At 44.5% G+C, this 144,179-nt stretch overlaps 1 protein-coding gene across 1 annotated transcript; it reads left to right on the top strand.

Annotated features, from left to right (window-relative positions):
• Positions 1-50,729: 50,729 nt before the first annotated feature.
• LOC142784686 (glutamate receptor ionotropic, kainate 2-like) lies at positions 50,730-142,422 on the top strand. Its single transcript, XM_075883166.1, has 14 exons — positions 50,730-52,124; positions 89,323-89,544; positions 95,293-95,556; positions 107,560-107,744; positions 108,252-108,305; positions 109,195-109,371; positions 112,776-112,940; positions 121,761-121,865; positions 123,827-123,940; positions 126,775-126,978; positions 128,074-128,603; positions 129,796-129,994; positions 139,201-139,414; positions 141,740-142,422. The coding sequence occupies exons 1-14, from the start codon at positions 51,974-51,976 to the stop codon at positions 142,009-142,011; spliced, it is 2,856 nt and encodes a 951-aa protein (XP_075739281.1). The 5' UTR covers positions 50,730-51,973; the 3' UTR covers positions 142,012-142,422.
• The last annotated feature ends 1,757 nt before the right edge of the window (positions 142,423-144,179 follow it).

Here is a 144,179-nt window from a genome sequence, read left to right as displayed (position 1 = left end):
CGGTGTCACCGGCATTCGGACAGGCTGTAGCAGGCCGGCTGGTTTGATGGATGGTGGTTTCCGACGCTGGCAATCTAGACATGCGTGCACGTAAGTTTTGACAACTCCGGCAAGTCTTGGCCAGTAATAGTTTTGCCTTATCCTCGCTAATGTTATTGCGTAACCCAAGTGACCAGCGGTAGGTTTGTCATGGCATGCTTGTAGTACCTCACGGCGAAGCGAAGAAGGAACGATCAGCAAGTAGCTGCTGCTGATGGGTGAAAAGTTCTTATAAAGAACGTCATTTCGCAAGCAGTACGACGGCAGCCCTCTCGCCAATAACTTCGGAACACTATTGGTTCGCCCTTGTAGGTAATCTATAAGTGGTAGCAGCTCAGCATCGCCACGCTGCTGTTGAGAAAAGGCGGCAGTGTCCACAATTCCGAGAAAGGCCGTGTCGTCGTCGTCGTCTGGTAATGCCGTCCCAACAGGAGATCGAGAAAGACACTCGGCATGGGTGTATCGTTTTCCCGACTTGTAGGTAACAGTGAAGTTGAATTCTTGGAGCCGAAGACTCCAGCGTGCAAGACGGCCAGATGGATCTTTCAAGATGATTAACCCACAGAGCGAGTGGTGATCGCTAATAACGGTGAATGGGCGGCCGTACAAATAAGGACGAAACTTCAGGACTGCCCACACCATTGCAAGACATTCTTTCTTCGTCGTAGTATAATTAGCTTCTGATCGGGACAGCTTCCTGCTTGCGTAGGTGATCACCTTTTCCACGTTGTCCTTCGTCTGTAGGAGCACTGCTCCAAGACCCACATTACTAGCGTCCGTATGTAGTATTGTTGGCGCGTCTTCATCAAAGTGGGCGAGCACGGGCGGTGTTTGCATGCGCTGACGAAGCTCGTGAAATGCCTGCTGCTGGTCTTCGCCCCATGTGAAGGGGATATCTTCTCGAGTAAGCTGTGTCATTGGCCATGAAATGCGCAAAAAATTGGCAATGAACCGCCGGTAATAGGCACAGAGTCCCAAAAAACGTCGCACTGATTTTTTTTCTGATGGCGTCGGGAAATTCGCCATGGCGGCAATTTTATCCGGGTCGGCTCAGATCCCTTGGCTGCTCACGACCTAACCAAGGAATTGAAGTTCGTGGAAGCCGAAGTGGCACTTTTCGGGTTTTAGAGTAAGACCGGCCAAGCGTATCGCTTCAAAAACTGCTTCAAGCCTTCGTAAGTGTTCCTCAAAAGTCGCCGAAAAGACAATCACGTCGTCGAGGAACACCAAGCAGGTTTGTTTATTAAGTCCCGAGATAACCGTGTCCATAGACGCGGGAATGTTGCTGGCACCAAACACAAACCGAAAGGAAGTACCTGAAGTTCATAAAGTCCATCGAGCGTAACAAAGGCCGTCTTCTCGCGATCTCTCTTATCCACTTCAATTTGCCAGTAGCCGGTTTTTAAGTCCATGGACGAAAAGTAGCGTGGGTTTCGTAGTCTAGCCAATGAATCATCAATACGCGGCAGAGGTTTTACGTCTTTCTTTTTGATCTGATTTAGCCTCTAATAGTCGATGCAGAAACGCAAGCTGCCGTCCCTTTTTTTGAAGAGTACTACTGGTGATGCCGAAGGACTGTTAGATGGCCGAATAATACCATCTTCCAGCATCGTTTTCGCCTGTGTTTGAATTGCTTCATGGTCTTTTGAGGCGACGCGATAAGGATTTTGCCGGATGGGTCTGGCGTCGGAACCCGTGATGATGCGGTGTTTCGTTAGTGCCGTTTGACGAACTCTTGATGTGGATGAGAAGGAGCCGTGGAACTTGTTGATGAGCATGAGAAGGCGGTCTCGCTCAATGGGAGGTAACGTTGGACTAACGTCGACAGATGTCGGTGTAGTGATAGTAGACGCTGCTGCTTCCTCCACTAAATGACAATCTTCTACTTGAGCGAGTTCGTCGATATAGGCAATAACCATGCCTTTAACTATGTGTCGGCGTTCTCTGCTGAAATTTGTCAACAAGAGTTCAGTGCATCCGTCAATAACAGTGACGACAGCCCTGGCAATAGAAATGCCGCTAGTGATTACGAGCATCTGGATGTTTTCAGCAATGTCAGTACCGTTTTGTAAAATGTCGCAGTGCATGGATACGAGGGAGCAACTTCGTGGCGGCAGTATGACGTCGTCATCGGCAATACGGAAACGAGGTGGCTGGTGTTCCTCATCAGTAGCAGTGTGCGAGCCTATAGCGAACGTTACGCTTCTGTCGCGGAAGTTAATCACAGCCCCGTATTCGCGCAAGAAATCTATTCACAATATGAGCTGTTTACAGCACCCGTGAAGAATGACGAGTGTGGCGACAAAGGCGGAACCAGCGATGAAAATTCGAGCCATGCACTTTCCAGCCGGTGTCATCAACTTACCTCCTGCAGTTCTTATATTGGGTTCATGCCATGACATTTTCACCTTCCTTAGCCGTCGTACATCATCATAGCCGGATGAAGAGAGAGCCTGACGGTCCTCATCGCGGACAACATCAGCGACAAAAGACATTGCCAGCGTCGGTTCAGTTGCATAAATTAAACCAAGCTGCCGAAGCTCCTCCCTCAAAATCTCCCGGATGACTTCCTGCAGAGGCCTGTTGTTGTCGAAGAGGCTCGCCACAGCCGTAACAGGGCTAATCGTTCAAAAGTTGACCGGGTTTTGCAGGTGGTACCGTTGCTGTAGGTCCCGTTCAATAGCTGTGGCTTCTTTCGTGAACTCAGCTACTGTGGTTGGTGGATTTCTCACAAGCCCAGCAAACAGTTGCTCCTACACGCCTCTTAATAAATATCGCAGCTTCCTGCCTTCCGGCATCTCGGGATCTGCCCTGCCGAAAAGATGGGTCATGTCCTCGGCGAACATAGCAACGCTCTCATTTGGTTTTTGAAATCGAACTTCTAAAAGGCGTTGCGCATTTTCCTTTCTGTCGAGACTGGTAAACGTGTCAACCAGCTGGTTGTGGAAGTCGTCCCATGTAGCCAATCTTTCCCTGTTGATGTACCACTACTGGCTGTTGTTCTTCAGGTAGAAGTACACATTCGCGAGCTTGTCTTCTGAGGTGGCCTACTGGTTGTACTTCCCACAGCGTTCGAACTGGTCCAGCCAGTCTTGGGCGTCTTCATAAGCCTCACCATGAAAACAATCTGGAATCATGGGATTCTGTATTGTCATGTGCACTGGAGCTGCAGTGGCCATGGTGGTTGAAGGAAACAAGCGATTGCTGGCTGTTTGTCGCAAGAGATGAGATTGAGCTCAGGAGCCAGGCCTAGCAGATGGCGACTGAAACGGTGGACTGGTGTGTCGACGCGTTGTAGCGATACCGGGCTCGATTGTCGGGTCCTCGAAGGGGTGCCAAGCATGAAGACTGCCCAGCACCTCCACCCGTGTGACGACGCGGGATCAACGAGCACACAAAAAACCTCGAACAAATACGCTTATACATCACAGGACAAAGACTACAATGTCTTCTTCGTCTCTGCTCTCGGCCAAGGACACTCGCGCTTCTTCGTTGTTACCACCACTGGCAAGTACGCGCGCCAATATATTTCTTGGCGAATATGCAGAATTCTTTCCAAATTTTCTGGCAGTTTCCTCATGGTGCAGTTAAACAAAAAGGGTGACAACACTGCGACCTGTGGTGTACCTCGTGCTCCGAGTTTTATAACTGGACTTTGGATTCCACCGAATTGCAGGATGGCAGTTCTTTCTTTAAGAAAGGCCGAAATATAGTTACATGTTCGCACTCCGACATTCATCTGAGCGAGATCAGATAAGACTCACTTGCAGGCTACCTGATCAAAAGCTTTTCGAACATCTAATCCTAGTGTTGTCCTGGTGGCACCGGGAATGCCTGGGTCCAGGATGTCTTTTTTGATCATCCACATAATGCCTTGAGTGGACATGACCAGCAATTCCACTCAATAATTCTAACTTGTCCCGCCATCCTTTTTAGAGTAGGGTTCAGCCCTGACGTTGACTGTATTCGTTATCTTGCCACTTAGCACGTTACTTGGTCCTATAGCGGGTAAGTGGAATGAAGCTTGGAAGTAGTCCCTGCTGCTAACCTTCGAAAGCATTCTTGTTATTTCACTGCTAAGCATTTCGTGAAACGTTTTCAGGGTTTCTTGGACGGCGGTGTGGATAGCTCTCATGTTTTCATTTATTTCTTCTGACATCGTCACGACGGTGTTTTCTACGGCGTCGACTCTTCGAGCAATGTCAATAGGGTCCTCCTGCTTCTCCTTTTCTTCCTCGATAAGATTTCGTTTAGTATTGCGTGCTCCCTCCGTTTCCATGTGATGTGCGCTGTCTCTAAATTCGCTTGAATCTGTTTCTCTAGCAGCGATCACAAGGGTAGCCGATTTTGCCTTTTCTAAGACTTGAATTTTTTCATTCGCGGCTTATGTTTGTTTTTTTGAGCTCTCTAACTTCAGCAGCCAACTTTCTTACCGTAATCATCTTGTTCCTCCATATTCGTCGCGTCTCTGGGGCCCACAGATAGCCGACTGGCGTCTCTCTGCTCCGGTTGATTTACGGCCTTGGACAGCGACCGGCTGGTGAGCCGTCCTCTGCTGTTGTACCAGCCTCAGCTCGACGAGCGGGCTCGCTTGATGCTGCCAGCTTGATCGGGTGTGTTCCTTCGCACAGCATCCGGATCACACGTTCTCAGCGAGCTGAGTTGGGTCGCTGTGTCACCTGGCCGAGTTTGCCCTTTCCTGGCATTGCTGTCTCTGAGTATTGACGACATGCCGTTAGGTGCATCGGTGCTCCTTTTTGGAGTAACCTGTGAGTACCACGTATATTTGCAGTTTTACTCCGGTGAGGTGTTCCGCTTTGCAGACAATGCATCGTGCCCTAAAGAATGGCTTTGTACCCCATTTTGGCATATCATGCGTTTTTTCACCGCAGCACTTGCATCTCTTCTTTCTTCCTTGAAAACAAACGTCCGCCCAATGTTCGTTGCGTTGGCAGTTGAAACATTCCTCTATTCGTTCTTTGAAGGGGTGGACTACATACGTAGTCTCCCAATACCTGACGTACTCTGGGCACTCCATTCCTGCAAAAACGGCAACGTTGTGTTTTCTTCCCAGTTTTCTGGCGGCGACCTGTTTGATGCTTGGATTTCTTGACTGCAGTTCTATGAAGATAGCCTCGTTGGTTTCGTCAACGCATGCGTAGTAGACGACTCCTTTCGTTGAATTTTCTGGGGCTGGAGCGTAAGCTACCATTTAAGTTTCATCCTCTCCGATTTCGAGAATCTTGATATAATTGTAAGCTTTGGCCCTAGCCCGAAATGGGGTGCTGATTAGCGCCGTGTTACTACTCGGGTGGGCATGTACTTGATACTACGAGATGGCACCTTCTATTGGCACTTGCGTGGCAGCGCAGACAGCCTTGAATAGCTTTGGCCGCGCCATAGATGAGCCGTTTTGTTGCTGCTTGTGGCCGCAGAATCACATTATAGTCTCCCGGTGGGAGTTTCGGCAATAGCTTACGTTTGGGTAGGGATGGCGGGCAGGCTCGGTATTTGGGAGCCTTCTTCCTATTGTCTTGCCTAGTGTCGGTCTCGCTAGTCTCGGTATGCTCGGCAGCAGTGGCGGCGGGGAGTGATTGGCGTGCGCAATGTCGTTGCGCGTTCAACACGGTGCAGCTCCCGTCGTTGTATTCTTCTTTCGATATCTCTTCTCCTTCAACCACCACTTCCATTTTGGGAGGCTGCGCGGCTCTCAAGCAGCGCGAGATATCGTGCGAAGTCAGGGGGCGTATCCGACCACGCCGGCGCTGTTAGGGCTAGCGCGGCGGATTGGCGTGGCCCGGTGTTCGCAGCTTGATAAGCAGAAAGGGGCGTTGGTCTTGCCTTATTAGATAACGACGAAAGATGCCGTACGGCTTCTCGCAGCACTCGGTGAATTTTCCCGGCACGATGCTGTGATTCTGAGGTAGAATAACTACCGCTTGGCAGGGCATGCGGCACACGCCCGCACCCTCCGACAACCACGAACCTTTTTCCAACGCGTGGCCTATGCTCTGCGGCGGCTGCCTACAGCCCCATCAACCGACCACATTCACGGACTTTAAACAAAATGACATTGTGCTGCCACCTAACCATGTTTCTGCGTTCTAGAAAAAAATTTTGTTTCTTGGAATCATTGGCAGTTGGAGATATAGGCGCCATATCTCCATTTCATCTCGGTGAACGCTACTTAGGTTACTGCAGAAAGGACTTACGGATAGATAGATAGTGTGCGAACGTAATACCTTCTTTCTTTAGGAGTTTAGTCGAAGGCTGATGACCCATTTCCTGGTTGGAGCCTTCTGAAGGACATAATTCATTAACCCAATTAGACACAAAATTTTGTCAAACTGTTCAGCTCATATGAAGCTGCACGTCAACAGCACCAGGTGTTCATGTCACTTTGAAGTCTAACACATAAATACAAAATCATAATCACATTGTGATTCTGACTCTTAAACTTCGGCATGTAGTTTTTACTTTATCTGTTTAGGGAGTCCAGAAACAACATGTTTATAGCTAATTGGAAGTTTATAGCTAGTGAACTAGAACTCACAAGCAAGGAATATAAACAAAACAAGTAAACAAAATATTTCAAGGTAAATAACTACAAACAATGGACAAAAAATAAAGGAAAAAGCATGAAAGTCGCTTCTTGTTCATCAGTGCTTTTCATAAAATGAATAAAAGAGAGTAAATGAAAGAACAAAGTGACGTGGCATATTTGAAATTGATTCATCTTGAGACGTTGCACTAAACAAACAGCCAAAGGGCTTCAAAGTTTGAAGTATATGAAACAACCAAACAAAGAAAGACGCTCGGTGGAATTTAGGCACCCACCGCGCACCTTCCGCCTAACTTAGCGTTAAAGTAAGCCACTTTCCTATCAGTTCTGATACGGCGCAAAATTTGCGAACAGACTGTAGCATGGTAAAGGTGCAGCGTCCCTGCCACGTGAAATGCTAATGCGTGTCATTTCTCCGGGGCTGCGTAGAATGCCGGAAACATCGCAGTCAGCCAAAATAGGACCACGTGGCATTTTACCTATTTCACCTCTACTCGCGCTAACGCATAGGAACGCCATCGACTTTCTATGGCTCAAAGAAAGAGATCAGAGGCGCCTGTCTTGACGCGATATTGATGGCGTCTGGGCGCTTGAAGTCACGGGTTTCCAGAGTGCCATCATAGAATTCTCATATATAACCTTCCCTCGCACATCCGTAGAAAGAAGGCGGAACATTGTGGCTATTCTCCTACGCCTTATTTTCTTTCTTATTAACCTGAATTCAAGTGTTGCTCAGGCATTCTCGAGGACAGTTATTCATCATTCTAGTTCTGAATTCATCTGAATACTCTAGATGAATATGGAGCGTACTACCACACATCGCGTGAAAAGAAAGAAAGAAAAAAAGAAAAAAAAAATCCCGCATTATGCGTGTTTGACAGGCTGCCATTTTCTAGGTCGTACATTCTATGGCCTTCTCTCGAGCTATCGATCATCGATCGATAGCGTCATCGACCTAATCACGTACGTTGAACACGAGAAAGGCCATAAGCGTCTTTGCGCCTCCCTGTTCCTTGACGTCAAAGGAGCCTATGATAACGTTACACATGAAGCCGTCCTTACCGCACTAGAAGAGATTGGAGTGGGTGGCCGAATGTTTAAGTGGATACGGAGTTATCTCCAAATGCGATCCTATTTTGTTAGTACAGAGACCGGGATCACGTCTGCACATTTCAGTTGTCGTGGCGTCCCTCAGGGTGGTGTACTGAGCTCCGTGCTATTCAATATAACACTAATCGCTCTCAATACGCACCTACCAAACAATATTTATGTATCAACATACGCTGATGACATCTGCATCTGGACATCTGCGGTAACTCGCCTGCAGTTACGAGCGAGAATACAGACAGCTGCAACTGCAACTACTTTGTATCTACGCAATCGAGGCCTGGAAATTTCTTCCGGAAAGTGCGCTCTTCTAGCATTTACGCGCAAGCCCATGTCTAATTACAGAGTGTCAATTAATGGTCAAAATATACCATATCGTCGATCTCACAAATTTCTGGGTGTGATAGTCGACAGAGACATATCATGGAGCCCTCATGTGTCGTATTTGAAAAAGCGATTGACAGGCATATGCCATCTTTTCAAGTTTCTCGCTGGAAAGACTAGGGGAATGCAGCCTAATGCTATGTTACGACTGTACAGGGTGCTTTTTCTTGGCTTTTTACATTACAGTCTGCCTGCATTATCAAACGCCAGCAAAACAAGTCGACGCATGATACAAAGCGTTCAGGCACAAGCGCTTCGAATATGTCTAGGTCTGCCTCAGGGTGCCTCAACAATGGCGACTATAGCTATAGCCAAAGACCACCTCGTGCAGACCCATATTGAAATTGAAGCTTTGAGGACACACATAAGGCATGTGGGCAGGACTCCCCATCACCATCTAGCCTCTCTACCAGCGGATAGACCTCATACTTCCTTTTGTCGAACAATAACTGCATATGGTGACTCTCTACCAACTGGTTTTACGCCCGCGGCGAGACCTTCAGTTCCTCCATGGTGCCTCAAACAGCCAGTCATCAACCTGACAATACCAGGCATCCAGAAAAAACGAGATTTCTCAATACCAGCCCTCAAGCAGCTGGCCTTACTTCTGCTGTACGAGAAGTACCAAGACTGCACCCACGTCTACACCGACGGCTCCGTCCTGCCAAACAGCTCAACTGCGGTGGTCGTTATTCCAACGCACGCCACAACCATCAAATTCAGGACAGCTCGTGCAACCACAACAACGGCGGCAGAGCTTCATTAACAGCGCAGCGTTTTATTAACGACCAAAGCACGCAACGGTGGACGATTTTCTGCGACTGCAAGGTGGCACTGCAGTCACTTCTGTCAAATCTACGCCATGGTCCACACGAGCAGTTGGTATTTGAAGAAGCAGAAATGCTACACCAATAACAGAGAAAGGGCACCACGTTATATTTCAGTGGTTGCCAAGCCACTTTGGAATTATCGGTAACGAACGAGCTGATCAAGCTGCCCGTTCCGCCCATACAGAAGACAACAACCAGTCAATACCTCTCTCAAGGACGGACGCTGCTAGGAGGCTGCGCATGCTCGCTCACCAACGCTTCATGGCTCTTAGGAATGAGCCTCTCTTTACGCATGCAAGATTACGATCCCTTGATCCAACGTTAAGCATGCAGCTTCCAACAAAATTTCGACTAGGTGACGCTACTACTCTGTGCAGACTATGGTTGGGAGTCGTGCTTACCCGTGCGTACGCGTTCCGCATAGATATGGCCGACACCGCCGACTGTGCACACTGCGGAGATGAAGAAACCATTCGACATATTCTGTTTGACTGCCCGAATTACAACCTGGAAAGACAACAGCTTTCCAATAAACTAAACAGTTAAGATGACCAGCCGCTGTCAGAAGAAAGTATATTGCGCCATCGTCATGACTCATCTTCACAGAAGAAAGCCGTGCAAGCGCTACTGGGCTTCTTGCGAACTACTGGCCTGTCGGAACGCCTCTGAGTGGACTGATTTTGTGTGTGCGTGTGTGACGGTGTTTTTCTCTTATTTATTTTTTAACTCTCCCTTACTCTTTCAACCCCTTAATCCCCAACCCTAGTGTAGGGTAGCGTACTGGGTACTAACATCTGGTTAACCTCTCTGCCTTCCTTTTTTCTCGTTTCTCTCTCTCTCTCTCGAGCTATGCTTGTATAAGAATAAGAGAGGGTGCCACGTGTATATCGCGTAGTGATAGTGCGTACAAGTAAATATTGATATTGATTGATGTGCGGGGCTTAACGTCCCGAAACTACCACACGATTATGAGAGACGCCGTAGTGTAGGGTACTAGAAATTTTTGACCACCTGGGGTTCTTTAACATACACCCAAGTTTGAGCACACGAGCCTAAAGCATTTTCGTCTCCATTGAAAATGCAGCTGCCACCACCGGAACTCCAACCCACGACCTGCGGATCAGCAGATGCGTATCTTAGCCACTAGACCACCGCGCCGGGTCTAGTACCGAAAAGTATTAGGCTCAGCAAAAAAAATATTGTAAAAAGCGAACGATTCTTGGTTTGGTGTCACTGGCTAGTAGCTTTACTGACTCAACGACACGTTCTTGACCACCATGCTCGAATGAGTCACCTTCGCCGCTTGCAAGCTTTACACAAACTTTGAGCAGAAAGAATGAACTAAGATCTTCAGTGCAATATAAAAACAGAAAACCTCGTGGAACTAAAATATGCTTCACGGCCTGGTGTTGACTCTGTCAAAATTTTCATCAACCAGCTCCGAATATGCTCATTGCCACGCCATATACCAAGGACGAGAGGGTAGGGTGATTGCGGTCCTACGCGATTGGAGCAATTGAACCATGGGGAAAAGTAGAGGGGTAAACACAATCGTGATACAATAGAACCAGTCAACACCAAGGCCAGTCATGAAATGAAAGGGCTTGCTGTGGTGGAAATTGAGAAGCCTTACATAAACCGTACGTGCGCGTGCTCACAAAAGCCAGGGTCTTTCATCCCTGTGGCACACGGCAAATTTTAGAAAAGGAATAATTTAAGCAGGGTATTTTTCCCTATTTAACATCCATGACTCATGGATGGACTAATGGGATAAGCGAACCGTAATGCTATGAAGAATTCAGAGTTAAAATGGAACCACCGGCGTAGCTCAGGGTTAACCGCTTGCTAAGAGAGCATTTTCATTTATTTAATGTTTTATTTTAAAACTAAATCTCCGCCTTGGTTTTGGTTCCACAGACCTTCACCTCAGGCATTATGCCAGCCGGTTCTTGTAAGTGAGCGCCATTCATGCGAAGTTACATTCATAATTACCTAGACAGAGCACTTAGCTCGGAGGCGAGAATGCCGTTGACCATTAAGGGTAATTGATATGCAAAGACAAGGCACACGCACGAGAGCAAAACTGAAAGTTAGGAGAGCTTATGTGATTGAGAACTGTGCGAGTTCAGGTGTGACAGCAGCAATCACCTGGTCGAGCTGATTGACGAAACGTGCGAGAGGTATTTGCCCTGAATCGGGCGTAATCAGGCTCATGATGATAAAATTACGAATATTAAGTCTCAAAGCGTGCTTCTCAGCTGTTGTGTGTTTGTATGAAACTGCATGTTTCTAAATTTTAGAGTGCAATAATTATCAACACATAAACAGATGGGGGTTGCAGTGGCGCAAAAGGCAAGTATGGCCAAATACTCCTATAACTTTTAAAGCCGTTTCAAACATATCACTGACGTTAAGAGCATGCAGTACAAGTGTGAAGTGGCTTGTTAAGCTTATGAAGCCATGATGAATGAAATAATCATAAGACTTTTGAATTAACAAAATTGGGAGACCGTTATGCTAGGCCTTTTTAAGAGTTCAACGCGAGAGCGATATTCAGTCTCTAGTGCGTACTGAGTTCAAAATGGCTTGTGCCAGTAAAACTTTCGCATACGGCTGCGTTCTCTTTAAGGGTAACAATAAACTTGTGTTTCCTCTCTCTCTGTAAGGTTATATCATGGTTTAAACCACGGTTGTGCGTGGAATATTTTCGCATATATTATGCACTGACTACGTGGTGTCAAGAGAAAATGCGCAGTTCTGTGCCTTTTGTAGTGGGTGAATCGCTTTAAACCACCAAGTCATGATAATCACATGTTTCCAGAAGTGATACGTGGTACATGTGTGCCACGCATCATAACTGCGATATTACATGTTTTATTGGGAAGCATGTATACAGGGCACGTCCGTTTGTAAGGCATGCAAGTTACTTTCACTGCATTTCCTAGCACAGGAAGTAATTTTCACTGTATTCTCGAGCAGACGCGTGGTATTGTGGCGGAAGACCCGCTTTCCAAACAGGCGACTGGGTTTGATTTCTACTCAGACCTAGAATTTCAAGGGTGAAGGTCCTCAGGATGTGAGTAATTCTCTGCCCCATATGTAGTATGTAGCCACCCCTAGTTTATGGCTTGCTCAATAGATGGCGTTGTGTGTATACATTCTTAAGGAAACAGAGAGGGACAAGTAGAAGATAGGAATGCTTACAAAATCATCACTGCAGACCTACCGAACTTTCAAACAGTAAATTTCAAAATAAAATATCTAGCATAATTCTCAGGGCATTTCTCTTGTGTTTGAGGCAAGAACGGCAGTATGGCGGACCAAGACGTACCGAGCCAATTATGAAGGCACAGTCACGGTATGTAGTGCGTATGGAGTAGGGGAGAAAACGGCTGAACATTTGAAAATGTTCTGTAAACGGCTCTACCCTGTAGTCGAAGATGATGGCGCGAATTTTTCAAAGCAGTGGGGTTTAGGGACAGTGAAGGCAAAATAGACTTTAAACGGGTAGAAATAACCAGCAGGAGGCGAACTGATTAGTGGCTAGAATAGAGGCGCGAGTGAAATTTATTCCTTAATTGCATGCTCATAGTACTCAACTTTATGGCTAAGTGGCGTGAGCCACCACTTGGTCTAAAGGGCAATCCGGATACATCCATCCATCCATTCATTCATCTACTTCTCCTTGAGAATAAGAAGCCGTGGTGTTTACAGCGTATTCACGAATTGAAGGATGGTGAGTGGGGCGAAGTGACCATCGGTCCATCTGTATGCCGAACCATTTGTGCGTCTATTCGTTCGTCCATCCGTCCGTCCATGCATCCATTTATTTGTCTCTCCACGCATGCTTCTGTTCATCGATCCATTCGTCCGTCCGTGTGTCCATCCTTGGACACACGGACACGGCATGCGTCATTGCATCCGTCTAGGCGTATGTACTTCTGTCCGTCCGTCCGTCTGTTCATCCGTGCTTATGTCCATCCGTTCATGGGTCGGTCCATGCTTCTGTTCATGCGTGCTTCCGTTCATCCACGCGTCAGTCCGCGCGTGCTTCAGTTCATGAGTCCGCCTGTGCGTCGATGCATGCGTCCATCCATGCTTCCGTTCATTCATTTGTGATTCCGTGCCTCTGTCTATCCATTCATCGGACGGATGAACACACGGACGGAGGCGAATACATATGGACGGACTGATGGATGCATGAATGGACGCACGGAGGGAAGAAAGAACGAGCAGATGAACGGAAGCGCGGTTGAACGGGTGGACACAAACGCAGAGGGAAGGACGAACACTTGCTCCACTTATCTTCATTCACCTTGAAGATATGCCCAGATTTTTTATTATTCATTTCAGTTACATCTTTCTCAACTTTTCGGTCAGGCACAAGATGATTTTCCCACAGAATCAACAACGACGTCACCAATGCCGAAAGTGAAATTGCTGGTAAACGAGCTCGTTATCGCTGTCGTGTTCATAGTGCAGAGTTTCGCTTATACACTGGGCCGCTTCAAATTTCTTGGTGTTTGTCAGCGTTGCAAAGACTGCTTTCTAACGTTTTTATGGCTCAGTGCATCACAGTACACGTTACGGTAAAACTATATAATACTCAGAGAAAGCCAAATTCCGCCTTCTTACAGGTACGCAAACTCCCAGGTGGTAGGCTCCAAATAATTTGAGAAAATACCACCACCACTGAAAATGAAAATTGGAACACAAGGTCCGCGAACACCAATAAATATTTTGCAACAGACATCAGCAGTAACTGTGATAGAAATTATTAGGTCATTGTAATAAAACCTTGTGACAGACTTGGCGAGGGGGACGTTTCTGCTTAGCTGCCTAATAATCTGTGGGGTGTGATGGCACTTTACATGTGTTTGCTGAGCTTACTTGTCGTGATTTTACATAAGGGAGGTCTGTTATATGCACGGATGCATATATCAGTATTGAGTTGTCTGTAATACATGACCACTACGCCAGGTCTCTCGCAGTCGTTAAAACCTCCACACTCCGGGATGACTTGGCAAAGCATTAAGAACAGCACGTGAGAAGTCTTAGTTGCTCTACTCGAGATGAGCTTATAATCACAGTGTCAGATTATTGCGCAGTACACATTACAGCGTTACGTGTCAACTTTCCCGAAGCATACCAAAGAAACACTATCACCGCTCATCCGGAAGTACAATTTCTGCCAATATGTGTCCTTGCCATCTACCGCAAATCGATCGCGCTTCCTTTGTCGTTTACATCTCCTATGCAGCCTTTGTGCTAATGAACACGTTCTTTGTCGTCCTAATCTGCTAGTAGAGGACTCCCATGGGCAGAGTCCAACTGTGTGCAAGCACGGAGTTCTCATTCGGAACACAAACCTGAGTAATCACACGCCTTGTTTGCTTCCACTTGAGAGCTCGTAGGAAAGATTAGAATTAGGAAGTGATTATTGGTTGGCGTGTGTTTTAAATGAACTCCATTGAAACAGCCATAGCTTTGAGAATGAAGTAAAGGGGCTATTCTTTATTAAAATATTGCTCTGAAAAACTCTCAGAAGGTGACACTTTAAATACCAACTTATACGGAGCTTGTCACAGTATAGATTCAGTTTCCTCTATAAGCTGTGATCTCTTTTTTGTCATTCGATCAAGCTATTTGTCGGAGTTATGTGCTATCCTTTTTCTCGAAGCACTGATTCTTTTGTACTTGACTGCGAAGATCCTCTTTACGTGGGTGGCGTTCAACATTACCCAAAGTACAGCAGTGCTGGGTCTGGATAGCTGACGCTGCTGCTATAAAACGTGCCGTATATTAGTAGTAACGTGCCGTATATTTTCTTGTCTTGGTACAAACTCTGGAAAAAAGCAGTTGTATATAGGGCATAATAATTTTAGCTGTACCGCAGCAATGTTGTTACGTTACGAGCGATGCGAAGATAAAGAATAACAGATAGCAATGACTTCAACCAGTTTTTGTCATCTTTACATTGTAACATAACAGCCTTCAAAGTTGAGCCAAACTTCACTGTTGAAGAAGCTGTACGAAACATGACCAATTTCGAAAGCCTGCGTCCTAACACAGAAATTTTCATGCACACTGGAAATGCGATCACATCATAGATTTGCCCTAATTAAAATGCTCAGTGTTTGTATGGGGCCAAACATGCATAAAAAACATGGAAACCGTGGAAGTTGGTTGGTATGTGTAGTAAAAAATTATTGTGAAACACTATCACAATCAGATATCGATGTGTCGAGCTTATTTCAAGCAACAGAGCAGCATATCCTGAGGCTGGTTTTCAGAAAACGCCGACAATTATAAACACGCGAAAATACGTCACTACTGAGATAGAATGATTATGCACGTTTTAAGAAAATCAGTTAACGCTCGTTAACGAGCCCGTAGCTCTGCACAAAAGTTTCATGATTTTCTTGTTGTCTCGGCTACGTTGATGCTGACTACATAATGATAAGAGCACACTGACGCAGACTTGCATTTGTGTGTATGTGCGACTGAGTGTATGTGCGGGTCTGTGCGTGTTTGTGTGTGTGTCTGTGTGGGCGTGCATGCGTGCGCGTGTGTATTACACACTAGCGCACTTCGTAATGGGGCATTCTGTAAATTATTACTCTCAACTCTCATTTTTATTCCACTAACAAGGTTCCTTACGTACACACCGATCGTTATACCTTGCCCAGACAGAACAAAACAGCAGTGATGACTTCGAACAGACGTGCATGTCGAGGTTACATAATAATTTAATTTACTCAAGGAGGCCAGGAATACGAGAGCGAAACTGTACAATATGAAAGACGACATAGTCGTAACGTAGGAGAAATAACAATATATTCCGAAAGACAAAACATTTTCATCCCATTTCAAGCTTTTTGAACTGATGTTCAACCGAAATTTACAAATGTCTTCGTACTAGCTCACGGAAAAAGTCTGATAGTTTGTTCAAGACTAACGCTTCGTATGTAGCGTTGTTTCGGTGTGGATGATATTCCTTGTGTTTTGTCTTTAACGGTTAGGTGAATATTGGCATTTGATTGATTCAGAAATACAGAACTGCCTTACACGCGTTTCAGCATTTAGACAAATTCGACAATACATTCGAACCTCGATATAACAAATTACAATATAACGAATTATCGGATAAAACAAAGTACGTTAGCTTTGCCATAACTACAATGTTACTTCTTATCACTTATAATAAAATTTTGGATAGAATAAAGTTTTTTGTGGTAGATGTGATTCTGTTATACTTAACTTTGATTGTAGTTTTTGTTGTGGACAATATTAATGCTTAAGAATTTATATAAATCAATATTAACTCTGCTTTGGTTATGCATTGTGATTTCACAGTTTTACAGTGGTAACCTGAATCCTATACGATCAAGCCATCTGACTTCACGTACACAGCCGTGCTCCTCCTCGACTGAGCTTCAACGGGTTCAGGAGCAAACCTTTAAGAGTTATAGTGATAAAGTATTGACGCCTCGGGCTCTGCATTTGGTTAGTTATGCGCTAATAAAGCTACATAAGAAGCTTGTTAGTATGACTTTGTGGCTGTCCTCGTGGCCAACAGATGACAATAAAATAACGAGGCACTCCAGAGAACCTGGTTGAAGTACGCTTCACAACGCGGTTCACGATGCGCTGACTCGCATTCAGCCTTGTTTTCGTCAAAGTGTGACAGGACGGATATTTATGCAGTGTACTTACCAAGAGATTTAGGCTATGGTTGCTTTCAATTGAACAAACATTTGCGTTATAATTCAAGTGAATTTGGGAAAGTCACACTGGCCGAGGTAGCTACTAAGGCAAGGTTTCGATTTCGAATCACAGCGGACGCATTACCAAGTATATAAAATCGTAAATTGAAGAAAACAGGTTTACGTGGTGAGGTGGTAGGGTTCCATGAAGAATATAACGCACTGTGTCAGCCGAAGTACACGCAGAAAGTAGTGAAACTTGGAACGTTCTTGCAAACAAGCTTCTTGAACATTTGTAAACCAGCTGGTGGTTGGCACGACTTTAAGTAGTTGTCCTTATAGGTGTGACGAACGCATCTTTATTTTTTTACGAAAAGCACGCTCATTTCGTCCACGTGCCTTTTCTTCGAACTAAGCTGTAAGTAAACCTCGCTTGAATAACTTCTTCATGAATGTTCAGTGTCTGAAGCACCGTTTTGTATTCATCATGAAACGGCAAGAATACTCGCATATAATTAACTATATTATTCTACCCGGCTAAGAAAATTGCAGTGGTGTCTTCCACTACGGCCTAGAGAACACCACATTATCAAAGATATTCTAGAAATAAATGTTGTCTTTGTCGCTCATTGTTCGTCTTCATTTCATAACGAGCAAAACTTGTGACGCTACCCTAAAGTGCCTTCGGTAAGCAGCCGTAAAAGTTCCATTAGGCACTTCTCTTTAAACAGCACTAAATGCTATAGCTCCGAAAATAAGTTTCGGCGTGTAAAGAAATGTAGCTCACTATCTCTGGGAACTTCATGTGCGAAAATCATTGACAAAGAAAAAGCACGAGCATTTCTTTGCGTCGGGATTGTGCGACCTCGCAGTTATCGATATCGAACTCAGCCAGCTGCCTACGCATTCGCATGAACTAGAAATCGAAGAGATATGTCTGTTGCACCTCAATAAATATTCATATTTGCAAGGTGTTTCAGCGCGCGACCAAAGGAAAAAAGGACAGGGTAGACAGAAAGAGCGCTGTGTCTACCCTGTCCTTTTTTCAGAAACAGCGCTCTTTCTGTCTACCCTGTCCTTTTTTCCTTTGGTCGCGCGCTGAAACACCTTGCAAATATGAATACGCACCAACTAGCCCAAGCTTCCACTCTTGTCAATAAATATTGTCTGGTTGGATTAGATTGCTCCCAATGGCTTCTTGCATTTCTTATTTATTTGTTTGGTTCACAAGCAGCCATGACATATCGTGCTATCGCCAGGGACACCACAAATTTTCAAGCACGCTCATTCATCGGGCTTTTAACATTTTTTGTATCTCTGCAGTATAAAATGTCATCATTTACAACTCGTGGCACAGGAGTAATTTTTCACAAAAACGAGTGATATAATTATTTTTATATGCACCAAGTTCTGAACGACTGCATAGAAAAATATGTAATAATCTTTAGAAAACAAGAAAAAAATGTTTTGGTGACTTTCTTTAAAGCATGCATCGGAAATTTAGTTGGCTCACCGTAGTTTGCTGGAGTTAACCACACAAAAGATAAAAGTGCACATTGAAGCACCACAAAGCAATATTTAGTGGTGTTTTTGTGCACAAGTTGACATGGATGATTTTCGTGTTGTCCCGAATGTGAAACAATGTAGATATTTTATCATTTATTGCAAAGCTATTCTTTCAAGTCAGAGTACTATATCTGGCTATCGAGAAAAGGCAAAATCAAGCAGCGATGAAGTTTCAAACATTCAGTTTAAGGGGATGACGCGAGATTCGTTAGAAGTTTGCCATCAGTTACACGTAAGGATGAAAACTAGAATTTGTACGCATATTCACAAACTAGGTGCATGAGGCGTTCCTCAAGTGGCGTTTATAGTGTTGTTAAACTGAAACAAGACGAAATGATTTGTTATGTGGTGTTGTTGCAGGCCTCAACCTGATGGCCACAGCAACGCGCAGTAGGTATGAAATAATAAAGAGGAGAAAAGGTTAGAGGAACCATCTATGAGTGACTCAGGAAATGAAGCGGACTGGTCTGCCATTTGAGATCACGAGGTGAGACTTACAAAAAATAAAAAAATAAGAAGAATTTAATCACCATAGATAGATCGTGTGTACTTTGGTATACACGCTCTTGTACTTTGTTCGCTGTAAATAGAGTCTGTGTACGTTGGAGAGTGTCTTGCTCTTGCAAAGGAGTCTTGTTAGTGGCGGCCCCACGCTGCGTATATCCGCTGGTCGAGAGGCAAATGTTAAAAATATCGACTTGTATCGCGTCACAACTCAAACGCATATTTGATATCATTTTTTGGTGATCCTCATTCTTTGATTTGTGCACTCACAAAATAATGACGACGGGTTCCGCTAAGCATATTTTATCCGGGCTGACTTCCGTTCTTATAGCGGTAGTGTTTCGCTGGTATAAGAGTTGAAGTGCACCATGCATGCGGCTGCGTAAAATACTGCCACGACGCACTTTCCGCTGCATGTGTATTTGTACGGCTCCGATAACTTTCGTCCCAATAGTTCCGCTCATTTTATGCACCACCGTCTTACATAGGAACACTGCGCCAAGCCCCAACATCAGCCGGCTCATATAGAGCCGAAAGGCCACTGAGCTCACAGAACTGAGATGACAAGACATGAAAAATTTATTGCGCCGCATTGCTCTGGTTTGCCCTAATGGACGAAAGCAGACACTAAAACTTTTAGGCCGCGCAATGACCTAAGGGCTCTTATATGCACTTATCCTAACTTTCCAGCTTGTCAAGCGAACAGGCGAGTTCCATATTTATAGGAAAGCACTCCGCTTCTCCAGTGGGTCAAATGTCAACCAGTGTGCTCTTAGCTTGCATACGTAACAACAGCAAATCGTGCTATGTCGGTCGCTTTAATGGTTTACACGCTAAGCCTTCGCGTAGTAACATACCCGATAAAGTGGAGAGAAAACCAAAGCGCTTTACCTCAATAGGTAAACAATATGTCACGTTATGCAAATGTTGCAGGCCACGTGGTCACTATAAAAAAACAATTCGCTTTTTCGATAACTTTTTTTTCTCTTGTGTCACTTAGCACTATGGCTAAATACTACAAATATTAATTCTGATGCCTCACTCAGCTTCACTGCCTGTATGTGTGACTAGGTTGTGCCTTAGGATGAAACAAGCATTTGATATATTGCCCTTCTTTTGTTCATTATCTACATGTTCCAGATTTGACACACTGGCAAACTTGTTTCCTTATTTTGGCATACCACGTTCAGTAAACTAACGGGCATGAAGGGAATGGTCGTAGTGTACAAGACACCATATGTCTTATCGAATGCGCTGCAGAAACATGGAAGCTAAACAACTGTTAGTACTTCATGCTAAGATCGGTGGTGGTATATAAATTTGTTTTCATTGAAAAAAAAGGACGCCATTGTAATGCAGATGCCCTGCGTATAACTCTACAAAAGATAAGATAGCATACTGCAAGGGCCAATTTATGCACCGCCATGGAAACGTGGTAGTGCGCAGTGCAATATTGTAGAAGTGGTCTTAACTAGAAATATTACGGTGCGCCTGCCGCGCCACTGCTCACCGGGCCACGTTGGGAGTTGAAAAGAAGTCATACATTCTAGCAGACCGACAAGGCGCAATGACACAGACGTTTTAAGAAAATCAAAGTTAGCGGCCCCACGTACCTCTATAGCCCACAGACAAAACTGCCGTGAATGCAATCACAATTGCAAAAGTAGCGAAAGGAGCGCTTAAGGTAAAATAAATAGCCCCAGATTGTCGCCCGCTTACGACAGAAGCACTTTCTGCGGCCAAATGAGTTCTGAAGTAGTAGGTTTTGTTCTCTTACTGTTGTAATTTGCATTTCCAGTACCAAGCTTTATTCCTTTTTTTTCTGGAGGGCTTGAATGCCTCGGTCCAGACACGGTTCGAATAAAATGTGCACGTGCCTGCAACTGGAATACTCTCTCCTTCATAAATGAAGCTGTCCTTCTGCATTTTAGTGAGAGGATATATCTTTTCTGAGTATTCATTTGTACAGGACGCTCAGTCCGTTTTTATAGAGAGCAATACAGAAACTTTTAAACGCGAAGCATTTCATAGCGAACTTCGGCCAGTTTGATCGTTATCTATCTATCTATCTATCTATCTATCTATCTATCTATCTATCTATCTATCTATCTATCTATCTATCTATCTATCTATCTATCTATCTATCTATCTATCTATTTATCTATCTATCTATCTATCTATCTATCTATCTATCTATCTATCTATCTATCTATCTATCTATCTATCTATCTATCTATCTATCTATCTATCTATCTATCCATCTATCCATCTATCTATCTATCTATCTATCTATCTATCTATCTATCCATCTATCTATCTATCTATCTATCTATCTATCTATCTGTCTGTCTGTCTGTCTGCCTGTCTGTCTGTCTGTCTGTCTGTCTGTCTGTCTGTGTCTGTCTGTCTGTCTGTTTGTCTCCAGGTGGTGGCGCGTGTTTCTGTTGATAATCGCCAGTGATTATCAACCGGGACATACGCCACACCAGTAGTTTATGTCTCCACTGACCCCTTTAAAACAAACACGCCAAGGATGACACGGCGCCTTTGAGAAAGACAGATCCCCCTATCGAAATGTCAGTCAGCCTGTCTAAGGCACTTCCACTCTTCAGCCTGACTAGTAATAACATGAAAATGAAGGCATACATGCATGGATGTCATAACTAACATTTCATGATCTTGCTGCTCTTGCGCCGGTTTCATTGACATGATATATTGCAAAACTGGTAAGGTACGACATGACTGCAAGGCGAAGATAAGTGCCAGGCCGCAACGTGTAAGTCATGATATGCATTTCATGAAAGTTATGAATACACGCCGTGCTCGCGATGCGCTCGCGGTCGTTTCGCTAGCTTCACTGATACCTAATTTAGTAATAATGAACGTGAATGAATGACGATAATATATGACTGGTGCAAACAAGATAGATAATCATGACAACCATGTCATGTGAAGATATCATGACATAACACGATCATGATGGGTTCGCGGCCGTCCCGCAAACTTCACCGACATCAAAATTGGTAATACATGACGTGAATGAATGACGAAGGTATATGACTGGTGCGAACATAATATACATGATATTCGTGTCATGTAACACAAGACGACATGCCACGCTCATGATGCGTTCGCAACCATTTTACTAGCTTCAGATATACCAAATTTGGTATTACGTGACGTGAATAGACAACAAAGGTAAATGACATATCCAGACATGACAATCATGACATGCGTGTCATGTAAAACATCACCACATGATACGCTAATGATGATTTCGCGGCTGTTTCGCTAGCCTGACAACTACCAAATTTGGTCTGAAATGTGGTGAATGGACGCCGAAGGTCAGTTACACGTCATAACATGATAACATGATATGCGTGTGATCTAAGACATGACTACATGCTACGCTCATAGCACGCTCACGTCCGTTTCGCTAGCTTTGGAATTACGTGTCGTGATTAACGACGAAGGCTAATGACACGTCCGAGTATTATAAACATAATTTGCGCGTCATGTAAGCATGACTACATGCTGAGATCATAGCGCGATCATGGCTGTTTCACTACCTTCACATATAACAAATTTTGCATAATGTATCACGTATTACGGAGTAATGTCAGGCGGATTTGTGTTCGGGACATAATAATTATGACATGGAAGTCATGTATGGCATAGTTTATATGCCTATCTATGCTGGTGCTGGCATTCGAAATGTCATTGGTGCTGTCGTTACGCTACTATAAACAACATACCTGCATCTTGTCTAGATATGTGAGCGCGCATAAAATATCTACTTGTGTTTACTGTGTACTACGTCTGCCCACCTCATAACGTTGTGTTGATTTTAAAGTGATATATAGACCTAGCTTCCTTATTTGTGCTTCGTATATATTTCATTCCCACTATACGTTAAATCTGTCAATTTTTATAGAAAGGCAGGTACCTTACCCGGCGTTCACGCATCACTGACGTGCTAATGTGCGGAGACAGGAAGAGACAGAAAAAATAAAAAAAATGAATATACAAATAACAGAATAAACTGAGTCTTTTGGCTTCCAGACAGCACGCGCCCTGATGAAGTCTCGCATTTGGTGCATTCAAGGTGCAAATCAACTTTGTCGAGCTGACCAGTACTCTCCAAATAAATAATGAAAGTTTTATCCCAACGTCTGTTGCGTGAGGCAGGCTAAAAGGCCAAAGACAGTAAGACGATAATCATTATTTCTCTTGTTATCGAAAGCATGAAATTTTGGTAGGGCGCACGCTAACGGGTATGTGCTCGACATCAAAATAAATTTGCACAAATGGGTTGCCCATGCAATTACATTAGAATAGAAACTTAGCGGTGTTTACTTGTGAAAAGCTGCTGTTCGCGTTGTTCCTTTCTCTCTAAACACCACGCAATCTTCCCAGAACAGTACTTTCCCTCAGCCTTCGACAGATGATGACAAAAGTAGAGTCTAACGCCATCTTGGCCTCACCTTGCTTCTCCGGACAAAAACCAATATTCTTCTTTTGTCCTTTCTCTGAGAACAAGCGCCATTAAACGCATTATATAGGATTCACTCTTGTCAACAAATGTAGCCAATATTGAAAGAGTAGCAAGCAAAAATACTTTTTTCTGTGATCTTAGAAGATTAGTGACGTTTTATTTAGGTCGGCGCGCAACTTGCACCGTATACCTTTGGTTAATGAACAATTGCACTGGTAAATTCATGTCAACTCCACCACGGATGGTCTGCATCATCAAGGTGATGAAAATGTCACAGAATTAAAAACCTCTGATGTCATATTTGTTTACTCGTTTACATTAATGCAACCGCTTTGCTATTTGTCTCATAGGTTCAGGCAACCTTCCCGGCGATGCTAGTTTCAATTAAAGAAATTCTAGAGCGGCCCTGTATAAAGCATCAAACTCTTCAGACGTGACTTCCGAGGATGGCCGAGCCAGAGTATATCAGGACAGATATATCCTCACCGGCGTCAAAAACTCAGCTGCCGGCTTCCATCTAATCAGTCTTTCGTATCTTGCATATTCCCTCAGATTGGGCTCTTATAGGACGTCCATAAGCGCAAGTGCTGCGAGTGAACATGCCGCATATGGCACTTGCGAAAGCTGAGCGTAGTTCCTGTTTGCGCTGGGCCACGTAGATGGCATTACTCTCATTTATCATCCTTTATTTTGACGCCCGGCACAATGCCTGATTTCTCCTATGTTTTGCAGCTTTTTTTCCTACACGAATTTCACGCAGCATGTTACGAACACAGATCGATAAGATGACAAGCCGCAACAATGTGAAGTGCTAGAAGACAACATCGTCTTTTTCGCAGTAAATTTAATTTTTGCCGCATATGCGTGGCATGCTTGTTGCACTGAATGTATTTTAACGCTATAGCATTGCAGAGCTCGTTTCGAAGGGTTCTGGCGTAGGCGGTTCTGAGCGAAAGCTAATCATCATTGCGTCACCGAAAAATAAACAAAGATGAAAATAAAATATATAATGAATTCCGAGTCTGAGTTAAAATCAAACCCGGGTCGTTTGCGTGGCATGCGGGTGTTCTACCACACAGCCACGCCTCTGCTTGTGAATACAGTGAAAGTAAGTTCCTCTGCTTGGAAATGAAGAGAAAATAACTATTATGCCTTACCAGCGCACGCGTCCTGGTTACGTACATGTGTCACAATATAACAAGTAATACTGCCGTAATAGTGCGTGGGACAAGCGTACATTGCCATCAGGCGTCAGAACATGCAATTATCATGATGTAATCATGATAATGTAATGAATTATCATGATGTAATCATGATAATTGATCAATTATCATGTAATCAATTATCATGATGAGTTCAAAACCAGTCGCCCTCTATAAAAAGCCAGCACACATTACTGCACCCTTCAGGCCACGTAGCGGGCGCATAAAATGTTCGAAAAGATTTCGTACAATGGGTGGTTGAAATAAACACTAGGAACAGAATATCGCTATGTCGGTAATCAACAGACGACGATGAAGAATTGATCGTGGGCTGCTGTCTCCCTTGCAGGCGCCATTAGGTGCGTGTACCACCGTCATCATCATGTACCGTTCTGCGTTCTATTGTAACCATTAAAGACACTTTTTTGTAATTTTGCTGTTGCGTCGCACGCCGTCGTTCCACGACAATAGGTGTCGAAGCCATGGAAGCAACGAGCGGAACCGGCAACCTTACTAGCAAGTAAGCCGTGATCATTACAATACAAGAACCGCCTGACAGCTAAACGCACTGCTAGATAAATGCTGGTAAGAGAGTCACGGATGAGGTGACAACGCTCTCGGGGTGTGATAGCAACGACCGAATGGTATTCAGCAAGGTCATAGACAAGCTCGTCGCAAGCCGTGACGAGCTTTGGAAGATCAAATCCGCAATCGAGAACGTCATTCCGCTGGATGAACTTGCGAGAGAGTACGAGTCTGCGGGGCACAATGACGATCAGGTACTTCAGGTTCTGACGTGCCAGTGGTGTCGTATTGAAGAGCTCAGCTTATGGAATGTGTGGTGGACCTCTACTTGGACGGCGATCAAACTGTCTGCTGCCCCAAGGACAGAAGCGTCCCAGAGGTTTGGACCTCGTCTCCCAAAGCTGACTATCGAGCTATGTCGTGGGGGCGCATGTCAGTGGATATCTTTCTGGAAGCAGTTCAACGGAGCTGCCATACCATCACATTTCTGAGCGAGACGGAAAAATTTAGTTACTTCCGCAACTACCTGGTAGATGAAGCCATAGTGGTAACTGCTGGGTCACCAAAGACGCAAGCCTCTTATGAGAGTACCGCCTGGTTACTGGAGCAGAGGCTCTGGAACAAGAGCAGTATTGTACAGCAGCACTTCTGAGCACTTCGTGAACTGCAGCCGGTAAATTCTTCATCATATATGAAGGAGTTGAGCAAGCTTTACGTTGCAGTCCAACTGAATATACGCTGCCTCAACGTTTTAGACAACGCCATGAGCAATTTTTCAGCAGTACGCTACGACATTATGCTTCAATACTTGCCACGAGAAATCGCCGTCGTGTTCCAGCGCTATAGACGTCTCTAGGAAAAACGACAAGGATCAGGAACATTTGATTCAGGGGAGGCAACCACAAAGTATTGTAAGAAAACAGGAGCATTTCTAATCTATTTCTTTACACAACACACCAGGGTTTTAGGTGTGTGGTGGTTGGGTATGTGGGCGTCTGGTTGCATGCGCGTGTAAAAGTGTCGTGTGTCTGCGCTCTAGTTATCTTTTTTTGAAATGTGCAAACACTGTTTACGAAGACACTCCTCGCGGGTTTATCGTCAATTATGGGCGCTTGTTATAAATGCCGAAAAATCCCTGCATGTGTTTCACTACACCGTTCATACGGCCAAGGCATTGATAATAACTACACCAGATGTTATGTACTAACGTTGAGATGTTGCAGAATCACACGAGGATTACGATTCGTGCTTCTAATTCACGCGTTGCACTTGACTCTGAGATTACATTGGCGCTGACTTGGAGCAGTAACATGGAGCCAGGTGGTGATGATGGCTGGACCAGTAGTGGCTGTTCCTGCCGCACTTCACTGTAACAATTAGTATTGTTCATTCACTCTGTGCAGGTTAATGCTTAATAAACAAACGTTTGCGGGCATGTCATAGAAAACCATATTGGCACTAAGGAAGTTAAGCTTTGGCAGTTTTCAACAACACATGAAAACGAACAAATCAATTCGCACGTTCGCGCGAACACGCAGCCACATTTCCGTTCATACAGTGGGCTACTCTTGTTTAACAGTTGCGAGCCACACTAGCTGTCACCTAGGTATCATTTTCGTTTGTTTATTTTTCGCTATAATGATGTCTGTTTGTCATTGTGTTTGCTTTACTGATTTCTGGAAACATTAGAGTACCTGCTTCACTGAAACTTCCGCAAAATATTGTATGCGATCGAGATTTACTCGTAACAAACAGAACGATTTGAAGTGGTTTTTAAGCTTACTTAGAAAAATTATTTTGGTAGAGACTTACGTGGTACTTGTGACGAATGCGCGCATCATTCATAATGAACCATATACAACATTCTCAACGGGCATTACAAAGATTATAGCGAAATATTCTTGCTGACCTGGTGATTTAACACATTCATTCAGAAATATTTTTGCTTTAGCTAGCATATGAAACTGATTTCGCCACCTACTCCAGAGCAGTCCAAAGAACACGTCGGTAATTGAACATAAGTAGCATCGTATGCTTTTGATCCCGGGCCTGAATAAACAGAAAGGTCTTATTTACACCATAGTTTATTTGGCTCTGTCTTTAGGTTGCAGCATCTTTTCATGTAGAAATGACTACAGATTACTGTACTGTAAAAGCCGTGTACAATTTGCCCCTTCTAAAGATCATTAACATTGTGTAAACAAATATATGATAAATGGCAAATTACCAAGAAGTATATGCAATATGTATTAAATTAGCGAAAACTTTCAAGAACGCATTAGGCACAGCTTTGGTAAACAAGAAGGCGTTCTGCGTGAAAACATTTGAAATGAAGGAAATGCTGGCGTTCAACAAACCCAAGGGCGTTCACACAATGTAAGGTACTGCATGCAACTGTAGACGAGCCTCAACAGATCTATAACCTCTAATCGTCGTGTGATAAATTTCTCTAGTGATTTCTCCTTACACAGGAGCTTTGACCGGTCACCATGAAAATCATTGCACAGTGGAGGTAATTACTGGGCACTGCTTCTGACTTATTATCCCTAATGCATCCGGGCTGTCAATGATCGGGCGTGGGTAGGCTCGTTGCGCACAGCATCCATGCCTATATTGCCTATATACAGTCGCCCGCTATGCGGAAAATATTTTCCGCTGAGATGAAAGCCGTGGAGCGCCATTTGTTTGGACTAATGCTACAGAGATTTTTATTTCTGTCTTAGTATTTAGAGAGTTATAGGAATACATCACGCATACAATTCATGATGCACTCAAAGGACAGCGCCCAGTTTCACATCGCGAGCATTCTGCCTCAACAAACAACAAAAGCATATCCACGGAGTGCATAACGAAGAGTGGAGCGAAGCAGCCGTGAGTCCGTCCGTGCTTCCATTTATCCGTGCCTCCATGCGTCCGTTTCTGCATTAGTCTGTGCGTCTATCCGTCCGTCCATTCATCTTTGTGTCTGTTCGTGTGTCTGTCTGTCCATCCGTGCGTCTCTCCATCCATCCCTACATCTAACGAACACTCCAAGTACTGCCATCTCGTATCTTTTCATCATATATTCATCATACAGGCGTACCGCCATTCAGCGGACAATCCGAAGACTAAACGAAAAGTGGCGCTGCCGAATGAGAAGAGAGGATTAAGATTAGAGTTTGCGATTAGGAGTAGAGGAGATTAGAGGAGAGGCACACGCACACTGTCTTACGGCCTGCTCTTCCTGTCTAGTTCCCGCCTTTCACCACCACTAGTTCATGGCGATGCGGCCCAACCTCGCTAAACCTTGCTAAAAGCAAAGTGGTTACGCCCAGCAAGTTTAACTTGTCAACCTTTTCTGGCCAGATAGTGCTCAAAGCGTCCTTCTCCTACACTTCTTTTTTTAATAGGCATCAAATTCAAGGCAAATTTTATTGGAGATTAAGTCATCAATACTCGTCGCTGTAAGTTGTTTCATCAGAAACAACCATTCGTCTATTAATGATTAGTATGCGTGGGTTTCCTCCTCAATTCAAAAGAGTGCGCGCGTGCCACTTCTTTAGTCTGGCCGTGGAGGTGGCTACCTACTACTACTACGACGATGACTACTACTACTGCTACATACATCGCGGACGCACGACCCACGGCTTAGGGCGCTTCGCCCCCAAAATGGAGGCAGTCACAAAAGCTCCGGTACGTCCCACAATGTAATTGGAGTGATTGCATAATGAGGTTTTTGTCAAAAATGGCTCAATGTTGATGAACTCGCAATATTCTGCATATTGTTTTGCCGAAAGCGAGAAATAGAGCTTAAAAGAGTTCAATGTACGTGCAATTGTGTAGTATACAAAAGGGAAAAAAAACTTGCTCGACCAAAGTACTTTTACAAGGTTTTGTTTTCCAACTGTTCCAATAATTAGAATGTCATTTTTATTTTTAGGAACTAATTTCTAAGTATAGTGCCGCAGGTTGTGCATTAGCAGCTATATGCAGCCTCATGAGACGATTGCTTTTACGTTCATGTCGTTCCCAACTTTTGGTCGCTAAGTACACCATGAAACGGAAATTCTTTATGTGACTTTAGATTTAAGACGAGAGCCCCAACAGAAACTCACCTACTGCCAAGCGTTGTAGTTCATTAAGAAAAAAATATATATATTCCTGCTGTGAAGTCTATGCCAGGGGCCGAAAAAGAAGTACAGTGAAGTGCTACAAAACTTAAAGCGCAGTGCCAGCAGCCCAAGAGCTTGAGGCTGGCGGTAATTAGTCTTTAAACGTTATGGCGGAAGCATCAATCCTAGCAAAGCGGAAAACGGAGCGAGGAAACTTAATAGCGGAAACGCTGAGGGGGGGGGGGGGGGGGGGAACACAATATTCAGCGTGTTGTGTGAAAGGTTTTTCCGGCATGCTTATCGCCCACCTTAAATCGCTCACGAGCGCTTACGCTAACTCATTTCAATAAACAACAATGTTACGTGTTTCTAGCATAATCCGCATGGCTTCAAAGGGGCCGTGCAGTTACGGCAAACCAGTTTTTTTGATATCATACAGGCATTATGTCGGTCAAAGCATCACCTCAGCCATAAACTGAGGCATGGTGCCTACAGGTGTCATGTGTAAAATACCCCGTAGAGTCCTCATGTCAGGCAAAGAATCACGTTTGAATTCATTTGATAACGTGGTAGTAAAGTAATGTAGCATGCAGGAGTCACACAGTGCGAATCCCAATTCGAGTCGGTAGCCGAATACCTCCAACCCGTTAGAAACGGCTCAATCGCAATTCTTGATCGTCAGCAGCCGCAACAGAAGCTGACAATGCCTTATCGATGTGTTATTCTATGGCTTTCCATGGAATAACGAAAAACGACCTAGTCCACCTTAATGAAACAGTGCGTAGGGCGCTCGGTGAATGACCCGAAGGTCGAGTGTTCGATCCCGGCTGTGGCGATCGCATGTTGAAGAAATAGGGGAGACCTGATACTGTGCGATATCAATGACATTGCGATTACAATCACCTCTTTTCACATAGATGGGATCTTAGCGGAAGACCATACAGCCCTATACATCAGGAGAGGGTGTTCTGTGTGTCGTCAGGTAAGTTCTTTAGCATTTGGTACACAACACAGTCAGAGCCTAGTGCCGATTCATTGCAGCAGTTTAGCTATGTTGACTACATCGTTGAATTCGCCTATGTCTTGGCACATCTTGTTTCTAGTTTTTGACTTTCTATAGCTGTCTAATATTTTTGAACGTGTTAGAGCAGTGCTCAGAGCTGGACACTCGTTAAATATGTGCACCCGACAAGTTTGCTTGATCTTCCAGGTTGTTGACATCAGTGTTTACTAAAGAAAGAGAGTGTGCTGCTCACCTTGCATCCTATTTACCTTGTGCCAGGCCTTAGCCACATCTGCATAGGAGTTAACTACCGATAAAAACTTGTGCCAGCTCTCCCTTCTTGCCAGTGGGCGTTTTCGCCGACCTTCGGACATAATTTGTTTGAAGGGAATGAGATTCTCGGCAGTGGGGCAGCCATGCAGCAGTTCCCACGCTTCGCTTTGTTCGTTGCGCCAGTATGACGTCACCTAGAGTGAAAACTGATGTTGACGTCCTCACTTGACCTTAATTCTTGGTGAATTGAAGTAGTCTGAAACCGCGTTAGGTGCAGAATTCTTTCGGGGAGGCGATGAGACCAGTGCAATCAACATAAAATGTAAATAAAGAAAGTATCTCTCGCATTCGAGTCATCCTTGGTGACTGCACAAGGAATGACGGACTTCTTTCTATTCTGTCATTGTGTGAGCGACGGGTACTTGTGGTTTGCTGGCGCAACCTAGATTTTTCAATCGGCCTGAACCAACCTTGGCACATAATACTTCCTTGTTCAAAAATTTGTTTTCTTTCGGTGCCATCAGCAGACTATGACAACGCTAAATTTTGTGTTGTAAGGTATTTTTTCCCAACACTTTTGAAGTTCCGTATTCGTATGAACACTGGCTTCCACGCCCTTATTATTTTTAGCATGCATAGATTAGTCGCACATGAACGTAATCTTCGAAGAATCATACCTTGCGTGCCGTGCCCAATGTGCTGTGTACAATTAGCGGGCTGGTACAGGGAGTGTTCGGTAAAATGATCAACCTGATTTCGTGCGAAACTGCAAGAAGAAATGCGTACCAGTCTGCGCCTGCCTTTAGATCTTTTTTTTTTTCCTGTCTTCCTATTACTTCCGATTTCATGGAAGGAAAGTTTTTAAGCAACAGAATGCTTTTGTGAAAGAAAACGCGTACAATTTCACAACATTCGCAAACAGCACCGTTTGCAAATTTTGCGAAAAAAAAAAGACGGCTAGAGGTTGAATATGAGGCAGCCCAAGCTTGCGGCCTTCAATATTTAGAGCAGAATTAGCAGTTACTCTCGAGCATTACCGGAGGTGCAATCGGACTTCTACGAGATAATAATTAAAAGAGACTCACTTCACATACATTCAAACCTAAGTGTTGTCTGGTTAGTTTTCAACAAAAACTAGGCTTTCTAGAGAAAAGAAAAACAGGGAGCAAACAATAGTTATCACGGCTATGAATTCAAATTGAACCTTCCGCATAGCAAGCAGATGTCCTGCTACAAAGCTACGCAAGTTTTTGAAACTTTTTATGAAAAAAAATGTGATAATCATTACGTGTTGTTCATTGTGCGAATCAGTTTGATGCGAAACAGGCAGTGTATAACTGTCCATGATGTATTTATGGGCTTCGAGGGAAGCGTTACTTGCAGAAATTCATGTTTTTGTCAATAAAGTAGTTCTGTTCATATGATGACCTTACCAATCAGCATTGAGATAAATGCAGCGTTCCGACAATCAAGACACAAAGCATATTGTCACAGATGTCACGGGGTCGTGACGTGGCCGAAGACAGGAGACTTCGTGTTGGGGTTTAACTGTTTATTTGGGCGAACCTGTGCCCGGTAAACGGAAAGTCCAATTACAGCAGCAGTCTCGCACAGATAGCAGTCTCGGACTGATAGCGGCGAACGGAGCGTCGGCCTTCGATCAACAACTGACAAGCGGCGAAGCGCGTCGGCATTTATACTCTTGCCGTCGAATGTTCTAGCGTTATCGCTGGCGGTGGCGTAGCTTCCAGAACAATCTGTACCGTTCGCACAGTGGGCGTGATCTTATCGAAATAATCTACTACAGTCCGGAACCTTCTAGAAAACTGAAGGCGCGGTTTGCGCTAAGAATCGTGTGGTGTTTTGGGACGATAACAAAAACTTAGGAAATGGAACGTGGCATTGCCCCCCTCTGAAAAAAGCCATCGTCCCGATGCTTTAACTAAAGATGAAAGTACAATAATAATGCAAGAAAGTACAATGAGTAAATTCTGATACAACAATAATACAAAAAAAAAAACACTGGTTCAGTTTGTTAACGCGCATGAAACGGCTTGAGGCGCGCGACATGGACGACTTCAGGTCGCGATCGGCGTCGTTGAGAGTTCGTGATGCCGTCGGGAACAACCTCGTAATCAAGTGGGCCGAGACGTCGAACCACCTTGTACGGTCCGAAGTACCGTCGCAGAAGCTTTTCACTTAGTCCACGTCGGCGTATCGGCGTCCACACCCAAACACGTTCACCGGGCTGGTATTCCACGAAGCGTCGTCGAAGGTTGTAACGGTGGCTGTCGGTCGTCTGTTGATTCTTGATACGGAGACGCGCAAGTTGTCGGGCTTCTTCGGCTCGTTGAAGGTACTCGCTCACATCGAGGTTTTCTTCGTCGGTGACGTTGGATAACATGGCATCGAGCGTCGTTGCCGGGCTCCTTCCGTAGACCAATTTGTATGGAGATATCTGCGTCGTCTCCTGCACCGCCGTGTTGTATGCGAAGGTCACATACGGAAGAATGGCGTCCCACGTCTTGTGTTCGACATCGACGTACATTGACAGCATGTCGGCGATCGTCTTGTTAAGCCGCTCGGTGAGGCCGTTGGTCTGTGGGTGGTACGCTGTCGTCCGGCGATGGTTTGTTTGGCTGTATGCCAAGATCGCTTGAGTTAAGTCGGCAGTGAATGCCGTTCCCCTGTCGGTGATAAGGACCTCCGGGGCGCCGTGACGTAGGACGATATTTTCGACGAAGAACTTAGCTACCTCGGATGCACTGCCTTTTGGCAGGGCTTTTGTTTCGGCGTAGCGGGTGAGGTAGTCGGTAGCTACCACGATCCACTTGTTTCCGAAAGCCGACGTCGGGAACGGCCCCAGTAGGTCCATACCAATCTGCTGGAAAGGTCGGCAAGGTGGATCAATTGGCTGCAGAAGTCCCGCTGTCCTTGTCGGCGGTGTCTTGCGTCGCTGACAGTCCCGGCATGTTCTCACATAACGAGTGACGTCGGTGGTAAGACGTGGCCAGTAGTACCTTTCTTGTATCCTCGCGAGCGTGCGAGAAACACCGAGGTGCCCTGCCGTCGGATCGTCGTGCAGGGCCTGCAGGAGTTCTGGTCGCAGAGCTGAAGGCACCACAAGGAGGTACTTAGCTCGAAGCGGTGAAAAGTTTTTCTTTTGTAGAAGACCGTTTCGTAGAAAGAACGACGCAAGTGCGCGCTTGAATACCTTCGGGACTTCGGCGGTCCTGCCTTCGAGGTATTCTATTAGGGCCTTAAGTTCCGGGTCGGCCCTCTGTCGTTCAGCGAAGTCGTCGGTAGTTATCGTTCCTAAGAAGTAGTCGTCATCCGGGTCGTCAGGTAGCGGTTGGTCGACAGGCGCACGAGAGAGACAGTCGGCGTCGGAGTGTTTTTTGCCGGACTTGTAAATGACAGTAATGTCATATTCTTGAAGTCTCAGGCTCCATCGTGCGAGGCGACCTGAAGGGTCCTTCAAGGTGGCTAGCCAACACAATGCGTGGTGGTCGCTCACAACTTTGAAGGGCCTGCCGTAGAGGTAGGGGCGAAATTTCGACGTAGCCCAGATGATGGCCAGGCAATCCTTTTCTGTTGTGGAATAATTTGCTTCTGCTTTGGATAGCGATCGGCTGGCGTAACTAATAACCCTTTCAAGTCCGTCAGCCCTCTGCACAAGAATGGTGCCAAGACCTACGCTGCTTGCGTCAGTATGTATTTCTGTCTCGGCGAATTCGTCGAAATGGGCAAGTAACGGAGGCGTCTGGAGGCGATGTTTAAGCTCCTGGAAAGCGTGTTCCTGCGGCGTTTCCCACTTAAACTCCACGTCGGCCTTGGTAAGGTTAGTGAGAGGATCGGCGATGCGGGCGAAGTTTTTCACGAACCGCCTATAATTGGCACACAGGCCCAGAAATCGGCGCACTGCTTTCTTGTCAGTGGGCGGCGGGAAGTCGGCGATGGCGGCTGTTTTCCGTGGATCGGGACGAACTCCAGACTTGCTGATAACGTGCCCCAGGAACAAGAGCTCCTCATACGCAAATCTGCACTTTTCTGGCTTCAGTGTGAGTCCGGAAGTCTTGATGGCTTGAAGTACAGCTTCAAGGCGCCGAAGATGCTCGTCGAAACTCGAGGAAAACACGACGACGTCGTCCAAGTACACAAGGCAAGTCTGCCACTTCAATCCTGCCAGTACTGTATCCATAACGCGTTGAAATGTTGCAGGCGCTGAGCAAAGGCCGAAGGGCATCACCTTAAACTCGAAGAGGCTGTCCGGTGTTATAAACGCAGTCTTCTCTCGGTCTCTTTCGTCGACTTCGATTTGCCAATAGCCAGTCTTGAGGTCCATTGACGAAAAGTACTTGGCGTTATGGAGCCGATCAAGTGCGTCGTCTATTCGTGGGAGAGGATACACGTCCTTTCTTGTGATTTTGTTCAGGCGGCGATAATCGACGCAGAAACGTAAGGTTCCATCCTTTTTCTTCACTAACACCACGGGGGATGCCCATGGACTCTTGGACGGCTGGATAATGTCATCCCGCAGCATTTCATCAACTTGTCTCTTAATGGTCTCACGTTCTCGCGTCGAAACCCTGTACGGACTCTGACGGAGTGGTCTGGCATTTTCTTCGGTTATGATGCGATGTTTCGTGATTGGGGTCTGCCGAATTTTCGATGACGACGAAAAGCAATCTTCGTATTGCAGGAGCAGGGCCTTGAGCTGTTCTTGCTTATCGTTCGGAAGTCTGGGATTGACGTCGAAAGCTATAGGAGGGGCTTGGTTCCTCTGAGCAGGTTCCGCAGAATCGGCGAGGGCGAAAGCACTGGTGGCTTCGACAATTTCTTCGATGTATGCGACCGTTGTTCCTTTGTTCACATGTTTGTACTCATTGCTGAAATTCGTGAGCATAACCGTTACTTTGCCTCCCCGCAGCTCTGCAATTCCTCTTGCGACGCAAATATTTCGGGTGACCAACAGATGCTGACTGCCTTCAACGACGCCTTCCAAGTCAGGTGATTTAGGAGCGCCGACTGAAATAATGACGCTCGAGCGAGGCGGAATGGTGACTTGTTCTTCCAGCACATTCAAGGCATGGTGTCCTGGCGACGTGCGCGTCGGTAGTGCTTCTTCTGTGGATAACGTTATCGACTTTGTTTTTAAGTTGATGACAGCACCATGGAGGCATAAGAAGTCCATGCCAAGGATGACATCTCTCGAGCAACCCTGTAGGACTACGAAGTCTGTAGGATAAATACGGCCGTTAATGGTGACTCTCGCTGTGCAGATTCCTGCAGGCGTTACGAGATGACCTCCGGCTGTGCGGATTTCAGGGCCTTTCCAAGCTGTCCTAACTTTCTTTAACTTCGCGGCGAACGACCCACTGATGACAGAATAGTCGGCTCCAGTATCGACGAGAGCGGTCACACTGTGGCCGTCGATAAGAACGTCGAGGTCGCTAGTTCGCCGTCTCGCATTACAGTTAGGGCGTGGCGTCGGGTCACGGCTGCGTCGGCTTGTTCCGCTGCTTCCATGTTGCGTCGTCCGGCCACCTTCGGTAAGTGAGCTTTTGCCTTCAGGGCTTTGCCTGGTTGGTGTTGTGTTCAAAAAGCTCCGTCGCGGCGGCGGCGTCGTCGGAGGATCTTCGGTAGTTCGTCGCACAGCAACCGCACCTCCACCCGTTGCTGCCCTTAGTTTCCCGGATACGGGCTAGGAGACCGGCCCCGCGTTGGGCCAGAGTACTGCCGGCGGTGCGGTGACGTGCGGCGGCTGGGCGACGGGGAACGCGAAGGGCTTCGTGGTGTCCACCGAGTTCCTGTCAGGTAGTCGGCGATGTCACGTGGTCGTTCTCCTGGCTGTGGACGCGGTGCATTGACGGCGAAGCCACGCAGTCCCATCTGTCGGTACTGGCAACGGCGGTATGTGTGTCCGGCCTCGCCGCAGTGGTAGCAGAGCGGGCGATGGTCATGGGTGCGCCAGACGTCAGTCTTCCTCGGTGCACTGCGCTGGGCCGCTGGCGAACGGTATGACGTCGGTGGGGGTGGTGGCGGCGGTGGCGTCTGTCGACGGAAGTGCGATGGGGCGGCGTTTTGGCGTGGACGGGGAGAAGCGTTGTGGCGCAGTGCAGCGGCGTAGCTCATAGCTTCCGGCTCGGGCAGCGGTGCGTGGGGAACTTGAAGCGATTGCCGAACTTCTTCTCGCACAATGTCGGCGATCGAATCCAATTGAGGGTGCGCCGAAGGCAACAGTCTGCGCAGCTCTTCCCGCACGATCGCTCGGATCGTTTCACGCAGGTTTTCAGAGTCACTGGTTTGAGCAGCAGCGCATTCTGGAATCAGGCGACGATTATACTGTCTGGTGCGCATGTCAAGGGTTTTTTCGATGGTGGTCGCCTCGGATACAAATTCTTGGACGGTGTTCGGTGGATTTCTCATTAGTCCCGCGAAGAGCTCCTGTTTGACCCCTCGCATGAGGAAACGAACTTTCTTCTCCTCAGGCATGTCTGGGTCAGCGTGACGGAATAGGCGGGTCATCTCCTCTGTGAAAATTCCAACCTTTTCATTTGGTAGCTGAACCCGGGTCTCGAGTAGAGCAGCGGCCCTCTCTTTGCGAGCGACGCTCGCGAACGTTTGCAGAAATGCGCCGCAGAAGACATCCCACGTTCGGAGCGTGGACTTCCGATTCTCTAGCCAGGTCCTTGCGGTGTCTTCCAGGTAGAAGTACACACGACGGAGCTTTTCTTCGTTGTCCCAGTGGTTGAGGGCGGCCACACGGTCGTATGTTTCCAGCCAGGTCTCCGGGTCTTCGAACGATGACCCATGGAAAATTGGTGGTTCCCTGGGTTGATGCATCACCATCGTGGGCTGGGATGCGGCGGTTGTCATAGTCGCTGCAGTCGCAGTCATGGTCTTGGTCTTCCGCGCCTTGTCTTCTAGAAGCCCGTACTCCGGTGGTAGCCCTTGTTGTCGGCGGCTTGTTCGCTGCTCCTGGTTGGCGTCGGTGTCTTCTCCGCGACGTGGGCTGGGCTCACGGCTTGACGGGGGCGTCCGGTACATGAACGAAGCAGCACCTCCACCAGATGTCACGGGGTCGTGACGTGGCCGAAGACAGGAAACTTCGTGTTGGGATTTAACTGTTTATTTGGGCGAACCTGTGCCCGGTAAAGGGAAAGTCTAAACAGAGCAGCAGTCTTGCACAGATAGCAGTCTCGGACTGATAGCGGCGAACGGAGCGTCGGCCTTCGATCAACAACTGACAAGCGGCGAAGCGCGTCGGCATTTATACTCTTGCCGTCGAATGTTCTAGCGTTATCGCTGGCGGTGGCGTAGCTTCCAGAACAATCTGTACCGTTCGCACAGTGGGCGTGATCTTATCGAAATAATCTACTACAGTCCGGAACCTTCTAGAAAACTGAAGGCGCGGTTTGCGCTAAGAATCGTGTGGTGTTTTGGGACGATAACAAAAACTTAGGAAATGGAACGTGGCAATATTGACATTGTTGTGTAGCCAGTCTGCAAAAGATCTCTTCAGTCGACTTCTGAAGAGGTCTTCCATCGGGAACAATTCACTCTGACAGGGTGCTTTCGGCATAGGAGATGTTAGTCACTGTTTACTTAAATATATCCCCCTGAGTGGACAAATAATTCGAAAAAATGAAATCAGTGACTGCAAAAATTTCGGTCCAAGCACAAAAAAGACACAAGAGCCAATGTTTCAGAAAAGTCAGGGCAGTGAACTCGGTATAACATCATCATCATCATCATCAGCCTGTCTACGTCCACTGCAGGACAAAGGCCTCTCCCATGTTCCGCCAGTTAACCCGGTCCTGTGCTTGCTGTTGCCAATTTATACCCGCAAACTTCTTAATCTCATCTGCCCACCTAACCTTCTGTCTCCCCCTACCCCGCTTCCCTTCTCTGGGAATCCAGTTGGTGACCCTTAATGACGAGCGGTTATCCTGTCTACGTGCTACATGCCCAGCCCATGTCCATTTCCTCTTCTTTATTGCAGCTATGATATCCTTAACTCCCGTTTGTCCCCTAATCCACTCTGCTCTCTTCTTGTCTCTTAAGGTTACACCTACCATTTTTCTTTCCATTGCTCGCTGCGTCGTCCTCAATTTAAGTTGAACCCTCTTTGTGAGTCTCCAGGTTTCTGCTCTGTAGCTAAGTACCGGCAAGATACAGCTGTTATATACCTTCCTCTTGAGGGACAGTGGCAATCTACTTGTCATAATTTGAGAGTGCCTGCCGAATGTGCTCCACCCCAATCTTATTCTTCTAGTTACTTCAATCTCGTGGTTAGGCTCTGCGGTTATTAGCTGCCCTAAGTAGACATAGTTTTTTACAACTTCAAGTGCACTATTACCTATCGCAAAGCGCTGCTCCTTTCCCATGTTGTTGTACATTGCTTTCGTTTTCTGCAGATTAATTTTAAGGCCCACCTTTCTGCTCTCCTTGTCTAACTCCGTAATCATGAGTTGCAATTCGTCCCCTGAGTTACTCAGCAATGCAATGTCATCGGCGAAGCGCAGGTTACTGAGGTACTCTCCATTAACTCTTATCCCTAACTGTTCCCATTCTAGGCTTCTGAAAACCTCCTGTAAGCACGCAGTGAATAGCATTGGGGAGATTGTGTCCCCCTGCCTTACACCCTTCTTTATTGGTATTCTGTTGCTTTCTTTATGAAGCACTATGGTAGCAGTTGATCCCCTGTAGATTTCTTCCAGAATGTTTACATATATTTCATCTACGCCCTGATTCCGCAGTGTCTGCATGACGGCTGATATTTCTACTGAATCAAACGCCTTCTCGTAATCTATGAAGGCTATGTATAGTGGTCGGTTATACTCTGAGCATTTCTCTATTACCTGATTGATAGTATGAATGTGGTCAATTGTTGAGTAGCCTGTTCTAAATCCTGCTTGTTCCTTTGGTTGATTGAATTCTAATGTTTGCTTTACTCTGCTAGCAATTACCTTTGTAAATAGCTTGTATACTACAGAGAGCAAGCTGATCGGCCTGTAATTCTTCAAGTCCTTGTCATCTCCTTTCTTCTGTATTAAGATGATGTTAGCGTTCTTCCAAAACTCTGCTACTTTTCCCGACAGGAGACACCTCGTAAATAGAGTGGCTAGTTTTTCTAACACAATCTGTCCTCCATCTTTCAGCAGATCTGATGTTACCCGATCCTCACCAGCAGCTTTGCCTCTGTGCATGCTCTCCAAAGCTTTTCTGACTTCTATCATTACCGGTGGGGTGTCGTCTGGGTTACTGCTAGTTCTTACAGTATTAAGGTCGTGGTTGTCTCGGCTACTGTACAGATCTCTGTACAACTCCTCCGCTATTTTAACTATCCTATCCATATTGGTAGTTATTTTGCCTTCTTTGTCCCTTAGTGCATACAGCCGCCTTTTGCCTATCCCAAGTTTCCTCTTCACTGCTTTGACGCTTCCTCCGTTTTTCAGAGCGTGCTCAATTCTCTCCATGTTATACCTTCTTACATCACATACTTTACGTCTATTAATCAACTTCGAAAGCTCTGCCAGTTCTATTTTGTCTGTTGTACTTGACACTTTCATGATTTGACGCTTTTTAATTAGGTTCTTCGTTTCCTGGGAAAGCTTGCCGGTGTCCTGTCTAGCTACCCTGCCTTCAACTTCCACTGCACACTCCGTGATGATACTCGTCAGATTATCATTCATTGTATCTACGCTAAGGTTGGTTTCCTCGCTAAGAGTAAAGTACCTGTTCTGCAGTGACACTCTGAATTCCTGTACTTTCCCTCTCAGTGCTAGCTCATTGATTGGCTTCTTGCGTATCAGTTTCTGTCGTTCCTTCTTCAAGTCTAGGCGGATTCGAGCCCGTACCATTCTATGGTCACTGCATCTTAGCTTGCCAACCACTTCCACATCCTGCACGACTCCTGGGTGTGCAGTCATTATAAAGTCTATTTCGTTCTTATTTACGCCTTTAGGGCTCCTCCATGTCCACTTGCGGTTTTCTCGTTTTCGGTAGAAGGTATTCAAAATACGCAGATTATTGCGTTCTGCGAATTCTACTAGTAGCTCTCCTCTGGCGTTTCTAGTGCCGATGCCATAATCTCCTACTGCCTGGTCTCCAGCCTGCTTCTTCCCTACCTTTGCATTAAAGTCGCCCATTACTATAGTATACTGTGTTTTCACCTTACTCATCGCCGATTCCACGTCTTCATAGAAGCTTTCAACTGAAGCGTCATCATGGCTGGATGTAGGCGCGTAAGCCTGTACTACCTTCATTTTGTATCTTTTATTCAGTTTAATTACAATGCCTACCACTCTTACATTAATGCTATAGTAATCCTCTATGTTGCCAGCTATGTTTCTGTGAATTAGGAACCCTACTCCCAGTTCTCTTCTGTCTGCCAAGCCCCGATAGAAAATGACGTGCCCATTCTGTAGCACAGTATAGGCCTCATCTGTCCTCCTAACCTCACTCAGCCCTATTATATCCCATTTAATGCCTTCTAGCTCCTCGAATAATACAGCTAGACTTCCCTCACTAGATAACGGTCTAACGTTAAATGTTGCTAAGTTCAAGTTCCAATGGTGGCCTGTCCGTATCCAGAGATTCCTAGCACCCTCTGCTGCTTTGCAGATCTGACCGCCGCCGTGGTCAGTTGCTCCACAGCTGGTGGGGACTGAGGGCCGTGAGTTAATTGACGAATGCCTACGGGAGGGGGTGGCCAGATACTGCACCAGGGTGGCCAATCCTTCTCTGGTGAGATCATCGGTGCGTACCGGCTTTAAGCCGGTACGATCAGACAGCACCTAGCACCCTCATAACATACATCAATCTTTCTCTTCATCCAAAAAAGCTAGGCTTCCACGTTAGGAAGGCAATTCAGCTTCCTTGTTGCTGAGCCTACATAAAGTATAAATGACCGAGAACTTTGTTGAATTGTGACATATCGTTTTTTTTTTGTTCATGATCATCTGAATCATGGTTTTCCGTGGTACACAACGGTAGCATTGTGGTTTAGGTGCTCAGCTGCAAGACCCTAAAAGCAAGGGCTCAATTCCGGCTTCGGTAGTAGCGTTTCAAAGATGGTGGAGTGCTACAGGCCCATACAGTCTTCGGTTTAACTACACGTCCAGAAACACCAGATAGTCCAATAATCCTGAGTCCTCCACTAACACGAACCTTATATTCACCTCATGCTTCTGGCACAAGACAACCCTGATAACTTTTACCATGTATTTATTCTAACCGGTGTAAAATAACAACCAAGAATGTCGTTGCTGGATAGTTTAATTCAGCCTGTGCAACCGATTTTTGTGTCAAGAGAAATAAGTTCTTGATTATATTTTATTAAAGTGTTGCTTCGTTAGTACTACCGGTTCTTGTTTTCGCCGTCGGGCACATCTTGAGCTACTGAGCAATCGGCGTCACGTATACCTTAATGCTGAATTATTCACCTTGTCATTAACACTTTCAGCCCTCTGAGCTATATCTTGACGGAAGCAGATTACCAAACTCTTGGTAACATTTTTATCTATGTAGCATGAAAGCAATAATACTAATATCTTTTAGTTCCGTTCGTCACCTACACATACAACGTTGCATCTAATGCCATTCCAGAAAGTACATCGTTATTTTGGCTCTACGGCAGCAAGTCCCCCAGAGCCGTTCATAGGGTTCTTCCGTATGACGTGAGAAACCTGGCGACTACAAACGTCGTGTCTGCGGTCACTTAACATGCCAATAAAGTCAAGCAAGTGGTTGACGCCTACTGAAAAGCATCGTCCAATACAACGTCATACTTCCGAACCCCTCCCTGACTCTCTCGCCATCGACTTCCTCACGCAGTTTTGGATCTCGCCTGTTTCTGCTTCAGGCTTTTAGTCTGAGCTTCTTATAAAGTACTACGGGCCCTATCAAGTGTTTCCTCAAACATCTCCTGGTAATTACAAGGTAAAACGTGCTAAGCCACCTCCCAACATCCGTCGTCGCAACTGAAAGACTGTTAACGTTGACTGGCTCAAGGCACATTATGACCTTGTGACTGCTCTCAAAGTCTCCAGAATGTCTACATTCCAGCACCGGATATGGCTTCGAGTATATCACATGGGAATGCCACTGTTTTGGTATGATAATTATTATGCAAAAGAACCTTCCGCATTTTGCTTAAGTCTGCTTAGTGGCATGCCCTCAATGAATATTTTTGCGCTGTTATATTAGTGTGAACCACTTTAGGAATTTTGCGACAGGTTCCTAAAAAATTCCCTTTGCTTTACCGCTGTTTGAGTGGACTCAATTTCATCGGTAACCTCTTGCGCATATCAGGAAGTTCCGAAACTAGTCGTTCAAGCGGCTTTATACTATTTTAGAGTCCGCGGTACACGCTTTACTATTGAACCGACGCCAGTATGATGGTGGAAGACGAATATTTTCGTAGATTTTCGTTCACAGAACGGGGCATCTTTATTTACCCCTCTAGAAACATCTTTAGGTGCATAATGTACATTTTGCAAAAGACTACACGTTTACAAATAAACTCATCTCACTCGAGGCACAAGACGAACGATGGCGCATATCTGTCAAAGTGGGATTTCGCACACACCGTTGCTGTCTCTTGCCGTTACTCTGAAGAGAACGAAGACCGCGATCAGAACATACGCATCTGTATTATGGGTGCACACAAGAATTTTTTTACTTGAATTGTGCAATCTCTTTGACGAAACATGGTGGGTGAATGTACTACTCAAACCATTATTACTCTCATTCCTTCCAGCCACAGCAAGGCTTTCTATTGTAGGAAAGGGAAGTGCAATATTATTCACGCAATATTTTCTCGAGGCGAGACACCACAATTAAGACTTCAGCGGCGTCATAGCCATATCTCTTAATGCGTTTCTTTTTTCACTGAGATCGATGTTATAAAACATGCCTTGAACGTTAGGTTATAAGAAAGAGACACGAGCTTTATTTAGTTGAGTGTGAGCACTTATGCGGAGCACTTGTGCTGCGTTAAGCCAGACTAGTACAGTGTTTTTACAAAACAGAAAAATAATTCAAAAATTTGCCTGTTGCGGAAGATATAAAACAGTAGAAGCGTTCCAGTAACTTGCATTCTTGTTCACCGTTGACCTTCTGTAAATCACAGCTGTGATCTGCAGCACAAGCCCGAGAAAGTTCGAGCCAGAAACTACGTAACAATTAAAAATTAAAACACTACGGCATACGGTAACCTAACAATCTTGTCCACGCAGCCCTCGGTATTGAAGGGGAAAGAAATTTCGAAGTGCGGAATGTTTGACGCTTAATACTCTCTTCACTCCCACGCACTATCGTTGCGGGCGCGCGTTCAAAGGAATTAAAAAAGTGAACGCCGCATTCAGCACGGTCGCTTTGATTCCTTTAAAAAGTGTGGTAACTATATCAGCACTTCACTTAATTCTGCCAGCGATCGCAAGCAAGCTCTGAAACACATTCAGGTGTACAGAAAACTTGAAAGTGAGAAGGAGAACAAATGTTTACTAGTTAGCAGATGTTTTGTTCATACCAAAAACAAAGCAGTGCTCAAAACACCACGTGCAACTTTGAGGGATATTTCTGTGAACTGGACCTTTCTGTGAACCGTCATATTGCCAAAAGGTGGCAAGATGTTTAGGTGGTTATTAAAGGGAGGCTTTTTTTTCTTAGTACTACTATAGTAGAAGTAGTCAGTTTATTGCATTTATTGCAATGCAAGAAAAATTATTCAGATGCAAAAGGCGTTTAATACATCAATAAAAGGTCTTTGCAACTGTAGTTGATCACAGATACAATTTTTTGCAGATACAGAAAGCAAAAAAAAAACTGACATGTCATGTGCGACATGCGCAAACAAAAAATACAGTAATCAGAAAAAAGCAACACACAATACACTTAACATTGTGCATATACACAAGTGATACACACAAAAAAGGGGAAAACAAAAACAAGACAGGAACAGGACTAGATGCATCGTATACCGCAATGAAACCACACGCTTTCCCAACACTTGGGAAAATGACAAAGCCCAATTAATTCCTACCTCCTCTTTTTAGACAATATGGTTTAGTCATGATCAGTTATTTCTTTCTTGATTCAAGTTTATTCGAGTTGTTTTCAAAATCTCCCTACACTGACATCAAACTGCAAGGCATTCTGGAACTTGTTAACTAATAGCGTTGACTGGTAGTGCAGTGTTTTCTATAACTTGTCTTGTTTTTTTTGTAAATGCTGTAAGTATCATTTAGCAGGATAGCAATAGTCATTTTCTTTTTGGTTATGCCACTTGTTTTTGTGTACCCTTTGAAATAGTTTAAATATTATATTTGGTTTGCCGTTAACATTTCATGTTTATGAAAGTACACTGAAGCGCGCAAGTTGTCTATTCTTCCCTAGTAATTTTATTATAAGCAAAATGGTATGTTTTGTAGCATAACAGGTTTGTTATATTTTTTGTTGTTGTACGCCGTAATAGTATACCGTAACAAGGCCTCGAAGAAAATAGGGCATGGCAGAAAATTTTCTTTTATTAGTAGGAATGAGGAAACCAGTTCTACACAGCCATTCTACCATTTCTGAAAGTCGCCTAACTATATGATTTACATGGATGTTCCACGTTAATTCTTGACTAAAACATACCCCAAGGAGTTTAAACCTACCCTGCTCTGCTTCAGCTAGTTTGAGAATGAAGTCATGTACTCATTGACATTTTTTTCTCGTATTTGTGAGTTATTTGGTGTAAACTAAGCGTTCGTGTCGTCCGCATACATAATAAAGTGCGGTGAGGCGGGTATACATGTAATATCCTTAACGTAACGCAAAAATGACAGATGATCCAATGAAGAAAACTGGTTTGAAAACTTATCCATTGCTATTTAAATCGTAAGCAGTATAGACACACCGAACTACCACAGCGTGGCATCATCATCCGCAGCAGCCTGACTACGCCCACTGCAGGGCGAAGGCCTCTCCCATGCTGTTATACACCATCCTTTTGAGGTTTATCGGTAGATTACCGTTCATGATTTGAGAATGCTTGCCGAATGCCATGCTAATGCCAAGTGCGATAGTTTGGTTTTTTTTGCGCTCATCATGATCCTCTCACACCATACGGACTTTTCGTAGCGGTTCTAACACATTGTATCTTATCCTTCATATTATTATAAGATCATTGTGGATTTTCTAGAGTTACAACTAATCCAGACTTAACAAAACGATGGAGGTGGAGCCCCCGTAAAAGACACCTCTCCCGCGAAAATAGGTGCGGCGTAAATTTTATCACGGCTTTTTGTTATTTTAAAAAAATTATAGAGGCAGCCTGGTTTCATTCTCGAATGTTAAACTGAAGACGCCGCGTTTGAAGCCAAGTACTTGACTGAAGTGTGTGTAAGTTTGTGCGTGTGTGGGCGCATGTTTGAGTCTGTGAGTGTGGGTGTTTGTGTGCACATGTGTGTCACTGTGTGTGAGCGCTTGTCTTGGGAATTTGTGTGTGTGTGTGTGTGTGTGTGTGTGTGTGTTTGAGCGTGTGTGTGTGAGCGTGTGTGAGAACGAGCGTGTTTGTGTGTGTTTGTTTGTCTGTGCCTGTGTGTGTGTGTGTGTGTGTGTGTGTGTGTGTGTGTGTGTGTGTGTGTGAAAGATCACAAAAGCAAAATACTATTCGGGTGTCTTTTTTTTAATTCCATGTTATCTTTTCACAGTTTTTTTAGCAAATAAGGAGTGACAAAGCACCTAATGGAAGGCAGTGATGAAACAAACAATTGAATAAATGAGAAAATTTTCAGATAACGCAGAAACTCTTGACAAAAACGGCTACGTAGACCTCACACTCAGCAATTTCTAACAGGCTTCACGTAACAAAGCCACTCTTATCTCCCCACCTCTCGATAACTAGTGTTCTTACTAACTTTCAAAGTTCTACTCAGAGTCACCATCACGTTACTCATCATAATTTTGACATACTTTAACGCTGCCGAACACGTGTAACGCTCTCGATAGCTACGACACTGGTATTCGATCAAAAAGTGTAAACCCGTTATAAAGAACCTTTCCACTCGTTTATATCAAAGGCGATGCCGGTGCTTTACACCGGTTTAATAAATGACGGAGTCTTTCAATCGATATTGATTACACAGTTAGCAAACATCGTCGCTTCGACGCGATCTCCCGGTGCGGGTACTTCTATGTCCCTCTTCCCGCACAAAAGCTTCAAGTTTATCAGAAATCCTACACTCTTTTGATCCTCCCGTTTTCTCGAAAAAGAAATTAGAAGTAAGCGTGGACACAGATACTGGAGTCGATATTTGCAGAGCACTTCTACCGGTGGCGTCGTGCCATCGAAGCCAGTTATATAGCGGCGCCTATCCTATGTCGGTCTAAATGGGAGAGTCTTTCAATTGCCTGTGTGGCGAGAGCCACTGGTTGGACAAGGCTTGAGCTACGCTTTGATGCTTCTTCTTTCAAGAGTTCATCATAGTTTACTAGGCCTTTCATGCGTGATAACGACACCTACTGGTATAACTTTACACCTGACGTTCGTTGGCAGGCGTAGTGTTTATTTAGCGAAGGGCCCTCCAAAATCATCGTTGATAAGCAAGAGCTGCGGACTATTTAGCCACCGGTAGTCTCCAATTTGCAAGGAAGAATTCTTTGGAAATCCGCCTATTGACATTTACTTTCCGCAACAACTCGGCACGTGAAGCCGGCAAAGGTAAATCAACTTCTAGCCTGTATTTAGGATGTACACTGCAGTGTTGAGAGAACTCCAAGTACGCTACTCAATTTGTTGCTTTCAAATATTTTAGATGTGGAAGCATCTTATACTCGCGCCTTGTAGTGCGCCGTCCGCGCCGTCCGCACTGCTTCTCGAACATTCGACAGCTGACGCGCGCGCATGCACCGTCGCGCCGTCGCCCACCATCTGTGCCGCGCGCGCTTCTCCTTCGAGAACATTCGACAGCTGACAGCGCATGCGCCGTCGCGCCGTCGCCATCTGTGCCGCGCGCGCGCTTCTCCTTCGAGAACATTCAACAGCTGACAGTGCATGCGCCGTCGCACTGTATATATACTCAAGGTCGGCGCTCGCTCGCTCAGTTGCCGCTCGTCGGTTGGTTTGTATGGCGCGTCGACGTCCAAGGTCGCGGTGAAATGAATTCCAACGAATCCACAAACACAATGATCGACGTCACTTCGACCAGCGCCGCCCTTTCGCATACGTGTGTACGTGTTCACTCATTTAACAACCCCTCCTACAACCACGTTAACCAATTTAACCATCGACCCAAGTAAGTCGCAATTTAACACCCCATTTCACAACCACGTTAACCAATTTAGCCATCGACCCAAGTAAGTCGCACTTTAACACCCCGTTAACCAATTTTATGCTCCGCATCCTCCTCAGTGTTCCCCCGAGGGAAGCTGCGGGCAATTTTTTTCTGGGGGCTTCCATTCTTGGTCTTAATTTTGATTCTACCTAAATGTATTTTGTCAAGCGCACATTGAACTCACTAAACAAAACAGCTGAAGGAAAAACACTTTCACAATGCCCTCTCAGCAAAACATCCATAGCCTACTCAACTGCCTGAAACATGCAAGATTTTTTGTTCAGCAGAAGGGGTATATGATGCGGCGCACATATAACGTTGTAGAAGAACAGACTGAGTCGTTCATGACGTGCACTGCATGATTCATCCCACAGGATGAATGAGCTAAATCCTATACAAGTTGCTGGATTTCAGAAGAAACTATTTAGTATGAGGTGTGATGTCTTTACGAACGCTAGCTGCTTGACACGTTTGGACGCCTGCTGTTGTTGTATTTTTTTAACTCGCAACCTATCGTGCGGTAATATATGAAGTGTCGTGTTTATTTTTACTATATTACACGAATGTAGGGCTTTTTTCAGGAAGCAGTTTGGAGCAATAACGTGGCTATATGGCAAAACACCTGCTTACCATGGAGATGGCATTGGTTTGATTCTCACTTGAACCCTAAACATTTATAATTTTTTTTATTTGTCTCTTTCGCGATTCTTCAGGCCCGGACAAGGCGGGGATATTGCACTCAGAACCAATGGCGCCGGCATTGTCACGGACTCTTTAATTTATGCAAAACAAGTTCTTTGACACTATCCGGTTAAAACATCACTATCTGTTAGTGTCTATTTTTTTTAAATCTGTCGCAAACTGCAGCTATCTTAATGCCCCATAGAACGTCACGAGAAAATGTGCCTTGGGAGTACATTATTTTTGAGTGAGTGGTTTTTTGAGTATAGGGTGTTTTACTATATTATATCAGTGTTTCCAGTATTTCTCAAACTACTGCATTATGTTTCCAGGAACATGAAATAATTCACAATAAATAACCCATATTCATTATCAACCCACCTCTAACATGCTCATACCTGTGTGCTTTTTCATTATGATATGGTTGATTCCGTAGATATTGCTACAATATCTTTTTTCTTTCGCAAACAGCGTGAAATGAGTCATGTAGTTTTATTGCAAAACGTTGTTTTGGGACGCAGGTGATGATGAAAGCTGGTACAAGCATGGCGGCTTGCCCCGCTTTGACGCAGCAAGTAAGATACCCCATTGTTTTTTTAACACATAGCGTTAGAAAGCTAGTGTGAAAGAAATTCCGCGGTCGGCGTCGGCTACGTTGATTGTGAGTGAAAAATCGTCCGTGAGCGAAAAATCAAGACATAAGCAAATATAACAAAGAATAAAATTTTCGGTCTCATTGAAGATAAAATCCGAGCCGTTCGCGTGCTAAGCAGGTGTCCCACCACAAAGCCATGAGGTTACTTGCAGCCGCCTAAAGAAAAAAAAACACCACATAAATGCCATGTAGTGGATGGAAGGAGTCTCCTTAATGCATTTTGTTTGACAGGTGTCACGATGAAAACGAGCCTGTTCGGCGATTTGTAGGCGCATTTGGGAGGCTATCAAAGTACGTCGGAAAGCGCCACGGAAGTGCAGCCATCACCGCACCGCTAAAAACACACCATAACTTTGAAACAGCCATAAAAATGGACATTTATGTCCAACTAGCGGAAATCGTATCATGCCTTTTTAGAGGTGTTGGTCAAGGAAACACCAAACCCTAGATATTGTGCTGTCCTCTGTGAGGCATTGTGAGACTCCTTATGGCCTCCGAAAGGGTGAGCGCGTGGCTGTATCTTGGATGCCATGTGACTCTTGTTTCAGATAAAAAACCTGTATGTAACATTTGCGTGTGCACGCGTGCGTGTGTGTGTCTGTGTGCCACCTGTGAAACATTGTGAAAAACGCATCTCCTCTACAGCAGAGGGTCGTTCTAGCAGAGGGACGTGGTCACACTGCACAGTCTCTGCAATACTATAGTTACGTCACGGTTGCAGGCGCGTGCATTTGTGTACGTTTGTGTGTGTGTGTGTGTGTGTGTGTGTGTGTGTGCGTGCGTGTGTGTGTGTGTTGGTGTGTGTGTAACCAAAAATAATAATAAGTATGCACTTATTGGTTAAAGGGTGCACTAGGGGCCAGATTTCGCTATCGCGTTCAACTCCTAAAGGCGAAGCTTAAGGGTCCCCCAATTTTTCATTAATTCATCTTGGTACAAACTATTTATTACTACAATTGAAGTAACACACGCGCAAATGCACTCACACACATGCTCACACATGCACGAGCAGATACGTGCGTGCACAGACACACGCACACACGCGCACACGCGCCCACATACATACAAGCGTGGGAATTCGGTTCATCACAGAGCAGTACCGTCCCCTTTTTAGAGGACAAAGGAGGGCGGCCTTCTCCAGTTAGTGTTTGTGCACGGTTATGCACAAACACAAACACACGCTCACGTGCAGTTTCTTGTAAAATTGATCAGATGACGCATAAATGCGTATTGCGACGAACACTGGGCTCTCAGACTGGCACCAGTACAGTTTTACAGATACAAAAGCTGTGAAGATAATGCGGCCAAGTAGGCTGCCTTTGAAAGATAGCTATCCCTCTACGAAGCTCACAGATGAGAGAGATCTAGAGAGGTGATTTGAAATCCGCGGGTTTCGCATCATCGGACATGAAGGTTTTCGGAGAGCTCTGTAGGTGGCGGCACGGAAAGTACCAAGCACAAGCGCGACGCGCAAACGCGCGCGAGTGAAGCCATGCCATAGCTAGCATTGCCCTTTAGTGGATCGTTTTTTTTTTCGCATTAAGGTATTCCGCGACCTTTCCTGCTCGTCGTTCCGTCTTTCCATCCATCTCCCCATCTCTTTTGAGATCGGTTTCTCCCGAAGTGGCACCCGCATACCTCTCATCCCTCTTCTCCACACCTCTCCTTCCGTCCCTCACTCTTCCCAAAAAAGGCGGGCTCGCGACACCCCACTCTGCAACGACGAGATGCGCAGCGCTTAGTCGGCGTGTGGCTGCATTCGCGGGACGTCGTTGGTGCGCAAACAAGGGAGCGTCGGAAGTCGGGAAAACGTCGTTCAGTCGTCGCCAGTTCTTCAAGCTGGAGAAACAACGGGAGTAGTTGCGCAACGTGATCGCTGTCTCTTCCAACTGGATTCTCTCTCGATAGCAAGCATATCGTCCATCTATTCCGAACAGCGTTACTCCTTCAGAAAGCAATCTGCAAGGACGCTCAGCAACAACATGAATTCAGGAAGCTTGCGACAGTTTGACTTCGTTTGATTGGAAACACGTGCTGTAACAGTAACCAGCGGTGACAAGAAGTGGAACGTTTTTGCTCGTGAGCGCACGGGACAGTGGTGTGAAAGTTAGTGGTGGTGCATCTCTGTAAGAGTAAGTGATCGCAATTTATAGGTTTCGCCAAAAGCGTTGAGAAACAAAGCGCAATCCGATTTACTGAAGACAGAATGACAGGAAGCCACAAGAGGCAAAGGTGACTAGGGACATTCGTATGTTACGCTGTATCTGTGTGTCAACTTTTCCCTTCATTTAAGGCAACTTTGATTTTGGAGTTTCTAGCATCTTTAGAGCAAGCGGAACTGCTATATGTTTAAAGAACACCGTCAGTGAAACATGCACGGATTCTTTCTTAATATACAACTGCTTTCCAAAAAAAAAAGATGTCGCGCAGGTATGGAAAACGAATTTGCAAAACATAAAAGAAAGGGAGCCGAAAAGTCACAAATTCCTTGGTATTTCGAACAATTATATGCTTTATCTGTACATTCCCCAATTTAGAAAATAAGATAATAACTGAGCAAGTCTTCTTTGGAGCAGACTACATTTTCTACATTAAGGACATGGTTGTTAGGAAAGGGATCAACACTCGAATTCGTTAAGCTTTCAGCACACGGTAACAAAAAAAATGATAAGGGTCTTTCTTTTCAATCCTACAGGAGGCAACTGTGGAAAGCGTGAACGCGTACCTTTGGGAAGGATTTTAATCCAGAACACCTGCCCTTGTGCAGTGGTAGATCCTTGATCTCGCCGATATTTCTCTTCCATCTGGGAAGTTCAGGCACAGCATCTCGACTACGGTACAGTGAAGGAAAATCATTTTAGCAGCGCTTTTCTCACACATACTAAGCTCGCTCATGATATTCGAGTTACGTCTTTCATCGTTGTGTATCAACGTGCGCTAAGTTGTGGGTGGTGATGAAGACCTGCACGATACTTCTGAGGAACTGCCCTTCATGCTGATACGCGGGACGTGGCGGCGGACGCATGGCTCGGCTTCATCGACGTGACGTGGGACGGTTAGTGGCCCCGAGTGAGCGGCGGTGGCAGCGCCTGACATTTTTCATCGCAGCCTTAGCTACCACACTCACAGAAGGAAGCTACACGAGCGCTGCTCTACCCGATGTCATCCAAATCGGTGAGTTCATTGCTTTGACAAAGCACGCTTTGCGTTCTCCATTTTCTGGTAATGTATTTGTCATTTTAATCTTTTTGCTGGTAACAGGATGTAGCAAAAGTTGTTAGCGGAGTCACTATCAACTCTCTGCTTATCAGAGGAACTAGGTGATTTGTCATATATATGCGACAGCACAAATGCATCGAACCGTTGGCAAAGTTCAGTAAAGAACATCAAAGTAATGAAATGGGGAAGGTGAAGGTAGGGTTATGTAAAAAACTTTAGATGGTGCAATTGATGTGAAGTAGCGAAGAATAAATATACTGATTTATTACACTTGACCGCTAGCTAGTATACAAAAAAGGTGATCACACAATTTTAGATAGCCCAAGATACTGTCCGTTCATATTAGTCATCAATAGAGGCAGTGCTCTGATGCGGGACGAGAACAATGCTATCATTGCCCTATTTACGTGAGATAATGAGCGTTAACTTGTAATATTCGCAGCTATAGAACCTGCAGAACTTATATTTTAAGCATGTGAACTTTTTTGTGATGCCACAATCATATAGGCAGACTCGATGGCACAATTCTCAGTGGCTCAGGAATGACAACAAGGTGCTTCGAAGCAAATGTCTTTTATGACTCAACCTGAATATCTTTTTTTATTTATTGAAATGGTGCAATTATAGTAGTATCGGCTACGCCTTCTCGCTTAAAAGACAAAGTATTAAGTAAAAAATAAGGGCACGAAATTCAATACAGTAGAATACACGCTGTGAAAGAACATGACAGTTCAAACACGTTATATGCACACGAGTGCGCAATCACAAGTTCAGCAAGAAAAAAGTCAGTTCACGTGTAAACGTTCAATCTAAAATGTTCCGTATTTCTTGATGTACACTGGAAGCCACACTGAGACAAATGATAACACATAAAATCCAAAATGCCTTCCTTTCTGCGGTGTGCGATGAGTGAACGGCGGCATAAAGTTTGACTCTGTGAATTGAAATGAACTCTCTGATGACCCCTTTATAATGCAGTAGAATAAGAGTAGTGGCATGCAGCAGATAACACATAAAAAGCTTTTGTTCCTGCCGAATATCAAAACACTCTCTTTGTGAACCGGCCTTTAGTATGCGCTTTGTGAAATGAGTTGTCTTATGTAAAATATGAAGACTAAACATTGACTGTGAATCAGTGGTGCTGTGCGCCAGCATTTCACAATCTCAAAAAAGACTTAAATCAAGCAAATTTACACAATAAATAAAGTGCTTTACACAATTAAGAGGCAAGCTGTACATTATCACAAGGTTTACTTGTGTATTTAGTAATAAAACTCACCGCCAGAATAAAGTTCGGCGTATCCCATGGTACCTCAGAATCGACATTATGCGAAGCATGCGGAGGGAACGTGACGATGTTGCAAATTTTCTGTCGAGCAAAACGTCATGAAATGACCCTCAATATATGCACATATGTTGCAAGCACAGGTGTATGTTGAAGTGTTGCAGATCTTTATGTGACCAGGTGTTTGCACTTGCGTATCGATGCCAACTGGAACATTAGCAACACCAGAAGCTGACATGAAGCGCCTACGCTCCCCAGGATGCTATAGCCCTGGACGTAGCTACATAAACAACTTCAGCGTATGACAACTAACCACAATTCACGTTAACCTGACGTGACGGCTGTATTAAAGGAGTACATTTGTAATGTTTATAAAATTGGGTAGGGTCCCGCCGCGGTGGTCTAGTGGCTAAGGTACTCGGCTGCTGACCCGCAGTGTGCGGGTTCGAATCACTGCTGCGGCGGCTGCATTTCCGATGGAGGCGGAAATGTTGTAGGCCCGTGTGCTCAGCTTTGGGTGCACGTTAAAGAACCCCAGGTGGTCGAAATTTCCGGAGCCCTCCACTACGGCGTCTCTGATAATCATATAGTGGTTTTGGGACGTTAAACCCCACATATCAATGAAATCAAAATTGGGTAGGGAGCACTGAAACCACTATTGACGTTTCATAAAGATTAGCGTCTATTTCCAAAGTAATTGCGACACCTGGCATAACATTGTGGTAAAATGCTTCATTACAACGCAGAATTCTTGGGTTTGATTGCAGCTGGGACCCTGACATTTATTCTTTGCATTCGTCGGATCCACTCTACCGAGGTCGGGTATTTCTGAACGTTCGCGCTTTAACATTGCCTATATGTGTTCTCTTCGTTCCCGGGTAGATACTAAGTATAAATCACCGATGGCACATACCCGCGTACCAGCGGCACAGACCTGCCCATGGGTGTGTGCCATTGTCTAGCGGGAAGTGTTTGACGACACACGTGACACGATTGTGACATTATTCATCTTTTGACCAGCGCGTCATATTCGTCAAACTACCTTACCATCCCATGCTAATATAGGCTCACGCCAAGTTAAGGGAGTGGCCAAGAAAGCACCCAAAAATAAGGCCTAGATAGATAGATAGATAGATAGATAGATAGATAGATGGATAGATAGATAGATAGATAGATAGATAGATAGATAGATACGCTAAAACGCCGAAGTTCACTAAAAATGCTTTGCATTTGAAAAGTAGCTAAAGGCAACCACTTACTGAACAAGGTCTAGGTGTCACGTATTGACTTACCAGGGCAGGGACTTGTCAGAATGGTGCCCATATACGTGGATTTAGTCCTTCTTTATAAGGGCTTACTGGAGCCGTATAAGAAATCAGCATTATTCATGATAATAATTTGCAGCAGCCGCGGGCTTCGTGTGTCTGTGTGCAAGAGCCAAAGCTTCATTGTGCGGAACTTGCTACTTACAGAAGCGCAAGCATCCACTTCTTCAACTTCATTGTGACCAGCACAGAGCTCTCTGTGCTTAAAGAATCATTTGTAACGATGTATTTCGAAACCAAGGCCGCTTTTCCGGTATGATACATAGGAAGGCCTGTTTTGACGAAACGTTTCCTGTTGCCACCACTTGTTTCATAAATCTCTCGAGCTCCACGTTCGACACTTGTGACTGGCATTATTCGGTGCAAGCGAGGATGGGAGAAAATATTGTTTGCATGTCATGTCCTACCAGAAATATGTGACAGTGGAAGAACAAAATATATATCTAAACAGACGCCTAATGCGCCATATGTAAAAAATTCCGCCATATCTACGAAGTGAATGATGATGAGTGGGCGAAGCTCCGGAGGTAAACCTGGTAAACTATGAATCCTCTGTACATTTTGCCCACTCGATTTTATTACATCGCTTCCCCTAGCGTACGTCGCCACACTAAATCGAACGATTGCCTTCAACCAATGACACGCGCCATATGTGACATCATTCCTATTTTATAAGATCTCGCGTCTTTCATCAACTACAAGTACCGCTTTCTAGTTTATAACATCTTGCATCTTTTCATCATCAGCTACAAGTACCACCATCTAGTAAACACTACAAGAACCTAACGAGAGGTGGCTACATACAGGAGACGGTACCGCCATCTAGTGAACACTGCAAGAACTAAACTAGAGGTGGCTACATACAGGGGATGGTACCGCCATCTAGTGAACAATGCAAGAACTAAACTAGAGGTGGCTACATACAGCCTACAGGGGACGCACAGCCCACGCCCTAAGGAGCTTCGCCCCTAAAAGAGGCTTCCGGAAGTGCCACTTTTTCGAGAGCATCCTCGGGATTACAGCTATTTGCAGCAGTTCACAAGCAGAAAAGTACGCCACCAGCGATTCCTTGCCGAAACCAAGTCGTTTTAGCTTAATGTTCCTAACTGTGACGGGCTTCCTTATGTCCTCGAAACAGCTTTTTTTTCGTATGGAAAGACCTATACGTTGATTGATTGCTTCATGTTTCATTGCAAAGATTTCCGCCTGTCAGCTGCAGTGCGCATACGCATTGCAAGCGTTGTAGAATTCTAACCGAGCACTGTCTGCGTCCCAGCCCTATCGTTCCGATATAAACTCGCGCGTATAAAGAAGTGTAGGATAAACAGGCAGATGTACAATATAAGTAACTTGATTTATTGACTTGGTGCAGCTATCTGATGCATGCAATCAGTGTATATATATATATATATATATATATATATATATATATATATATATATATATATATATATATATATAAATATATATATATATATATATATATATATATATATATATATATATACCCATTTTTGACATACATTTATAATCACAAACTAAACCAGTTCATGTGTAAATAAGGGCAGTATGCAAGCTGCTGCGAACTCTTCATGAGGATGAAAATATTGTCAACACTTAATTTTCTTGTTCATCAAACTAATGCCATATAATTTCACTTTTCATTAGATTAAATGTCTTGGGTCATGTCCCCTTCAAGTCCAGAGAATATTGGTTCCCGCTGCTTTATAGATAGCGATCCATAGTTAATTTTCGCTTTCATTGTTTATTGTGCGGAGTTCCTTTTTCGCACGAAAAATAGGTTTGTGCTAACGAAGACAAGAACTACTGCTGAAATACGAAGCCAAAGGCATCATCATCATTCTCCACAATATTGCCCTCTGTCGTCTTTGAAGTACATATTTCGTCTTCGCCATTGCGAGGCCGTTAATCAAAGTCTTGTTACGGCCGCACACGTTGTTTAGACTTGTGCTCGAGACAAAAATATTTATTGATGGCACGACTGAAGTCACAAGAGAGCCTAAGTTTTATAATAAAATGTTTTATTTCTATGCTTAAGGTAGACAGTATGTAATAATATATTGTACTTCACAAATCACAATGAACATGTGCAGATTTTTCAGTTATTTCAGAGTTACCCAAGGCGCTATACAGTGAACAACGCTCAACGCAACATGTCGGATATTATGGTACCAAGCTTTCTCGCATGCGCACAAATTATATATCTATCACTGCATTTGTAGGTAGCTTTGGTAAGTACACCATCGCATCGTTGTTATCGATTAGGAAAGAGTACACTTATGTACCAACGGCCACACTCAGTACGTCATTCCTAAACGAACTCTCAAGAGGGCAATATATGCTGCCTTCCTAGTTATTTTATTTGTAAACTCAGATGTTCTAATTCAAGGAATAACAGCTTAGCCTTTAGCCTTTAACGATCTGTCTCAACAACTCAAGCACGCAGATTGTTTTTTCTACTGCTATTTCTTCGAAGTGGTTTAATACTCTTAGCCATTGATTTTCGGGAAATTTGGGGAAATCTCCCTTCCGTTCTGCGCAAACAAACAAACTCTAGTTTTCTTCTGATGTGATCTGTCTCGGCGCGGCTAATGAACAGCACACGCAGGGAGGCTCTTTGCGACCGCCTTTAATTAAATCCGAAGTCTGACAGCGCCACAGTGCACGCCGCCCTGCCGAAAACAAGTCTCCGGCATTCTGCTCGCACCAAATCATTTGCAGCACTTTCTGTAGCGGCAGACAATGCGACACGGGCACCGAAAGAGCCCTCGTCAATTGCTGTGGTCACTCAGTAGAAAGAAGACGCGCCAGTCCGTGGCTCAATGCAACCACGCGTACGCTGGTCGAAAGTCCCTGTCACCCTTATTGAAGAAAAGCGCAGCGTTCGCACAGCGAGCTCATTTGAGAACGAAGCTGTATGAAATGCGCAAGAATTTCGGCTCTCATGATGACTTGAGGCCTGTTTTCACGCTCAAACGATCCCCTACTCAGGGCGCATTGTTTATTTGAAATTGCACCCGGATGGTAGAATCGTTTTTGAAAGCAAATCATAGATCAAGTATTGAAATCGGGTAATAGATAATGAGGTGCGTTCGTAGAATGCCACGAAACCATGGTTGTAGCATACGAAGCAAGCAGTAACCCCATTACACATTCGTACTTGAAATGTAGAGCAACATTCAAGATGAGGTCAGAAAAAAGTCATCGTTGTGGCAGGAAGACGGCGAGTTGAAGCAGTTGATTTTGTTCATTGTTGAAAATTTTTTAAGTGCCCCATGTGCGGACGAAAATTTTCGGAAATTAAGGCTCAATATAGTTTCAACAATGTAAAGCTACGATAAAGTGCACATAAATTGCTTAACTTCATTTTTTTCATTACAGTTGATTGCTATAACGTTCTTATTTACGTTACATAGGTCCATAGGATCAGATGATACCAGAACTCGTGCGGCGAATAACCTTCGCAGTGTGAACTGGAAGGTAACATTTTTTTTTTGTAAAACAATACAGGCAATTTTTCTTGTTTAACTGTAGAGACATATATTTGATACTTCATAAGGCGGAATTACAAAGTTCTGCTTCGAAATACGGAGGAAATAGAGCTCGTAGTTGATTTAGAACTAGTTAGCCAAGTGAGAAACGATGCAACACCACGTTACTAGAAGACTGATTGTTGGCCTCGTTGGCACTTGCTTGATGCCATTATTTGGTCGCAAATATCGCAAACGGAGAGTAAAGTAACACACAACTCTTATGTAAGTGATTCTTAAAAGCGAGAAAAGAAGATAAAAGTGAGCCCCGCAACTATCTGCATCATGTGCGAAGCCTCAACAGTTGCTCACAAGGAAAGAGGGTAATACCCGTGACACACGGGCAAAAGTAAAGTACTTTGAAGTAAACCCCTTTTGTCGCCTAAAGGGACCATTTGCAGAAAGGAGTTGCGCTGATGACACACGGCACCGGATTACTGCTTTAGGTGGTGCCTCAGAAGAACGCTGCAAAAGAAAATGGCGCTGTTTGTGGAAGCAGCAAGATTGGAAATATTAAAAAGAATCTGAGCATGTACATCACATTCAGCGACGCCGGAGCATAAAACCGTTTTTTTTATTGTCTGGTGGCTTATAATGCGCATACCTGTAATTTTCTTTCGATTTTTTGCTTTTTAGCAGCAACTTAAGTTCGTCTGGCAACTATGAACAGTAGGTGTTTTGCTGTTTTTGTTCGTCCTCTTTACATGGCTGCGTCCAGCTGGGTCAGTGACGGCGTGCCGCGTTTCACCGTGGTCCTGCGATGTCTCAGTGCAGAGACAGAGATAAAGCAACAGTTGAGGTGGGCCTGACTCTTGTCGCCCTCGGCTCCATCGAAGATGAACTAAACGCTGCGAAGGCAAGAGTGATGAGCCTCAAACAAAGACTCGTCATAAACAGCTTCCTTTTGACTGCTTCCGCACTGTCCCCTCGAGCCATCAACCGCTAAAGTCGGGCCAATGTGTGCAACGAACGCTGGTTCGAAGACACATTGCCGTTATTAGGCGACGACCACTTTAAGCAGTGTTTTCGAGTGAGCCCGACACAGCAACTGCCGCTGCCAACATGATCGCGCTAGTGACGTAATGCAGGCGTTTGAGAGTATGGATAGACTATAGGTCTTCACTTTTGAACAAATCGCACTGCTGTTGAAATTGAAAACATTTTCTCAGCGCAAAAAATACTGACAGGGCACCGCAGTGTTGCGACACGTTTTCTCATATGGATAAATTATGCACACTGTATGCGAGAGTACTCCCTTCCTGCCAGAAAAGTAGATGCGGGGTCTGCTTTTGTGAAAAGGATCTTTGCCGGAAAGGAGTTACTCCTTTGTCGTGTGTCACTGTGCCCGAACGCCTTTCCGAAAGATGTCCCCTTGTCTAAAGGACTTCAGGGTGCCCGTGTGTCAGGGGCGTTAGGAGGAATTAAAGGATAAGTTTAAAAGGTATAGAGATTGAGATAGGAGGAAGGATAGAGTGTCGTGCAGGGAGAGCGAAAACCAGAAGCAAGGAAAAAATAAGAAAGAAGGACACGGTGGCAGAAGTCCGAGGACGGGGCACTACTCAGCGAGAGCCCTTGTCAGCGTCTCGAGGTGGCGTAGGGCGACCCAGTCGGCCAGAGCTGCGCTGTCGTCGGAGATCGTGGGGGCACAACCGGTCGGCGCCAAATCCAATGAACGAGTCTCCAAAACTCATGCTGGTCATGGTGTCTTCTGTGTTTGTGATATTTGCGGACAAACTTTTTCATTAACCACGTTACTACTTGAAACATGACCTTCATTAAGACCATACATTTATTTTATGAGCTAAGCACCTCTAGCCGTGGCTAGAGAACAGTGGGCCACGAATATTGCTTTCCGGTGGTTTTGATCGTCACACACAAGAACGTCTCACCCCCACCTCTCGCGTTAGGAGCCATAGACGCTGCCATTCTCGTCTAGGAATCCTACGCTTCCTTTGTTGAGGCACGCAACAACACAGTTCCGAAAAAACAAGGCTGTGGCGCTAACCATTTTTGAAGAGGTGGTCATAAGCTATCTAAAAACCGCTTTCGACCTCAAGCGATATAATCTAATCTCGCAACCGTGAAGACCAAGGCCCACTGTAGGCTTCTCACATATTGCATCAACCTTGAAGTGCAATAGCTGCACAAAAATGCACTTCAGTACTCCAGCGACTATCAACAGCGCGGTCATACGCATGGTGCTGCAGACGACACCAGACGGTGGCGTGCCCTACTAATTCCACAGCCCCCCTGGAAAAGCACATGACTTCCACCACGCATTGAGCTTTGTAGCTCACATTGCAAGGGCCTCTTCTTCGCTTTCCTTTCACTATGCGGCGCGGCGCAAACTCGCACTCCCCGGCTCCACACATTCCACTGCACACTCGGCGTACTCGTTAGCTATTCATCAACTCAGAGGCGAATGAGCACCCCGGGTTTGCAAGGCAGCAGCAACGTCTGCTCGCCGCCAAGACGCTGCAGGAGATCTCGGAAGACCCAAGCGAAGAGAATGCATCCGCGAGTCCACCTGGCTCTGAGAGCCAGTGAAGCAGAGGCGCCACATAAGCTATGGCAAGCGCACCTGAATTGAGAGCTCGCGAGGCCAATGACAGAGGAAAGCGGCGACAAGTTAATATGGAAGCGCAACGGGCGCGGGATGCAGCAGCCAAGCGCCTGAAGGGGTCGTTACCTTCTGGAGGCGCCGAAGCGTGCTTCAAGCTCCACTTCCTAGACCACTCACTCTGCCACATTTGCAAGATGTGCGACCGCTTGCGGGTCGATAATAAACACACCACAATTTCGTCTTATATACCCCTTTTCTGTACATTAATTCATCGACGTTTAAATAATAAAGATTGTATACATACAGTCACCCTATTACAACGCACCACGTCTTTAAATGATATGTGGGGCAAATTTTTCACGATTTTACCGATAAGCGTTGGAGCATTGCCCCACTCATCAGCACTCACTTTGTAGAGATGACTTGGATGTTTTAAGCGCATATACTTTATGCAAAATGAAGGATGGATATGTCTCTGACGGCAGCGATGTTTTCGGTATACGCCGGTGAATGTGGCACATTAAAAAAATAACATTGGTTTTAGGCCCCAACATTCAGCATAGAAAGCAGGCTTTGCTCTCGCCGGAACGGTGCATTGACATAAAAAGCTGGAAAATGGAGAACTTCTACGAGTGCCTGAAGAAAGCATTGCAGAGAGTACGAATTCTATCTGTCCCACGTGAGAGGCCAAACGTCACCGCGATTTTTGGGCGACGCCACTCGGTGCGCCAGCCCTCACATATCATGCTCCCTGTCATTGCATCGCCTTCTCGTGCTTCGCGCTTTTCACGTTGTTGTCAACTTTCAACTTTCAAACAACGATTGAATGAAAACATCACGGTATATGCCTCCACGCGGCAAGAAAAAAATAGTATACGTATTTTTTACTTCTGTACACTTTCACTGCGTGCCGCCGCCTTTTACGTCACGCGAGTGAGCACGTACATCTTTATTTACGATTCTTCAAATCCATTTGAACGTTCGACGCGGTGTACTTCAGAGAACCTTCTAAATTTCTCTGAAACTGATTTAACTACTTATTGAAATGAGCGAGCGTCGTTCAGTATATTGCGACAGCATCATTATTTTTTTATTTGTTCATGCAGACAGTGTCCGTTGTTTAAATGAGCTGAATAGACAACATGAACACAACGCTCATAAAAACTGCTAATGATCCCACCAAAAAATGTTTCATGCTTCAGCAAAAATCGGCTATAAAAATTGCTCACGTTTGAGCGCAGATTCCAGCACACAGTTCATTTAAAGGATATAGTAACCTATTTCAATCGCTGAAAAGGGTACAACCATGAAAAGCTATTTAGTTCAAGCATATACACACTCAGTGTGTGTGCGTGTGAATGTGTGTGCGTGTGCGTGCGGCGTGCGTGCGTGCGGTGTGTGTGTGTGTATGTATGTGTGTGTGTTTACTCTAGCTGCAAAAATGTCTCCATGCAGAGTTGGTATAGGGCTCGCATACATTTTAATACCAGTTAGGCAACTGCCACAGGCCAAATTTTGTGCAAAGACACACAACAACTAAAACGGAGAACATGGCAAGTGCGCTAACTTTCCACAAAACTCATTATTTCGCCGGGATCACGAATATGTGCTCACACGCTGCACCCAAATGAAAAGCGGAGAAAAGTACAATCATTCGTCATTCTTATTTCAAGAAAATATGCGCAAAGAAGTGCCCAAAAGGTGCGCTCATCAACGTCCTAGTTCCAATGTTGATTCTGCACGAAACAAGACAGCTGTGGTGCCGTAGATACACGAAATCTCTCATAACATAAAACGAGTCATGTCGCGTGCTAATGTGCAGGTAGTCTTCTCCGGTCATTGGAGCCTAACTAAAATTGGAGACTCAGCAGTCAAGCCCTTCAGAAAAGGTCTGCTTGCAAGATAAGGCATGGAGCCTAGTTCCTGGACTGTAGAGAGGTGTATCAGCTTCCACTTTCTAGATAAATACAATACGTCGCACAGGTGGTGCGCTGTCGACAGGTAATGAGAGCACTGCAACATTGCAGACAAGGGTAACAATCGGTGGCTCGTGGTGCTCCGCAAACTTTGTTGGTGCGCCCGGGTTTTGTGAAAATTGACCAACCATAAAAAAACGCCAGCCCTGAGTGGAAGGCGCAGCACAGTCACAGCGAAAACTAAAAGAGTGGCCTTTAAGAGCATTTTCAAAACCTTCTTTGGGTAACTGCTTGAAGTCCACTTGCTTGATACCCACTAGGGCATGATTAACGCACTTCAGGGTAGTATGGCATTCGTTATACTATTTTTCGTAATTCTTCTGAGAAGCGTGGTATCTGCCAAACACTTGCAAGGAATTTTGTGCGAATTGTCCATGCAGCAGCTGACGACGATTAGGAATTAGTGGTTATGCACGACAATTATTAGGGAAACAAGAACAAGCTTTTCTAATCAATTGGAGCATTAAACGGTCAACTCATTATGCTGGTCGCGTTGTCCGACGACTGGTTGTTCTCTCGTTGTTTTGAAACGCTTTATAAATCGTATTAACGTGACTGCTTTCCCGACATAAAGCCTCCTTAAGGCAAGTTTGCCAACAAGTCGCAAGCACCAGCGTAGCTCAGACCCATTCTGTTTCTGGTCACCGACGCGCGCGGACGCAGGGTGGCAGGCTCGTCAAAAGCTGTGACAGCGGCCGACGCCGGCCATGGTTTCTTGTGCACATCACTTCCTAAGAACTACCGTTTAATTCGGCTTTGCCCTCAGGCGAAGGACTCAGACGCACGCTGGTTTTTGCACTGCGACATCGCAGCACGTTCGTACGGGATTAATGACTTTCGAAAGCCACTCAAGGAACCAGGCATCATTCAAGAGAAGAGCGGCATAGGAGCGTATCAGATGTCGCATGTCTGGCTTCTTAATATGAAGACAGATGAGGCTAAGAAGACACTTCTGGACGCAGGCCTACTCTCCCTGAAAGACCGGTCCTGCATCGTCGTCCACCCAGAGAGGAAAGAGGTGCGTCTCAAGTTGAATTGGGTAGCCTTTGACGTCAACGCAGAGACTGTACGGCGTGCTTTCCGGGAGTACGGTGAAGTGAAAGAAGTCATCAGTGACAAGTGGAGAAACGAACACTTCGAAAGAGTCGAGACAACCACAAGGTTCGTTCGGCTATTACTTGAGGAAAGCGTTACTACGGATCGCATACCCCACTATATGCGTCTCGGGAGCGGCACGGCACTGGTGGTCGTGCCAGGGAGAGCGCCACTGTGCCTGCGTTGCCGGAACACTGGACACATTCGTCGCGATTGCAGGGTGCCCAGGTGCGCTAGTTGTCGCGTTTTTGGGCATAAGCAGGCGGACTGTACTCGTTCTTTCAGCAGTGAAGCAAGTCAAGCAACAGATTCCGACCACATTGAATTGTTGATGGATGAAGAGGAAGCAGAGAGGGCCGCAGCTTGGAGTAAGCGGTGGAGGCGTCTCATGCAGTGGCGACCAGCGAGAGAGAGACATCTAAGCAAGACACAGATGACGATACGGTTATGGACACTCCAACACAACGGCGTTTGACTCGGACGGAAACCCAACACAAGCCTGAACCAGTCATCGGCCCCGACGCTACTTCGGACATAGATAGAGTCGAAACTACGCCAGTAAAGCGACGCCTGATTGAGGGAGACGCGGCGTCCCAACAGCGTCCGACCCAGGAAGATCAAGGGCAGTGGCTAGTAGCTGGCTCCGAAAAGTCTCGGGGTGCTGGCCGCCTGCGTTCGTCGTCGCTTTCACGCGGCGGCGATGGGACGACGCCTTGAGCGTCGGCCGGACAGTGGGTTAGGTGTTCGTAAGGTAATCGTCATTCGCTCGGCTTTTTCTCATCACGGTGGCGACGATTAGACTGGCGACGCTGAATGTACGTGGGCTTTCTGCCAAACGAAGGCAAAACCAGCTTTACCGCCTGATTATAGAACAAGATCTAGACATCGCCGCTGTACAGGAAACTAAAGTAGAGAGTGAAGAGCACGCTGAGCGAATGGTACTGCCTTTCACGAGACTGTTCGATGTGTGCGTTTGTCACGCAGTGGGTACATCTGCAGGATGCCTTTTGATGATTCGGCAGAGCCTTGATGCGAAAGTGCAGTCTGTAAATACCTCCGAGGCGGGTCATTTTATTATATGTGATTTATCCTTACCAAAAGAAAAATAGAGAGTAATCTGTGTGCACACCCACTGTGATTCAAGATAGAAAGGAGTTTTTTTGAAAACCTGATGTGTATTTGAAATGTGAACGTAAGCTAATTTTGGCCGGGCATTTCAACTGCGTTTGTTCGAGTATATATAAATCAAGTTTCAGGCCATACAGAAATTCAAGCAATGTCGTTCTAATCGATATGGTGGTGAAGGCTTAGCTAGAGGACGTGGGTGAATGTCTTTGCAGTGGAATAAGAATTACGTTTACCCACTTTCAGCGTTCAAGCCATTCTAGACTTGACAGAGTATATGTGTCTTCTGTAATCATTCCTTCGTGTCATGATTACAGGGTTACACCTGCTACGTTTAGTGATCATTGTTAGGTTCCATTCTCAGTTGGTAAACATAAAAGGAATAACGAACATTTCTCTTTGGACCTCTGGAAATTTAGTGTAAAGCTATTAAATGATGAAGAGTTTAATGGCATTTTTCTAGATGGCATAGAGGACTTAGCAAATAGAACACTAGAATCCTGGGGACATAAGTGGGAACCATTTAAACAGACCATTATGCTGAAAGCTCTTGAGGGAGCCTGTACCCCGAGAAATGCTGAAAAAGATTTTGAAATGCGCTTGCGCGAAAACTTGCGACAGTTAGTAGCTGAAGAATGTTCTCAGGCCAGAACATTTTCAGAGGAGATAAACAGAACTAAACAAAAGCTAGAGTTGATAGACCAAGAACGTTATCGTGGAGCATTGATTCTAGCTCCAGCAGAAAACTTGGTAGCGAGAGAGATGCCAACGAAACGAGCTCTTGGAGCTGCGAAGGATGATGCCTGTAAAAGTGAAATAAGAGAAATAGATTATAAAGGAAGAAGGGACCATATGAAAGAAGCAATAGCCGGTGCGTTTTTTTTTGAATATTACAAAGAGTTATTAACACCAACCATTGTACACGCAGATCATTTTAAAAGTGATTTCATTTCAATAATGCCAAGACTTGATGATGGAAGAAAGGAAATTTTAGAATTGTCTCTAACAGAGCGAGAAGTTGAAAAAGCAATTGATAGGTTAAACAATGGTTTAACTTTGTTTTACGAGGCAGCAATGGTTTTACAAGGCAGCAAGCGATAGACCAAAAAAAAAGTTATAGCAGTACATCAAGCCAGCAGAGGTGGCTAAGTGGGTCAGAGAAAAATTAAAGATTGGAGGTAGCGTAGTTACATCAAGGTGAAAAAATTCATCTGGGCTGTTCACGAAATACGTAGCTGGTAGACAGTACGATATATGGTAACCAGAGGAATGTAACGCCAACAGTGTGGTTACCACTGAATGGTAAGCGCAGCCGAGAAAGGGAGAGAGATCACTAGTGTGACAAAACTGAGACTTTCTTAGGTATAAAATAAAAACTGCTCGCCCTGGATAGGGCAAATTCGAAGTCATTGTGTGGGTCTTCATATCCTGCAGTAGACTCGAACAAGCTTAGAATGAGAATTATAATATTAAGAGACGAGGTCTTGCACGACAGTATCAAGGTCATATTTTAGTGCAGCCGCAGGAGGCCCAACTGAGACAGGCCTCCTGACAAACAATGATGATGATTACAATTGTTTGTATGTACCAATGAAAATGATAATCTCAGCGTCAGCACCCACACTGCTTTCCCCCGTTCGTGAAAGTGGCCAGTAAAGTAGCAATTTGCAGTTAGCAATGGCCTTGGTTTCTTGGTTTGATCCTCACTCGAATTCGGAAGTGTCTTTTTTTTCAAGTTATTGGCACCTTTCTAGATTCTTCAGTCATGGACAGCATTATGATTTTTTCACTCCCAACCAACGACGTCTAATGCCAACGCAAAATGAGCTCTTTAATGCTCTCGCGTTGAGATAAGAGAAGATGACAGCCGGCCCAACAAAGGCTAAGTGGCAAAAGAATTTCTTCAGCCTACTAGAAAGTTATAATCATCAACAACGAGTACGTGCTACAGGAAATAACCCATTCCCAATACTCACGACTGCTCCACTGAAAATGGACCAGACAGCAGTTAGCCCTAGGCTAGGGAATGAGGAAAGGCAAGGGTGGCTGCGAGAGAACCCAAAGCGATGAAAGGCATCATGTCAACGACGACCTGCCCGTAGATCTATGAAAGGTGCGAATGCTTGGCTTCGGAGTGAGATTCTGTCCTTTGAGTTTCGAGGTCCGGAAGGTGTCCGTGACTGTGTGTGACTTACCTCGGCCTATGCTCGAGATTCAATGTAGAAACAACCAGCATTTTCCGGCCAAAGTTTTGCAAAGAGCTAGATGCAACCTAAAAAACTCCTTCTGCACCCGGTTAAGTCCTATACAACCTAGAAGCTTGACTTCGGCCAAGTGGGGGGAGGAGGGGAGGCTGGAAGCGGTTGTTCTATCAACATTACGCTATTGAAATGCAGAGCTCTCACAACCTTTAAAAAATGCACCCCGCTGAAAAAAAGTCTGGCTAAAAGCCTGCCTAGAAAGAACAAAATCAATTTTTCTAACAGCCAAGTTTCTCTGGTTCAAGGCTTGTGCATTTTTATTATGCTTCTCCTACAGAACCGTCTATATTAGATTGTATTGCACTGTATATTTATTGCTATAGTCGTGCGTTTCAACTATTGTGGTCTGTGAAATATACAAATGTTCGCGCAGGAAATCACCCACCATGTAGAGGAAAAGTAATTGCTCTCTTAATAAAGGCACCGGGGCTTGACACAGTCTCTGTATTTTCAGTCTCTGCTGGGGAGCCTCAAACAACAATCTTGGCAGTGTCATTAGTAGAAGCTAACAGGGCATACCGAATGGGCTGTGTGCCGAAGGAAAGCACGGTCGTTAATCGTGAAAGTCCCAGAAGAGGAAATAGGCAGGGCGGCGTGGAATAGACGCCCAAGGTTAGGCGTAGGTGTAATCCGGTGACCTGCACACTTTATCGCGCGAACATTTCTACGTTGTGCAAAGGAAGAACCGGCCTCTTCTTCTAACTCCTACGTTGTAACCAGCACGTACGTGTTTATTAGATTGTGAGAGCGGGAGTGGCTCGTAATCGAAAGTAGTGTTTTTTTCTTTAATGGCCATCTGTCTCGATATAAAGGGTGCCTGGCGAAAATTGATGGCTTTCGAAGCGAACAGAGCCTTAAGGACATTAGAAGCCTAGGGGTAATTATCAGATGAAACTAACTCTCTCATCAGTACCATCAGCCCGTTTCCGTGTGCCCTGCAGCAAGGAAGTGGTTCTTGAAAGAGAAAAGAAGAGAAAAGTGAGCCCCGTTATTGTCTGCTTCATGAGCGACACCGCCACAGTAGCTCACAAGGGATGGGGGTGAGGAGGGATACAAAGGATAGGAGTAAAGATGTGGGAAAGCCGAAGAAGGAGAAGAGAAGAAGAGACGTGTGGTGGTAAGCCACAGCGAGCGAGGACAAACCGAGGGGATAGAAGAGATAGGAAAGATGGAGCACGGTCACTGGAGTCCGAGGACGGGGCGCACCTGCGAGAGCTCCTTTCGGCGTCGGTGGATGGCGTAGAACAAGTCCAGTAAGTCAGAGCTGCACTGTCGTCGGAGGTGGAAGGTCGTCGGCGGCAGGAGATGACGTAGGGCGAGTCCAGTCGGCCAGAGCCACGATGACGCGGGAGATCGCAAGCGCGCGGAGCGCGCGAGCGCACGACCGATCGGCCCGAAATCCAGCAAGCGAGTCCCTTGCAGCAAGGAATGCCTGTGTGTCCTATGACTTCTAAATATTATAGTCCTGTGCTAGCTAATTCAATGTTGTATCGGCAATGTTATCCTATTTCTCCACATTACCACAATATCTGCTATGTCTACCTGATTTCCCCTTTTTACGCACGAATTTTATCATTCTTATAACGTTCCAAAGAAAGCGGTTAGCGGTCTTGTATCCATTTTTTTACATTCTCCCATTCTGCCTCTACCTGTTCTTCCACTAAGCTTCTTCTTTGTCCCCTCTTCCAGCCAATTCTCTTGGATCACTACAACCTCCCACCCTGCTCTTTCCATCTTCAATGGTATTGAAGTATATATTGTTTCCGGAGGGCACACAGAGGAACGAGGCGATAGTTGAAATATATTTTACGACATCAAGCGTAAGCCGTGAGGGCAAGCGAGAACGTGCCCCACATCCCAGAATCACGTCCTATTTTTCGCTGTCTTTCTTTCTTGATTGATTGATATGTGAGGTTTGACGTTCCAAAGCCACCATACGACTATGAGAGACGCCGTATTGGTAGGCTCCGGAAATTTCGACCACCTGGGGTTCTTTAACGTGCACCCAAATATAAGCACACGGGCCTACAACATTTTCGCTTCCATCGGAAATGCAGCCGCCGCAGCCGAGATTTGAACCCGCGACCTGCAGGTTAGCAGCCGAGTACCTTAACCACAAGACCACCGCGGCGGGGCTGTCTATCTTGCTTATTCAGCATGGTGTAGTCTTGTAACATGACCCCAGGGTGCAGAAACACCGTTTTGGTGCTTTCTATGGTGTTGCGGAGCGGTAGAGCTTCGGGTGGGAGGCATGAACAATGTCTGTAGACAGTGGAGCGGAGGAAGATGACGACTCCAGTGGGGCTATCTCGTAGGTAATGTTGGTCATCTGGTGCAAGACGTGAGAGGGGCCTGGGTACCGGGAAAGCAGTTTCTCAGAGAGACCAACAAGTCGAGTCGGGGTCCACAACAACACAAGAGAACCCGGAGAAAAAGAAACGCCGCGATGATGTGCGTCATAACGTTCATTTCGCTGCTCTTGTGATGCTAAGAGCTCTGGTGATAGTGTCTCAGGCGTATTCAGTCAGCGAATCGACAGCTGTCGGAAAGATGGAGTCAAATGGAAGAGTTGGGTCACAGCTGAATAAGAGATAGAATGGTGAAAACATAGCGGTATCGTGGCGTGAGGAGTTGTATGCAAGTGTAGCAACAGACAATGCAACGTCCCAGACTATAGGAGGTCAGAGGAGAACGAACATGGAAAGCATATCAGTTAAAGTCTGGTTGAATCTTTCGGTAAGCCCATTAGTTTGTGACTCGTAGGTCGTCGTAAATTTATGTTTGGTTTTGCAAGAGTGAAGCAGGTTGTCAATAACTCGGAAGAAAAAAAAGCGTCCACGATCTGTGGTGAGTTGGCATGGAGCACTAAGATAATGGATGGCATTGTATAGAGAAGGAAATCGGCAACACGCGTGACATAGCTGGTTGGCAAAGCCCGTGTTATGGCGTACCAGTTGCATGATTCACTGCGACAGCTATCTATTCGTTTCCGGAGGTAGACTCAGGGGAAGGGCCTAGGAGGTAAAGGCCAACTCAAAAGAAGGGGTCAATAGGAAGATCAGGTGGCTGGAGGAGTCAGGAAAGACTCATAGGCGGTTTTTTTCGACGTCGGCACTGATCGCATGCGACGACGTAGCCACAGACGGAGCGGTAAAGCCTGGGCCAGTAAAATGTGCCTTCTTTAAGCAAAAACGCTAAAAATGGATGGGGCGTCAGGGAGTTCTGCTTCTCAATAATGTCACGCAAGAAGAGATCTCAGCGCTGTTCATCATGGATGTTGCTCAAAGCAGAGAGAGAGAGGGCACACATGGCGGCGCTTCATCGAAAGTCTCATGGGGGTCCAGTGGATGGCGGGACAAGCAGTCAGCGTCATGGTGTAAACGGCCAAATTTATGAGACACACAGTAGTCATACTCTTGGAGCCGTAGTGCCCAGCGACCAAGACGTCTAGTGGGATCCTTGAACGACGAAATCCAGCAGAGCGTTTGGTGATCAGTGTTGACGGTGGAACGGCGACCATGTAAGTAGGGCTGAAATTTACCAACCACCCAAACTAGAGCAAGGCATTCCCTTTCGATGATCGAGTGGTTCCGTTCGGCCGCAGAGAGCAGACGGCTGGCTTATGCGACAATGCGGGCGCAGCCGCTTTGATGCTAGATCAAAACAGTACCGATTCCGTGGCTGTTGGCATGCGTTTGAACTTCTGTTGTGGCGGACATGTCGAAATGGGCCAGAATAGGTTGTGTTGTGAGCAACGCGATGAGATTAGTGAACGCCAAAGCCTGCGCAGCGCCCCATAAGATAAGAACATTCTTCTTCAGCAAGTCCGTAAGTGGTCGTGCTACGTCCGCAAAATTGTTTACAAAACGTCGGAAGTAGCAACATATGCCTAAAAAGCTGTGTACTTCCTTAGTGCTGGTCGAGACAAGGAAGTTTTGCACAACTCAAAATTTACGAGGATCAGGACGTATGCCAGAAGAGTCGACAAGATGGCCCAACTTGATTAGTTGCTGGCGTAAGAAGTGGAACTTCGATGAGTTCAGTTGCAGTCCTGCGTTATGAATAACAGAAAGGATGGAGGACAGGCGGTGTAGGTGTGTTTCAAAGGTCGGGAAAAATACAATGACGTCATCGAGGTAACAGGCAAACTGACCGCTTGAATCCACGCAAGAGAGTGTTTATCATTCGCTCGAAGGTAGCTGGTGCATTGCATAATCCTAACGGCATAACCTTAAACTGGTAAAGACGATCAGGGGTCACAAATACACTCTTCTCGTGGTCCATGCCGTCGACAGCAATTTGAGAGTACCCTGATAGAAGGTCGATGAAGGCAAAATACTTAGCGCCATGAAGGCGATCCAGGGAGTCATCAATGCGCGGTAGCGGGTAGAAGTGTTTTTTAGTGATCTCGTTTAAATGTCGATAGTCGACACAGAATCACCAAGACGGGTGAAGTGGTGGGCGATGGGACGACTTTTAGCCTCTTAGAAGCGTCGGCACTTTTTAACGACGTCTTGGACTGCCGAACAGCCTTTAAATACAAGGAGGCTAAAGGCACCATCAGCGATGCCTTTGAGTACGTGCGCAACCTCGTCGGCTTCGGTCATAGTGGTACCAGCCTTGAAGCAGAGGGTCGAAACGTCTTGAGTACAGGCCAGGTAAGACTCCGTGGATGTTTGGACACGGGTACTGAGTTCTTTTTTAGCGGCCTGCTCGCACCCGGCAGATTGGCGGAACAACTCGCGCAACTTCGTCTTACAAACGTTCGAGCTGGTGAGCTCTTCCACGCTGTTGAACCACGCCTTGGCCGTACCTCTCTAGTAAAAGATGATGTTTGCCAGCATCATGGTGGGGTTCCAACAATGATTTTCACTCACAAGCTTGTAGAGTTGGAGCCACTCATCGACGTCTTTGCCATCAGTGTCCGAAAATTTGCCGGGATCGCTTGGTGGAGTGGTCACAATGACCACAGGTGAGCTGGGCGCCGTTGATGCGTTGGGCATGGCTGTTGGCGCATCATTTACTATCGGTAGATATGTTACAAGCGGCAACTTGGCGTCCGCTGCGAAGCTCCGTCGTGCTTTGCTACCCAGCACCTCCGCCAAAATGTTACGGGAGGGCACACAGAGAAACGAGGTTATAGTTGAAATATATTTGCATGACGCCAAGTGTAAGCCGAAATGGCAAGCGAGAGCAAGCCCCACATTCCAGAATCACGTCGGCTTGTTCGCTGTCTGTCTTGTCTTGCTTCTTCAGTGTGATGTAGTCTTGTAACAATATGTTTGATAGAGATGCCTTTTCGATCTTGCCCCGAGGTCCCTGGGAATAAAGCGCATTCAGTACACCTTGTCACTTTGTGGTCATCATGCGGAAGTAGGGACCAGTAACATGAGACTTAGAGTCGAGTCCTTTTTGCACGAGGACCATGCTTCCAGGCTGTACATCGGTGATCTGTGATCGATGACGCTTATCAAAATTTCTATTCATTGTATGGCTATATCGTTCGTTCCACTCTGCCACCATACGTTGTTTTTTTAGGATAATATTGTCAGCTAAACCCTGCTCTATATCAGGAGCAGCCAAGTTGATTTTCCATAAGCCGGAATTGGGCTTCAGGGTGATGTTGGGCTGCAAAGCGTGATTTTATGCCTCTTTCTTTTCTGCCCACTGTCGAAGCTTAGGACTTTGGAAAGCCGGTCTGTTCTCGGCAACAATTACTTTACCGTGTTTGAGATAATCAGGGTTGACAGCGGAACTGCCTCAGACTAGCTGGACGACGTTTATATTGGGGGACTTATTTTTTTCGTTGTTTCCATCTGTCGGCCTCCATGTAACGTCTTTGAAGATTTCCCGTTCGAGGAATGAAATTAATGCATTCGTATCTTACCTGCCTACCTTAGCAGCAACATGGCGCGTGCACTCATTGACGACAACCAGAAATGCTTGCGTTTTCAGCATGCCCTTACTTTCTTCATTTCAGCAAAGTGAAGGTGCAGTACCTCAAAAGGTACCTCAGAGTACTTCGGCGTTATAATTTCATTTCCTTGTGGCCAAAACTTTACTTTGAAGACCTGACCTGGCATTTGTGACATGTTTTATTGTAATACCCGCCATCTTGTTCATCCACGTGAAATTTCAGTTAGCTTCCTGTACAGTCTTCGAAATTCATCGTGCCCTCAAGATTTTGGACTAATATAGTAGAGCCTCAGAATGGTTTCCACTTCGGTCTCAACTGCATGTACTTTTCCGTTTCTATATATATATATATATATATATATATATATATATATATATTTAACACAATATTAATGAGATCTAACAGACAGTAATGCCAAGGAATGTACAGATGTACAGGGGAAGTTATTAGAACCAATGGAACGTAAATAAAAAGAAAGAAAAGTGGATGAAAAAATAAACAGCCGTGAGCAGGAATCGAACCTACGACCTTCGAATAACGCGTTCGATGCTCTAACCACTGAGCTATCACAGCGGCCTTCCCTCCATCCACTTTTTTGGGTTTATATGTGAATTTAGAAGTAGGAGTGACAGTCAGCGCCATCTATAGGCCAAACGACGAGTGTGAAAACACTCTTATCCGCATGTTTGGCGTCACGTAGCACGTGAACTTATTATGAGCAGGCAGCTGATTAATTGTCCCTCTTATAGAACCTAAACACACCAAGTCTGCCAGCACGAGATCCTCGTTCAATGAAATAAGGGAAAGAAGTGTATACCTAAGGGCTCGCTTTTCCGTGTTTTAACACAATAATAATGAGATCTAACAGACAGTAATGCCATGGTTAGAGCATCGAACGCGTTATTCGAAGGTTGTAGGTTCGATTGCTGCTCACGGCTGGTTATTTTTTCATCCACTTTTCTTTCTTCTTATTTACGTTTCATTGGTTCTAATAACTTCCCCTGTACATTCCTTGGCATTACTGTCTGTTAGATCTTATATATATATATATATATATATATATATATATATATATATATATATATATATAAGTTTAAGTGCTTCACTGCAGTGTCTTAGGGAATGTGCAAAATGAACGTTGCTGCCGATAGAAGAAGGCCGGGCTGTCAGTGAGCACTTTAAATAAAATATCTCTCTTTTAAGTATGCTCTAAAATAACTTAAGGCCTTCACAACTGCTAGTGCTTCTTTTTCTGTGATGTAATAATTGATTTGGGTTTCGGTAAACGTACAATAAAAATATGTGATCATTTGTAGTTGTCGAGTCACATCCTCCTTGTCATTTCTTTGGTAAAAAAACAGCCCCAGTTCTGTGGTGGAAAGCATCGGTTTAGAGTTTGAATAAGGTAAAATCTGAAAACGTCAATACAGGGTCACACGAAATTGTGGTAGTTATCTCTATAAAGATAATTTTACATTCATCTTTCCGCAAGAACAGAACACATGTTTATGTCAAGATTACGAGGCAATTGGTCTTCATGGCCCAGTCTTTTAAAAATGCTCGCAAGTGCCATGCGAGTCCTATCAACACATGAAGTGAACGGACGTCGTAGGGCTTCGCAACAGACCTGATTTGCTTCACGCTTTCTTCTTTGGTGCTCTTCGTTCATTCATCTACTCTCCGTTTGACACCTGCCAGGAAATACCACCGTGTGACTAGAGAACTCACTTTTCTTCGCATTGATTTTTAGTCTGGCATCACTGAGTGCTAGCAACACAGCTGAAAAGTGAGGTATATGGTCGTCTCTTGTCCTTGAATACACTGGTATTGTTAACATACACATTGCAAAACTTTCCATTAAAGTCTTCAAGTAGAGTGCTCATCATTTTCTAACACAATGTACTACAGTTCTTCCACCCGAACGGAGGTCGGTTGTTTTCTCACACGTCAAATAGTGTAGCAAACACCATGAACATTTTCGTGTATTCCATCAAGCGCACTTGCCAGTATCCTCTACACAATACTATTCTAGAGTACTAGTCGCATTCACCGGTTTCATCCATGATCTCGTCTATTTTTCGCATCTAAAACGGGAACTGGTCGGTCTGCCGGTTGATGAGTCTGCAATACGTGCATAAGTGAAGTGATTCATCTTATTTAGATATGATCGTAATCGTTGAAGCAAACGACAATGTGGATGGTCTAATGATGCCCGCGTCCAGCAAACCCTGAAGTTCTTGCCTTAACCGGGATTTCATTTCATGGCTCAAAGTATGTTTTTTTTTCTTACTACGTTTTTAACACGCAGTACTTTACTGTCACACAGTCTTTCAATTTGCTCAAGTAATGTGGTTTTCGCCACAGCGCGTAGTTTCTTCAAAATGCGTTTTTATCTTTCGAGAAGCGAGCGGCGGGTCTTGAAAAAAAACACAAAAATTTGGGAGGCATTTTATTATGGTCCAATTTGGTTTTATTGCCGAAAATAATACCACAAAATGTGACCACTGGTCAAAAACGTATTTCCCAGGCTCGTCGACCAAGTTATTAGCGCCAGTTTATAGACCAGACGCCACTGAGGGTACATAGAAGCAGCACTCGTTAATGGTGGTACAAAGTTCCAAGACGTATGACGAAGTCTCAAGACTGCGAAATTCCACTAGGCGCCTTACAAAGGGCTGGCGGTGTAACCTATTTAGGCGTGCTAGCAGGCGCCTATCAATTGAGCGCGCTAAGTGAACGAACGCGCCGCCGGTTCTCTGAGTAGGCCTCTCTCGCTTGGGATTACCGCAAAGGGGAGCGATACGGCGAAGCGGAATGATTTCTTTTCTTAGATTTCGTACTAAACAAAAATGAAAATGTGCTAAACAAAAGTGTCAGAACCAAAGAATTCACTTGCTTTATTATCTCTCCTACGTTTCTTACTACGAACAACTTCACATGCAGGTTGTAAAGCAAGATTAGTGAAAGCAAGAAGTTCCTGTCGCTCATTTTTATTCTTCTCTGCCGCCAGAGTAGTTACATGGCTGAGAAAATAAATAAATGAGAAGTGATAGATGTTCATGTTGAGCTTCTTTATCAGTATTTTGATGTATTTAGTGAAAAGGAAACGGTAGAAAAGGGCGCCTGTATCAGAATTTGTCAACTTCAACCGTGCTGGGGTATAGTTTAGTATTGCATGTTTCAGTATGACTACCTGCCACGCGCACGGAAAAACTTTGTTTCTGTGTGTCGCAGATAGCTGGCCTTCAATACGAGGTAAATATTGAGTGAAATAGGTTATTTCACTCTGAACATGAAGTACTAACACAAGGGAGAGTTAGGTTGGCTGGTCAGATTTCATTTTTAAACAGCAGAAAAGCTGAGAACCCAACTCTCTGTTTTGTTGAGTACTTGATGCTCACAACTAAAAGAGTGTGCCACACTCGCCGCCATGGCTACTGGTGGCGCTGACGGACACTCCCACGTTCATATACACATATAAATCCAATAAAGTGGCTCGGAAAATAGCTGCCTTGGTAGCTCAGTTGTAGTGCACCGAACGCGTCATTCGAAGGTCGCAGGTTCGGATCCTGCCCATGGCAAGTTAATTTTTCACCCACTTTTCTTTCTTCATATTTACAATACAATTCGGTCTAAAATCTTCTTCTATACTTTCCTTCGCATTATTGTCGTTGAAATCTTATTATTATTGCGTGAAACACGGAAAAAACGAGCCCTTAAGTACACACTTCTTTCCTTTATATATATATATCTACCTTCGATATGAAGATCCAGTCAGGACTAAGAGGTGACGCCTTGATTACCAATAACATAGCTCCAAGCTGCTTCCTGATCAAAAATAGTTCGTGCGCTTCAGTGATTTTATCAACGCTGAAACTTGTTGTGCTGCACAAAGCAAAATTGGCCGTGGCACTACTGTACTTATCTGAGAGCGGAGCGCCAGCGCAATGACGAACTGACTGCTTTCACAGGTTAGAGCGACTGAGCTGACGGAATGAAGTTGGGTCGGTGGGGCCTTTGAGCTAGGAAAAATACTCTGTGCTCTTTCCAGTGGTTTTCTGTGGTTAAGTTTGTTACAGAAAACCCGCCATTGCTTTCTGTCTAGCTAGTATGTTTTTTGCATATGCCTCGCATCGCTAGTGTCATCTGCAGACAATATCCTACAATCACCTAATTCAGATCTGTGGCGCATTGCCCGAACACTCTCATTTTGCACGCCGACTGTGTTGGTTCATGTTGTTATTCAAGCAATGGATGCTGTAGAGGCAGCGGACTGCGCCTTCCTTTAAATGCTGAGTAACCTCACAAATTAGGATAAATGGGCAGCTGTCAGCAGCATATCGAAGGCGCGCAAACGTCATGCAACATTTGTCAAGGCTCATAAGCCTATTCAAGGAAAAGAGAGCAAGTGGACGATACCTAAATTTTGTCTTGCGTCTATCAAGAAAAAAGTGGTTGGTGCGTGGGATGCATTTAAGCAATCATTTTTATCCAGCCCGTACTAAGCTTACAACTACTGCAGAAAAACAAATAAAAGAAAAAAAACACTTTTGAGCAGCATCGCATACGTAAAAATATCTGTTTAAAGTGCTCACCGTCTTCTCTTACTATTGTTCGAATTGTTGCTTCGTCTGAGACTTAGCTCGACGTAAGTATATAAGAGTAAGTATTGACTGCATGTAGCTTTTATGCGAACACGAAGTTCACTTTTTTTGGAAATTCCGGGTAATCAATCTTCACTAAGAACGTCAATGCCACGAAAATGGGAGGAGCTGTACGTCGAGAGTCTTATTTTGGTAATACGAAAACGTGCCTGAAGATCAGCAGCAGTACTAAATTAAAACAAATTGGAAAGTGCATCAAGTTTCAGCAAAAGTATATCATGCTGATTATTGTAATCAATACAGATTAAAGATGCTTACGGAACTGGCGCATGCAACCTGACACATTAGCTGATGCGTTCCTTACAGAATTTATTAGAGGATGTGGAAAGCGTGCAAGTGTTTGTATGGAGACAACTCATATCACGTCGAGGGAGTTTGTTAAGTGTGAATACACTTTATAAGCGACCCAAAACCATCCACCGCCGTCGGCGGCGTCCGCAGTCTTCTCTCTATCTTTAAAAGAAAGAGGACTTGGCGGGCCGCAGCGCGACGCTCTACCGAATAAACCACGGACGTGACGCTGATAGCGGTATCAGTAACGCGCCTTATACCCCCTCCCCCTTCGCTCGCTCCTCCGCTCTCCTCGCTCGCTGCAGCTGCGCGCGCACCCCTCGCTCTCGCGCGCCCGCCTTCTCTCTCAGTCTCCCGTCGAGAGCGGGTCGTGCGATGGATGTCCCGCAGGAAACGCTACCATCAACAACGAATGCAGTACAACCGAGTGCCAGCACTGCACCCGTCGTTGGAGGTTACGGTACCGCGGTGGTTTCGCCGACGTTGGAAGACAAGGCGGCGCTGCGAAGAGCTCGTGAGACCGAACGTCAGCGGGCGAAGCGTGCAGCGGATGCCGAACTGCGTGCTCGCGAGGCCGAGTGCACGCGGGCGAAGCAAGCAGAGGATGCCGAACTTCGCGCTCGCGAGGCCGAGGACAAGAGGGTGAAGCGTGCAGCGGATGGTGAACTGCGCGCTCGCGAGGCCGAGATGAGGCATCAGCATCGAGCCGCGAACGCGGCCCAAGAAGCGGAACGACAACGCAAGCGTCAGGCGGAGAAGGGCGATGAAGGCCCGCGTCAAGACGCCGCTCGGAATCGTCAACGGCGAGTGGACGTTCCCCAAGCCATTCCAGCCAGTGAACGTGCCGCGCGGGAGAGGGTGCGAGCCCGGGACTTTGCTCGTCCGGAAGCGTCGTGAAGTGTAAATAAATAATACTTCGTATATAATGTATCTTTGTACAAATGCTTCATGACAAACAACACTTAAATTCATTAATTACACTTTAATCATCATCATCAGTAATAAAACTCCCAAGCATTTCCCCGAGGGTGAACATGGTTAAGTGCGAATGCTCGGGGTGATGATATGAGGGGGAGTAAAGTTAAAATCCGTTGGCATTCGCCAGTGAGTTAACGTAAACTCCCTCGTGTGATCAAATTGTGATTCTCAGGAACAATTACACCATAAAGGCACCACAGTGTGAATAATAAATATAATAGTGCGAATTAATAAATACCCCTCATAGCATCACCCCGTGCATTCGCACTTACATGTTCACCCTCGGGAAAATGCTCGGGAATTTTTTTCTTTGAAAATCATTTTCCAGTAATGTTGTTATGGTCTCTATGTGCCATGTCGTTTATAGAATGAAAATTATCCCCAGTTCCACGCTCATTACCCTTGAACATTGCCACATATTTCCACTTGAAAACAAAGGGGCCTTGAGGAAAAGAGGGATCATGATAAAAGCCCAAGGCAAAGCAGCTCTCACGTACAGCAATAGTTCGTCCTCAGAAGCATACATCATAATCATAGTAAGTATCAACAGAAAAAATCACACCTGCTTACTGTGCATTTTTATAGATCCGTCAGTAAGTACTGCGAAATTCGCAGCCTGGTATGCTACAGCGTACGCGCAGAAAAAAAAGTATTCGCGTGCTTGATCTTTTACTGGTCTAAACTCCGAAGCATAAGCTTTCTTAATTCGAACAATAGTTCACTATTTCGAGGCTTTTAGCATGCAACAACAAAGACGAACGCAAAACGATGTTACTTATGTTCCTGTGTACACCTACCGTATCAGTCATAAGATATATAAAGATTTTCTACTATAATTATCCCCCTAATAGCTCAAATAGTAATGCTACTGAAGTTCTATGGCATTATTTTTATTCCGCATATTTCGAGACGATGCACTCTAACTTCAACCGTTCTGTGTTCCTGCTATCACGTATTTTTATCATGACACCTACACAATAAGTATACAGTTACGTAGGTGTGAAAAAGTATACCGAAAGTGCATGAAGAGCTCACAGAATAGAAAGTTTATTCCGGAGTTTGAAAAAGGGGCTGTGGTGCATTGTTCGAGTGCTATCTCGTTTTGAACCAGTGTTCTTACGCAGACTTGGTATTGGGATTTGCATGGTCGAGGAAACGCTTCCGCGTTTTCGCGATGTCTACAATAGCTGCTACGATACTCCATTATGGACTAAAAATACAGGCTGGCTGTTATGCCTAAGCGTCCAGATTTCTTCCCCTTGTTCTTTTTGATGGTGTTGCTGCGCTGGTAATACAAGATTTGGAGAGGCTGAACCAAGGTGTAGGCACGCATAACGTGGAATTCTAAGAGCCTGAGACACCCGCGAAAATATAAAGCTTGCTGAACTTTAGAAATATTTCAGGTGTTTTACAGCCGCAACTTGCACTTAGAAATAAATCCATTTCAAGGTGATGGTGTACCCACAGTATGGCCTTAACGAACGTTTCGTAACAATATTTTGAAAACAGAGCATTCAAGAGAAACGAGAACTGTGAAATGCAATATCTTTGCCACATTTCGCCTCACTGAGGAGGACTAAAAGTGACATCTTATACAGAAAGCTGCATTCCGAAAAAAGAAACAGTACAAAAAATATACAGGATGCATTCAGCTTTTCTAGCGTCTTTAAACATTGCAAAGCGTCGTAAGTACAGCACTGGGTATAAGGGGTGTGGTATCGAGCCAAAAACAAGATGCAGTGGAAAAGTCTTGGCGCCACTTCAATTTAACTGAACTTTATTTAGCTGTAAACATCTATGGTACGCTCACGGTTTTACATGAGTTATGATGCTTTGTTTGAGTGTTCACAAACTATGACGCTAGAATTTTCTTCTTGTGGAAGATGTCAAGTGCACATGCGTAAATGAGAGATCGTGATGGATGTTTTTTGAGAGCAGGTCTGCTGAAGACAAGTGTTTTGTCATGTATTTATTGGCGTTGAGGTTTGCGGTGCACAACAAAGATTACCAGTGCAACGGAGTGCAAAGACTGGCCAGTAAAGTACTGCTTGCTTGTTCTGTGTTCTCCCATGAAGAAAAGCCCGACAACAAACAGTCATTGCAGGATGCGTAGTCTTGCATATCGTCTAATTCAATCAGCAGTACACACAAACTATGGTAAGTTTAGAGTGCAGTTGATTGAGTATACGACTGACATTTTCATAAATGAAAAGGGCAAATATATCAAGCAACACCACCACAATCACCTATTACATCACACACTAGAATGTTGCTGAATACCGCCAAGTAACAAATGAATGCCTCTTCAATGGGACTTCCACAGACTATTCAAGATTTTCTAATGGAACACTACAACAGCAATGAAACATCACTTTTGAAATGCGTACAAGTTTGAGTTGTCTTGGGTGGGTCCGTCGGCAAAAGAGTCCACTGCTCAGAAACAATGAGCTTCATAGGAGCGAAAATGAAATAAAAAATATACGTTTAATATCTCGAAACAGTCTTCCGAGCTCGTGAGTTCTGGGTCACCCTCGGTGTGAGGGTTCCTCATCACAGGAATCCTCTGGACATGGTCACATTTCTGGCGACTAGTGGTATTTCAAAGCCTGTAGAGGACCCCACCGGAAATCTTGGCCTCCCACGCTTTGGAGAGGAGGCACTGTGTGTGCGCGTTACGGGATAACGATTGCCACCTTCGTGGTGACATGAACCCTGGTGTGCCAGTGCGTATCGCACGTCGTACGTCACGGCTGTTGAATGCGTGAAGAGTCGGTTTGATTGATTGATTGATATGTGGGGTTTAACGTCCCAAAACAACCATATCATTATGAGAAACGTCGTAGTGGAGGGCTCCGGAAATTTCGACCACCTGGGGTTCTTTAACGTGCACCCAAATTTGAGCACACGGGCCTACAACATATCCGCCTCCATCGGAAATGCAGCCGCCACAGCCGAGATTTGAACCTGCGACCTTCGGGTCAGCAGCCGAGTACCTTAGCCACAAGACCACCACGGCGGGGCAAATAAAGTGTCGGGTATAGGTTCAATGGGGCTAGATACCGTGCGTGTACGTCTTACATTCAAGTCTCCGAAATGCTTACGTTTCATCTTTAATCACCTTGGCGTGAGGTAGCGGCAACGCCCTGATAGTTGGGTGATACATAAATGTGCAAGTCAAGGGTATTACATAGTATATGGTTGATATTTCCTTCGGCACCACAGACTTCACACGCCGCACAGTCTGCCTTCGTGAGTGAAACCGATAACCAAAGCCGAGATAGAAGAGAAGAATCTCCTCGACGTATTCAAGATAGAGGCCGTAGTTGCTGTGAATGCAGTCTCGTCATCTTACGGGTGGCGTGATCAACTGCGTTAGGCAAAGGCAATGTTCAGGCCTCGAAAATGACATGCAATGCCTATGCTTAAAAGCGGAATCAGAACGGCGTTCATTTCTTCATGTCATGTGCGAGCCACCTTGTCTGCGGAATCAACGTGACTGACTCCGCGCTGCCCAGATAAAGCCACAAAACTGCAACTTTGTCGAATATCCGATTTTGTCACAATTTAACATTTACTGTTTCATATTGTGACTGTGAAATAAACTTCTGTCCATTATTGTATATAACACATAAACATACATACATACATACATACATACATACAAACAAACAAACAAACACACACACACACACACACACACACACATACACACATATACTGTGTCTTCTCTCGGAAAGTCAGAATTTGTCAGAACATGAATATTTGCTTCTGATTGAAACAGAACACAGTATTTCTATGGTGTCTTTCTGCACAACCATTTTATCAGGATAGCACGAAGACTCGTAACAACATCCCACACGTACAAATACACCATCTTGCAATGGTTTGAAGCTTACTCTAATAACCCCCATGGCTATGCGCAGAAGTGTCATTTGTTTCCTGATTCAAGAACAGCAAACTCTACTGTTTTTTGCTTAGAAGTGAAGTTTAACGCTGCGTTGCTTCTCCCGAGGTAGAAAAGCCTAAAGCATGGATTATAACAGCTCTCTTTTTTCTTTTTTTTACCCTTATGAGGTTGAAGTGTTTGTGCCTGTGAAACTGCAACACCCACAAACCTTTTGCTCTGCCCATAAGTGGAACTTTGTCATCACAGGACACTATTATTCAGCTGTGGAAAGCAAACACGCAACTACTTGCTTATAAGAACAAATAGGCGTTGATCTTAAGCTGGCATCACTGATACGTCGCTTAAGCCTGCTTGATGAGGAATTACGGCGATAATTGGGAGAGTCAAAACGTTCATTTGCACATACTCGTAAAGCTGCGCGTTTCGTGCAGGCCTGGCTGTTTTTTATGCCAATGCTAATATTTTGTACTTTCTTCGCTCTATTTCTTTTGCCTTAAGGACACCGTAGATTAATGAGAAGCGCCAGATATAGAGAAAGCAAAAAGGCGAGGGGGGGAGATGATCAACGATACCACCACTTCATTTCATGCCAGCAGCCAAGGGCAACGAGTGCAAAATGGTCAGCATGGTCTCTTCTATATTTCCATTTTTTTGCCTCAGAGTGGCTAGTAGAGCACCAATCTAATATGAATGCAGTCATCACGTTTTGAATCCTCATTTCGTTGCTGCCGCTTGCGAGAATATATGCTTCTTTTGATTTTAGTTGCGTGTAGTTTACCTTGAACTGGGTTATATTGATGTCTTTATTTTTCTAACAGTTTTTTCTTTATTTTCTCTAAAGTTTTCTCTAAAATTTTTTCTTTTTTATTTGAGTAACATTAGTATTTTATTTTAACAATTTTAAAGGTGCTTGATCAATGTTTACTCCATTACGCATTTTTGTGCAACAAAGTCCACAATTTATATCTTTACTAACTACTAAAACACGCTGCAGAAAACTGAAAACTTTGTTTTCTAATTCGTAAGTATGTATATACTGAAATTGTGAATGTATGAAGGCAGGGCTAATGAAGCTGCAAGATCATGGCATAAACGAGACCCATAACTATATAATGTAGTATATTTACGCCCAAGAACTATGATATCAATATATAAGATGCCGTAGTGGAAGGATATAAAAATTTTGACTATCTGGTGTTCCTTAACGTGCACTACACCGCAGAGTACGCGGGCCTCTAACATTTCACCTCCATCAAAATGCGACTCTTGCGGCCAACATAGAACTCGCAACGTTCCGGTCAGCAGCCGAGCGCCGACTATTTACTATGAGTAATATTGCTACGAAATATTTTATTGGGGCATATTTCACAATTGCACTACCACTGATATTGGTACTCGTACGCAGCAATGCATCCTTACCCAAAAGAAAGAGAGTAGCTTGGCTACTTCCTTATTATTTATCTTGACTATTGACTATTTGGTCATGACAGTATTAACTACTTCTTCCCTCATTAAAATATTAGCAATAGAGAAGATTTGCCACTCAAGTTTTTGCTAACACTGAAGTGTTTAGCATGCTGTAATATCAGTAAAACGAAATATAGGCAAAGAAAAATGTCGTTCTTAGGTGGTTGTACACATTCTGTGTAGTGTCTGACAAAAGTGGGTGTTCAAGCTAATCAATATTTGATGATCAACTACAGGCAGTAAACATTCTTGAAAACCAATGAAAAAGACTCGGACGGGCGCCCCTCCATGTCTGTTTCGTAATTGTCTAAGAAATTTGGTGGAAGAGATAGGCTAATTGGTCCATGTAGAGGGCCACATTCAAAGGAGAGACAGTCACGTATTAGGTACAGAATGTAGAGAAATGTAAAATAAAAATGAAAAGGTTTATTTATTTATTTACTTATTCGCAATACTGCCGGTCTCTACTGAGACTATAAGAAAAGATATCACATAGTTTCAAGCAGGAAGAATAATACTGACAAAATTCGAACGAGTGGACGAAGAGAAAGATTGTTTTTGGACTTATGGAAGCAACCTGGTGTGTTTTTTTGCACTGCTTTCTGTGCTTTAAATGCGAAACTCGATTTTTTTACCGATGAATTCTTCAGCGGCGTCTCCAATATTTGTTTTCCTGTTCAAAGTGCTAACTACTGCAGAGGCTGTCCTTGCTGAAAACAAATGAATCTCTAAATACCTACACAACCATGTTATTTTAAGGGCTATAATGAACACTAATTTGTGTTAACTAATTTTAATAGATGAATGCTTCATTAAGGGGGAAAACTGAAAAAAAACTTCCTTTAATCGCCTACAAAGCAAATAAAATCGATCATGCTGCGTTTATAGCTTGAAGCTGGAACAAGGAAGAACATACTTCGAATAAGATATTACTAACGTTGACCATCCAGAGATACTAATAATTAATCTGCGCACCTCAATTCTTTCGACTCACGGTGCTTTCGGAAAAAAAAAATGCGATGTTGAAAAATAAACATGTACAATTGACTGTATACTTTCGGGTACGTGTAGGCTGCTGGTAGTGATATGCTGTATATTTAGAGGAAGTGTGTTCGAAATTTATCTAACTCTTCTAAGTGAAACACTGAAAACAAAAATAAACCGAATAAAGTTCCGTATTGTAAATCATAACATGCACGCCATACCAAACGAATGGCAGTCCGAAGTCCGAATGGATGGGTTCACTTTTTTTAGATGCGGAAGCATCTTATACTCGCGCCTTGTAGTGCGCCGTCCGCACCGCTTCTCGAACATTCGACAGCTGACGCGCGCGCATGCGCCGTCGTGCCGTCGCCCACTCTTCCACCATCTGTGCATCCCTTCCTCCTCTACACACCGCGCGCGCTTCACTCCTCCACCATCTGTGCACCCTTCCTCCTCTACACACCGCGTTCGACATCTACAATTCTTTTGATTTTCCAGTGGACGCGCATGTGGCGTCACGCTTCGAGAACATTCAACAGCTGACAGTGCATGCGCCGTCGCGCTGTATATATACTCAAGGTCGGCGCTCGCTCGCTCAGTTGCCGCTCGTCGGTTGGTTTGTACGGCGCGTCGACGTCCAAGGTCGCGGTGAAATGAATTCCAACGAATCCACAAACACAATGATCAACGTCCCTTCGACCAGCGCCGCCCTTTCGCATACGTGTGTACGTGTTCACTCATTTAACACCCCCTCCTACAACCACGTTAACCAATTTAGCCATCGACCCAAGTAAGTCGCAATTGAACACCCCATTTCACAACCACGTTAACCAATTTAGCCATCGACCCAAGTAAGTCGCACTTTAACACCCCGTTAACCAATTATATGCTCCGCATCCTCCTCAGTGTTCCCCCGAGGGAAGCTGCGGGCAATGTTTTTCCAACTCCTTTCAAGCGAAGCACGTGAGGCACGATGATGGCTGTCATACTTCAACATTACCCAGTAGGTTTTCCTAAAACGAGCTGAGACGGGGCGGCGTATTTGCTCTAGCAAGTTGTCTACAGCATCTGTTGCCGCTAGGCTGAGAGTCCGAAAGCTAAAGCGAAGACTGGGCAGCCATCTGGTGTCCTCTATTTACTCCTTGTTTCCAGCGCTAAAATATAGCTGTGGAACGGGCAAACAAACGGATATACTACCCATGCCTCGATGTTCTCTTAGGCACAGAGCGTGAAATGTAAATATTCAAGCCGACGGAGAAAGTCTTACATTGGCACGTCGATAGAATAAATCGTCACTACATTTGCCGGTTCACTGCCTGGGGGAGTCTATTTTCAACATTTTTGGGACGATCCTGTTTATTCTTCCACTAGATGGTAGTTTTGGCATAAATTTCGACGGGGGCAAAATGTGGATCCGTATGCGAGGCTATTCTACCACTCCTTGTCCAATGTGGGCCTCCTAGTAGAAACGAAATATATATAGAAAAGACTGACCATGTGATCGCGTACACAGGATAAACTGTCCATTGAGTTAACCAAGGTTTAAGTAGGCATAAAATACTGCCCGTTAGCAAGCCACTCGAAGAAACAACACATAAATAAAGCCTACTAAAACACCCTTCTAGAAAGTGTACAAAATAATCATGAATGATCTTTGTTTTTAGCTTCTGGCACGCATAAACAGGAATGAAACCTTATGGCGTGAAAACGAAAGGTAATGTTCGAACACGTCATAGTCTCTAAACGTCTGCATTGATGAAAATCTCATTGAAAGGGCATATTTTTGTGTATACTTTTGATAGAAATTTTTAAATAATTCGGACCCTTTGAGACAAGAAAAGAAGCAGCTATAACGTCTTCTATTTAGCCACCTATGACATTTTCAGTTGGAGCTTCGTATTTTGGTAGTCAAATGCACTTTTTATTAAAGGATTTGACGTTGGAGTTGTTAAGGTGTCAATTGTTTGGACTTTTGCATTGCGTTACTTTGAATTTTGAGGCGTGAACAACAGTGTCTTGCTATGGATATTTTGCTAAATATGCACCGATGAGATACAACGTTATGGTATGTTTATTCATGTGTCGTCTGTTTTAAATACATTCATATCCTCATTTTCCGCCGAAAATCTGAAAGATATGTGGTTCCTTGCTTTGCCATGTACGGTTGGGGCATTGCACCCGTAACCCACTGATGCTTCTTGATTGAATTTATATGCCAGTGCGTGCAATACCATTAGCTTTTATGTAGTCTGCCACGTTTCTCACTTGAATGTAGGTTGATAGTTGAAAAATTCGTAAACAGGGTTTGTGCGCTCGTGTGGACGTTTCGGCAAGTTGCCATATTTCCTCAAGGCTTGAAGAACATTAAGGAACACAAGCCTACTTGTCGAAACGATGGAACGAGCACACAACCCCCTGTTGACGCATTCGCTTTATCCACTACATAATATTCACGAGAAATCAGCTTGGCCTGCTTCGAGCTTTGTACAACGCAATGAAATGCACGATGGCCCTTCAGCTAATACAATTAGCGGCTTTTTTGAGGTCGTTGAGTGAATTACCCCAATAATGGCACATACACATGTGGAATAATTTACTTAAATTCGAACTTATAAACAACAAGACTAGAAGATACAAGTTGCACAAGTTCATCGGAAAGCACAAAACTAGCTCACAAATCAATAACTGAAAGTTTACATTATTTTACAGGTACTCATCTGTAACCAGATGGAATCTGCAACTTTAGCAAAGCAATAGCTTAACTTAAAAAAAAACTTCAAGCGGTATTCTGACTACTTCACGTTTTCATTACTAAAAAACAGCTCGAGGAGGTGCAGACACTGGTATGTATTATGCGTAACAGATGTACCGGTTTAGCCTGACACCTCACATAAGACAAAAACCTGTCCAACATTTATGTCTATATATTGTAAAATGCACTAGATGTTTTTATTGCACTAACTGTTCTGCTTACAATAAAATGAATAGGGCCTCGGAGAATACATAATGCAAGAAAAACATCCAAAAATTGTTTCCTTTTTTTCTTTGAGTTTTGCATTGCCCTGTTAATATATATGATGCGATAGCCTACTTTATTAGCATCTTATGCAGTCGAGTTTTTATTCCAAGCAAAATATGTGCATAATTTGTTGTTAAACCAACTATTTGCGGACTCCTTCCTTCTCTTTTCTGGTCAAAAGAACTTCAATGTTCTTCGGTTCACATCCACCCAGGTGGTCTTGTGGTTATGGTGTTCGAGTGCTGACGCGAAGATTGGGAGATGAAACGCAAGCAATGGCGACCGCGTTTAGATGAGAGCGGAGTGGTAGAGGTCTTTGTACTTCAAGACATTTGCATGGTAAAGCATTCAAGATGGACAAAATTCCTAGAGTTTCGTCGCTATGGTGATCTTGATAATAGGGAATTTTAAAATAGCGCACTGCGAGCCCTTACGATGCGGTCGCTGCCACTGCGCAAGCGTCGTAACGCGAGTCGGCGTCCGCGTTTCCGGACGCAGAAAATTTGAAATTGCGTGCTGCGATCGCGGCCCGTATGTGGCCCGCTAGCGCTGTTTTCGAGGCTACGGTATCACAGCGATCGTGCATTGCGGTTTGCAGCAGAGCAGACGCTATTCTAAAACTCGCATGGCACCCGCTACGTCAGCAACGCCCGCAGCGCTTGCAAACGGTATTCCAAAACACCCTAACGACAATGTGATCTTGGAACATAAAGCCCTAACAATTATTATGATTTTTTGTGCACAGGTGTCGTGTACGACCATGCTGGCTCATCTGAAGAAGAGAAGCTCCTGTGGCAGATGCTCGACCAAGTCAACCTGAACGCCAGCGACGATGGAGAGAAGCTAACGTCAGTGGCTGGTAACACAGGCACCCAGGAGTTGGCCAACTCTTCTAGCAGAGCACCACACCTCAGCCTGGCCATTGAGAGACTCGATCCGGAAGACACCTTCCAATCGGCAAAGAAAGGTGAATGCTCGTAGCATCACTAAGTTTACTGCAATAATAGGCGCAATAGCCTGCCACTACTTTTACCATAAATTGCATGTGTAAATTTCAAAAGAGGCGTGTCAAATAAACCAAAAGCCAAGAGTGAAGGAAGTCAAAGCATTTGCAGATATCGTGGAAATTTTCACAGCGCCACGGGTTAGATACGGACACAGAAGGAATACAGCGCTGAAAGGAGCTCCGTTTACTAGAAACATGCTGCATCAGAATCGCGAGTTGGGCGAGTTGGTGGATGGTCATCCATGATAATCTACGATGAACATCCAAATATTCCGCAATGACCATCCACGAACTCGCCCAACTCGCGATTCGGCTTCAGCATGTTTCTAGTAAACGGAGCTCCTTTCAGCGCTGCGTACCTTCTCTGTCCGTATATAACCCGTTGCGCTGAAAAGCATTCCACGATGAACATCTATTACCTCACCCAACTCGCGATTCTGCATTCGCATATACGTTGTCTATGTGCGATACATTTGACTAAGACGGAATGAACACTACCTTTGTACGCACATTTCATTCCTGCTCGTCAATATCTGCATGCCACGTGATTCATCGATTGCCCGCGTCCATTTATACACACTCGTGGCTGTTATCTTATAGTATGCCCCATGTAAGGAGCGTTGTAGGGCTTACCATTTGGAAATACAAGTTACTGTGGTGCTATAACTAGCACACATCTTGCTTGTAGTTACAAATTTGACAAAAGATACGTGTGTGTTTGTCTGTAACAAACCTTCGAAGTGCAAATAAATTTTAGTGCACATAACATAAATGTTTCGCACGAGTAAGCACATTTGCAAGCTTTCCGGCTGTGATCGAAAGAAATGTCGTAAGGGTTGATTTAAAAACCTAAATTTTTAAGACATTGGCCACAGTCTTAGTGCGTGAAAAGAAGGCCTGATAAGAAAACCACTTCGTTTGTTATTCTGATATAATTAGGAAGAAACACTTTGAGTTTGTCGTCTCCGCCTACTCTCATTGTATGAACTCCGTGACCCAAATTAGTATTGTTTTATTTTTTTTCCAGTTGGCGTCAATAGCAGTGTTGCGGGCAAACATTCTTTTATTGCAATGATGAGCGAAGTTCACCCGACTCAATCAGAAAAAATGCAAGAAATTCAAGTGCTTTTGGGTGCCATGGGACATAACGTGATGCATTATCAATGAAAGTAAAGAATAGTTCAACTTAATTTTTACTTCAATATATACGTTCATAGAATGACATAATATTATAGAGGTGTTAGTTCAAGTTGCATGGTCTAGGATGTTTTATCTTTGTAAACGTTTAGCTATATTTAGAGGGCATGATTAAAGGGCTCGTCAACAGTTGCAAGTTCAGAGGTGAAAACATAGTGTCTTTCTCAACTTGACTCCTTTTTCCACAAGCGCTACCTCCTTTCGCCACTCATTTCTGATGAAACACGTGGAATGTTGGCACTAGGTGTTTAGCCAGTTATGATTTCGCGCATTTCGACCACACGCTGCTCCTTGTGCTTGCGCAGTCGCAAACTCAGAACATGAAGTGAAATGAGTTCATCGCGCGTGATAGTCACGCAATAAAAGGAAGAACGAGCATGTGACTACTTTGCAAAGCATTGTATGACACAATTCACAGCAGATTTATCACCTATATTGAACAATTGAGAGCTTATTTCACCCTGATGCCACATGATCAAACTGCAAAGACCGCGAACTGTGCCGCGAAAAAGGGAAATTACGGGAGATAATAAGATGGTTTACTGTTCTTTAGGAGGCTGTTTAGGAGTTCTCTAATATAGTCTCGGTACAAAAATAGCAGTATATCTGACTGCATATATAAAATGTTCTCTGTATTGACGCCTAAAGTTTTTCGTGCACTTATTATGGCGACAGAAGTAAAACAAGCGTAAGCGTTACAGTGTAGATAATCTTCTTCGCTTGGGCATACTAATATTTGTAATCATCGTCATCGTGTTGTCTCACCATGTGTTCGGTGTTTGGCTCGTGCGCCTGTGCTGCAATCACAACAATCGTTTTGTCATACCTGGCGTCGTCTCGCAAGTGACGGAGGTGCTGAGATGGTAAATAGGGGCAGTAAATTCGAAATGGCGAAAATTGTCTCTGATGTGAGGTGTCGCTTCAGGATCTAGAAAGCAGCCTCACGAATCAAATTATTCTTGTGGTTTACGGAAATAATTTTCTATACTAATGAAAAGGAAGCTCCCAGCCAGTCGAATCGATTTAAACATGTGTATCGTATACAGCCATTAACTCTTTCGGAGAGCTTAAGCATAAAGGTAACTATTATTTAGGAGAGCTTAAGGTAAAGCAAGCTAATAAGTTAATGTTGATTGTTAAAATGGCAATCTATAAACCTGGTAGTGCTACTTTCGTGCCAAGAAAGGCCCTATTTTGAAATAAAATCATATTTTAGTGTTATGCATCGGGTTCGTGCCCTTCAAACTACCCACCTAAAGAAGCGATCGAGTGGACCGTCTTACGTCACTGTCGCCGTGCACAACGTTGCTCGGCTTTTCTGCGCTAGAATAGCAGACTGAAAGAAGCGGAAGCCACAGCAGCAACAACGCCCATTGATCAATTTCCTGCCATTGGCATCGAGATTGCAGGCGCATTTCTTATAACTGAGTCCCGCTAGATGGCACCGCTTGTCCGGTGTAACCCCACGAAAATTCAATTTTGGAACCACTCGCGACATCACCCGTGGTAACGTCCGGCGGTTCTTTTTTGCATGAATCAAACAGAAACGAACAAGCAACAATTCAAATGCGAAGCATTTCTTAGCGAACTTCAACGACTTTGTGCGTATCTATCTATCTATCTATCTATCTATCTATCTATCTATCTATCTATCTATCTATCTATCTATCTATCTATCTATCTATCTATCTATCTATCTATCTATCTATCTATCTATCTATCTGTCTGTCTATCTGTCTGTCTGTCTGTCTGTCTGTCTGTCTGTCTATCTATCTATCTATCTATCTGTCTGTCTGTCTATGACATTTAGCTCTCCTGTCCGTTTGGATATTGAGATTAATACCAAAATTGGTAGGGCATAACATGACGATACAAAGTATAAGTGACTAGTTATAACATAAAATTCAGGACAAGTTTGTCATGAATGTCATGATTTGCATGTCATGGTCTTGCTGCTCCTGCGGTGCTTTTGTTCACATGACACATCACAAAGTTTGTATCGTAAAAAATATCTGCATGGAGAACACGAGTGACACGCCTTCACGTTGAAATTGTGACATGAGTGTTGTGTAAGAACATGCATGACTACATTCCACACTCATGATGCGCTCGCGGTCCTTTCCATGGCTTCAATTACACCGAATTTGGCATTGCGGGAAGTGAATGGATGTCGAAGGTATAAAACTGACGCAAACATGGTAATCATGACATCTGCGTCATTGAAGAGCATGACTAGATACCACGCTCATAATGCGCTCGTGGCTATTTCCCCAGCTTCCCATACACCAAAGTTGGTATTACACGACATGAATGGATGATAAATAATTACGACTAGTGTGGAAATGATATAGAATACATGCGCGTCATGTAAGAACATGACCACATGCCACTCTCATAAAGCGCTTGCGGTAGTTTTGCTACTTAACATGCACGAAATTCGGTATACGTGAATTGAATGGATGATGAAGGTATGCGACTGGTGCAAATATGGAAATCATGGCATGCATGTCATTAAAGTGCATGACTACATACCACTCTCAGGATGCGCTCGCGACCGTTCGGCTAGCTTCACATGTACTAAATTTAGTCTTACGTGATGCTAATGGACGATGACGTTAGATGACCCGCCCAAACATGGTAATCATGACATACATATTATGTACACTATGGCTACCTGCTGCCCTCTTAGCGCGCTCGCGGTCATATTGCTAGCTTCACATATGCCAAACTTGGTATACGTAACGTGAATGGACGATTAAAAAAGAATGCCAGGCGCAGAGATGATAATCATGGCATGAAAGTTAGGAATATGGCATAACTTACGTCCGCCTCGTAACATTGTGCTGATTTTAAAGTGGCATATCAACCTTCCCGATTTGTTTTTCGTAAATCATCGATTTGCACTGTACGTGGGATTTGCAAATTTTTTATAGGATGATGTGCCCATTTTCCGGCCTTGTTTTCTTGACGGAAATATGTCACCGGGGTGTTGGTGGACCCGGCAAACACTTTTATTGTAAAAAAAAAGTTTTGATTGTTGCAACTTGTGAAAGTCCTTAACATCAGCTTTATTAAATATCTTTTCTTGCAGTACCTGTCATAATTGCGCCACTATCGCTATAAAAGAAATCACTGCTTCTCTTGCGCCGCACGTTCTACGATGTACACAGCTGGTCCTAGTGTGGTGTGCACCGGACGTGGTTAAATTCAAGAGAATATAAAAAAAGGCAACATCTAAGGGAAGTAAATTGCACTTTAACGACCAATGCTGACGCCTGCGTTTGCGAATGCGATACATATGAGCTAGGCCTAGTAATTGAGACCTGATCCACGACAGGGCGTCTGCACTTCTATTTCTCCTCAGTTTACCTTCATAATTTTTGCGAAACCGGAGGCCGTATAATCCTATTATCGGTTTCTCTGATATAGGCGGTCTTTCGCTGTTACCTTCTTAAAATTAACTACAGTGTTTACTTCGGAATCATAAAGGAGCTTTAATATGGCCACGCTATTCGTGACGGTGCTGAGATATTTTGTTTAGATGGCTATTATTAATACAACTGCGCTTCTTCGAAGTTCACCAGAACAAACGATGGGATGAAAGAACTATGGGAACAAGTCCAATTTTTCTTGTTTTTTTTGTACTGTCTATTATTGTGCTGATGAACTTCCTAAATTTGCAGCAACTTGCCGAGGCAAAATTATTTTTAAGCAAATACAAGCAGCGCATCTTACAGCCTCTTGCGCCCCGTATTAAGGTATATTTTAGAATTCGAAAAGATATTCCTGGCTTCTGGTTCAAATATATGAAAAACTGTCACAGTGTGGTCAAACTTTCAGTAGGGAAAAACAGGTTCTTCTTCTGAGCATTCCACAAGTGTATTAGAAAAAAAGGTTCACTCATAGTATGCTAGTTGAATTAGTAATTCGTGTAACACAGATACAGATACATACATTGTCGTGATTTGTTTGTTCTTGCATTCGAATGAATCACAAACATTGTCATGTTCAAACTTTTCAATTATTGCCATACACAAAAAATAGAAGGTAAATGCTACTGATAGAAAAGTTTCCAAAGAAGACCTTACAAAAAGCGGCTCGTGAGCTGCTAATTAAGCTTAGCATCATATGTTTGAGGAGTGAACCCTTCCGGTGGAACAAGAACTAAAGCGGATATGACTCTATATTTGGCAAAAGTGAACAAGGGTTTATTGACGCCTGCGCGAAATTTGATGTAGAATAGCTTTGATGTGCCCCCTAATGGCAAATGACTCGCAATGAGACAATTTTTTCAAGACTGAGCTCAAGTGAATGCCAGGTAAACTGGCATTCTTTGAAGCTTAAACGAATGAGCCGTCTAATGCCAGCTCGGTGTGGTTAGGGGTACAATCTCGTAAGACTACACTCGTCAACACCTCCATAGCCGTGTACGACATATTAACCTGAGTTCAGGAATGTCCTATACGGCTATTGCATGCTGTCAATTTTGTTCATTTCGTTGTCTCGAGGCAGTGTGCAGACTCCTGGAGAAAGGTGTTGTCGCAGTGCTGGGACCACGGAAGTCAAAAGCGGCGTCGCTGGTCGGCAGCGCTTGCGCTGGACAGCATGTGCCACACATCATCTTGTCTCGGGAATTTCAGCCCAATGCCGGCGTCAACGCGGCGTCGGTGTCTGTTAGCATGGCACCTCCTCACAGCGAGTTGGACAAAGCGCTCCAAGATTTGGTGAAAGCTCAACGTTGGAAGAGTTTCACGATTGTCTACGAAAAGCCAGAGGGTGAGTGCAGAGTCGAATAATTTTTCGTTTCTTTCTGTTGGCGAATACTCATTGGCAGCCTGCCCACGTGCTTCCGTGAAATCTCAGTATTTTTCAACACTTCCAGATCACCATGAGCAAATATGCTGCCATATATGCATACCGGTACAAGGTCCACAATAAAGGGCATCATTTTTTTAAATGAAACAAGCTAATGTACGCTAGCAATCTGGGCACTCGATTTTCTTGAATATGGTTCGTCGGTCTCACATCGGCAAAACGCAGTTCTGTATTTCACTGTATATATCAGCTCGCTCATGCATTCACCTTAATTTGCTCTTATGTAACCGGATAAATGACTATCAACATGTGCGACGAGACACTACCAGTCGGGAAAATAGGTATTGCACTCCGTCTGAGCAGCTGAATTGCTTGTCCACGAAGGCTCATTTTCACTCACTGTTGCCAATGATTATAAAGAAGGGTTGAAACATGTCGCTTTCACACACTAGTTCCAAAAGACGAAAAGAGTTTCTGGCACAGAACGTTTCAGAAGTCAGGTAAAATCTTAGTTATATCCTGGTAACTTAACGATTGTTGTGGTTTAACATCCCAAAAACATCATATCTTTATGAGAGACGCCGTTTAGTGGAGGGCTCCAGAAATGTAGACAACCAGAGGTTACCAACGTGTGCCTAAATCCAAGCACATGAGCCTAAAGCATTTTCGCCTCGATCTAAAATGCGGCTGCGGTGGTTGCGATTTGATCCCGTGAAGACAAGCAGCCGATCACCATGGCGGGTCGATATGCTGGCTACAATACACGCCAGCAAGCAGCAAAGCCAGTCAAATTATGATCGTTTCAAGTCAGTTCGTTGTCTAGCGAAAGCGGCCCTATTCTAAATGGTCTTCAAAATAGACGTGACGGCGCTTAACCGGGATTTGATGTGAAATAACGAACCGAGGTTAAGGATGTCTTATATATAGTTTAAATCAAGGAAAAGAAATGAACATGAGCCGGGTGCGTAGCACGTAGCAGGATAACCACTGGTAACTTTTTTCAACTCCACGTTCACCCAGTGCAGATTTCCCAGTGCAGACCATCCACAAGTGCGATGAGCGTGCATTTGCTCTTCTTTTAGATGCGGAAGCATCTTATACTCGCGCCTTGTAGTGCGCCGTCCGCGCCGTCAGCACCGCTTCTCGAACATTCGACAGCTGACGCGCGCGCATGCGCCGTCGCGCCGTCGCCCACCATCTGTGCCGCGCGCGCTTCTCCTTCGAGAACATTCGACAGCTGACAGCGCATGCGCCGTCGCGCCGTCACCATCTGTGCCGCGCGCACGCTTCTCCTTTGAGAACATTCAACAGCTGACAGTGCATGCGCCGTCGCGCTGTATATATACTCAAGGTCGGCGCTCGCTCGCTCAGTTGCCGCTCGTCGGTTGGTTTGTACGGCGCGTCGACGTCCAAGGTCGCGGTGAAATGAATTCCAACGAATCCACAAACACAATGATCGACGTCCCTTCGACCAGCGCCGTCCTTTCGTATACGTGTGTACGTGTTCACTCATTTAACACCCCCTTCTACAACCACGTTAACCAATTTAGCCATCGACCCAAGTAAGTCGCAATTTAACACCCCATTTCACAACCACGTTAACCAATTTAGCCATCGACCCAAGTAAGTCGCACTTTAACACCCCGTTAACCAATTATATGCTCCGCATCCTCCTCAGTGTTCCCCCGAGGGAAGCTGCGGGCAATTTTTTTATACATGTGATTTCTTTTGAGCAGAGGCAGCGAATTCAAACTTGAAAGATTCGTAAGCAGTCGGACGCAATGGTTCATTGTTGGAAGAAGTATGCAACGAACGGGATGCGTATGGGCGATAACGTAGCCACGAGTACATTATATTCTAGGCAGTGTAGTGCCCGTCATCTAGTTGATGTTCTTCACCAAGTCCTGACACAGGGTAAAACAACAAAGTGTGATGGCTAGCATACACTGTTCATCATTCTTTTACGAAAGGTGCTCTATTAGAAAAATAATTGATTCATACAAATGATTGAGTGGTGGAACAAAAAACTTCCAGAATATTTCACTTTTCTATCAACTGTTAGCGCTGGGAAACGCGGGCTTATGATCATGCAACACGGTAATATCGAGCACAAGTCAACACAGGATCAACACAAGCAAATCAATTATGGAAAGTGAGTGAAATGAAAAGAACAATTGACATAGAGGCCGTGTGACCGAAGGACTAGGTATTTCACTTGAGTACTTCTACAAACAGCTTCGCTTCAGTTGTGCTAAGTTGCGAGGAATCATATCGTACAAAACATCTTCGACAAAGCGCGCATGCGTGTCAAATAGGTGGCCGTATGAAGCATTAGGTACTGCCATCGCAGTCATCTTCACACGCGCATCAGTCCCCGCCCAGTGTTGCTATGTGCACGTGATGTCCTTTTCTTTTTTTGTTTTTTTAATTTTCCTTTCCGTCAACACACAGTGCAGAACAATACCTACAAGCACCCGAGTTACAATACGGATGAGGGCACGAAAAACAGGAGCATTCTTACTGTTCGGGTTCCGAGCACTTCTGAGCACGCAGCGTGCGCATCATCCTGCTTCGTATAGTCACGATGGCAGGTCCGCTCGAGGCCTGAGAAAGAGCACGAAAGGAACGTGCTTCTGTTGCCATCACCAAGCATCGTTCACGTACTGCACCGTGGTGAACACAGTCTAGCTGCAAACACAACACACCCACATGACACCGCTGAAGGATGGTGGTATGGTGAATACAGTCTAGCTGCCAACACACACAAACACACACACACACACACACACACGCGCGCGCGCACACACACACACACACACACACACGCACGCACGCACACACACACGCACACGCACACGCATACGCGCACACACACACACACACACACACACACACACACACACACACACACACACACACACACACGACACCACTGAGCAATTGAGAAATGCTGGTCACAAGACAACAAAACGCAATAACTACGCCATGCAAGCTACGAAGTATCCCTGAGCGCATCGCCGCTGGCGTTATCTAACACTGCAGTTCTGTCACGCCGGCGCCGGCCCATGCCAGGCCAGGCCTACACTGCGACTCTCTTCTATTTCTTTATCGTTTTTTTTCGCCGTTACGCCCACTGCGCCCACTGCGCACGCGTTTAAAGGTTTCATTGCAGCGACGTAGCTCTTCAAACGTCTGTAGGCAGGACAACCGCTTAGCGCGGAAATTCGAGATGCTCCACGGATGTTGTTTTATGCCAGGGTCCACCGCGGCTCCGATGACGTATTTCCGTCACAGGTATGACGCCGTGAATTATAAACGAGTACTAACATATGAAAAAAACGAGTCACTGGGGAGCGTTGAACCAGTCACCTCAAGCTCTTAGCACGCCACGCTGAACACTAAGCCAGAGAGCAGCTTGTACAGGCTGAGCCATTTATATACATGATGTGCCGCTGGCGTTCATCAGAGTTCAGCAATTTCAACGCATTTTCGTCATCACTACCGAGATGGCACGATGGGCGCGCGTGGCCTCAAGGTCTTCGTGCCGAGCCACAATACGCGTCGCTGTGCATGTGCCTCCACATGGTGTGCATGGTGGCTCTAAAAGTTGGGTGGCTCAATCAAGCACGCACTTATTTTCGGTAATTTACCTCTTGTGCTCCCATCGCAAGTTTCCTTTAACGTTACGGTAGTTAAAAAGCACACAAATATCACTTCGCACGCTGCCGCAGCCGCGTTTAAGAAAGGAGCGTGCTGCTCACACACGAAGGAAAAATTGTGGCAGTTCACGCTCGTCCTCTGTATACGTGTGCGTTCAATTTGTTCGTATTTCTTTCTGTTTGAGCAGCGGAATTTAAGTTTCAAGCTATGACAGTCATAAGTCCATGCTCGCCCTCTGTATACATTTTTAGACGTAATTAAACCGGAAGACGTCTAGCACCACGGGACACCTTCATGTTCTCCCATACTAGAGTACCTCGTACTCCAAGTCGATAAACTTTTCTAAACACACCTCTGTATGCTCATTTCAGCCGCGCTTTCTGCTTGAGGTCCGGACTGCATGTTTCGAGCTGCTTGCCGTTCCTCGCTTAACACTTCAATTTCTCGCTTCAGCATTCATTCAACACTGTAGCATTCATTCCACATGCATTCCACTGTAGCAATCAATGCACTATGAACTCTGAACTACCTCTGTCAGGACAAGTTTTACTTTCGCGTTATACCGGTTCTTTAAAAGAGGAATCACCCATCCTTTTTTTCTTTTTTACAGTGAATGCTGTTAGGAGATTACAATTCGGGTCACGTGCAGTTGTTGTCTGCCGCCGGTGTCCGTAACCACATCGCGCAAAATTATAAGAAAAAAATAAACCTTCCACCAATGACAGAGTGGGCTTCAACCCGGGTCCGCTGGGTGCCAGCTCAATATTTCACCGCTGAGCTACACCTTTTTTCTCTTTATTGCTTTCTTGACTACAGGTCAAGCTAATCTGACAATGACCATCTCATGTGTTTCATGTGTGTTTACGCATCAAACAAAGATATTACATCTTCAACACAGTCGGTAGTTTTATACATAACTCGCACTTTTATAACAGCTTCAACGAAACACTCCAGGAGACCACTGAGCGACACCGGTGCTTGCGAGTTATCAAACTTGCCGTAGGCAGGCTTGATGTAGGGAAAGCAATCACGTTATTACGACTTATAAAGCGTTTTACAAAAGCAAAAGAGCTACCAGTCGTCACAAAATGCAAATAGCGTACGAGTGGGCTGTCCAAATGCTCTAAATTATCACAAAAACTTGTTCTTGTTCTGCTATCAACTGTGACGCAAACCCACTTCAGCCATAATTCCTCATCGTCATCAGCCACTGCATGGACAATTGGCAGAAAATTTCTTGCAAGTGTTTAGCGGACAGCACGCTTCTCCGTATAATGACGCAAAATAGCATAGCGAATGCCGACCTACTATATGAAAGGTTATTATTATTGCCCTAGTGGGTACCAAGCAAGTGTGCTTGCAGTAGTTACGCAATGAGTGTTTTGAAAAAGGCTCTGAAAGGCCCCTCTTCTAGCTTTCGCTGTTAGTATGTTGCGCCTACGGCGCAGGCCTGTTTTTTTGTTTCAAATGCGAAGCATTTCTTAGCGAGCTTCGGCGAATTTGAGTGTATCTATGCATAAATCTATATAGCCGCTTACGACTTTTAGCTCTCCTGGTCGTTACGATCATGGCATCGACAACAAACTTGGTATGGCACAACATGACTGCATGATGAGGATAAGTGATAAGTCATAACACGAAAATCATGAAATGTTTGTTATGAATGTCATGATTTACATTTCATGGTCTTGCTGCTCTTGCGGTGGTTTCGTTCACATGATATCTTCCAAAACTGACATGGTATGACATGACTGCATAACGAACATAGGTGGTACACCCTGAAGTGCAAGTCATGATATACATGTCATGATATTTATGCAATGACTAGTCATGACTACACGCCACCCTCATGGTGCGCTCACGGCCGTTTCGCTAGCTTCGAATCTACCAAATTTGGTATTACGGGGCGTGAACGGACAACATGGGTAAAGGACAAGTCCAAACATAATAATCATGACATGCCTATCATGTAACAACATTACTACATGCCACACTCATGATGCACTGCAACCGTTTTGCTAGCTTCACATATGCCAAATTTAGTATTATGTCACGTAAATAGATGACGAAGGTATCTGACTGGTGCAAACATAATAATCATGAGAAGCGTGTCATGTAGCAACATGACTGCATGTCAAACTCAAGCTGCCAATATAGTTCGAGATCACCTCTCGCGCGTGTGCACTGGTGTTCGTTTAGTCGCGTCACGCCGGCGATGCCACGCCAGGCGCCGATCTACCTGCCGTTTACTTGCAGGCGCACGCCACGTTGCATTGCTTTGACGCATGTCCGTTTGAGCAGGCCCGGCGTCCCTCCATTACGAAGAGAGGCAGACACAGTGCTGTCTAGTAGAGCTTGGTAACGTGATGGGCGTGAAATGCAGCATGTTGCATATCGCGCCGGTTGCCGCCGGGCCGCGCCGACAGACGCTGGTCGCACCAGTCGCGCCTGGTGTCGGTTTTTATAGCGCAGCGTCGCTTCGCCCAGCGTGCGCACTCGTCAACGTTAGGTCGGAGTACCTTGGACCCTTGATGACGTGCTCGCGGCCGTTTCGCTAGCTCCACATATACCAAATTTGGTTGTTACCAGACGTCAATGGATGACGAAGGTAAATGACTGGGACAAGCACGATAATCATGACACGCAAGTCATGTAAATCCATGACAACTTACCACGCTCATGATGTGCTCGCAGCCGTTTCATTAGCTCCACGTATACGAAATTTGATATCACGTGACGTGAATAGAAGACGAAGGTAAATGACGCGTCCAAACATGATAATCATGATATGCGTATCACATAAAGTATGACTACATGCTACGCACATAGCGTGCTCGCAGCCATTTTACTAGCTCCACATACACCAAATTTGGTATTAAGTGACGTGAATAGACGAAAACTGTTAATGACAGGTTGAAACACGATAACCATAATATGCGTGTCATGTAAAACAAGACTACATTCTACGACCATAGGGCGCTCGTGGCTGTTTCGCTATAGCTATCCATATGCCAAATTTAGTATCAAATGATGTGAATGAATGACGAAGGCAAATGACGCGTGCAAACAAAATAATTAAGACGTGGAAGTCATGTAGACCTTAACTTACATGCGCCTCGTAACGTTGTGCTGATTTTAAAGTGGCATATCAAATTGTCTCATTCGTACTTCGCATATCATCGGTTCCCACTTTACGTGGTATCTGCCATATTCCCGGCTGCGGCGGCTGCATTTCCGGTGGAGGCGGAAATATTGTAGGCCCGTGTGCTCAGATTTGGGTGCACGTTAAAAACCCCAGGTGGTCTAAATTTCCGGAGCCCTCCACTACGGCGTCTCTCATAATCATATAGTGGTTTTGGGACGCTAAACCCCACATATCAATCAATGGTATCTGCCATAATTTTTCACTGCGCTCCATCTAGTAAGGATTTTATTGAGTAAGCGGGTGTGCACCGCTTTTATTCAGTTCGTTATCCAGTAGCTGGATGAGAGAGTGCGCAGACTTATCAGCCTTTCTGAAAAGTTTTGCGCACACAAACATGCGCACGCATGCACGCGCATCAGTACTGTGAAGTCCAAGTTGTCATTTTGTTCCCTCACCACTTTGCACCTTGATAACTCAGAAATTTTTATGTTCGCTTTGTATGATGCACACATGCTTTAGTAAGTGAGTGTTTATGTCTGCAGAAATAAAAAAAGAACGTCGCTGTCTACGCGGAAGAAATGACGACGAGGGAGGCTTCTCGGCCAAACCACCCACATTCGCCCACATATCATATAAAGACTCGACTCGTTGTTATAGAGATGTTTCTATGTACACATTTACACACGATGATTATTATTTACTTATGTATACCATTACATACACTTATATACACACAAGATTTTATCATTTACGTATGGATGAAGTTATAGAGAGGGATGACGTTACTGATTCCAAAGCTAGCTGCAGGATGCGTTTTCCTTTGAAGTTGAAAATTTTGTAGTTGGTAAAGTATGTGGTGAGAGGATCTTGGATGAAAGGTGGCAGTTGAAAGTTGGAGAAAGCGATTTCAATACAGGTCTCCCTGATGATGGTGGGATGCTTGTGGCCGTACGAGCTGCACCAGAGACCGTAACCGGATATTATGCGTGAAAGTATCCTGCAGCCGTCAACCGCCACGATGTCCACGTTGAAGTCTCCGATGAGCACGAATGGACTGTGTTTGAATTCCCGCTTATCTTCGGCTACTGCAGCTTTCAAAGCTTACACCGCATGCGGAGCGATTAAGGTGCCTACTCGGGAGTGCTGCCGACGCTTGCGTCTATCTGCATAGCGTATATTAGAGGTAGTATAGTCTATCTTCGCTCTGGCGAGGTCTTACCGCGGAACATTGGTGGTGGGCGTGCATTGCAGCTGCGTTACGAGCTCTCCGCACCACTGTCTTCGCTTCCAAGGTGTACGTACATAATGAGCAGCTGCGTAGAGATGAAAACTCACTAAGCTACTGGAGATTTCAAAGAAAGCACGCCAAAAACGCTGAAGTCGAGAACTAGTCAAAACGGCGCCGCGAGTGACTTGCGCCGAGCAAGAGGAGCTTCGCTCCTGAAAGAAAACCCTGATTAGATTTCACGTTAAGTCTACAAATCCTACGTTTAATCTGAAGGTACCCTCATAGTAGTAATTCATAATAGCAATAGTATTGGACAATGCAGAAAAAAATATCTGTTGTTTCAGTTGAAGCTTTCTTGCTTGTCTCTTAGAAAGCCTGTGCCCTAATTTTCAATGCCTATATGCTTAACAGTTTAGCAAACTAAGGGCCGTTGTATATCTAGCAGAAATATATTGTGCTATGTTTACAAAAAACTTAGATGCAAATAGGAAACAAGGTGACAAAAAGACCTTCTTCCGCAATTTTTATAGTTTTCTTTCATTTTGTCCAAGTACCTCAATCAAAATAGCTTCAACTTGTCTAATACAGTACCCTGCTAAATCACCGAAGCAAACACACAGCCCTCTGCCAAATCACCGGAAGGAAGCGTATAGAAAACGCGGACACACAAGAATGACACACACAGCGCTGATGGTGTTACCTTTCTTTGTCCTGATATTATGATGCATTGCATTCCTTCCTATGTTTTCTGAACACATTCACGCTTCTACGCTGACTCTCACATTGCTCGTGAACATGTATATCTACGAGTTCAGGTGTTGCTTTCGTCGGAAACGAAGGCTATAAGATGCATCGGTGCAGTGCTTGCAAACATCAAGAATGCCCGCATCTCAACAAATATACTTGCAGAGGCCACTATGAAGATAAGCAGGTGCTGTTTTGTTGATTTGTGAAAATAAAAATATCTTAGCCTTCAGTCTAGCGCAAACTGCCTGGAGCAGCATTGTTTAAGCCAAGGAAGAACTACATTTTCTGCGACGCTAACAATTTCTTGTTTGTATTTCTGTGAATTGACCGTTGTACGTTACCTAATAATGTACGCGCAAACCATAACAAATGGGCACTCGCTCTACGCTAAAATAGGAGTTGCGGATATATTCTGCATGAACCAGCAGCATCTCCCTGCCACACCCAAAGGCCCGTATACCTTATTGTTTATGTGGACCTCACTGCACTGAAGCATGCAAGCAATATGAGAATTGTACGTTTAGTGAATCCCCTGTGCATATAGAGTTTAAGCCCCAAGCGATGTTGCAATTGGTTAATATAAGTGTAGCTCCGTCGCGCATTCACTGGAAAGAGACTTGGACCATCCTTATTTATCATGCAAGACGGCAAACACACGGCTGGATTAGAGCTGAGCCTAATTAAAGCAGAATGTTAACCTGTTAGTTAAAAATTCATCATAAAAGGAAGTATGCGTGCAAACACAGAGAGACAAAAGGCATTAAACAAACGCTAATAGCGTTTCTTGTTGCCTAACCTCTGCTCTTGTACCCGTGTTCGTGAGCTCACCTTATGCTATCAGGGATTAAGTGCGCTTTCACGGACGGTGGAGAGAAGCCGCGAGATAAAAGGATAAAGCTGGACTACAAAAAGAAATGTCAAAACGAAAATCACAACGCACTATACTTCGCGCATGATATTGTAGGACACGCTGTTGTTCGGGCTCTGATTACACACTAGCACAGCCAGGACGAAAATAGTGCCTGCACGCAAGCTTTGAAGATTGCGCACCTCCGGAAAATTCTTGTGGCCTAGCTTGAAGTTATATGCGCAATTTAGTGAACCCGTGCGAAAGCCAAATACTCATAATTGTTTTCAGCACTTTATGAACTTCAGTCGAGATTAGCCAATAAGTTTGTTTGTTTTTGTTTTCAAGAATTTAGCCACGTCATAACGTTATCGCTCAATAAATGTTTAGCGCTACTCCGCGGGTGTTCTTGGTGATATGATATTTTTTGTCCTCTCAGAAGAGAAACGTCATTTTGTATTTCTTATAAACACTTGGAGAACGCTTTTGAAAAACCAGCATGACCTCTACAGTGAAATACTTAAACGGGGCTATTCCCCTCAACACCCTACGAGAAAAAAAAAGAGAAAACATATCACGAACGGACTTTTTAGTATGTTTGTTGTAAATATCATGATTTTATGTGTATTGAAATAAATTGGTTACATTGTTTGTAGCTTTGCTGTGCGTTATCACTTCTGGCTTTAGGGGTGTTGGTGGCTCCCATTCTTAAATAAAAAAGTTTATACTGGAATACTTATGAAGCATTTGCAATGACCATCACCCACATAATATTTGATATTTCTGTGGTACGATGACATCTGCTAGAGTAATTAAAAAATTTAAAAAAACGTTAGACGTTAAAAACCCCAAGTGGTCCAAATTTCCGGAGCGTAGATTCCACTACGGCGTCCTTCATAATAAAACGGTGGTTTTGGCACGTTAAACCTCAACAAGTAATATTTTTAATATTAATAATTCCGCATGAACCAAGAGCATAAATTTTGTGGAAGCATATTGCACAATACTGTCAACCGGAATCCTGTTTACGCTTGCTCTTTCCCTAGCACTCGCAACACTATTTCACACTTCACAATGTTCACCTTATCAGCGCATCACATGACCTGATGTGAATTAGTGACGCAAAGGAAAATGATGCACCTTGACTACGCTTTTTTTTACCTGTACCGTGGGTATCATTTTGTACTCAAGCGGTGTTCATTGGTTTTTTGTTCAGCTCATTGCTTCCAGCGCGCCGGAAATATTTCAAACCTTAAATCAACGTTTCTAGGGCTCTGTAATAATACCAGCTGGATGGGCCGAAAGTACAAGTTATGAATGCACTGGTGAACTATCTTTCTTGGAATGTGGGCCCAAGAAATGGAGCGTGTTCACGGACTCTAAGGCAGCACTACAGTGTTTGAAATTCGCCTTACGCCGGGGACCTCATGAACAACTAGTGCTGGAAATTAGAGAGCTGCTTCACCACCTCTTCGACGAAGGACACAGAATCACGTTTCAGTGGATTCCAAGTCACTGCGGCATATTGGGCAACGAACATGCCGATGCAGCTGCCCGATCAGCACACGAAAGTGGTGAAGAAAAATCTATACCATTTTCAAGGACTGATGCTGCAATGACCATCCGAAAAATCGCTATTGCAGAATTAAAATCCCTGTGGAACACCGAGTGCTTACGGCACACGCGACTGCGTAGACTGGACACGTCTCGTCGACTCCGGCCTCCGTCTGGACTCTCCCGACTCGAGACAACGGTGCTTTGCCGACTATGGCTTGGTGTCGCCTTCACCAAAGCTTTCGCCTTCCGAATCGGCATGGAAGACAGTGCTGCTTGCGGTCATTGCGGCAGCGATGAAATTATAGAGCACGTTCTCTGTCACTGCCCTCGTTACAGCGTGCAAAGACGGCAACTAGCTGCTGCGTTAGCTCGCCTTGACGACAGACCTTTGTCTGAACAATCAGTGCTGGAAAGACGACATGATTTGTGTGCTCATAGAAAATCAGTGAAGGCTCTACTGAACTTTTTGCGTGGCAGCGGCCTATTGTATAGACTGTAGCACCCCAGCTCCCCCCCTCCCCCTTTTTTTTATTTTTTTTTTCTCGCGCGCGTCTATTTCCCACTTCGCTTTCTTTCCAATCTTTCTTCCCCATTCCCCCTTCCCCTAGTGCAGGGTAGCAAACCGGATGCTCCATTTTCTGGTTAACCTCCCTGCCTTTCCCTCATTTTATTCTCTCTCTTGGAATGTGGGCTTGTTCATTTTTTTTGCGACATTTATCAAAGGCTCGGTCAATCACTGAAGTGACGGCCATTTTTTTATTTTGTTTAACAAATTCCCAGCGTTGGTGCGGCTGCGTGGCCTCTTACACTTGACTCAGCCTGGCAGTCTCCCAATTCCGGTGTCGCTTCGGTTACTTCCGGAGAAGATGAACCCTGGGATCGTTCTGCGGGAGATCGCCAAGAACGGCGAAAGCAACATCGTGCTCGACGTGGCGACTCACAAGCTGGGGGATTTGTTGAGACATGTACGGGAACATTTATATTTTGATATGAGTATTGTGTTCGCGTCTGCTTACGTTTTCTTTACTGTCGTTTTCTGGGCCATCGGGTCTTTAAATTTAATATTTCACCCTTACGTCAGTCTGGTGAACTACTTTTCAGTCACTATATTTAAACCGTCCTGACGAGAAAAGTAAACAAATCTTTGAAGACCGACCTTCGTCAGTATATCTCCCTTAATTAAGCCAAAAGTACATTGATACGTACCTAATTACGTTGGGTTGTTTGCTTTGTGTTAGGTGTTCAAAATAGAGAATAGAATTATAAGTTTTTGTCACTTAATTCTATCGGGATTTGAGAACTTTTCGAGAGCATCTTGCGTGTTTGACTTGAGATATTCGTGTGCGCAGTTTTGAACAATGGTTTTGTTGGAAATTCTAGATGTTCTGATACATACTCGTGTGTTCCTTTAAAATGCCCTTATTCTATGAAACACACATCGCGTCTCACATGATGTCAAAATATTTTTACAGGCACAAAGAGTTGGAATCGTGAATGAGTATCACAACTTCATCGTCACCACACTGGTAAGCGTCCTCGAGGAGTTTTTGCAATGACAATGTTGTCCTCTTTGCCGTGTTTTTTTGATGTTCTGTTTACAAGAAAATAATACAGCAGAGGCAATAAAATTCTTGATTACAAAGTTTAGCTCTACAGACTTGCTCGTTCATCACCTAGCCCTGGTCTTAAAGAACGGACCTTTCCTGCGTGATGTCTAGAGTAAGTGTTCTTTAGAGTATGCGTCTATATACGTTACTGAAGAAATGCCGCACATCCAACTAGTAGATTCTATCCGAGGGTCATTTTAGTGTACCCTATCATTAATACTTAAAGGCTGTAATGTGTTTCTACGATAAATATAAAAAAACGACAAAGATGCGGGTTCACAAATAACGACCTCTCCGTGGCTCCGTCTCACTTTTTATCCTTTGAGATGTAATTTTTGGTTCATTTAGCTTGTCTGCCTACAAATGTGGTTCACCAAATGGCCTTACTGATTATTAAGTTGTGGTGCTGTCGTGCCAAGATATAGATTTATTAAACCACAGTTTCCCGCTTGGTTTTGTTCGATATGTGAATTTTGTCGTACATTACTGCATTTTAAACTAGAAGGTCAGAATGAGCATTCCTATTACACAACACGACACAACGTGACAGGGATAACCGCCTGACTGATACATTCGAGCTTTTGTGGAAAAGTATAAGAGAGATATATTGTCGCTCGTTGTCAGTGATACAGGAATAAAATGTTTTGAAGTTAGCGCGCATCGAGCCTCCAATGTTAATGAGCTCTAACAGTAAACCAAATTAAGAAGATACAATTCATAGAAGTTTAAACTGCACAAAACTGTTATGATTTTCATGAACCTAGGTTCCAAGATTTTGTTATTTGAACCAAGTATATGAATGGTGCAGGACCTCCACACTGTCAACCTGACAGCCTTGCAGAACTCAGGGACGAATTTGACTGGCTTCATGCTCCTGAAGAGAGAGGTTTGGGAACAAGACATTGGAGCTGTACGTGAGAAGTACACAAAAACTGGCTTATACCCACTCTTCTTGACTCATTGGGTTTCCTGGAAGCAAATAAGGGTGAGTTCTTAAAGCAATCTATTTTTATTACCACTGTTTGCAGACTTAGCCGTCACAGTTAAAGGATTGAAGCTGCTTTGCAAGCAGGCTTAAAAATATTAGACATAATTTTTTTCGCGTCGTTTCACGTGTCTCAAATACTCTCGATATCTTGTGACTGTATTCAAGGAAAAACAGCGCATCAGTCAAGCGGCTTGCATTAAGTAGTTACTTCGGTAAGGGTTCTATTTCTCTGTTGAAAATTCATAACAGTCACTGAAAAGACTCCGTCATACTCAAACCACAATACGTCGCAAGACAGTATATTGTAAAATTTATAGATTTAACAGCCTTACCATCATCATTAAAATTACTCTTATAAACTACGATCATCAACCACCATCCCTTAGAGCGAGGACACTGTGTCTCCATCAGTTGAAAATACCATGGTGTTCACTACTCGCGTAAGAATAGATTTCCCTTTGCACATCGAGGCAGTTATTGGCGCCAAAGAAACTGCACTCTTTCAGCACATCTTGCTAAGCGATGCTCTGAATATTAGTCGGAAATTGTGTCAAGAAGAAGACGTGAAATTCACGTGTTTTAAATTATGCATATCTCGCATAGAAAAATACATATTTGCATTCAATACGCAAGTTTAGCACAGCACAAAAGTGGCACTGTAATGTGATGCTGTAGAAAACGCAGAGTTCTCAAAACCAGTGTACTAATCGTGAAAATCCGTGCACTGAAAACTCATATCTGCGGCTGCTACCACGTATACCATGACACAAATAGCTCCATAGTTTTGTGATACTCTTCTCACATCTATTGTCCTAGCACAACTACACAAAGAAACAGAGATAATAATTGTTTTTTCCTAAATACTTGCTTCATCATCATCATCATCAGCCTGACTCCGTCCACTGCAGGACAAAGGCCTCTCCCATGTTCCGCCAGTTAACCCGGTCCTGTGCTTGCTGCTGCCAATTTATACCCGCAAACTTCTTAATCTCATCTGCCCACCTAACCTTCTGTCTCCCCCTAACCCGCTTCCCTTCTCTGGGAATCCAGTCAGTTACCCTTAATGACCAGCGGTTATCCTGTCTACGTGCTATATGCCCTGCCCATGTCCATTTCTTCTTCTTGATTTCAGCTATGATATCCTTAACCCCCGTTTGTTCCCTAATCCACTCTGCTCTATTCTTGTCTCTTAAGGTTACACCTACCATTTTTCTTTGCATTGCTCGCTGCGTCGTCCTCAATTTAAGCTAAACCCACTTTGTAGGTCTCCAGGCTTCTGCTCCGTAGCTAAGTACCGGCAAGATACAGTTGTTATATACCTTCCTCTTGAGGGATAGTGGCAGTCTACCTGTCATAATTTGAGAGTGCTTGCCGAATGTGCTCCACCCCATTCTTATTCTTCTAGTTACTTCAATCTCGTGGTTCGGGTCTGCGGTTATTACCTGCCCTAAGTAGACATAGTCTTTTACAACTTCAAGTGCACTATTACCTATCTCGAAGCGCTGCTCCTTGCCGAGGTTGTTGTACATTACTTTCGTTTTCTGCAGATTAATTTTAAGACCCACCTTTCTGCTCTCCTTGTCTAACTCCGTAATCATTAGTTGCAATTCGGGGGACGAATACTTGCTTAAGGCTAACCAAAAATTCAAGGGGCATAAAACTTCGCTTTTAGAAGTTGAACGTAATAGCAACATCTTGTTACTAGTGCGTATTTCAAACATTTAGTGCATGAAATCTTTTCAAATTTGCTATGCACCTACTATACCTGGCCTTAAAGGAATAGGTGCAGTACCGTGTGTGCCTTTTCAAAGGGGGTTACAGGCCTTCAACCACGCAGCCATAATAATAATCACATATTCTTACGTGCTTTGGCAACGAAGGCTTGTGCCACGCATTAATTCTGCAAAATTTCATGTTGCATTGTGAAGCATGTATACAAGACGCGTGTGTTTGGAAAGCATGGAAGCTACTTTCAGTGCATTTTGAAGCTGATCAAGTTCTTTTCGCTGTTTTCACAAGCAGAGTCCTGGTCGTGTGGTACAACATTCACTTGCTACGCAAACGACTTGTATTCAATCGCCAATCTAACCCAAACAACTCTGGTGCGGTCCTTACTCTTCTTCAGGATTGTTAATCATTTACTTATTTTATTTGCATCATTCTCAACTTTTGAGTAACGCAAAAGACGATGATTTTTCGCTCATTGATAATTTTTCGCACACCAACGACGTAAACACCTATTCCGACACCAAAATTTCTGCGAAACAATCTTTTTAATGCTATCGAGTTTAAATACCATCTTGTGTACGGTAGAGCAGAAGTGGTTCGGAAGAAAGTTCACAAGACAGAAAAGACGTCCACTTGCGAATAAGCCTGTATTCTGTCTTGTGTACTTTATTCCGAACCCTCCCCCCCCCCCAAGTGTAAGGTAGCCAAATAAGTCAAGCTTGGTCAACCTTCTTGCCTTTACTCTCTATCTCCCCGAACCGACTTGTGCCCTCCTACGCAAGGTTTTCCGCCAAAGGACCCAACAATACAATGTTTTGCAATATTACAATATGTATGTGGTGTAAAGTGAGAACTGCCTTAGTTGCTAAAAACTCGGGGGGACTAAGCATCAAAACAAGAACAAGAACGTTGGGTAGAGAAACACGCAGGACGCAGGACTCAGGCCTTTCCAATAAATTGATGTACATCTATTGGCACTGCTTTTTAGAACAAATCATAATCGCTTTCAGGGTAAATAAATTCAGGTAAATATCGCTTTCAGGAAGCAGGAAGTATACATTTAGCCAAGCACCTTCATGTCACCTTATTTGTGCAAACGTCCTCAGGCTCATGACGTACCGGTGTTAGTTGGATTTGTTTACCCGCTCTCGGTGAAGAAAAAACTTGTAATTGCAAAGGAAAGGCATGGAGGTTAACCGGTTTAGAAGAACTAGTCTGCTACCCCACATATTCGAAAGAGGATGGGGAACATTGCAATTTGCAAAGTATTGAGCATAAGAAACACGTGGTATGCCATGCGTGTAGGTCTCAGTCACAATTGGATCATTCTGTATAATTCTCTCCTGACGCAGTCATTGGTCTTTATCATGAGTAATGCGAATAAGCCTATATATTGCTATATAGGCCTATTATAATTGTATCAATTTGCTGCGAGTTATTTCTTTTTTTTCCACCGAAGAAAATGGCAATAGACGACTGGGATACATTTTTATTAATAATGTTATTATAAATTGATCTCTCTTTAAAAGTTTACCATTATAGAGCTTCTCTAAAGTTTGAAATAAGGTTGCTCAAGTCACGCAAGCGAGAAACTTCGAAATCAGTACTTTGAATGTGTGTTATGCACAGCGTTGAAATCAACTATCACAAAAAGTCCTGGTGTTTCCGTCCAGACAGACACGGCTCTCACTCAAGATGCTCTGATCGTTTTGGTGCGAGCTATCCAGAGTCTAGCCAAGGCGCGTGCATTGGAGGCACCACCACGATTCAGCTGCCGTACAAGTCGTGTGGAAAGGAACCTCACTCAGTCGAACATGCTTAAAGAGGCCGTGAGTAAGGTAAGCCAGCTATCTTAAACTTACTTCCTTACAACCAGTGACGACACTTGTTATAGCTTCAGTTTAATACAATGGTTACCGTGGGTGCAACACCTACGAAAACAAGTTTGTTTGGATTATGACGTCTGATAGCGATTTTGATTGTAACAACGCGTCGTGAAGTTGCGTCATCAAGGCTTCTCAATTACTGCCCTCAGGTTTTAAATCTTGCCGAGGTAGGATTGAAATGTGCCGTGTCATTGTTGCAATATAGAGCAAACGCAAGCATAATGTGCTTGTCAATTGGCTCTTCATAGAACACTGCCCGCAATACAGCAGCGAGATTGTTCATATTCATTAAGCATCCTGTGTATTCGTTGCAGAATAAAATATTGTTTTGAACTTTGAATCACAGCCATAATAGGCGGTGGACGCCTCGCTGTTTTTTATTTTCAGAAGTAAACACATCACGAATCGGTCCATTCTTGAAGGCAATTTTCCTTACTTCGTACCATATGTAGTAGCGCAAGCAGATCATCTGCCATATGTGACAGGCATGGTCACACAAACTAAATTTTTACATAGTGATCTTACTAGTGGTAAGATTGATCTGGCTTTCTGAAAATGCACTGTTTGATCCCGTAATTCATCAGCTATTAGTGTCGATAAGATTGTTTTAGGTGCCGATAATATATTAAAAAGTGCGTTGAAAAACATTTGTTTCATGTTTAGAGGCTAGGAGGAGGAAACAATTCACCCATGCTCCATGGTATTATCGTTCGTGGTTCAACGCTGTTGGACAATTAAGGCTTTCAGACCACGACCATAGTTTAGTGTAAATCACGCAAGAACCATAGGGTCTCGTAGATGACATCATGTCAAATATACGTAATACCTGGAGCTGAGATGGAGGTGTTCTTAATGTGTAATTTTCTTGTCTAGAACGGTAAATTTGCCGACTGTGGACATGTTCAAAGTTCCGTCACAAACCATTAGCAGTAGAACACTCTTGACGTAAGAGAGAGAGACAAGCAAAGAAAGGTACGGATGTTTTATTTTGTGGTTCGAAGAAACCAAATGCTACTTAAATTTTGTGATTTTGATAACAAGGTCTATTTCTTCACAAATGAAGGTTATTAGTCAAACTAATAGGAAATGTCAGGCACTGAACCTTGTTGGGTTCAGTGCCTGACAGTGCAGGCGGATGTCTTTAATATTATTATTTTGAAAAACAAACAAATAATAACAAAGATTTTGTGATTCTGATAACGAGGTCTTCATCTTCACAGACGAGGGGTTTACTTAAAGTAGGAGTAGTGAAACGGATAGAAAATAACTGATACCAAACCGTGTTAGGAAGCGTTAGAGAATATGGCGCAGACTGTACGTGAGATATAAAATGCCAACTTCCTGAGCGTAAATCAGCAAAGTAAGTGTGTTGTCCTCATTCTTATACATTAGCCTTGATTATTCCTCGCGAGAATTCATATGCCTATTTCAGAGCAAGGTGTGCTTCTGAGTGCTGGCATGATACGCTGTATTATTGCTACAACTGATACCGTTGAGTCGCCTAACACCGCGAGGAGGACTAGGAATGGCACCTTGTCGTTTGCATGAGCCGTACCCTGAGAGGTACCAACTTACACACCTTTGCACATTAAACCTCACTGACTCATCCTCTCGTCACCCACGCTTTTTACGGTACCTTCAATAAGTGCGTGTAAGAAGGTTACTTACGGCAAGCCTCATTCTCCGTTATTTAATTTACAGAATACTGTCAATCCCCCCATGGGGATTATTACAGGGGTGAGCGTCACTGTCACAACTTTCGACGTTTGAATCAAGAAAAAGCAGAATAATAAAGAACACATAACCACTGAACACAGCAGTAGGTCATAGAACAATCATACATAGTTATTTGAACGATAACCAAGTACGAAGTACACCAATGGTACACCAACAAAAAACAGGAGTCGAGAAGAAACACAGCAGACAAAAAAGAAAACACAGATCGAGTATTGTTGTCAAGGAACCGTATTAAACAATAAATATATGCAGGCAAGTGTTTTAGTATTACAATTGGAAACAGGAAGAGCTGCGTGAAGAAAAACAGGTGATCACGGTACATGCTAACTAGATTAGAATAGATCAGTGCCTTCAATTAGTTTCATAAATACTCTTATGTTGACTGCTGTGTAATGACTGGATTCAGTGTGTTTCATTCTCGAATTACGCGCGAAAAGAACGAGTAGGAAAAAGTATTATTATTAAATGAGTATTCTTCGAGTTCCCATGCGTGGCTTCGCCTCGTCGGTCTGGTATCTCGAAAGCTCAAGTAAAGGTCTGGGTTTACGCGGAAAGATCTTTGTATTTAGTTACTTTGTCCAAGAATTATTGCTACGGAGAGCAAACTTTTTTATCGTTTTCACCTTGTAAGATGCAGTTGTTATGAAATAACGAAAGTAGACAGTCTTTATTCTCATTACTTTTCATGAGTCAACGGTAATTTTTTTCCATCCCAAACATGAGGCTATCACTGGGCTTGGCACTGCTTGTTGTTATTTCTACACGCAGCTGATGGCTGCCAATAAAGAGGGGGGGGGAGTGTAATCATGCTGTTCATTTATCTCTACTGACTCTCTTGTGTATTGGCTGCTTTTCTTGTAACAGTGTGTATACGGAGAAAACTAGAAACGCTCGCAAGAGCTCTCTTAAGGCTGTCATATATGTAAAGCAGTCCTGGCATATAGAATCTTTTTCTCTTGCAGCGGCACCAATTCATTGCTCTAGTAGATGTGGGCATGTTTATTAGTACTCGCTATACTTAGTGAACGTTCTCATTGGTATAGAGAACGTGCTTATTGGTATCGTGGTGCGGTAATGCAAAGGTTGCTGGGCTCATATGGCGGGGCTTATGATAGCAAAAAAATCAATCGTTTTTGCCATGAAAACAATAACTCAGGGGAAGCCACGGCATCTCTCGTGTGAAGTGCCAGTAGATGAAATCAGCGTAATGACACTTGAAAAACTTACGCAGCGATTTAGCCGCGCGCACAAATAGAACAGACAGAATAAGCAACAGACGTAACGCCAGGAATAGCACACGCAACATGCAACGTTACTCACATGATAGAAGTACTATAACAGAGCATAGCAAAGATAGCAGAGAAATCACATAATGGCGCATGAGAGTTTCATTATGAATGACAGCAGCATATTTGATACTACATAGTTTGCCCACATCAGAAACAACAAACTCATAGTATTCGTAAGGGGGGTGGGGGGAGCAAGCATTTCAACAGCACAGGCAACAGGAAGTCAAAGGCTAGATGTGGGCAGCACGAATAAAAAAAGCCATTCAGTCGTCATCCACAACAGGTGATCAACCTCAGTTTGGCGAGTTCACTCGGCGCTTTCTGAACGTTCCGCAGGTGGTAACCTTACTCCCGCAGTTTGAGCTACCAGGCTTGGAGTGACTCTGTGAGTTTGTGGTTCATGACAATTTCTCGGGTGAACACACATTTTTGGGCGACAGAAATGTCGATCGTGCGGCTTGCGAAAAGGTATCCCACACTAATTTTTGTCATAGTTACCGGCTCCTACAATGTCTAGATGCCTTGCCGGTCACTTTTTGGGTGTGCGCAGCATGTGTGCGCGACTTCACTGATTTCCTTGACTCCGTGGTTTTTCGTCGCTGCGTTGACAATGTCTTCACGCTACATTCTAAGCCCAACGGTGACTGTTCATTGAGCTCGCATTTGCACTCATTGTTTCGGGAGGTCGGATATTGGTGAGTAAGTATTCCTTGTCCCAGCGCCTGAAATGCTTGGGATGCTTCCTTCAAAGGTGTTGCTTTCGAAGATTATTGGCTTTCTGTGGCCATGAATTTCTCTGATGAAGTTGCAGACTCTCTTTGGCGTCTCCGCAGCGTTGCTGGGCTCCTCTGGCGACGTTGTGGAAGATGTTAACGCTCCGGTGTCGCCAGTCAACGTAGCCGGAAACAATCTTTAGTCGCGTGTTCCACGTTACACCGCTTTACTTGGACACACCATCCTGAGATGTATGACCGAAGGTGCACTTAGTTGACGGATGAAATATAGCTGGACGCAACATGCAATTTTAGATGCGGAGCATCTAATACTCGAGGCTTGTAGTGCGGCGCCGTCCGCAAGCTTCCTCCTCCTTCTTCCACCATCTGTGCATCCCTTCCTCCTCTGCACACCACGTGCGCTTCTCCTCTTCACGAACACTCGCTAGCTGTATAATGTAGCGCGCATGCGCCGTCACGCTTCGAGAACATCGGCAGCTGACGCGCGCGCATGCGCCGTCGCGCTTCGAGAACATCGGCAGCTGACGCGCGCGCATGCGCCGTTGCGCTTCTCCCCCTTCTCGAACATTCGACAGCTGACAGTGCATGCGCCGTCGCGCTGTATATATACTCAAGGTCGGCGCTCGCTCGCTCAGTTGCCGCTCGTCGGTTGGTTTGTACGGCGCGTCGACGTCCAAGGTCGCGGTGAAATGAATTACAACGAATCCACAAACACAATGATCGACGTCCCTTCGACCAGCGCCGCCCTTTCGCATACGTGTGTACGTGTTCACTCATTTAACACCCCCTCCTACAACCACGTTAACCAATTTAGTCATCGACCCAAGTAAGTCGCAATTTAGCACCCCATTTCACAACCACGATAACCAATTTAGCCATCGACCCAAGTAAGTCGCACTTTAACACCCCGTTAACCAATTATATGCTCCGCATCCCCTCAGTGTTCCCCCGAGGGAAGCTGCGGGCAATTTTTTTTGCTGCATCGCGCGCACAGCCTGCGCCCACCGTGTGACTCAAGCATCACGCGATTACCTTTAATTGAGAGTAAGTTATGGGCTGGCTTGCTCATGCCGATCTGACTATGCGGGGACAGCCAGTAGCGACTCCGCCGGAGCGCTGGTCTCGTTGCTGACGAAAGATGTGAGCAAGACGCACTGCAAAAATGTATTCCTGAATGGAGCAAAACACAGTGATAAAAGAAAGTGTTTCGTGATTTACAGTATTCGTACTCTTCTAAGAAAGAGCAGCGAGCCGTCCTGGTAAATATAATCCCGAACGCCCACTGCCAATGTGTTTAGAAAAGTGGTTAACGATTTAGAGTCTCGAAACTCTAAGCTATGGGAGAGCCCAAAGTCGTCAATTGGGCCTCTTGATCAGGCCGCATCTACCCCTTACACGCAGGGTTAACAGCAATTGGACCCACTAAATGACGCGTTTCCCACGTATGGTGTTATAAACATTATCGAGTGACAAAGTGCTCGAGCAATGTCTTGATTGATGTGTGGGGTTTAACGTCTGAAAACCATCATATGATTATGAGAGATGCCGTTTTGGAGGGCTGCAGAAATTTTGACCACCAGGGGTTCTTTAACGTGCACCAAAATCAGAGCACACGATTCTGACGAACAATGTCTTAGTGTTACTACTTTACTTTAATAAGCCTCTAATTGGAAGGAAAAGACTATTAGAGATTCAGTCACCCATAGTAGCTCTCACCGACTGGTTCGCTCTGCGCGACCCCCTGACGCCCTGACGATGTGGAACGCACAGACAAGGCACCACATCTGTGGACTTCTTTTACCGGCTCCCAACCAACTTTCTTATATCCTTTTTAAATGTGACGCATTTCTTAGCGAACTTCGGCTAATTTGCGCGTATCTATCTATCTATCTATCTATCTATCTATCTATCTATCTATCTATCTATCTATCTATCTATCTATCTATCTATCTATCTATCTATCTATCTATCTATCTATCTATCCGCCTGCGAAATTTAGCTCCCCTGGCCGTTGCGATAATGGTATCAAAGTCAAACTTGGTATGGAATAACATGACTGTATGAAGAACATGACATCATGACAACATTACACAGATGTCATGAATGTCATGATTTACATTCCATGGTCCTGCAGCTCTTCCGGTGTTTCGTTCACTTGGCAGGGTGCAAAACTTCGCCCCGCCGCGGTGGTCTAGTGGCTAAGGCACTCGGCTGCTGACCCGCAGGGCGCGGGTTCGAATCCCGGCTGCGGCGGCTGCATTTCCGATGGAGGCGGAAATGTTGTAGGCCCGTGTGCTCAGATTTGGGTGCACGTTAAAGAACCCCAGGTGGTCTAAATTTCCGGAGCCCTCCACTACGGCGTCTCTCATAATCATAGAGTGGTTTTGGGACGTTAAACCCTACATATCTATCAATCAATCAAGCAGGGTGCAAAACTGGTAGGGTATGACGTGATTGCATGGCGAACACAAGCGACAGACCCGAACATGAAAATCATGACATGCGTGTCATGTAACAACATGACTACATGCCACGCTCATGGTGCACTGGCGGCCGTTTCGCTAGCTTCACGTATATACTAAATTTGGTATTACGGGACGTGAATGGATGACAAAGCTATGATACTGGTGCAAACATGATAAACTGGAGATGCGTGTCATTTCACTACCAGACTACATGCCACATTGATGATGTGCTCACAGCCACTTCACTAGCTTAACATATGCAAAGTTTGGTATTACGTGACACCAATGGATGACGAAGGTATGCGACTGGTGCAAAAATGATAATCATGAGATGCGTGTCATGTGAGAGCTTGACTACACGCCACAGTCAAGGTGCCAATACATTTCGACATGAAGCTGTGGGCGTGCTCGCTGGCGTTCATTTCGTCGCGTCACGCCGGCTTTGCCACACCAGGCGCCGGACCTGCCATTTACTTGCATGCGCGCGCCGCGCTGCGTTGCTTTGACGCATGCGCGTTTCAGGGCGTCCAGCGCCACTCCGGCGCCACAAGAGGGAGACGCAGTGTTGTCTGGGTAACGCATCGGCGCGAAATTCAGCGCCGGTTGCCGTCGGGCCGCGCCGACGGACGCTGCTCGCGCCTGGCGTCAAATTATAGAGTGCTCCCGTTTTGCGGCTGTAGCGTCGCTGTGCCCAGCGTGCGCGCGCGTCAACGCTACATTGAAGTATATTTAGCCCTTAATGATGCGCTCACAATTGTTTTACTAGCTCCACATACATCAAATTTGGGGTTACGTGACGTCAATGGATGACGAAATATATGACTGGTGCAAACATGATAATCCTGACATGCGTGTCATGTAAGATCAAGACAACATACCACGCTCATAGTGTGTTCGCGGTCTTTTCGCTATCTCCACATATACTAAATTTGGTATCAAGTGACGTGAATTGATGACGAAGGCAAACGACACATGCAAACGTGGTAATCATTACACGGAAATCATGTACGACATCTTTTACCTCCAGCTCGTGACGTTTTGCTGATTTCAAAGTGACATATGTACATACCTCATTCGTACTTCACATATGTTCAATTCCTTCTGTCCATGGTATTTGCGATTTGCGATTTTTTTTTGATATCTGACACCGGAGCGTTTCTCTGTCAGAGTGTCAGAGAAATAAAAGTACCGTCATAGCGTTTCAGTGTGCAGGCCACAAGATAATATTTAAGTTTATTTACAAAAGCAGCTAGCAGCTGCATTTTAGGAGCGGAAGTAAAATATACTAGAACGACAAATAACGGGAGCAGCGACCAACGTTTGTAAAGATATCTTCCACTTCTAGTAAGAACGAACAGAAAAAGTATATGCGGCTGTAAGCACGCTAGGCAAGCTTTTTACAATAAGAGCACTAAGAATACACTTGGTCCACTATACTATGTCTAACAATTGGGCACCATAGATGCCACTGCCTGTGGGGCTGTTCTAAATAATACCTGATCATAGTTTGGTTTTGATAAGGCACCTCGCAAGACTCTCCACTGTGAAAGCGTTTAAAAAGCTGGATAAACAGAGCCACAGGTGATGTAATTATATTCAGCAGAAGCTGACTAATGAGGAGCTCGAAGCTGTACACCAGTCGCGAACAAGCACAGCCAATTACCGGCGCTATGTATGTATGCGCAAATTGGGGAGGTTGTTATCTCAAACAAGAGCTTGCTATTATTTTGTCTACAACGCCTGGTGCTTTTCACGTTTGTTCAAAGTACATCTATAATAGGGGCTCATACTTACTTTTCACAAGATAGTGGTTTTCTATTCGCATTTAGGAGAATATCGAGGATGTTTTCAGGGACACGAATTTTTTATGCAGATGTGAAGGCAATCAGCCAAAATGATCAGTTTGCGTTATCTCACATAAAAATTCAGAAATACGTCGACGAGGCGGCTCGGTTTTTGCGTCAACGACGACGTCCAAGCACACAAGTCCTCTCGTCGAAGACAGGTGTTTTTCAACACCCTACAGATGAGCAGAAGTTTTGTGTGGACTCTTGCCTTAAGCATTGTTTATGAAAAAAGGTTATTAAAATTTATCTATGTGGCAAGAATAAACAAAGAGAGACACTCAATGAGAAACACTCATCTTTGTTTTGTCCTTGAGATATCACATTATTTACTGAAGGAAGCAGCCCAATCTCACATTTTAAGCGTTGAGTTTATTTAAAAAGCGGCCTTGGGTAAGTGCGTTTTGCCACTAGCCGGCCGGCTTTGAAAATTGACAAGCGTGGAAATGTTATCTGTGAAAATGTTCGCTGGAGGACACTGCAAACGTAATACGTTTTGGTAAACAATAGCAAGCTTCTGTCAGCCAAGCAAGGCACAACTTGAATGATTGTTTTGCATTCGAAATTCCTGAACTCAGATAAACGTTAAAGCTGCGACTTCCTTGCCTCTCCTCTCATAAATTACCCGGTGGTCCTTGTTCCCAGTGAGGAACTGCTTGAAAGCTGTTTGAAATTTCATTTCACTTAATCTTGTTTCTGGCAGATACGTTTCTCGGGCTTGAGTGGACCACTTTGGCTGGATTCTTCGGGCCAACGGAGAAACGTGTCCTTGTACGTGGCAAAACTCAAGCGTACGGGACTGACTTCGGTAAGTGATGTCGAATTCCAATAGCAGACGCGAGCGCTGGCCCGGACAGCAAAGAGAGAGCGCCGATCCAAGCCGGGTATCTCACAAATCTGCGATTGGGACGCACGCATCGCGAATGAAGTAGTTTGTGAGCGAAAATTCTCAAAGAAGCCCATGAGGGCGTGAAGGAGCACGAAGCATTCCACGGACTCTCATTGATGATTGGAGAAAAGGCGGGTACACAGAATACGTCACGTGAACTTCCGGTCAAATTCACTGGTTTTGGCGGAGCAAAAACTTTTGCTCCAAAGAGCAATCTGTGATCTGCGGTTGCTTTCAATATGCCATTTGAACACACAGCACACACTTCCGGTTCTACATTAGAATGTGATTGCTCCGCTTAGAGCAGAAAACCGTGATCTAGCTTTGCTGTTTGAATTCACCATTGAATACTTGGTTTTTACCATTCATGCAGTTTACGAGCGACATTTAGTTCACATGTTCGCATACAATATTACTTTGAAAATATGTTTTTTTTTTCACAATAGTATTGGACAACACGTTCACTTCATTTCCTATAGGGAGGGACGTCGCGGATAGTTAAAATTACATGCAGTCGTGCCTCATTTTAGATGGGTAAATTATGTTTTGTAGGGTAGCAGTTTTATACGCGTCTCTCGAAGACTTAAATTGTGAGACATTGAACAGGTTCCACATGAGCTTACATCAATAAACATCTGTTCACTTGTCACCTACCAGGCATAGTCATGCCACTCAGACACTACTGTGGTTAATCGTAGGACAGGGTGTGAGATACATGTAACATGTGACAACAAAGACTGCACAACCTACGTCACAACTCTTATTATTATTCAGAAGATAACTTTATTTAGCCGTTCTCAGCAGACTTTCCTGCCGCCTTGGTTAGATTTACGCCACTTGTTTACCATTCCACATTATGAACCTTGTTAAGTATAACTTCAGCATGAATGGTGAAGGAACGAATAATGCGTTGCCTTGAAGTAGGTATGACATTGCGTTGTCATGCAGTACATATAAAACTGTGAATTTAACGTGGTGGTTGAATTTAGTAGATAACGGATGTTGTTTGCTCAGTTAAATAATATAATTTTTTGTTGTGAAACTGTAGCACAGCACACTTGTGTTCCTTCGTTAACATCTGATGCTTTTATAGCTCGCCGAATTTTTTTCACAGTAATAATATTATAATGTTATAGCATTAAACGATTAATTTAGCTAAAATTTCGGCATCGGTGTTGGCAGTGGCATTCTTGGTAGACAGTGAAGTGGTCTAGAGATGAAATTCGACATACATGAAAACGAAAATATTTAAAAAAAAATTGGTCTAAGTGAGAGATGAACTGTACCTCTGGCGGCTAGTCGGTGTTCTACCACAGAGCCACTTCCGCCTTTTAGGCTGCCTAATAAAACGTTATATTATATTATCTACCAAGAACCCATCTAGATGAAAGAAGCATTACGTTGCACAATCTTACCATTGCACCAGGCGTCAAAACGTGCGAATTGCGCAAAGAGTCAGCTGCCCCCTCATTACAAAGTGGGTTGTTTCGTAGATGCGCGTGGCATCTTGTGGGCGGGTACTTCGCCAATTTTCGAATCGAATATGTATGGCGTAGTGGGCATTTCGCAACTTCTCTTGCAGTAGGCATGCTATAGTAGTTATAACGCATGCTATAATAGCTATATTGGCCGATGTCACGTGCATAAACACTCCTTGCCTATGCAATGCTTGATTATAACAAACTGAAGGAAACAATGCGCCATCCAGTCATACTTCAGAAGGTGAACTTCAAGCGTGCTCGAAGCATCTTCTTTTGCGTTTTCCTATCGTGTGAACAAACTTCAAGTGCCTCCCTTGGAAGACTGCAAAAAATTCTATTTCTGCAATGGCATTTCTTGCCTAATCTTGGTACTTTTCATGTTTGCATACTTATTCTCAGGTTGGAACTTGGAGTACGTCATCAGGTCTAAACATTACTCAAGCAGAAAAGTTGTTTGAAGACGAAATACTCAGTGTATTGAAGAACAAGACTTTGAGGATAACGACGATATTGGTGAGACCATTGTTTACTCTTAGAACATGGTGGAAGTTGCGGCGCCCGACAAAGTTTTGTGTTAATTAGGCGGTCGGACTGGTAAAGCTACATTTCATGGGATCACGGTAATATACATATACTTTTGTCTTGTTGGATGTAAAAGGGTAAATTAGCTGAAAGATGCAAGTGTGAAAATCTGTAGAAATGTTATCGCCAAAACAAGCGTAGGAAATGAGAGATTTCAGCCGATTGTAGAAAATGTGTATCTGGATGCATGTTAGATACTATCAAAAGCCAGCAAAATGAATTACATGAAAAGTGTTATTAGGCTTCTAGAGACAAAAAGAGATAAATAAGGGGAAAAATGGTAAGATCATTGCAAATCAAACATCTGGTTTGCTGCCCTCTATATTTTGCTCTGCAAGGTCATTAACGGTCACATGCTAGATTATTTGAAAACGAAATTAAGGAGTATGGTAAACAGTAATAGGGGCTCTTAGCGTATACGTATATTTTTTTACGTCAACGTGTTTCTGAATACCGCATTGAATCAGCGCTTGTGCATGCGTTTATGTAACTTATACCTGCTTCCAAAAAAACACAAACTACTCTCCAGGTATGTTTCAAGTCCACAACCATACATAGATTTTGAATTCGCGTTCGTTCACGGCTACTTTCTATATCCACTCTTCACAGACTCAAGCCACCGAATCAATTGAAGCCGATATCTGAGCGCCATTTACGAACACGCTGTTTGATCTAAATTATCCAATATGAGGGACCTCTTCACCTAGATGATCCAATGGCTAAGGCACTTGGCTGCTGACCCGCAGGCCACAATACCAAAACCCGGCAGCGGCGGTCGCATTATCGGTGGAGGTGAAAATGCTTGAAGTGAATGTGCTTAGATTTACGTGCATGTTAAGGAACCCCAAGAGGTCGAAGTTACCACATCCTTCCACTACGGCGTTAATCATATTTATTACGTTAAACTCCAACAAATATTATTAATTTGTGTGATCTAGAAAATGGAAGCCGTAAACGTGAGTGGCATAAAGCTCCTTAAAGAGCGGATAGGTTGTGCCACCTATAGCGAGGAAGACAAGAACCAGGCAAGTACCAAATTGTTCTTGTAGAAACGCGTTCCATCAGCGTAGTTAAGAATGAGTGTCCTCCGTATTCAAGAGAAAAAAATGTGTCCATGACTATGGTTTCACAAGTGTTGCAAGATATAGGCACCATCGGTCGGTAACATGGTATTGCAATGCCCCTATGCGTAGACTGGGATACAGTACACGCTAAATACGTGTAATATTATTTTTACGCAATGGTGACTGCGTGTTATCGAAGAAAACATCGTTTGAATGCAGTTATAAAGGGCTTTTAGCTTGTACGTATATTCTTTAGATTACCGCGTTATCAGACACCAGAATTAATCTGCGCATGCATAAGCTTGAACGAAACGTGGAACTTCTACGAACCGTGTACTACTCTCTCGAAAGGTCTTACGTTTCCGGCCCCATCTCGCAAATTCACCTTTGTTAGTGGCTAAGCACGGTTCGTAGGTGATTCTTAAAAGAGCAAAAAGAAAATAAAAGTTAGCCCCGTAACTGACTGCATCATAGTGCGACACCTCAACAGTGGCTCACGAGGGATGGGGGTAAGGAGGGATTAAAAAGGTTAGGGAGGACTAAAAGGGAGAGTGATAGAGATAAAGACAGGTACAGATATACTCGCTTGCAGAGTTAAGAAGATAGAAAAGAAGGACACGGTCGCAAGAGTCAGAGGACAGGCCCCCTCTCAGCGAGAGCTTCACGGCGTCAGGATATGGCGGAGGGCTTTCCTCCGTGGCGGAGAGCGAGCCGGTTGGCCATAGCTGCGCTGTCGTTGGAGATTGCGGCGTCACAACCGTTTGGCACGGAATCTGACGAGCGAGTCCAAGCACGGTTTTGGCCTTGCGGGGACTCAAGCCGCAAATGCGAGTGCGATTCGTGATATGCTTGTTTCACCCAGCTTACTGAAGAAGGAGGACCTGGAATGCCGCAAACGTAAACGTAAGAGACCTAAAGCTGGATAGGTTGCGTCATCTGAGGCGGTCAAGCACAACCAGGAGAGCACAAAATTGTTCTTGCCAAAACGTCATGCATTTCACTTCTTGATTAAGTGCTTTGTAGCGGGACAATGGCGAAAGAGTTCCTTCTTCACAAATTTTTCTTTCCTGACATTTTCGACAACGATGTATTTTACCACGCTTTGTGAGTGCGTTTACTTTGTATATTTTTTATGTAAGCCCCCTGCTGTAATGCCCGATGGGGCAATGCAGGTATACAATAAATAAATAAATACTGAACGCTAACAAACGTGTTCATGTCATCACGAGTTATCAACACCATCGTCCGGTAATCCAATGTGTTTATACAATTGTAAACGCTAAAACAATAAGAACATCTATTACTGTTTTGCCTCAGTTATGATTCAATTTTAACAAAATCAAGTATACTTTCAATGCATTTTTCTTCCCCATTTAGTGGCTTGCACAAACTAGAAGGTACATGTTTACGTACGTACATAAATGTTTACGCATTGGGAGCAGAAACTTTTAAAAACTTGCGTTCCTGTCTTCCGGTAGCACGGTAACGTAAAAATGCATAGATACAAGTTAAAAGCCTCTTGAAGCAGAATTCCGGAGCCCTCCACTACGGCGTCTCTCATAATCATATGGTGGTTTTGGGACGTTAAACCCCACATATCAATCAATCATCAATCAATCTTGAAGCAGAAAACATGCAGGCGATATCGTCCAAACTTCAGAATGAAGCTCTGGCGTATGTCTTACACGATGATTACTGCAGAATGCACCATACGTCATGCTCAAGAAATCTGCGCAAAAGCTCGAGGGAAACGACCGCTTCGAGGGTTACTGCATGGATTTGCTCCATGAAATATCTGCAACGCTGGGTTTCCGCTACCGGCTCAAGCTCGTTAGAGATGGTGCCTACGGAACCCGGGACTCACAGGGCAGGTGGAATGGCATAATGCGCGAACTTGTGGACATGGTAAGTTTTGATTGAGGAAATTCACTGCGTACGTCAACAATTGAGTGTAATGGTAGACAGCTTTTAGGACAACTGTCGTACTTGCTTGTGCAGGTTGCAATTATAACACTTCACGTGCTTCTTAAGCAGCCCACGCAGCACTTCGAAAAGTTTGACTGCGTTCCGGTTCACAACAGACAGCCGTTATGCACTATCTTGTGCCTTAAAAGCTTTGTTGTCTTCAGAATAAATGGTATTTTAAACATAAAACTATCGTCTAGCTTCTGACGCTCTTAATACCAACAATAACTTTTAACAGACTAGCAACCAGGTAAGGCTATCGTGCTTCTCTATATAAAAAAAACATCACCATACCGTAGACTTGGTTCACATACATAGACAGCTTTCCCACCTTGTGTCATATTCATAAAAGCTCAGTATGGCTAATGTGCCATGCATCATACATATTCGCCCTCGCTCTTTGTTCCCCGCATTTACTCGCCAGCCTAATGAAAAAAGAACGCACCAATTTGTCTAACTCAGGCTAAGGGTCAAGCAGCCGCAGTTCTTGATAGTTGATAATAATATTAGGACTTAAGTTATCAATTTTGAGTAATAGACACCGTAGTCCTAACCACTTTCATTTCGTAGGAATAAATTTAGACGCGTGCTGTCATGTTCTTTTCGTTGTGAACAGAACTCCGTGTTCCAAAGCTTTGTTTTACTTGATCCTATGATTAGGGATGATATTACCGAGGACAAGTGGGTAATGAGTGAAATGACACCATCTCGTTGATTAAAAGTGAGGTTTGTAAGCCACAGGTGGCTTGATTTAGACTGTTTAGCTAAGCTTAGTGAAGGTATTGAGACATTTTAACCAGAATTATGGGAGGGTAAATACTGGCTACTCTTCATTTGCAAATACTCCGCACTATTCACTTTACAGCTTTTATTTGAATGTGTCAACCACCAAAATTATCTGAAAATTTCTTCAAGACAATTGTTGCGTCATAAGTTTTTCAGTATAGAAGCGTACTTATAACCCACCTAATCTCTAGCAAATATCTTTATTTTAAACGGCTCAACTGTTCGACGATTTCTACGTCTTCACTGCAGGAGGCAGACCTGGCGATTGGTGACCTGACCATCACCACGGAGCGCGAGCAATCTGTCGACTTCACTATGCCGTTCATGACGTTGGGAGTCAGCATACTCTACAAGAAGACCGACCACAAGCGTTCCCTCCTATTCTTCCTCTCTCCGCTTTCGGGGGAAGTGTGGCTTTGTGTCGCCGGGGCGTGCGTCGCAGTTAGTGTGATTCTGTGCTGCGTCGCTCGTGCTCAGAGTGCAGTGTGCCGCAGAAATAGGGCCGTATCGCGACGTTATGGATGCTGCTGCTGCTGCGGAAACAGTTTATTGTTCAGTGATGTAGATTGGTACACTGAAACGGACAGTGGCCGTGCCAGGCTCGACATCATCAAGGGTCAGGAAGCAGTCGGTTCCTCCGACCTACAACGAGAGACGTTATATTCTGACAGCCGGAGAAATACTACTCTGCCAACGGTGCAAAGTGACTTCACTCTCCCCAACAGTTTTTGGTTTATAGTTAGCGCCATCATGAGGCAGGAATGCGGTATATTTCCTAGGTAAGTGGAAAATTATCTTTCTTTCATCAACTGCTTCATTGCGTAGACCTTATTTAAAGCTAGATATTGCAACTCTCGTTCTCTACCTTTTCTGTTTTGCATATTACACAGAAAACTTCAGCTAAGCAAATGTCGGGTTTTCGACCTTATGCTGATAAAAGAGATGGTTCAAAAGACAAAAGTTAGCGCCTAAGAGATTGCTTCATTCTGTTGTGTGAGATATGACTACGCTGAATAATTAAATTAACACCAATTTTTTCAAAGTGCATATAGCTTTCCAGAATGATTATTCACGAAGTTTTATGTTTCACCTTAAGCCTAAAAAGTAGTTACGTTGTGCGGAAATTGAAACTCGGATGACAGATTGAGGAGATATGTGGCTTATAGCCTTAGTGAATTGTTTTCGCTCGGAAAGACGTCCTCCAGTTCCGCTTGTAAGAACTGGTAATTCCTGTGACACACCTTACACTTTGGCCATCTCGGTTGAAATAATCCATGTCACGTATTCGAAGTACTATCGATGAGATGACGCTGCCCCACGATAGACAGCAACAAAGTATTTAACGGTGACGTGAATCCAACATAAATTTTCGAAACGAAACAAGGAGAACATACTTTTATAATTATGATATTTCGCAGTAGTTTGCTGTGGCCTGGTGACTTTTTTGTAGCGAAAATTACAGAAAAGTACTCATTTGGTGTTTCCGTTCTTCAGAGAGCAACGATTTTTTGTGCATATCCCGACTGTTGGTTGCCTATTTTTTACATGTTTTTTAACGCAACTTTGAAGATAGTTTGCAATGTTCACATTACTTATATTTGGCTCGTTTTTTGTAGCTTCCTTTGTTATTTATTCCGATTACCCTCAGGGCACATAAAGGCGTTACAGAGGGGATAAGTAATACAACAAAAATGCAGTAAAAGTAGCACATAAAAACACAAGTCATTGAAATTATATGTTTACCAACAAAAAGTTATTTAGGGCGCATAACATAACCTGTCAGTGCAGTTTTGAATGATTTCCCTTTTCCGTCAGATATCCTACATCATGCATCTACATACCATATACAAACTGTATAGGGTAGCACACTTCCTATAGGATGGCACTTTGTCGACAAAGTTCTACCCTGTGGCCTGCTTGGGCCCCGTCCTTTGTTCAAGATAATTTTACATAACACATTATATTGTGCAGGGCAGCTTCAGCACGCATCATTGCTGCAACTTGGTGGATCTTCTCTTTCGTGCTGGTTTCCTCTTACACGGCTAACCTGGCAGCTTTCCTGACTACAGAGAGGCTGCTGTCACCCATCGAGAGTGTCGAAGACTTGGCGAAGCAGTCAGCCGTGCGCTACGGATGCGTTCGCTCAGGATCGACTCACGCCTTGTTCAAGGTATGACATCGTCTATAAGCGACAAGTATTATAATCGGCTGCTGATAAGTGCGTCCAGTATTGCTTATAATGGCACTATGCACCAAAGATAAAGCAAATTGTCTTGTTAAAATAATATATTTCGTATTGAACAGCATCGTTATCACAATAGCAATAATTATCCAATTGTTGTGCTGTTAGTGAAGTCATATTTCTTCGAAATCTGAATTCAATATTTTGTTGAGATTACGTCCCGAAACTACAATACAATTATCAGAGACGACATAATGGAAGGCTCCAAAAATTTCCCAAAAGTCGTGTTATTATTATATCTTCACGTGGTGAGTGCAATAAACAAGGCGAATGAGCAAGAAAAAGAAGGATGGACATTAATGTATCAGTTGAATACATCTTAACAGTACGTTATGTTGAAATAGTTGGTACATATTAGGCTGAAATACGTGGCGCAAGGTTGGCAAACAGAAAAAAAAGGAAAAAGACAAGACAGAAACAGCGCCAACTGCGAGCTTTCGTCAATGGGCAGTTTATACGTAAAAATCAAGCCTTTTCCATGTTGTCGGACAGGTTCAAAACCAAATATACCTCGCTAGAGTGCGTTACAGGGTCGGTAGTAGTTAACAACACGAGGAAGTTGTCCACATAACTAAAAATCTTAGGGACTTTTCCGGGATCAACGGCATTTTCTAAAGCACGATCAATAGACGACAACAAAATGATACAAAGGACAGGTGCAACGCAGGAGCCAATACAAATGTCCTTTTGTTGAATAAACAACCCATTATTAAAAGAGACAAAGGCGCTACGAAGGTAAAATTCTAAAGGTGACATGAAGTTGGAAACAGATACGCCAGAGGTATTGATAAAAGTTGTGCCCCCCTGTCACTTTTAGGTCATGTCTGCTGGAAGTTCAGCCCTAGAACGAGAATTAGCGCTCTTTCTGTCTTGTCTTTTTTTTGTCAACCTTGCGCCAGGTATTGCAGCTTGAATACATCTCACTGTAAAAAAGCTAGAAAACCTTAAGGCAACGTGAGTGTTTCAATTAGGTGACTGCGATGCCACTATTGCGTAAAGTTTGGTCAACTTCTGATTCCCTTCGGGTTCACTAGTGCGCTTTAAAGGAATGATGCCACCAAATTAGTGGCATGCATTTTCTTTGCTGTAAGCGTTTCCTTCAGCTCCAGGAAGCATGATACGTACACCAAGATTCGTGTATTTTCGCTAAAATATTTATTATTACTCTACTTAAGCGGACCATTTTGGGCTTTGGTCCGAAAACACATCTCCAAACTCGGAAACAGTCCTTTTCAGGTCCTCCTTCTGGACTTCGCTTAACCTAGGCTCTAGGTTCAACTGCTCCAAAATTACCTCCGATTTCCTTTCGATTACCTCACTAGAACTAAAAATTTCTGCTCCCTCTTCCTCTGAAGCATTCCACAGCCGATTTACGACCGCTTGACGTTGATCGTATGGTTTCATCAAGTTACTGTGGTACATTTTGGTTGGCCGCCTTCCTAATTTCACTTCATAATTGGTAACAGAAAGCTTCATGGAAGCCGTCCACTTGTCCGCGGATTTCCCCGCTCTCTGACAAGTGTCGCATGAGCGTACAAAGTCTTCGATATCCATCCAGCATTTCGGCCAATAAAACTCAAGGGAAACTCTAGCCTTGGTCTTTTTTATGCCCAGATTCCCTGCCCATGCGTTTTCATGCGCCAGTTCCAATATTTGGCGACGATACTTTTTTGGCACCAAGAGCTGCTCATACTTGCGACCTTGCGCATTTGTGTAGCTCCGATACAGGAACCCTGCTTTCTCAAAAAAAGTAATATTATTTTTCTTTTTTCCCAAGTTTACGCTTTCCATTAGCGCTTTTATCGAGAGGTCCTCACGCTGCTCTCGAATGAGCGTTTCTCGATCAACCCTCGACAGCTCACTTCAACTTTCGGCTACTGGCGAGAGCATTGCACCCCTCTCGCTCTGACTCAGTGGCGCTATTTCGCCTCCCCCTGCTACGGAAACCGCGCCAGTCGCTTCGGCGACGGGCCACTTGAGTGACTGCTCACATGACTCACACGGGGAATTTCCTCCCTGAGGTTCCGTCTACTCGCCGCCAAGATCACATAGATATGCAGCTTTTGAACATCGCGTGAGGGCCATGTACGCTAAGTTGGAGAAGAACAATTTACCTTGCTCTTTGAGAAGCTGCCCTGAGTTGTTAGAGAAAAGATAAGGAAAGGGATTGGAAAGCGCGGCAGACACAATCGCTTCGGTGCGAAGCTTACCAAACAGGCCTTCAATGACAACCGTAGCGATTGGTAAGCAAGCACTCTGCTCCTCGGCGACTTGCGTGATCCACGCGCATTCTCCTGTAGAGTCATCCGGAGACACCAATGAAGGATGGACAACATCCATGGTTGCCGCTGAGTCACGATGTGCTCGACACGTTTTCCCATTGACACTGATTTCTTGGATACACGGCTCTAACAACCGCATGTGCTTTTCCGATTCTCAGATTGCTGCAAAAGCAAACATTTATCGCGATGTTTATCGCGATAAAAGTTTATCGCGATGTGCCCTTCCTTTTTGCAGTTGTAGCAGACTCGCGGCTTCCGTTTGTTTTCCGATTCTCGGATAGTTGCAAACTTTTGCTTACAGTTTATCGCGATGTGCCCTTCCTTTCTGCAGTTGTAGCAGATTCGTGGCTTCCGTTTATCAGGTATATTTGAAAAGCCCTCTTTCCTTTCATACTTTTCAACGCTCAGTGCCCTGTTATGCAACTTTCAGCGAGTATAATACTCCTCAGCTAACTGTCACAGAACGACCGCTAAAAATGGGCGCGCCGCCAAATTCTTGCGATAACTGGCGGGAGAAACGCCGCGAGGTCAAAAGAAAAAAAAAGGAAGCAAACGTCCAAGGCTCCTCGGGCGCGCGCTCTCCCATCGGAAGCGTGGCGTCGCCGACGAACCTCCTCACCCCACATCGGCGGCCCAGCAAGCCCGCGATTTTTCTAGATGGAAAGGGGCGTGGTCATACCGAGTTGAGTCATCCGCCGCGGAGGGCATTCCAACCGTCTCGCCTCTCCCCAGCCTTCGCTGCGTATCGCGCCGACAAAATGACGAGAACCTTCTGGAATCTCGCACGGAAGGTATTTAATCGAGCGGCCGAGACGAGAGATCAGGAGAAAACGGAAGTTAACGCCAGAGTGCGTAGGGATTCCGCCGTGTAGTCGGCGAAGGTTTTGCCCGTAGCGACAAAGCAGGAGAAGAAGAGGATTTCCACCTGAGGGGTGAAGGCTCGAGCTACAGGCAAGAGCGTGTGTTACCGCTATCGAGCGAAGACGCGTGGTAACAGCTGCGTGTGGGAAGCCGACGTATTTCCGGCGAAGAAGTTTGAAGCTTGGAGAGTGGCTATTTGAGGACGCGAGGTTTCCTGGAAGAGAAACTTCAGGGGGCAGCGGAACGACAACAACGCTGGACTTTGAGTAAGTGATTCTGGGAAGAGTATCATTCAGACTTTTGTTTCAAGGACTTTGGACTGAATAGGTTTTCTATCTCTTTATTCTTTAAGTGTCTTGGTTGTTCGATGCATGCGACTGCATTGTAGTGTGTATTGTTCTGTGTCCGTTGTTTCGAGTGTGGCTGATTGTACTGTGTAGTACGTTGTTTGATTGGTGACATATTGTCCTCAGCTATTGTGGAGTGAGCATATTTGTGTATTGTTTTTCTGATCTGCCACTATTGAGAATATAATTTTGTCTGTTTATCAACTCTCGGCTCTGACTTCTTCTTTGGGCCACAGCCGGCGTCTGCTGGCGCCAATAAGGACCACTTCTAAATTGTCCATGCTTTCGTGGTGCGGTTCGGGGGGCCGATACTTCGGCCCTTGGAATTAGCCCGGCGATCGCCTCCCTAATTAACGGGACCGGTGTGACACTAACTCTGCTGCCTTGTTTAGCTGAACTTCACCAAGTTTGTCTTGCAGCCAAAGCTTGACATCCTCCTCGATGCACTGGTAGAATTGCTCCATTGCAATGCATTCTACCACTTTATCGCGGTCGTCATAAACACATTCGCCCTTGAGCCATTCAATTAAATGGGCTTTAAGACGAAACGCGAAGTCAACGTGTGACTCATTCTTCTTTTTAGCAAACCGGAACCTTTGCCTGAAAGCCTCGGGCGACAATTTATAACGTCTCAAGAACACTTCCTACACCTCGTCGCAGCTCTCAAACGCTTCCCTCGACAAGCAAGTTATCGCGTCGGACACTTCGCCGGGAAGAAAAGCTAACAGGTTCTGCGCCCAAAGAGACCGCTCCAAAGCATTTCGCTCACAGACGTGTTAAAACTTGACGAGATACTTCGCCATGTCCTCGCCTACTACGAATGGTGGCAGTTGATCCCGAATTCTATAACCGCTGACCTGAAACGTCGGAGAAGCTATGCTAGGCGCCTGCGAACACTGTCAGATGGCCAATTCTATTCGTTTCAACTCGAGGCGCTCCAGTCTCTCGGCCTCCTCGCGCTCGCGACGTTCGCGCCTTTCAGCTTCTTCACGTTCGCGAACTTCTCGCCTTTAAGCTTCTTCACGTTCGCGAGCTTCTACTTCTCGCATTTCAGCGTCCTCGCGGCGTGCTTTGATATCTGCCCAGGCCTCAGCGACTTCCTCAGCCGACTTTCCTTCATTCTTCATGATCTCAAGGATCGCTTGCTTTCGTTTCGCACGGCCCAAAGTAATGCCGAGTTCCTCACAAATGTCGATGAGTTCCTTCACTTTAAGGTTCTCCATAGTTCACACTAGCCTCTTGTTGTTTGCCCCTGTTAACAATTTACTTGCCGTACCCACTATAAGTCAACTAGCAAGACGCGCAAGAAATTTTGAACACTCCTGTGTTTACACCCTCCGCATTAACTTTGGTTTCAAAGCGCTTCAACTTGGCTTGAAACGATCAAAGCTCAATCTTATGCTTCACACAGCCCTTCTCTAAACTACTATAACCTGTGCTAGAGCAGTCTGGTGAACTGAGGGGAAAACATCAGGCTATCACCGCATCGATGTTGCTGACGCCGGCCGATCCCGCAGCTACCAACCACTATTACGAAGCGTGCCTCCGACGACGTTACGAAGGGCGCCCCGAATCTCACCGCTGCAACCACTGTTTCGAAAGACGGCGACGCCAACACGGTCTCGAAGGCGCCACTGCTCCGATCTCCGCCGACCCGGTCACCAGCCGTTTGGTAGCGTTGGTTTCTCAGCTCGCGACTGCTTCTACGCAGAGCTGATAGACGAGTGGACAAGACCACGGTGAGTTAAAGAAGGTTTATGGACAGCATATATACAGAGGCGTTACAAATTCGGCACTGGGGCCGACAGCTTAGAGACCCGAAGAGCCGAGCTCTCCTCTTAACAAATTGGTTTACTGCTCGCGACGTGCCGCAGGGCTTTTTTTATATGCACTGGAAGGATTATTTCAGTAACCAAATGTCCAACCAGCAGCGCCACTGGTTGTGAGGCCAGAATTCTCCAATGGGGTCGCCGCTGGGCCACGTCATCGAGTTTGAAGCCGCTGCGCTGCACGTGGCTGCACCCAAGGACGAGTGACGTCGCCACGCATCGCGTCAGACTCGCCAGACAGGAAGGCGCCGATCACTTCGACGGGTTCGCTGACTGAGGTGACTCACTGTGCGTGCGTGGCAGAAAGGCACCACCGCGTGATGACGCCGTTGAGTTTTTCGCGTCAGGCAGGCTCACGTTGTGGCCTTGACACAGATTGCCTTTTTCAGAGGCATGGGCGTTCACTGTGGACTCGCAGGCATAACAAGTACTAGCTACTCTGCCATGGGAGAGCGTAAAGCCGTCCCGTATATACTATGTTGCTCTATGGCTTCATTTTGAAACATTTACAACGTTCGAACTACGTGGACGAGGAAGCCACCCGACGCTCGATGCGCCGACTTTACATAGGCGCCAAGACGCTGATGGAGGATGAGACAGCCCTGCTGTTGGACGTGCGCAGCGTCTCTGAACGATGCGTCGACTGTCTTTTGAAAGCACCTAGAGTCCTTGAGAGACGCACACAGTGCCTCTGCAAGGGACGCCAGCACACTCGCAACAGCAGGCAAGCTAGTTCTTTCCTTGTTCACAAAATGTGTTTCCGAGATGGCGGAGGTCACCCACGTCACTACCAACGTGGTGTGACGTCACGACAACTGCCGTTACTTCTATTCAGGGTGTGTTTCAATACTCACCGTAGATGGTAAATAGACAACTAAATCGATGCCGGCCAACTTAAGTCCCATTGCAATTCTCACGTATCTAGCAAAACAGACCGCTCTGAGAAGACCGCGTCGTAGAGAAATACGATGCAGGCTACTTTGCTGTCTAAACAAGATGGCGGCTCAGCGAATCACTAAAATAGATCAAATCTCGCTGGAATGGTCGTCAACACACAAGCAGACGCTTCTTCAGACGGTCAATGTCAGTAACGCTTAAATTTTTCAGATTTAAACACAAAATAAGTGAGAAAACACAACTGTTACGTTTGTTTTATTTGGCTTTCTCTTCTCGACGCGAGTTGGCGCACCGTCGCGTAAAAGCCGTACAGACGTTTTCCAATTCTCGGACAGCATGGTCTCGGTGCTGTCTTTTAAGCAGTCTGCGTAAACTGTCTACGTGATTTATTGAGTGATATGTGGAGTTTAACGTCCCAAAACCACCATATGATTATGAGAGACGCCGTAGTGGAGGGCTCCTAAAATTTCGACCACCTTGGGTTCTTTAACGTGCACCCAAATCTGAGCACACGGGCCTACAACGTTTCCGCCTCCATCGGAAATGCAGCTGCCGCAGCCGGTATTCGATCCCACAACCTGCGGGTCAGCAGCCGAGTACCTTAACTACTAGACCACCGCGGCGGGGCAGACTGTCCGCGTGGTGTCTAATAATTGGAACACAGCCATTAGAAACGTCAGAGTTGCTGCGCAAGCGACTTGCCTAGATCGCGAGAGTGAGCATTCAACTTCACTTTTAGAAGGAAATTAAAATATATTCTACGCTTTTGTTGTGTCCTACTCTTCGTGTGGAGAGTCCTTGCACACAGAAGAAACCCCCAAGAGGCTTGAAAATTTGGTGTCATCGCCCCTTTAAGTATTAAAAAAAATTGCCCGCAGCTTCCTTCGGGGGAACACTGAGGAGGATGCGGAGCATATAATTGGTTAACGGGGTGTTAAAGTGCGACTTACTTGGGTCGATGGCTAAATTGGTTAACGTGATTGTGAAATGGGGTGTTAAATTGCGACTTACTTGGGTTGATGGCTAAATTGGCTAACGTGGTTGTAGGAGGGGGTGTTAAATGAGTGAACACGTACACACGTATGCGAAAGGGCGGCGCTGGTCGAAGGGACGTCGATCATTGTGTTCGTGGATTCGTTGGAATTCATTTCACCGCGACCTTGGACGTCGACGCGCCGTACAAACCAACCGACGAGCGGCAACTGAGCGAGCGAGCGCCGACCTTGAGTATATATACAGCGCGACGGCGCATGCACTGTCAGGTGTTGAATGTTCTCGAAGCGCGACGGCACATGCGCGTCCACTGGAGAATCAGGAGAATTGTAGAATGTTCTCGAAGGGGAGAAGCGCGCGCGGCACAGATGGTGGGTGACGGTGCATGCGCGCGTCAGCTGTCGAATGTTCGAGAAGGGGGAGAAGCGCAACGGCGCATGCGCGCGCGTCAGCTGCCGATGTTCTCGAAGCTTGACGGCGCATGCGCGCGCGTCAGCTGCCGATGTTCTCGAAGCGTGACGGCGCATGCGCGCTACATTATACAGCTAGCGAATGTTCGTGAAGAGGAGAAGCGCACGCGGTGTGTAGAGGAGGAAGGGTGCACAGATGGTGGAGGAGTGAAGCGCGCGCGGTGTGTAGAGGAGGAAGGGATGCACAGATGGTGGAAGAAGGAGGAGGAAGCTTGCAGATGGCGCCGCACTACAAGCCTCGAGTATTAGATGCTCCGCATCTAAAACAGTTTTGTAGTAAGTATGTGCCATCTTCATGACAACCATAAATCAACGCTCAGCTCTTTCAATCAACATAGTTATTTCTGTCAGAAAACAAAGATGGTCTGACTGCTTGTTAAGTAAGCATTTTTATTTATTAGAAGCGTTATCTCTAAATAAACTTTTCAATATAAATTTAGTTTCGAAGTACATTACTTTCAGCATCCTGATACTCAGTTCTTGGCAAAATTACTTTTGTGGGTGAACGTAATTGATATGAAAGTAGACCGAGAGTCAAAGCCTGTGCTCGATTTACCATATTGTTAGGAAGAGGAAAGTCTCTTAAGCCGAGATAAAGGGCTGAGTAATTTCATTATAAGTGGTTGGTTTATCTCTGTTCTCCACAACTGCGGGCCGGCAGGGGAGTTCTCCGAGGTCGTGGAAAGCGAGACCTCGCGCCTTGGAGTGGGCTAGCTCGTTCAGGTTTGTGGGGCCTCTTCTGATGAATCCCATATAGGCGGAGAACCAGCTGCGCTTTTTTCTGCGTAGCCTTCGATATCGACTCTGCCAGCATCTTGCAGCGCTGTAGACGCATATCTCAGAGGCCACATAGAGAAAAGCATGTCGTTAAGGAAAGATTACGATTCTAGTGGTTCATAAGTAAAGTCTGCACTTCTAAGTAACAAAATAAATCAAATTTCAGTAAATATAATTGCAGCTAGTGGGCTCTTACTCGATCCAAACCTATGCTTGGATATCATATCTATTCTGGTCAACCCTTAGCTTAAACCATTGCCTCCTTTTACATTTGTTTTGTTTATTACAATTTCGCAACATTCGAGCCGGATGGACGACTTCGACTCTGCTGGGGACCAATTCCGTTGTGCTGTTATAAAAACCTATTGCCACTTCAAGCTAGCGCCATGACAAGACACACTCTTCTTGTGTTTCCGTTTATTACTATTTCTTGTAGTGAGTGTCGCTTACTTCTTCGTGTAATATCTACTTGTCAAAATATTCGGAAGGGGAAACATATCGGCATTCATAAAAACAAGCACAATGAAAAGCTGACCCTCTAAAGCGAAACTTCGCTCTTGGTGCGCTTTGAGACTGTCCAAGTTTATTTGAAAAAAAGTCAGAAAGCAATTGCACCCTGCTCACGCATCACGTAAATAAATAATTTCCGTTCATATTATCGGAATCGCTGGTTCGCAGGAGTGGAGGCACGAGACGTACGAGATCATGTGGCACGGCATGAAAAAGGACCTAGTGCCTTCCATCGCCGAGGGCATTGAGCGTGTGGAACGCGGTGGCTACGCCTTCCTCATGGAGTCTACGAGCATTGAGTACGTGGTACGAAGACGGTGCCAGCTCAAGCAGATCGGTGGTCTTCTAGACTCCAAGGGTTACGGCATCGCAACGCCACATGGTGAGCCTTAATTTGTAAAACGTGTCCCATTTTCATATTCATTATAATTATTGTCATATTTCTTATCATGAGGCTGACTTCACTCCCCCAGGAGGACAGGTGCCTCTTTCGGGCTCCCGTTTTGTGCGATTGATAAGACGACGTTTTCGCTGATTTCACGTTATTCCTGTAGACTACCGGTAATGTCATTTGCCCAACTAACTTTCTGCGTCCTCTGCGAGCGCCTGACCTCACGCTGCATGCCCCTCCTATGCTCATTTTGTCGTGTTATTTATTCTGATGGTAATAATGAACATTTATTTCCTCGCTCCACTCTGCTCTCTTCTTGTTTTTAAATGTTACACCTATCATATTTCTTGCAGTGGCTTGCTGCATTGTCTACAATTGCGCGCTAACCACACTTTAATAAATGACACATTGCTCATAAACAACCGTGTCATTAGGAGCTCCATGTAAAAACAATGTAATGAAGGTGATGTCAGCATGTCTTTTTTGGATTGTCTTTCATATATGAAACTGCAATTTGATAATCGCATGACGTTGATACGTAAACACTAATATCTATGTTTCATGACACTTCCTCTTCTGACAATATTGAAAGAATTTCAAATACACGTTTCTTTCATGCAACCTTAATGAAAACTAGTGCATAAAAAGGCCAAAAATCTCACAGGCGACGTATTTATTGAGTATTAAATCAATTGATTTATTGCATTATCATTTCATCAAAGTTATGTATGCAGGTAAACATGCTCTGCCTATATTTTTTTGACACTGTCCCCGCTTTTCTCTAGAATGTCTTATATGCCATTAAGCGCGTAATGAAGAAATTTAGAGCTGCGTTTGTCTTTGACGGCGATTTCTATTTAAGAACGTGTTGTAATTTTGTTTATAAGTAGGTCTGTTAGTACTTTAAAACATAGTGAGTAATGAAATATTGTCCCATATACCCCAAGTTACATGTAGCCGGCAAAGTTTGTGTCAAAATGAAGCTGGGTTCATGTCCGTGAAGCAAAAAATAAACGGGTAATCCCGACGTCACAGAAAGTGGCATAACACGAAAGCGAAACCTGTCATTCCCGAAGTAGGTAAATGCTTGCCGTACATTGATATAAGAGAGCTTGCACAATGTCTGTTGTTGTTTGGTACTTACAGCACTGTTTAACGAAGATACACACACGTTAGCGCCTGGTTGCACATTTTCATGTCGCAACTAAATAGCATGATCAAAGAATAAACAAAGCTTTGTGGTAACTGTAGTAGTTACCGATGAGAGCGCAAGCAGAGAAAGTCTTTCGAAAGCCGGAAGAGTGTTTCTGACTGGGCTCACATCTTGGGCTAAGGACGCCATCCCATGGAATTTTGGAGCGAAATGCAACGCGCATTGATTGTAGCTTCTAGCCTGGCAGCGCTCTTTCTCAGGGTGAACGTTAAGTGCGAAGCACAGCGTTATAATAGCCGCGTTGTTGTCCGTATGAATTAGGAACAATGCGAATTCAACATGGAGACAAAAGAAGAGACCCTGACAAGAAAAGACTGTACAGCGCTTGTCAGTGTTTTTTCTTGTGTACCCGTGTTGAGTTCGTGCTGTTCGTACTTCGTACTAATAAACCAACTGGGCCAAAGCTTGACTTAATGAAGTTTTAGCCAGGTAAGTCAGGGGTGCATCGTAAAACTATCATTCGTATCGATAGTTTGTATGAGGCAAGTAGAGGCTTGAACTAACGTCGCCAAATCGTGGTGCGCCACGACGTTGACGAAATTGCACTTCTATCATGGTAAAGGCATCGAAAGAAACGGAGGCATAGGATTAACGCCCTGCAGGAGCGAATAGCGGAGGTCCCGATCATTATGCAATGCTTCACTTTTCCGCTTCCAGACGGTGACATCATCCTGTCAGCCTAGATTACTGCAAGATGAAAGGGTAACATTTAAAAAAGGGGTGGTAACGCCATCAGAATATGTGACCGCAAAACAATGTGTACGTGTCTCCACGAATGAAGAATTTCACTTTTAAAATGCAAACAGGTGCACTTGCTGCGAAGACAAAGCAAAGGACAACAATTTTTTTCTCTTTAACGTAAACTGCAAATTCTGATAGAACGTGCTATTTAGGGATGTTCTGTTGTAAAAACTGAATGAAGACCTAAGTTGATTCCGTGAAAGTTAGGCCCCTCAATGCGACCATGAATAGCGCTGTCATTTGATTGCGTTCATTTTTCTACATGGTTTCCTGGACGGAAATACGTTACTGCAGTCTTCGTGGGTCACGGAATAAAACTTTATTCTTAAGAAAGCATGTCATATATTGATTTATTCATGCAGGGTCTCCATACCGAAACATCTTGTCGTCAACTTTACTACGGCTGCAGGAGCACGGCACTCTGCAAAAATTGAAGGATCGTTGGTGGAAAGTACGGGATCCGTTCAAACGATGTCCTACCACCGAAGCCGGCAAATCAAGGACTGATGCAGCTAGCGAGTTGGGCTTGCGAACAGTCGGTGGCGTGTTCGTCGTTCTCCTTGCTGGTCTTGGTCTGGCCTGCCTCATCGCTTTCGCCGAGTTGTTCTGTAAAGCGAGAATAGGACGCAGTTGAAGGAGTGCCTGAGCCTTTTACACTTCAGAGCATGAAGTGGACTATTTAGCTTTTGTTGATTCTGAAGCATGACTGGTGAAACAAAGTTCGTGCGGGATAGACAAATAAAATTGCTATTGATCTTTGCGTGGAATTTTGTGTTGCACTTAAGATGGTTTGAAACCTTGCTGGCTGTAAATTGTGCGGAGAGAGAGAGGAAAAAATGTGCGTGGCAATGCTGAGAGCTCCTGTGAGATTATGCCGTTTTTTTCTGCTTGAGCACTGATCATTAGCCTGATAAAGTGCATTTTTATTATGACTACAAATATTTTGCAGAATAGCTGCCAATCTTGTCCATGTGACCTGTAGCGCGTTTTGTAAAAATGGGTCACACATGGCTGTTGGAACGATTAAAGGTATACTCAACACCGGCATCATGATTTACATCCTTCTTTGCATTTTGTAATGGCTCCTTGTTTTGAAAATTTAAACAATGATGATATTTTAAGAACATCTTTATGAGTGTTGATTATTTCAATAACGAAGCAAGTAGCCCTCATCAAACTGTCAAATGTTTACAGCTTGAAAAGAGCATGTTCTATCGGCAGCCATATAATCAACAAAACAGACTTTGTGTTTAGGACTTCACTTCAAAGAAAAACTTCGTTGTTTATTCTTTTTGTGCCAACTATACCCTTGTACAACATTCATGCCACTAAGGCCTTTCTGATATATTCAAAGAAAAGCGCTGAAAGTTGGCGCCTCTTTATGTGAACACAACGGTGAAGAAGCATGTTAGGTATTTCTTTAGTGCAGGATCATCCCCATGATAAAAACTTTCTCAGACGCCACTGTTAATGAACTGCGATGAACAGTTCTTTCAACAAGAATGTATCTTGTGAATTGTCCCCATTCACAAAGGCACTAGAATATCGCGCATCTTTCTTGGTCCTATGAAAGCGTATATACGAACACCTTGCTTCTTAACGGTTTTGTGGCAAGCACCACAAAACCTAAGTACAAAAGTATCATCCACCCACTTCCTATATAATCACTACAGCTCCACTTTCACCTCACTACTTCGCCGCAATTCATTCATTTCTGCTTGCTTTTTGCATGCTACATAGTATTGTGTACCATTAGAAAAAAACACGCTGAGTCGAGTACATGCAAGAGACTACAGGTTTTCCCACTCACTTTATTCCAAGTGCCAGCTTAAATAATGCGCACGTCATTGAAATAATCTGAGCGCCAAGCTAATTAAACCATGTGCCAAACATTTATTCCAAGCACCAACTCAGTTTGGCCACGTGCATTGTGTTTAATCCAAGTGCCACCTTGTTTAATGCAATCGCCAACGGCCTTATTTCAGGTTTCAGTCAGTTTAATCCCTGCACAAAAAAGTTGAATACGGGGCGATAAAACGGCAGTACTATCGAAATGCAGTTCCCACGATATGTAATACAATAGTCCAATGTAGAACAAATCAGTATTATGTGTATTCACCGCTAGTATTTGTAAAAAAAGTACTACTGTTCTTCGCTTGAGCCGTGTTTGTACTTTGCTTTGTACAAGTTCGTAGATAAGTAAGTCCCTGGCCCGAACAAAATCCTTTTAATGACAACAAAAGGTAAAGCACGCACATGGTAACAAATGTTTTGTGTTCGTCACTAAAGCTTTTAATGGGATTTTTATAGCATTACATGACCGAAATAGGTCATGTAATGCCAAGTACAGACTCTGGTTATAGGAGCGCCGAAATGCATACCAAGATATGAAATGCAAACCAAGATATGAAATGCATACCAAGATATGAAATGTATAACAAGATACGAAAATCCTAGCCGTGGGCAGCGATGGGTAAAAAGCAAGTGCATAATCAAGAAATTATGAGGCCCTAACAGAGCAAAGCGAATTAAAAATAATTCGAATAGGCTTTCGTGCTGCATTGCACATAAGACGTAAAGTCGTGATACTGATGTGGACAACGGAAGTCATAATTTACAGTCAAATTAGCTGTTACCTTTTCATTCAAACAAATCTATTTGGATTGGATGACTACACGGGTGTTTCAAGTAAGCACGCTTGAGCAACACTAGCGTCGTCTGCTACATGAAAACAGGAGTATTTCCTTTGATTCTTTTATAGAAGACTGAGTTTAGCATGAACACTTATAAATGCATGTTTAG

This window comes from Rhipicephalus microplus, unplaced genomic scaffold (genome assembly GCF_043290135.1).
Source record: "Rhipicephalus microplus isolate Deutch F79 unplaced genomic scaffold, USDA_Rmic scaffold_15, whole genome shotgun sequence".
NCBI lineage: Eukaryota > Metazoa > Arthropoda > Arachnida > Ixodida > Ixodidae > Rhipicephalus > Rhipicephalus microplus.
Note: the sequence above shows the minus strand (reverse complement) of the source record. Positions and strands in the feature narration are given on the sequence as shown.

Coding starts and splice junctions, on each gene's coding strand:
- LOC142784686 (XM_075883166.1), top strand. CDS start 51,974: ATGGCTCGGCTTCATCGACGTGACGTGGGACGGTTAGTGGCCCCGAGT. Junction 128,604..129,795: donor GAATGCGGTATATTTCCTAG/GTAAGTGGAAAA, acceptor TATATTGTGCAG/GGCAGCTTCAGCACGCATCA. Junction 139,415..141,739: donor CGGCATCGCAACGCCACATG/GTGAGCCTTAAT, acceptor TTATTCATGCAG/GGTCTCCATACCGAAACATC.